Below are 144,179 nucleotides of genomic sequence, written 5' to 3'. Positions count from 1 at the left end.
GCAAAATTACCAAATCTATAGTACCATGAACAGTGACTGTGATTGCATATTTGAATAGGTTCTGGCCATAATTTGGGGTAGGTTTCTTCATGAAAGTTGTTTGCCTATGTCTTAACTTGTTGCTGTACAAATTTCAGGTCAATTGACCATATCTACAGTAAGTTATGGCCAAATGAACAGTTACTGTTCATTTGATCATTTCTGCAGGTGCTGTTACAGGGTATCCGGATTGGGACAAACTTTTGGTCCTCTTGCTTTGGTCTTTTGGGCATGGTTTCTTCAGCAAAAATGTGCCATTATAAACCTAGTTTCATTTTCAATTGGCCAAACACCAATTGGACCTACACAGCCAAAGTTATGGCTGTGTAAATGGGCTGGAATCTCACCACTCACATCCCCCTGTGCAGCCTACCATTCCACTTTGCCATGCCATTTTTCAGTCCAATTTATGGTCAACATACCTCAAATGGTCACTAATTGACCATTAGAATGTTCTTTAACCATTTCATAAGCCAAGTCAAATTTTCATTCCTAAACCCTAGCCAAATTTCAAAGTTTTCACAATTTGCCTAATTAACTCCTTCATTCTTCTTATATATATATGTATACACTTTAAACCTAAGCTCTATGTCACACCCTACCCCTCTGTAAGGCATAACATGATCCCGTAGTATACCTAATGAATTACCAACTCCGTCTACTGATAACCCATTAAATACACTACAAGGGATTTTCAAAACTTTTCTTACTTCTTTTACAGTGGTGAGCACTATTTACAGGTGTTAAAACCTTTTTGAACTGAAGTGATAGAATTGACACATTTGAATTATTTGGAATTTCTGTAAAAATTTTGGCAGAGTGCCCTCTGTATTTTGGATAAAACAGTTCTTCAGAAAACCTGTAAAAAGCACTTCAATATGTATTTGCAAATCTCAACTCCAACATTTTTCTCAACTCAAATCCGCAGTGATTTTTCAAAGACTGAGATACAAGAAATATAATACAAAACTATTCAAGTAAATAAAATCTCAAATTTACATTTACAATAATTTACATTTAATTACATACCAAAATATTTTACAAGAGTTTTCTATACAACTGCTCAAATAATTTACATACATATTATTACATGCATACATCAAAACCTATGTACATGGGTATACCTATGATATACCCGAGTCGATCTGAATATATCTTCAAGGAAATTTACTTATCGCTCTATGCTCTTCTTACTGCGATAAAGATACAAAGCTATCGCTGAGTGGTGAACTCAGTGGTGCACAACTATAATTTAAAACATAGTACAATATACATTGACAAAATTTACAGTAAATAAATTGGGAATCTGAATACTCATCAAATTTCAAATCTCAAAATATTCTTTGCCAATAATGTAAATCATTTGTATAAATGACTTTGATCACAAAATTCAATTTATCAAATCATGACTAACCATTTAAGTAATTCCAACAAAATCAATTATACATAAACCATAATTGAAATCACAATTTCTTACCATTCAAAAGCCATTCTGTATCTCAAAAATCAATCTTTATCTCACTAATATGCAAGACTAATCCGAAAGGGCCATATTCGATGTGATTCTAACTCCCTATGGTCGGGGAGGTCGAATCAGATTCTAACTCCCTATGGTCGGGGAGGTCGAATCATCGTGCACAGTACCATCACAATAATGAATCTTCCGCAAGGGCCATAACGATAAAATAAACTTAGATCTAACCTCAAATCAGAGGAAAATCTAAGCCTGTGCACGTACCATGGTAATCAAAACACAACTAACTCCATTGTCTTCTCAACAAATGAGAGAGACGGGTAATAACCTCGTCAAGCATCTATAGTGAGATATAAAACAATATTACAATCCATTTAGTGAGCATAAAATCACAATATAATTCGATTCAAAGTCAATTCTGATATCCAATAATTTTTATGCTCATCACAATTCAAATCATAAATTTGCATTTTTCCATGAAAATTACCTTCACAATTCAAAACATGTTCTATCACAATTTTCCAAAACATAATTTGTTCAATCCATAACAATGCTTAATACTTGTGGAAATACCATTTCACAAAGCTGAATTCATACATACTATAACAATTTCCAATAATCATTGAATTAAATCCAATGCTTGTTAAACATAATACATAAGAAAAATATGTCATTTAATCATATGAAATATTCAAAGTAAAATCAGTTAAAAACTAGTTGTGCACAAACCTCTGATAATTGTCTCCTGGTCTGGACTCAGTGTTTCCTTCCCTTTTTCTGAGTCTTTGGTAACTGAGAAACACAATTCGAAGTGTTTCAGTACTAAATTAAACTGTCTCTAACGATAATGTTTGATAAGTAATTCACTGAAAACTATTATTTGCTCAATTACCTAATATACCGACCCTCGATGCGTTTAAGGTAAATTAGGTTTCAGTGTCATTAATATGTCACATTCGATAGGGTTTTAGGGTTGGTACGTTTTACCAAAGTCATTTCCTTGTTCAGTGCATTTTAATGCAACTTGCTGGATTCCGGGATACTAGTTTGACCTAGCCGAACGATCTAGTTCCCTCAGTTTTCGGGTTTCGGTCAAAACTACAAACTTGTAGATCCATGTCTTATTGCACGCAGGGAAAAATTTCAGGTCAATCCGAGTTAAGTAGACCAAGTTATGGTCATTATACTATTGCTGGTCAAATGGCATCAAATTAGGTCAATTTTAGGTCAATTTGGTCAACTTTGGTTCGGCCAGTTTTTGGACCCGAATTTGTGCAAGCTTTTTGACTTGCTTCTGGTCATTTCTGGGTTTTGGTGTCTTCATAAGACTTGTAGGTATGGGTCTTAACTATTCATGGTTAAAATTTCAGGTCAATTGGACCTGTTTTGAGTGAGTTATGGCCTAAACACTCACTGCTGCCCAATTGGTCATTTTTCAGGTCCTAATTGCACCTAATCCGAATTGGTCATTTTCTTAGGTCACCTTGCAAGCAGAATTTTGGTATGTTTTCTCAATAAAAGTTGGCACATTTTGTGCCTAGTTCCACCTCCAATTGGTCTCATACCAATTGAGGTTACACATTTAAAGTTATAGGTCTATTTGCACACTGTCCTCTTTATGTCTTTCAAACCCCAATTCAAACACACATTTAACTTGCAATATGTTTACTTCCCTACCAATCTGTTTTGGTACATTACCAAAAGCATATTCTACTTTACTCTAACATTACTTTGGGCAGATTACAATTACCCTCAACACACCAAATATAATTCACATTTACAAGTTCTAAGTACCATTACATATACACCTAACCATTACAAATCTTACATACACTTTACAATATCAATCTCCATACATATCCATCAATCCTTCTAGGTCAATATTCTGCCTACACTTCCATGAATACATACATTTACTCAAGTGTTCCCAAGCTACCGAAAATTGTCCTTCAACATCAAAGTGCCCTACAATTTACCAATTCCCATCCAAGTGCATAAATCACCATATATATGTGAAATAATTCACTAGGATATTAAATCACCATGATCAACATTATTTCTCATCAATTATATGCATAATAAATCATTAAATGCGTGACCCCATGGCTGTCCAAAAATGGCTATCTCAATAACTATTTAAACTTTAAAATTTCCTTCACAAAACTAACACCCATAACATGAACATAAAGTTTAACAAAGGAATTCTCAAAAATGTAAACTTACCTTTAATTGTAACTTGCTAAACCTTCACCAAACTTCTCAAATTTGGTATCAATATCTTCCTTGTGATGTGTAGACAAACTTTAATGAAGGAACCTAAGTGATTAGAAGTGAAATGAGTGGTTAGATGAGCTTGCATGAAAAATGGCCATGGTGGTTTCCATTTTCTTCAATTCGGCAACTTTGAATCCAAATGAGGAAGATGAAGTTTCTGTTGGTTTAGTGGAAGTACAGCTGCCCCTCTTTGTTTTATTTTATTCCCTTAGTGACCCACTCACAATTTTAAATCATATAATATGTTAAATTCCCACTTATTCCACATTTAACCCATGATTTTTGCTATTTACTTTAGGTACCACTAAACTAATTTTTCATTTTATTTTCTAAGTGTAATACTATTTATTTTTAATGGACATTTAGGTCAAAAGACAATTCGGGATGTCAAATGACCATAATGCCCCTGTTCGGGTTGCATTCCCGATTTTTCGGTAATACCGGGTTTTGTCTATTTTTCGATTTCTCACTTTTCTTTGTACTAATTATTTAATTTTTCTTTGATCTTTCTAATGATATTTATTCTTCAATAAGGTTCTATTTAAGTCCTAAAAATGTTTTCCAGGGTTCCCACCAGTATTAGTCAACTGTTCACGCCGTGACTTCCTGTCAAGGCCACCCATCGCTAGGGTTTCCGGCTCGTTTAACTTGGTTACATTTCTTTGCTATGATTTTTCCTTTTTTTTCTTATGTTTTCTTTTCTTGTATTTCATTATTTTATGTCTCCTCACTCTTATTAAAGTGTGGTTCTAGGCATCCTAGTTGTCCGGACAGCACTGGTCACCGGAGCAGTAGAACGCACTACCGAACTTAGGGGTGTTACACTCTAGTTCACTCTAAGTCCATCAAACACTCCATTTCTATTCCTTCAATAGGGCTGCTGAAATGCATGGCATACATACACATAATGTTTTTTCATTTTAGTTACAATTCCTTACTTATTTTAAGTCCCTTAGCATAGAAATAAAGAGCTTTAGGTGTGTATATGCACTAACCTCTTGTAGGCAGATTTTTCCCAACTCAAAACTTCACTTTCTTTCCTCTTCTTGGCTGCCAAAAGCTTCCCCAAGAGATATGGTCAAGTTTTAATGAAAGGGGTTAGGGTTTAGTGGTGTAACAAAGGGAGAAATTAAGCTTTGATTGAAAAAATCAATGGAGGTTGTCTAGGGCATGTTTCGGCTGGCTTTTGGGGAGGGAGATGGCTGCTGTATTTTTGGTTATTTTGGTCCTCATTTAGTCTCTTTTATTAGTTAGTCAAATGGTTGCTTAATTGTGATTGGTGGACAATTTTAAATGACATCACAATGATGTCACAAATTGCATATATTGTATTTTTCTTTTCTTTCCTCCACTACTCATTTTCAATTTAATTTCTAGTAATGTTTATTCATATTTTATGTCATATTAATTATTTACTCAACTGGACAAGTCGGCCAAAAATCAGCTCTGAAGGCGAAATGACCAAAATGCCCTCCGTTTGACTTAACGGGTCAAAATTGTCTGTACCGATTGAAAAATTTTTCTAGGTATGTTCTTGGCATTCTAATGCCATGGGAACCTCAATAACCCTTCTCTGGAGTCCCAAAAATTATTTTATGAATTTTTCCCCGGGTCTAGGGCTCCTCGTTGCGAGAACCACAACTTCCCTCTGGTTACCCATTGCTTGGGCACCGGCTCGTTTAACTTGGTTGTATTTTATTTTTAAAATTTTTCCTAAATTTTTCTTATTAATATTTGAGTTAATTATGGTTCCTGACTTCAGTTTAAATATTTTTCCGGACGTTCTAGCTGTCCGGACCGACACCGGTCACCGGAACAGTAGAATGTACGGAGTTGCTACCGGGAGGGTGTTACAACTCTTCCCCTCTAATTTAAATTTTGTCCTCGAAATTTACCTGATGCAAACAGTTGAGGGAACTGTTGCCTCATTGTCTCTTCACCTTCCCAAGTTGCCTCCTCGGTGTTGTGGTTCCTCCAAAGTACTTTCACCAGTGGAATCTGCTTATTTCTCAACTCTTTCACTTCCCGAGCCAGAATCCGTATAAGTTCTTCTTCATATGTCAAATCCGGCTGTATTTCAATTTCTTCCCTGGAGATGACATGTGAAGGATCTGAGCGGTATCTTCTGAGCATGGATACGTGAAACACATTGTGGATCTTGTCCAGCTCTGGAGGTAAAGCTAGCCTATAGGCCACTGGACCCACACGTTCAATGACTTCATATGGGCCAATGAACCTAGGGCTTAACTTACCTTTCCTTCCAAACCTCAATACCTTCTTCCACGGTGACACCTTGAGGAACACTTTGTCGCCAACCGCATATTCTATTTCTTTTCTCTTCAGGTCGGCATAAGATTTCTATCTGTCTGAGGCAACCTTCAGATTGGCTTTGATTAGTTTTACTTTCTCCTCAGTCTGTTTCACCAGGTCTGGCCCTACCAATTTGTCTTCGCCCAATTCAGTCTAGCACACTGGAGTTCTACATTTTCTCCCATACAGTGCTTCATATGGGGCCATTTGGATGCTAGCTTGGTAGCTATTGTTGTATGCAAATTCTGCCAATGGGAGGTATCTATCCCAGCTTCCCTCAAACTCAATGACACAACTCCTAAGCATATCCTTAAGGACTTGACATATTTTTCATGTTATTGTTATCATTTCAGTTCAATATGTGTATTTATCTAATTGGTTTCAATTGTTTACCTGGATTACTCTTTCAGATTGCCCATCCGTCTGAGGATGGAAAGCTGTGCTGAAATGGAGTTGTGTACCCAAGGACTCATGCAACTTCTTCCAAAATCTCGATGTAAACCTTGGGTCCTGATCAGATATGATGGAAAGTGGAATTCCATGCAGTCTAACTATCTCACTGATATACAATTCTGCTAACTTCTCCAGTGAGTAGTCAGTCCTAACTGGCAGAAAGTGTGTTGACTTTGTCAATCTATCCACTATCACCCATGCTGCATCATGTTTCTTTCGGGTGAGAGGTAGACCACTTACAAAATCCATGGTGACCCGATCCCATTTCCATTCAGGTATGCTTATAGGCTGTAGCAAACCTGATGGAACTTGATGTTCTGCCTTGACTTGCTGACATGTCAAGCATTTAGTCACATAGTCAGCTATGTCCTTCTTCATACCAAGCCACCAATACTGAAGCTTCAGATCATGATACATCTTTGTACTTCCTGGGTGCATAGCATATACACTGGTGTGTGCCTCTTTTAGAATACTGGCCTTTAATTCCCCATTATCTGGTACACACAGCCTTCCTTTGTAATACAGACACTCATCTGCTTTCATCTCATAGTCAGTTGCTTTTCCCTCTGAGATTTTGCTCATAATAGCCATTAACTTCTCATCTACCTTCTGCCCATCTAAAATCTGCTGTAGCAGGTTTGGCCTCACTTGCAACTCAGCCAAAATAGCTCCATCTCGAATCAAAGTTAGACGGGCATTCAATGATCTCAAAGCTGTGATGGACTTTCTGCTCAAAGCATCAGCAACTACATTTGCCTTCCCAGGATGGTAGTCAATTACACAATCATAGTCCTTCAGGAACTCAATCCATCGCCTCTATCTAAGGTTGAGCTCCCTCTGAGTTGGCAAATATTTCAGGCTTTTGTGGTCTGTGTAAATGTAGCACTTTTCACCATACAAGTAATGCCTCCATATCTTCAGTGCGAAGATAATTGCTGCAAGCTCTAGATCATGGGTAGGGTAATTCTGTTCATGTGGCCTTAGCTGCCTGGAAGCATAAGCGACCATCTTTCCCTCTTGCATCAATACACACCCTAGCCCATTATGAGAGGCATCATCAGACCATGAAGTCCTTTCGACACCGGCCGTGTTAACACCGGTGCCTCTGTCAAGATAGCCTTCAACTTCTCAAACTGTGCGACACTTGTCATTCCAGTCAAATCTGACATTCTTGTGTAACAACATGGTCATTGGAGCAGCTATTAAGGAAAATCCCTTCACAAATCTTCTGTAATACCCAGCTAGCCCCAAGAAGCTTCTGACCTCAGTTGTATTTCTAGGAGGCTTCCATTCCATCACTGCTTCTATTTTCTTGGGATCCACCCTAATCCCATCGGCTGACACTATGTGTCTAAGGAATGCAATCTCATTTAACCAGAAGTCACACTTGGACAACTTAGCATACAGCTTCTTTTCTCTCAGGGTTTGCAGAACAATCCTCAAATGCTCATCATGTTCTTCCCTGGTCTTGGAATACACCAAAATATCATCAATAAAGACCACTACGAACCGATCTAGGTATGGATGGAAGATACAGTTCATAAGGTCCATGAATGCTGCTGGTACATTTGTTAGGCCAAAGGGCATCACCAGAAACTCATAATGCCCATACCGGGTCCTAAATGCAGTCTTGGGCACATCTACATCCTTCACCCTCAACTGATGATACCCTGATCTGAGATCAATCTTAGAAAATACTCCTGCTCCCTTCAACTGATCAAACATATCATCAATTCTAGGCAACGGATATTTGTTCTTCACAGTCACTTTATTCAACTGCCGGTAATCAATACAAAGCCTCAAAGTCCCATCCTTCTTTTTCACAAACAGCACTGGAGCTCCCCATTGTGACACACTGGGGCGTATGAACCCCTTATCAAGCAACTCTTGCAACTGAGTTTTCAACTCCCTCAATTCAGTGGGTGCCATCCTATAAGGAGCAATGGAAATGGGTGCTGTGCAGCGATATCTCAATAGCAAATTCAACTTCCTTTCGGTGGCAAACGGGCAATTCTTCAGGAAATACCTCTGGGAAGTCTCTTACTGTAGGTATATCACTCAGGTTTGGCTTAGCCTGCCTAGTATCCACCACATGTGCTAGGTAGGCTTCACAGCCTTTTCTCATCATTCTTCTTGCAACTGTGGCTGAGATAACATTGGACAGGAAATCTGTCCTTTCACCCACAATAGTGATCTCATTACCCTCAGAAGTTTTCAGAGAAATTCTCTTCAATTTGCAATCAACCATTGCCTGATGATGTGACAACCAGTCCATTCCAAAAATCACGTCAAACTCGTGGAAGGGCAACTCAATCAGGTCTGCCAAGAATTCATACCCCTGAATCCTTAACGGGCAACCCTTGTATACTTTGTTCACCACTACGCTGTGGCCCAATGGATTAGTGACCAGAATATCTTAGTCATTCTCCCCTACTAGTATCCCCTTTTCTACGGGTAGGTTGATGCAGATGTATGAATGAGTGGATCCTGGATCCACTAATGCATGCACAGGTGTATTGTAGAGGGAGAACGTACCCCTGATGACGTTCGGGGCATCTTGCTCCTCCTGAGCTCTCAGGGCATAAGCTCTGGCAGGTGGTCTGCTGTCAGGCCTCTCTGCTGGCTCAGATGCAGGCCTTTGTGATGGTCCCACAGCCTCGGATTTGCCAAATTTTCTACCCCTCTGTGGTGTAGGAGCAGGTCGGTCTGCTTGTGTTGTAGTAGTTCTGCGTGGATAATTCTTCAAGTGATGCTCTGTTGACCCACACCTTAAGCAGGCACCAGTCACTCTCCAACACTCCCCCTTGTGCCATTTCAAACAGTGTGGACATGCAGAAGATGTTAGGGCTGGTCCCCTGAACCCCATCCCTGGAGAGCTGCCCACTGATGGTGTGGACTGACCTCTCCTAGGGGTAAACTGTGGCCTGGGCCCCTGAGACTGACCCTGACCTTGTGGCTAACCCGAACTTTGTGCAGGTGGACCTCTGAACTTCTTCCCAGGTGCAGGAGATGAGCTAGACTGACCCGGTCCCCTCTTCTGCTGTCTCTCCCTTCTGGTCTGCTCACTTATTCTTACTTTTTCAACCCTTATTGCAGCTTCCACTAACTTGCTAAATTCTATGATTCCCAAGGCAATGAGCTGAATCTATATGTTGTCATTTAGTGCCTCTTCGAATCTCTTGCACCTTTCAGCTTCATTAGGGACTATCTCCCTTCCATAGCGGCTTAATCGGACAAATTCCTTTTCATACTCGGCCACTGACAGCTGTTTTTGCCTCAGGTTAATAAACTCTCTTATTCTCTCTTCTAGGTATACAGTACCCACATATTTCTTCTTGAATTCTGAGAGAAAGAAGTCCCAAGTTATAGCTTCTGGCTGCATTTCACTGGATACCGTGTCCCACCATTCATAGGCATCATCTTGTAACAAAGATATGGCAGCCTCTAAGTTTTGCTCCGGGGTGCAGTGGAGTTGTTTTAGAACTCTGCCCGTTCTGTTCAACCAATTCTACCGCAATGAGTCATCTTCTCTCTTACCGAAAAAATCCACTACTCCAAACTTTCTTAGCCTTTCCAGGTGTGATTTCTGCTGTGGAGCTGGTGGTGGAGGTGGTGCTGGCATTACTCCGGCCATTTGTCTAAAGAAATCGGCCATTTGCTGGAACATGGCCTGTGGAGGCTGAGCAGGCTCTGCTTGAGCTGGCGAAGCAGATTCTCCCATGCCCCCAGTCTCAGCTGCTGCAAGTGGAGCATGACTCTCCACTTCCTCCTCGACTGCTCTCTGTGATGAAGGGTCCATATCCTATTCAAAATAAAAAAAGACAAACAGATCTGCATTAGTGTCACCTCGACTCTTACAATTGCAATGCATGGTATGGACTCAATCTAGGCCCAGAAACGCCTAAACCGTGCTCTGATACCACTAAATGTGACACCCCTTACCCGGCTACAGTGTATCCGAGTAAGCTATGTCACACGGTGTACCGGCACACTCTATTTTACCTTAATTAATTTTTTTGTCAAAGTTTTGAATATAATTTGTGAAATATAGTTCATTTATTGAAATTATAATTTATTTGAGGTTCTGGATATTTTAAAGAAAATCCGGCAGAGTACCGGCTAAAAATGGAGAAAACAGTTCTTTGGAACCTGTTAAAAACACTTCCAAATAATTTCCAAACAATCCCAACTTCAATTCATCAACAAAATCTCAATATTAAGATATCCACAACATTTCTCAATTTCAGTTCTCAATAACCTTTTCATTTCTCAAACATCCATTTCTCATATACAAACAATAAATAAATGCTCAAATTTTGCATTCATAGCCATAACTTTCATTATTTACATGAACATCAGAATACATTACATAAGTTCAAATACATATGAGAAAGTAAAAATTAGCTACAAAATATCAAAATGACACCTAGTGTCCTACCAATGCAATCGCGAAGTTGAGGTGACACGGACATCGTGCGAAGCGCTGACAGACTCACCCATCTGCGGCTCATTGGGCTCACGATCTGTATCTCCAGTACCTACGCATGGAAAAAGCAACGCGCTAAGCAATAATGCTTAGTGGTGCAATAGTATAATAAAAGAAAATAGCAGAAAATAAGTATGTATAGAATGTGTATGATTTCTTTGTTTGGTATTGGTGTATCCATTATTTCATTATCTTTGTCCACTTTCATTCATTTGGTTGCCCAAGCAACCTACACTAGATGACTGGACTGGATAACGGGTAAACTGGCACTGGGTATCAAGTACCTCGGGCCGTCACACCATCGGTCACATATGCATCTCCCGATGTGCAACAGAACAGCTAACAAGCTGTGATAACATCAGGCACAAGGCCAAAGCTCAATACAAGGTCAGAATGGCTAAAAGCCATAAAATCACAGAATGGCAAATTGCCATGTGCAGTACTGCTAACTGAACCCTATTGGAATGCCAAACTATCCAAACCAATCTTGTTAGGTATACTAGGGCATTTGAAACTTTTAAATTCTTCAATTTGTGAATTTCAAGTTTTGGTGTTACTATTCACCTCATTGATCAAAAAAAATGTTGAATTTTGGATAAACAATATGTACATTGACTTTGGCACTCCCAATATACCACATTTTACATTTAAAACTTGTTAGAATTGGTCACCATTACCATTTCTAACTTAAAACCAAGAGGGCAGAAAATTTCAGTTTTTGAAGCATAAGTTTACTGTTCCATTAAGCACTGTTACAGTGGGAATTTGAAGAAATGACAAACATGAAAGTTGTTCCTTATTTTGTCTAGTTGAATTTCCTTTTTTGAATCACTCCATTTGGAGTTTTGTAGCTCCAGATATGGTCCAAAAACCACAGCTGGCCGGATTTCCAAAACTGCAGAATTACCAAATCTACAGTACCATGAACAGTGACTGTGATTGCATATTTGAATAGTTCTGGCCATAATTTGGGGTAGGTTTCTTCATGAAAGTTGTTTTTCTATGTCTTAACTTGTTTCTGTAAAAATTTCAGGTCAATTGACCATATCTACAGTAAGTTATGGCCAAATGAACAGTTACTGTTCATTTGGTCATTTCTGCAGGTGCTGTTGCAGGGTATCTGGATTGGGACCAAATTTTGGTCCTCTTGATTTGGTCTTTTGGGCATGGTTTCTTCAGCAAAAATGTGCCATTATAAACCTAGTTTCATGTCCAATTGGCCAAACACCAATTGGACCTACACAACCAAAGTTATGGCTGTGTAAATGGGCTGGAATCTCAGCCACTCTGCTGCTGTCCCTAGGCAGCCTACCATTCCACTTTGCCATGCCATTTTTCAGTCCAATTTATGGTCAACATACCTCAAATGGTCACTAATTGACCATTAGAATGTTCTTTAACCATTTCATAAGCCAAGTCAAATTTTCATTCCTAAACCCTAGCCAAATTTCAAAGTTTTCACAATTTCCCTAATTAACTCTTTCATTCTTCATATATATATATGTATACACTTTAAACCTAAGCTCTAGTTCACTCTAAGTCCATCAAACACTCCATTTCTATTCCTTCAATAGGGCTGCCGAAATGCATGGCATACATATGAAGGAACGGAAGCGTGAAAAACACAAGATTATACCATTGAATTCAAAAATTTTCACCTAGGGTCACAAGCACCATGCAAGATTTATTTTTATCTATTTGATTTCAATGATAAACAACAAATTAAAACTCTTTTAATATGTTTTTGGATCTGTATTTGCCATTTAAGATTTTAAAATTAATCAGATTAATTTTAGAACCCTAGATTAAATCAAGAACGATTACACTAACCTCTTGATGTCTTGCCGCAATGTCTGCGCCTTTGAGATTCGTCTTCAGGACACCAGATGTTGTCCCTCTAGCTTGTCCACACCAAGAACACCTATGGCAGCCCTTGAACAGCTTCTAAAGCCTTTTCTATTAATTAGAAATTCAAGTTCTGCCTTTCAAGAGATTAGAGATGTAAACAGGACACTAGAAACAATTTCTAGTGTTCTTAATTCAAGAGATTGATGGCTAATCTCTTTGAATTGATGAGAGATGAAGAGAAATAGCTGGAGAGGCTCAAAGTGGCGTGACATATGAGAGGAGAGGCTGCTGGTTATGTTTTCTTTTCATAACCACACTTAAATAGCTAGGTTAACACATTAAACCCTAGCCACATGTCACCTTTTGATTAGCTCTAGGTTTAAGTGACCCAATCACATTGTGCCAAGTATCAAACCTATATTTAATCTTGATTTTAATCATCTTACATGATTAAAAAAACATTTGGCAAGCTTATGTGTTATGCCATGTGTCACCATCTCATGGTGCCACATGTCACACTGCAAAATGACCAAAATGCCCCTGTGTCTTAATTTTGAGTTCTTAACCCAAAATAATTATTTTCTTCTTCTAATTAATTTATATCAAATATAAATTAATTAATTAATCTCTATTAATTAATTTCTCATCAATTAAATTCATATTTAAACACTTTAAATATAAATTTAATTTATACTACACATCCAATAATCTAGATTTGGTTTCAAGTCATGCTAGTGACTTTGCAATTTAATTGCAAACCAAATCTATTTAATTAATCAATTAAACTCTTTAATTAATTAATTAAATCATATTTAAATAGGTGATAACTTGTGTATATGTGTGACTTACTAGGCTCATCACTAATTGGCAATGAGACATGATATCAACTCTTAATATCATCAGAACTCTTTCTTACCATAAATGATTTCTCTAAATCATTTTATGAACCTCATAGACCATGGTTAACACCTAGCATAGCATGCCATGGCCACCCAATTAGTAATAAGATTTACCTTAAATGAACCTATAATCATATGTTACCATGCACTAGAATCTCTCTGTTACAAAATCCCAACTCAAGCCGAGTCATGGTTTATGTCAAACTCCATTTGCTATGAATATTATGTTCTCTTTTAATTCCAGTTCTTGATTAAAAGATTTTTCTCATCAGAAACTCTTTTCTGAATAAATCTATCTGTCCTTGCCAGGAACTTGAAACATCAAGAACAATTAAATGAACATAGGATTTTATCTCTATTTACTTAGAGGAACAGATTCCATCTTGATCAACACCTACCTCCATATATAACTAGCAGGAGCCAACACATGCCCATATACCCATACATAGTACAAGTATGAAAGCAGTATCAAACTCAAACTACCTATATACAAGATAACTGTGCTATCTCAGGTCTAAAGATTATATGCACTGATATGATTTATGACAAAACATTGACAAGAGTAAACTCCATGTGCTTGTCATAAGTGTCACTGGTTCGGCCTACTTATAATTTATAAGTGCCTATCATGTTTGTTATATGGCATGAGACTCACCATTCCATCTTATTTATATCTCATATAAATAACTTGGGAACAAACATGAATACAATCTTTCTGGATAAGTCATGTCCTTATTATGAAGTATCCTCGATTGTGAACCTATTTATGATACTTTGTGCTAGAAATATTGTCACTCATATTCTTAACAACTTAAGAATAATATTTCTAACAAAATATCAATGGACCTTTTCTATTACACATAAATATATTATGTAAACGGAAAAGTTGAAATGCCTTTTATTATTAAAAATATGTACAAGATACATACTAAATGATATGCTCTAGGGCATACTACTAACAACATACACATAATTTTTTTTCATTTTAGTTACAACTCCTTACTTATTTTAAGTCCCTTAGCATAGAAATAAAGAGCTTTAGGTGTGTATATGCACTAACCTCTTGTGGGTAGATTTTCCCCAACTCAAAACTTCACTTTCTTTCCTCTTCTTGGCTGCCAAAAGCTTCCCCAAGAGATATGGTCAAGTTTTAATGAAAGGGGTTAGGGTTTAGTGGTGTAACAAAGGGAGAAATTAAGCTTTGATTGAAAAAATCAATGGAGGTTGTCTAGGGCATGTTTCGGCTGGCTTTTGGGGAGGGAGATGGCTGCTGTATTTTTGGTTATTTTGGTCTTCATTTAGTCTCTTTTATTAGTTAGTCAAATGGTTGCTTAATTGTGATTGGTGGACAATTTTAAATGACATCACAATGATGTCACAAATTGCATATATTGTATTTTTCTTTTCTTTCCTCCACTACTCATTTTCAATTTAATTTCTAGTAATGTTTATTCATATTTTATGTCATATTAATTATTTACTCAACTGGACAAGTCGGCCAAAAATCAGCTCTGAAGGCGAAATGACCAAAATGCCCTCCGTTTGACTTAACGGGTCAAAATTGTCTGTACCGATTGAAAAATTTTTCTAGGTATTTTCTTGGCATTCTAATGCCATGGGAACCTCAATAACCCTTCTCTGGAGTCCCAAAAATTATTTTATGAATTTTTCCCTTGGTCTAGGGCTCCTCGTTGCGAGAACCGCAACTTCCCTCTGGTTACCCATCGCTTGGGCACCGGCTCGTTTAACTTGGTTGTATTTTATTTCTAAAATTTTTTCTAAATTTTTCTTATTAATATTTGAGTTAATTATGGTTCCTGACTTTAGTTTAAATATTTTTCCGAACATTCTAGCTGTCCAGACCGACATCGATCATCGGAACAGTAGAATGTACGGAGTTGCTACCGGGAGGGTGTTACAACTCTTCCCCTCTAATTTAAATTTCGTCCTCGAAATTTACCTGATGCAAACAGTTGAGGGAACTGTTGCCTCATCATCTCTTCACCTTCCCAAGTTACCTCCTTGGTGTTGTGGTGCCTCCAAAGTACTTTCACCAGTGGAATCTGCTTATTTCTCAACTCTTTCACTTCCCGAGCCAGAATCCGTATAAGTTCTTCTTCATATGTCAAATCCGGCTGTATTTCAATTTCTTCCCTGGAGATGACATGTGAAGGATCTGAGCGGTATCTTCTGAGCATGGATACGTGAAACACATTGTGGATCTTGTCCAGCTCTGGAGGTAAAGCTAGCCTATAGGCCACTGGACCCACACGTTCAATGACTTTATATGGGCCAATGAACCTAAGGCTTAACTTACCTTTCCTTCCAAACCTCAATACCTTCTTCCACGGTGACACCTTGAGGAACACTTTGTCGCCAACCGCATATTCTATTTCTTTTCTCTTCAAGTCGGCATAAGATTTCTGTCTGTCGAGGCAACCTTCAGATTGGCTTTGATTAGTTTTACTTTCTCCTCAGTATGTTTCACCAGGTCTGGACATCTGAAGAAAGAGATAAGATGCCCAAGATTTCATATGCTTCGGCTATTGGAAGTTTAATGTATGCAATGTTGTGTACTAGGCCGGATATCACATATGAAGTTCGTTTGACTAGCAGGTATCAATCCAATCCAGGTTTGGAACACTGGATAGCTATTAAGAATATCCTTAAGTACTTGAGAAGAACTAAGGATTTATTCTTGATCTATAGAGGTGGAGACTTGCAATTGGATGGTTATACTGATTCTAATTTCCAATCAGATATCAATGATAGAAGTCTACCTCTGGATGTGTGTTCATTTGTAATGGAGGTGCAGTCAGTTGGAAGAGTTCCAAATAGAGGACGACTGCAGATTCCACTATTGAGGCTGAGTATACTGCTGTATCAGATGCTGCAAAGGAAGCTGTTTGGATAAAGAAGTTCGTGACAGAACTTACAATAGTTCCTTCCATTGAGTCAGCAGTTCCACTACACTGTGATAATAATGGAGTAGTCATACAGGCTAAGGAACTAAGGTCTTACCAAAAATCCAAATACATAGAAAGGAGCTACCACATTATTAGAGAAATAGTTGAGTGAGGCGATGTAGCCATGCAGAAAATAGCATCAGCTGAAAATCTAGCTGATCCATTCACTAAGCCTATGTCACAGACTCAGCTAGACCGACATCTTGAGAAGATAGGTCTAAGATATTGTAATGAATGGCTCTAGTGCTAGTGGGAGATTGTTAGTAGTATGCCCTAGAGCATATCATTTAGTATGTATCTTGTACATATTTTTAATAATAAAATGCATTTCACTTTTCTGTTTACATAATATATTTATGTGTAATAGAAAAGGTCCATTGATATTTTGTTACAAATTTTATTCTTAAGTTGTTAAGAATATGAGTGACAATATTTCTAGTATAAAGTATCATAAATAGGTTCACAATCGAGGATACATCATAATAAGGACATGACTTATCCAGAAAGATTGTATTCATGTTTGTTCCCAAGTTATTTATATGAGATATAAATAAGATGGAATGGTGAGTCTCATGCCATATGACAAACATGATAGGCACTTATAAATGATAAGTAGGCCGAACCAGTGACACTTATGACAAGCACATGGAGTTTACTCTTGTCAATGTTTTATCAAAAATCATATCAGTGCATATAATCTTTAGACCTGAGATAGCACAGTTATCTTATATATAGGTAGTTTGAGTTTGATACTACTTTCATACTTGTACTGTGTATGAGTATATGGGCATGTGTTGGCTCCTACTAGTTATATATGGAGGTAGGTGTTGATCAAGATGGAATCTGTTCCTCTAAGTAAATAGAGTTAAAATCCTATGTTCATATAATTGCTCTTGATGTTTCAAGTTCCTGGTCAGGACAGATAGATTTAATCAGAAAAGATTTTCTGATGAGAAAATCTTTTTAATCAAGAACTAGAACTAAAAGAGAACATAATATTCATAGCAAATGGAGTTTGACATAAACCATGACTCCAGCTTGAGTTGGGATTTTGTAACAGAGAGATTCCAGTGCATGGTAACATATGATTATAGGTTCATTTAAGGTAAACCTTATTACTAATTGGGTGGCCATGGCATGCTATGCTAGGTGTTAACCATGGTCTATGAAGTGCATAAAATGATTTAGAGAAATCATTTATGGTAAGAAAGAGTTCTAATGATATTAAGAGTTGATATCATATCTCATTGCCAATTAGTGATGAGCCTAGTAAGTCACACACATACACAAGTTATTACCTAATTAAATATGATTTAATTAATTAATTAAAGAGTTTAATTGATTAATTAAATAGGTTTGGTTTGCAATTAGATTGCAAAGTCCCTAGCATGACTTGAAACCAAATCTAGATTATTAGATGTATAATATAAGTTAAATTTATATTTAAAGTGTTTAAATATGAATTTAATTAATGAGAAATTAATTAATAGAGATTAATTAATTAATTTATATTTGATATAAATTAATTAGAAGAAGAGAAATAATTATTTTGGGTTAAGAACTCAAAATTAAGGCACAGGGGCATTTTGGTCATTTCGCAGTGTGACATGTGGCACCATGAGATGGTGACACGTGGCATTACACATAAGCTTGCCTAATGTCTTTTAATCATGTAAGATGATTAAAATTAAGATTAAATATAGGTTTAACACTTGGCACAATGTGATTGGGTCACTTAAACCTAGAGCTAACAAAGGGTGACATGTGGCAAGGGTTTAATGTGTTAACCTAGCTATATAAGTATTTTTATGAGAAAAATAAAACTAACCAGCAGCCACACTCCTTTGTCATGCCATTTTGAAGCTCTTTCTCTCTTCCTCTTCAAATCTCATCAATTCAAAGAGATTAGCCATCAATCTCTTGAATTAAAAATACTAGAAATTGTTTCTAGTGTCCTGTTTACATCTCTAATCTCTTAAAAGGAAAAACTTGAATTTCTAATTAATAGAAAAAGCTTTAGGAGCTGTTCAATGGCTGCCATAGGTGTTCTTTGTGTGGACAAGCTAGAGGGACAACATTTGATGTCCTGAAAACGAATCTCAAAGGCGCAAATACGCTGCAGTGCATCAAGAGGTTAGTGTAATCGTTCTTAATTTAATCTAAGGTTCTAAAATTAATCTGATTAATTTTAAAATCTTAAATGGCAAATACAGATCAAAAAACATATTAAAAGAGTTTTAATATGTTATTTATCATTGAATCAAATAGTTAAAAATAAATATTGCTTGATACATGTGACCCTAGGCGAAAATTTTTGAATTCAATGGTATAAACTTGTGTTTTTCACGCTTCCGTTCCTTTAGATGATACCCTGATCTAAGATCAATCTTAGAAAACACACTGGCTCCCTTCAACTGATCAGACAGATCGTTAATTCTAGGCAATGGATATTTGTTCTTCACTGTTACTCTATTTAACTACTGGTAGTCAACACATAACCTCAGTGTCCCATCATTCTTCTTTACAAATAGTACTAGAGCTCTCCATGGTGACACACTGGGGCATATGAACCCCTTGTCTAGTAATTCTTGTAGCTGGATTTTTAACTCTTTTAATTCAACAGGTGCTATCCTATATGGAGCAATTGAAATCGGAGCTGTACCCGGCATAATCTCAATAGCAAATTCAATTTTCCTTTCTGGTGGCAAACTAGGCAATTCCTCAGGAAATACCTCAAAGAAATCCCTTACTATGGGTATGTCAGACAAGTTAAATTTACCCTGCCTAGTGTCAACCACATATGCCAGATAGGCTTCACACCCTTTTCTCAACCATCTCCTTGCAATTATAGCTGAGATGACATTGGACAAGAAATCTGTCCTTTTACCCACAAGTGTTATTTCTTCCTTCTCAGCAGTTTTCATACAAATATATGAATGAGCAGATCTAGGATCCACTAATGCATGCACAAAAGTATTATAGAGGAGGAACGTACCCTTGATAACATCTGGAGCATCCTGTTCCTCCTGTGCCCTTATAGCATAGGCTCTGGCTGGTTTTCTACCCTCTTCTCTCTCCATAGACTCTGATACAAGCTTCTGTGAAGTACCGGCTGCCTCAGCCTTACTTGGCTTTCTACCCCTTAGAGCTGGAGGGGCAGGCCTATCTGTTGATATCAGAGTAGATGTAGCAGTTTTGCATGGATAATCTCGGATTAGGTTGTTTGTAGACCCACACCATAAACAAGCACCTATCATCCTCCAACATTCACCCTTATGCCATTTTTGGCAATGTGGGCAAGCAACAGATACGGTTGGGGCTGGTCCCTTGAACCCTATCTCTGGAGAGCTAGCCACTGAAGGTGTGGACAGGCCTCTCCTCGGTGCAAACTAAGATTTGGGCCTATGTGACTAACCCTGACTTGGTGCTCTACTGAAACCCTGAGTAGGCGAAACCTCTAAATTTCTTACTAAGAGTAGAAGATGTACTGGTTTGACCCTGACCTCTTTTCTGTTGTCTATCCCTTCTGTTCTGCTCATTCATTCTAACTTTTTCAAACTTCAGTGCAGCTTCCACTAACTTGGCAAACTCTGTAATCTCTAAGGCTGTAATCATTACTTTAATGTTATCATTGAGTCCTTTCTCAAATCTCTTGCATCTCTCTACCTCATTAGGGATTATTTCTCGCCCATAGCGGCTCAGTCTGATAAATTCTCTTTCATATTTAGCCACTGTCAGCTGTCTCTGGCGTAGGGTAATAGACTCCTTTCTCTTCTCTTCCAAGTATACACTTCCCACATACTTCTTTCTGAACTCAGTGAGAAAGAAGTCCCAAGTTATTTGTTCTGGTAGAACCTCACTAGTCACTGTATCCCACTATTGGTATGCATCATCTTGTAGTAGTGATACAGTAGCTTCCAAATTCTGCTCTGGAGTACAATGAAGTTGTTTCAAGACTCTTCCAGTTCTGTCCAACTAGTTTTTAGCTGTGACAGAATCATCTTCCCTTTTGCCCAGAAAATCCACTGCTCCAAACTTCCTAAGTCTCTCCATATGAGATTTTTGATGTGAAAGTGGTGGTGGTGGCATAACTCCTGCCATCTGTCTAAAGAACTCAGCCATTTGCTAAAATGTGGCTGGTGCATCTGGTACTGGTGGAGCAGGTTCCCTCCTGTCTCTTAGGTCAGTCATAGATGGAGCATGACTCTCCACCTCCTCATCGACCGCTCTCTACGATGTGGAGTCCATATTCTGATCAAAATAACAAATCAAAAGATCTGCATTAGAGTCATCTTAACACTTACAATGCAATGCATGATATGCAATCTATCTAGGTCCAGAAATGCCTAAACCGTGCTCTGATACCACTAAATGTAACACCCATCGCCCGTCTACAGTATAGCCGAGCAAGGCATGCTACACAGCGTGCTGGAGCACCTAGTCTATAATCTTCTCATTTCCTAAACTCAATTTGATTTTAAGAAGTCTTTTATGTAATATTCATATCATGCTGATACTATTTTCCTACTTTAATAAAATCAGTGTTTCAAACTGTCCTTCTAAACCTGTTAAAAACAGTTCAATATGATAATATCAAAATCTCAGTTATTTCACAGTCTCAATTTCTCAGTAAAGTCAATAGACTTTCACAGTCATTAAACAATTCCATAATACAGTCCATAATAATTTAAATATATATCCAGAAATTCTCTATGTTATTTAATATGTACAATGTATTATAAACTTTAGAGCTTTCACAATATTACAAAATACAGGGCCGAATTTCAAAAATATAACAGAAGTACAAAATACAAGATATCCTAAGTCCTACCATGTATGCAATGCAGTGCAGAAGAATTTGGACTCCTGTGCAGATCTGATGTCTCACCCGGTCATAGGTCTGCTGAACTACCCACGGTGACACACTGGGGCATATGAACCCTTTGTCTAGTAATTCTTACAACTAGATTTTAACTCTTTCAATTCAGCAGGTGCCATCCTATATGGAGCAATTGAAATCGGAGCTGTACCTGGCATAATCTCAATAGTAAATTTAACCTCCCTTTCTGGTGGCAAACTAGGCAATTCCTCAGGAAATACCTCAGAGAAATCCCTTACTGTGGGTATGTCAGACAAGTCAACTTTACCCTACCTAGTGTCAACCACGTATGCCAGATAGGCTTCACACCCTTTTCTCATCCATCTCCTTGCAACTGTAGCTGAGATGACATTGGACAAGAAATTTGTCCTTTCACCCACAACTGTTATTTCTTCGTTCTCAGCAGTTTTCAGAGAGATTCTCTTCAATTTACAATCTACCATTGCATGATGATGGGATAACCAGTCCTTTTCCAAAATCACGTCAAACTCATGGAAAGGCAGTTCTGTTAAGTCTGCCGAGAACTCTTTCCCTTGAATCTTCAATGGACAGCCCTCATATACTTTGTTTACTATCACAGTTTGGCCTAGCGGATTTGTGACTAGGATGTCTTGGTCACCTTCCTCTACTGGTATTCCCTTTTCTACGTGCAGCTTGATATAAATATATGAATGAGTAGATATAGGATCCACTAATGCATGCACAGAAGGAGGAGTAGGCCTAATAGTTGATACCGGAGTAGATGTAGCAGTTCTGCAAGGACAATCTCAGATTAGGTGGTCTGTAGACTCACACCGTAAACAAGCACCTATCATCCTCCAACATTCACCCTTACGCCATTTTTAACAATATGGGCAAGCAATTAATACTGTTGGGGCTGGTCCCCTGAACCCTGTCCGTGGAGAGCTAGCCACTGAAGGGGTGGACTAGCCTCTCCTCGGTGCAAACTGAGATTTGGGCCTCTGTGACTGACCCTTACTTGGTGCTCTACTGAAACTCTAAGTAGGCAAACCTCTGAATTTCTTACTAGGGCGTAAGATGTCTTTGGTCCGACTCGACCTCTTTCTCTCGCTGTCCCCTTCTGCTCGCTCATTTATTCTAACTTTTTCAACCTTCAGTGCGGCTTCCCCTAACTTAGCGAACTCTGTAATCCCCAAGGCTGTAATCATTACTTTAATGTTATCATTGAGTCCTTCATCATATCTCTTGCATCTCTTGGCCTCATCAAGGACTACTTCCTGCCCATAACAGCTCAGTCTGACAAATTCTCTTTCATATTCAGTCACTGTCAGCTGTCTCTGACATAGGGTAATAAATTCCCTTCTTTTCTCTTCTAGGTATATACTGCCCACATACTTCTTTCTGAACTCAGTGAGAAAGAAATCCCAAGTTATTTGTTCTGGTGGCACCTCACTAGTTACTGTATCCCACCATTGGTATGCATCATCTTGCAGTAGTGATATAGTAGCTTCCAAATTCTGCTCTAGAGTATAATGAAGTTGTTTCAAGACTCTTCCAGTTCTGTCCAACCAGTTTTCAGCTGTGACAGAATCATCTTCCCTTTTGCCCAGAAAATCCACTGCTCCGAACTTCCTAAGTTTCTCCATATGAGATTTTTGATGTGGAGGTGGTGGTGGTGGTATAATTCCTGCCATCTGTCTAAAAAACTCAGCCATTTGTTGAAATGTGGCTGTTGCATCTGGTACTGGTGGAGCAGGTTCCCTTTTATCTCTTGGTTCAGTTATAGATGGAGCATGACTCTCCACCTGCTCATCGACCGCTCTCTGCGATGTGGAGTCCATATTCTAATCAAAATAATAAATCAAAAGATCTGCATTAGAGTCATCATAACACTTACAATGAAATGCATGATATGTAATCTATCTAGGTCCAGAAACGCCTAAATCGTGCTTTGATACCACTAAATATAACACCCTTCACCCGTCTATAGTGTAGCCGAGCAAGGCATGCTACACGGAGTGTCAGAGTACTTAGTCTGTGAAGTCTTTAAGTGATATTCATAACATACTAGTTCTATTTTAATAAAATTAGTGTTTCAAAAATGGTAATAAAAATCTGGCAAGGTACCGTTTGTATTTCAGACAAACTATCCTTCTAAACCTGTTAAAAATAGTTCAATATGATAATCTCAACCTTCCAAATAATTTTTTCAGTCTCAAAATTTCATAGTTTCAAAATACAATCCATCATAATTTACATTCATCCAAACACTCTCCATAGGAGTTTAATATGTACAATTTATTACAAACCTTAAAGTTTTAGAATATACAAAATTACATAACAAAATGTCAAAATACAACTGATAGTCATTCCACAAGATCCTAAGTCGTACCATGTATGCACTGTAGTACAGATGACTTTGGACTCTTGTGCAGATCTGATGTCTCACCTAGTCGTAGGTCTGCTGGGCTCCCCAGCTATGTCTCCAATACCTACGCGTAGCAGAAGCAACGTGCTAAGCAATTCTGCTTAGTGGTGCCAAATATAGAGTAATATATACTAAAATAAAAAAAATGAATTATTTATGAATTTATGACATCGATATTCTTTACAGTTGCTGATTCTACTTTTATTCGCTAACCTTTAATTTTTGCTAATTTTGGTGGTGCTATATGTCAATAAACTGAATTTAGCCATTTGAATTTAATAATGGTTAATTTAACTGCCCGTGTAGCCTATACACTAACCAAACTGGATAAATGGATATATTGGCACTGGGTACCTAGTACCTTGGGTCGTTACACCATCGGTCACAAAGTGTCTCCCAGTGTGCAAATAGTATGGCTAAAAAGCCATATAGTCAATTCGGCGATAAGCCAAGTATAATAACACAATCTGTATAGCCGCAGGCTATTAAAGTCACAGTGCAGCATAATAAGCCATAAAAACACAGTATGGCGTAAAGTCATTTACAGAATAGCTGTCAGAATCCTATTGGCATGCCAACCTATCCAAACTAGTCAACTAGGCAAACTAGGGCACATTACAAATTAATTGTTTAATTCTTTATTTATTTTTTTTTTAGTTTACTAGTTATCATGTAATTCACAAGTCAATGCAAATATTGACCTTTTTAGATAATGTGGATAAGTTGATTCTAGTATCAACATGTCACAATTTGTAATTTAATATGCTGCAATATAGTGCAATTTACCCTTTTCACAAGTTAGCATTTATTACCAAATTAATTGTATGTAAATGTCAAATTTTCAGTTTTAGTGTGCTAGAATAGTCTAGCTTAAAGTCCTACTTCTCTTAGTTTTTAGCTCTGGTCAAAGAAGCAAAATTGTAGTTCTATGTCTTATTGAACTTTTGGAACAAATTCCAGATCATTATGAGTTGTATAGACCAAGATATGGTCAATTTACTAAAGCTAGACAGATTGCATCTTTAGTGCAAGATTTGGTCAATTTTAGGTCAAATTCAGTTCTGGCAGTTTTGGTACCCGAACTTGGGCAAGCAATTTGACTTGGTTCTGGACATTTTTGGGCTTTGGTGTCTTCATAAGAATTGTAGCTCTATGGCTAAGCTTTCCATGGTAAAAATTTCAGGTCATTTTGACCTGTTTTGAGTGAGTTATGGTCATCTTAGTGACTACTATTCATATGGTAAAAAATCTGGGTCTGCACTTACCAATTCCGGATTAGGTCATTTTTAAGGTCAGTTTCTAGGCAGAATTTTAGCAACATTTCTACATGAAAGTTAGCCTATTTTGTGTCTTGTTCACATCCCATTGGCCTTATACCAATTGGGGTCACCAATTGTCACTTAGGGTTCAATTTACCTACTGCCTTCACAACACAAAATCTACACACAAAGAACACTTTCAAATGACATTTCTCCTCGTCCAAAAACTACAAATATACATTCATAACACTTCTATACCATTCATCATATCTCAATCATGTCCATTAGGATAGAATATACAAGTGCTCCATGTACATTATACAACCCTAATTTGCAAAGTTAAATTCAACATAATATATACATGAAAACACTTGATTATAACATATATCTCCCAACCATTACTTCACATATACTACCCTCAATTCATCTTCACCATAATTCATCAAGAAAATTCATGAAACCAAATACTAATTCATGAATTTAAAGGCTACCAAAAGTGGCAGTTTACTAAGATATACAAATTGCTTTTCAAACCTTCAAATTCAAGTACTCAATATACATATACATGGAAACTAAATTGCTACAACTTTAAAATGACTAAATCAAAACTATTTTCCATCCATTAGAGGTAAAAAAAACTCAAGCAACTTAGGTTCTCATGGCTGCCAAAATTGAACAATACCATAACTCAATAAATTCTTCCATTCTCTTCACCATTCAACTCACCTCAACCTAAACATGAAGTTTACTAAAGCAAGGGAGGGGATTTGGACACTTACTTCTTTTGGAGCTTATTAAAAACTCACTAAATCCCTTTCTTCTTGCTGCCAATGGCTTCCTCAAGTTGAATGCATAAGCTTTAATGAAGACATTAGTGAGAAAGGATGGCTAAAACATGATTGCATGGTGGTCCTTCCATGGTTGGCTATGGAGTTCTTCCATGGTGAGCTTCGGCTGGTTATTTGGGAGGATGAAGATGGATTGAAATTCTGTCTACTTTGCTTTATTTAGGTCCCATAATTCATGGTTAGTGGAGCACTAAGGTTTCTTTTATTGTTTAATTATTCAAAGTTTCATTATTTGGATTTTAAGCCCCATTTCTTTCAACATTCATATAATGTACCTCATTTTAATTTTTCATGATATTTGCAAAGTATCATATCATTTATTTTTAATGGACATTAAGGTCAAAAGGCAACTCTAGGTGTCAAATGACCAAAATGCCCTTCTTCGGGTTGTATTCTCGATTTTTCGATAACACCGATTTTTGTTTGTTTCTAGATTTTTCATTTTTCTTTGTACTAATTTATTAATTTTTCTTTGATATTTCTATGTCAATTACATTTCAATAAACCTTTAATTATGTCCCAAAATATAATTTCGAGGGTTCCCTGCGGTCCTGGAGTTGGCAATTCCCTTCGCAGTAACTTCCTGATGGGGTCACCCATCGCTATGGTGCCGACTCGTTTAAATTAGTTTCATTTTCTCTCTTTTATTTTTCTTAATTTTCTTGTATTTTTTTTATTTATTTCATCATTATATGTCTGTTTACTATCACCGAAGTATAGTTCCAAACATCCTGACTTGCCCGAACTGACACGAGGTCACTAGAGCAATAGAACATACATAATACATACAGGGAGGATGTTACAACCGGTGTCAGTCCAGACAATTAAGAGGACTATAACTATGTTTAAGACATATAGAAAAGCCCTGATCGAAAATAAATAGTGATTACCATATGGAAAAGGAAAAATAAGAAAAATAAAGCATAAAAAGTTAAATGAGCTGAGGGTCACAGCAATGGGTGACCTTACCGGGAAGTGATTGCGAAGTTAGTCCTAACCCGAATTTTGAACGGGCAAATATGACGCCGCAGTCCTTAGAACTATTGCGAACACAGTGGAAAAGAGAAAATCATAGAAAAGAATTTTTAAGCAGGTCAAATAATTAGGTCAGAGATCCGGAAGAAATATCGAATAACTTACAAACTGGATCAGACCGGCGAGGGGCAATTGGGTCAATTCACCCCTAGAGGTGATTCCTGACATAACTATCTAATAAAATCGGAGAAATAAAAATTTTGGGATTAAGAATTAAATTAAAGAACTAATGAAAAAAAAAAGAAAGGAAAAGAAAAGAAAAGAAAATGAATTAAGAATTATGATATCATCCTAGTGAGGTAAGTATAACCTCATAATTAATTTTCTTTTTATTTACTAATTTGACCAAGTCAAAATTTGAGATAAATATGCACAAATAATAATTAAGAAAAAAAAAAGCCATTTGGTCTTCTTCTTCCTCTTGATGCCGCCATCTTCTCTCTCTACACTCTTTTATTTTTTTTTTTCTTTATCTTCCTCCATTAAAGCTCATTTTGAGCTTTAAAAACCTTAAATTCCTCCATAACTAACCTAGCTCCTTTGGTTAAACCTTATAATTGAGACTTGAAAAGAAGATTCGGAGAAGAGAAAGTGGCAAAAAAATTGAAGAAATTGAAGATTGAAGAAGCTTCCTTTAAGGTTAGCAAATAAACACTTAAATTCTCTTCAAGATTATGGTTATATGCATGATTTAGTTTAGAAATTGTGAGAAAATTTAACAAAATCAAACATGGTAGGATGATTAGGGATTTTCAGCCAGCCATAAGTAGGGTTGGAATTGAATGAAATTGATGCATTTGAGTGGTTTTTTAGGTTGAATTATGCATGGGGGAAATAATCACTAGAGGCATTTTTTGGTGGAATGGCCTGGAGAGTTAGAAGAACTCCAGTGTCACAGCCTACCCCTCTGTAAGGTATGACATGAGCCCGTAGTATACCTAATGACTTACCAACTTCATCTACTGATAACCCTTTAAATACACTACAAGGGATTTTAAAACTTTTCTTACTTCTTTTTACAGTGGTGAGCACTATTTACAGGTGTTAAAAAAAAAAATTTTATCCGAAGTGAAACAGCTAACACATTTGAAGAAATAATAATTTTTGTAAAAATTTTGACTGAGTGCCATTTGTATTTTGAATAAAGCAATTCTTCAAAAACCTGTAAAAAACACTTCAAATATATTTCTCAATCTCAAACTCCAACATTTAATCAACACAATATGTTTCTCAACTCAAAACCACAATAATCTTTCAATGTTTCCAAAGGCTGAGATAAAAGAAATATAGTACAAATTTTACAATCCCAAAATAATTTACAATTTATTTTACAACTTCAATGTACAATTTTAATTTACAATTGCTCAAAATCAAGAACACTATATACATACAGTGATCATACATTATAATACAAAATGCAAAATATGGCATACTCAATATACCCTATGATCTCTCACTCAAGCACTAGCAGCCTAGTCTGCTACCCTATCAGTCTGTCGACCTGCGACAGCAATGAAAAGCTATCGCTGAGTAAAATTTACTTAGTGGTGCATAATAACAATTTGAAATGCGATATATAAATCTTTTATTGACAATTCACAAATCAAATAATTCACAATTCTATTTTACAATTTACAAAGTTCATTTAACACAAATTTGATCAAATAACTGAATAATACAGTTTTGCCAATCAATAATACAATTTTATCAAATAACTGAATAATACAGTTTTGCCAATCAATAACACCATTTTATCAAATAAATGAATAATATAGTTTTGCCAATCAATAACACAATTTAGGCCATGACACAATTTTTTCGCACATGTCGTGTTGTACACCACGACAAGACACACTCACCCCAATAATCAAAATCAATGAGGGAGGAATATAGTCATACTCACCCCATAAATGGAGGAGGAATATAGTGTACTTATCAGAGCACTTGCAGGCATTACGTATCGCCATCCCTGTAAGCTCCTGGGTTCACTCGTCAGAGTTCCCAAGAATCGTAGGTGTTACGTATCGCCGTCCCTACTTTGCTCGGATAACACTAAACACATTTTATCTCAAAATTTCAACTTATAAAGTAGGCAACACAATAACATTCAAATAGAATTCCCAAAGCCAAAACAATCAAATATTATTCATAACTCATTTCTCCAAATAAATTTTCTAGTAAAAGCAGTTAATATAAAAAGTATTGTGCACAGACACAATTTAGAACTATAATGTTCAAATAAATTTTTAAGTAGAAAATAAGAAATCAAAATTATTGTGCACAAACACAATTTAAAATAATAACATACAAATAATCATAATTTATCTCAATTGAAAAATTCAAAAGAGATAACTATTGTGCACAAACACAATTTAAAACAATAACATACAAATAATCATAATTTATTTCAATTGAAAAATTTAAAAGAAATAACTATTGTGCACAAACCTCTGATAACTCTCTTAGCTCTGACTCAGTGTTTCCTTCCCTTTCCCTAAGTCTTTGCTAACTGAAACATGCAATTTGAAGTGTTTCAGTACTCATTTAAACTGTCTCTAAGAATAAGGTTCAATAATTAATTTATCGAATTCCATTATTTCCTTAGTCAACCTAAGATGTCGACCCTCGATGCAGTCTAGGTGAATTAGGTTTCAATGTTACCAATATGTCACATTTTATAGCCTTTTAGTGTTGGTACATGTTAGCCAATTCATTTCCATGTATAGTGCACTTTAGTGCAATTTGTCAGATTCCAGTATACTAATTTGACCTAACCGGATGACCTAGTTCCCTCGATTTTCGGGTTTCGCTCAAAACTACAAACTTGTAGATCTATGTCTTGTTGCACGCAGGGAAAAGTTTTAGGTCTTTCTGAGTTTACTAGACCAAGTTATGGTCATTTTACCATTTTTGGTCAAAGTGCATCAAAATTGGTCACTTTAGGTCATTTTAGGTTCGGCCAGTTTTTGGACCCGAACTTGTGCAAGCTATTTGACTTACTTATGGTCATTTCTGGGTTTGGTGTCTTCATAAGACTTGTAGATATATGTCTCAGCTATTCATGGTAAAAATGTCAGGTCAATTGGACTGGTTTTGAGTGAGTTATGGCCAAAACACTAACTACTGCCCAAATGGTTAATTTTCAGGCCTTAAATGCACTAATCCGGATTTAGTCATTTTTCAAGTTACCTTCCAAGCAAAATTTTGGTAAGATTCCTTCATGAAAGTTGGCACTTTTTGTGCCTAGTTTCACCTCCAATTGGTTTCGTACCAATTGGAGCCACACACTTAAGGTTCTAGGCTAAAACACACACTGCCCTATTGCACATTGTCCATCACTCATCAAAGGATGCATTTAACACTTACCAATTTACACATTCATGCCATTTCTGTTTTGTACCATAACCTAAACACATTTCGCAACACATTTTTGGTTATTTAGGCAGCTTATAACCACACTCAATATGCACCTTATAGTACAGAATTTACCAAGTTTAAATTACAAACAATTCAATCATATAACCTAGCTCATTTACATGTCCAAACTCAAACTCTTACACACATGTACAAGCTGCCATAACAAGCACCGTAATTCAATCATATAATTCCATAAACCAAGCATGAAATACATATTTTGGGTTCACACTTCAAGTTGCCGAATTGTAGTCTTCATCAATTTGCTTTCCAAGCTTCCAAAGTTAAGTGTACATTCACATATACATCTAATATACATCACCCAATTTATTCTTACACACAAAAACACTTAATCAACCCTTTAGTCTACCATTTACAAGCAAGGATAAACTGTTCTTATGGAGTTTCCATGGCTGCCAAATAAAGTTTCATTTTCCTTCATTTAACTCTCAATTTTTGCTATTTACATTAGGTACCACCAATTTAATTTTTTATGACATTTTCCAAGTGTAATATCATGTATTTTTAATGGACATTTAGGTCAAAAGACAACTCGGGGTGTCAAATGACCACAATGCCCCTGTTCAGGTTGCATTTTCGATTTTTCGATAACACCGAGTTTTATCGTTTTCTCGATTTTTCACTTTTCTTTGTACTAATTAATTTATTTTTCTTTGATATTTCTAATGGTATTTATACTTCAATAGACATTTATTTAAGTCCTAAAAATATTTTTTAGGGTTCCCCGCGGTCTAGGGTTAGTCAACGGTCCACGCCGTGACTTCCCGGTGCGGTCATCCATCGCTAGGGTTCTCAGCTCGTTTAACTTGGTTACATTTCATTGCTATTATTTTTCCTTTATTTTTCTTGTATTTTATTTTCTTGTATTTCATTATTTTATGTCTTCTCACTCATATCTAAGTATAGTTCTAGGCATCCTAGCTATCCGTGAAGGAATGGAAGCATGAAAAAACACAAGTTTATACCATTGAGTTCAAAAATTTTCACCTAGGGTCACATGCATCATGCAAGATTTATTTTTATCTATTTGATATCAATGATAAACAACATATTAAAACTCTTTTAATATCTTTTTGGATCTATATTTGCTATTTAAGATTTTAAAATTAATCAGATTAATTTTAGAACCCTAAATTAAATCAAGAACGATTACACTAACCTCTTGATGCACTGCAGCGTGTTTGGGCCTTTGAGATTTGTCTTCAGGACACAAAATGTTGTCCCTCTAGCTTGTCCACACCAAGAACACCTATGGCAGCCCTTGAGCAGCTTCTAAAGCTTTTTCTATTAATTAGAAATTCAAGTTCTGCCTTTTAAGAGATTAAAGATGTAAATAGGACACTAGAAACAATTTCTAATGTTCTTAATTCAAGAGATTGATGGCTAATCTCTTTGAATTGATGAGAGATGAAGAAGAATAGATGGAGAACCTCAGAATGGCGTGACAAAGGAGAGGAGTGGCTGCTGGTTGTTTTTCTTTTTTATAACAACACTTATATAGCTAGGTTAACACATTAAACCCTTATCACATGTCACCCTTTGATTAGCTCTAGGTTTAAGTGACCCAATCACATTGTGCCAAGTGTCAAACTTATATTTAATCTTGATTTTAATCATCTTATGTGATTAAAAACATTTGGCAAGCTTATTTGTAATCCCATGTGTCACCATCTCATGGTGCCACGTGTCACACTGTGAAATGACCAAAATGCCCCTGTGTCTTAATTTTGAGTTCTTAACCCAAAATAATTATTTTTATTCTTCTAATTTATATCAAATATAATTTAATTAATTAATCTCTATTAATTAATTTCTCATTAATTAAATTCATATTTAAACACTTTAAATATAAATTTAACTTATACTATACATCCAATAATCTAGATTTCGTTTCAAGTCATGCTAGGGACTTTGCAATTTAATTGCAAACCAAACCTATTTAATTAATCAATTAAACTCTTTAATTATTTAATTAATCAATTAAACTCTTTAATTAATTAATTAAATCATATTTAATTAGGTGATAACTTGTGTATGTATGTGACTTACTAGGCTCATCACTAATTGGCAATGAGACATGATATCAACTCTTAATATCATCAGAACTCTTTCTTACCATAAATGATTTCTCTAAATCATTTTATGAACCTCATAGACCATGGTTAAAACCTAGCATAGCATGCCATGGCCACCCAATTAATAATAAGGTTTACCTTAAATGAACCTATAATCATATGTTACCATGCACTAGAATCTCTCTGTTACAAAATCCCAACTCAAGCTGGAGTCATGGTTTATATCAAACTCCATTTGCTATGAATATTATGTTCTCTTTTAATTCCAATTCTTGATTAAAAAAATTTTCTCATCAGAAACACTTTTCTGAATAAATCTATCTGTCCTGGTTAGGAACTTGAAACATCAAGAACAATTATATGAACATAGGATTTTATCTCTATTTACTTAGAGGAATAGATTCAATCTTGATCAACACCTACCTTCATATATAACTAGTAGGAGCCAACAAATGCCCATATACCCATACATAGTACAAGTATGAAAGCAGTATTAAACTCAAACTACCTATATACAAGATAACTGTGCTATCTCAGGTCTAAAGATTATATGCACTGATATGATTTATGATAAAACATTTACAAGAGTAAACTCCATATGCTTGTCATAAGTGTCACTGGTTCGGCCTACTTATCATTTATAAATGCCTATCATGTTTGTCATATGGCATGAGACTCACCATTCCATCTTATTTATATCTCATATAAATAACTTGGGAACAAACATGAATACAATCTTTCTGGATAAGTCATGTCCTTATTATGAAGTATCCTCGATTGTGAACCTATTTATGATACTTTGTGCTAGAAATAATGTCACTCAAATTCTTAACAACTTAAGAATAATATTTCTAACAAAATATCAATGGACCTTTTCTATTACACATAAATATATTATGTAAACAAAAAAGTGGAAATGCCTTTTATTAATAAAAATATGTACAAGATACATACTAAATGATATGCTCTAGGGCATACTACTAAAAATCTCCCACTAGCACTAGAGCCATTCATTACAATATCTTAGACCTATCTTCTCAAGATGTCGGTCTAGCTGAGCTTGTGACAAAGGCTTAGTGAATGAATCAGCTGGATTTTCAGCTGATGCTATTTTCTGCATGGCTATATCGCCTTGCCCAACTATATCTCTAATAATGTGGTAGTGTCTTTCTATGTGTTTGGATTTTGGGTGAGACCTTAGTTCCTTAGCCTGTATGACAGCTCCATTATTGTCACAGTGTAGTGGAACTGCTGACTCAATGGAAGGAACTACTGTAAGTTCTATCTTGAACTTCTTTATCCAAACAGCTTCTTTTGCAGCATCTGATGCTGCAATATACTCAGCCTCTGTAGTGGAATCTGCAGTCGTGCTCTGTTTGGAACTCTTCCAACTGACTGCACCTCCATTACAAATGAACACATCCAGAGGTAGACTTTCTAACATCGATATCTGATTGGAAATCAGAATCAGTATAACCATCCAATTGCAAGTCTCCACCTCCATAAATCAAGAATAAATCCTTAGTTCTCCTCAAGTACTTAAGGATATTCTTGACAGCTATCCAGTGTTCCAAACCTGGATTGGATTGATACCTGCTAGTCAAACTAATAGCATATGCGATATCTGGCCTAGTGCACAACAATGCATACATTAAACTTCCAATAGCCGAAGCATATGGAATCCTGGCCATCTTATCTCTTTCTTCAGGTGTCTTTGGAGTCATCTCTTTAGAAAGATGGATACCATGTCTCACTGGTAACAATCCTCTCTTAGAATCAAGCATGTTAAACCTCTTTAACACCTTTTCCAAGTATAGACTTTGGGATAAACCAATTATTCTTTTCGCTCTGTCTCTATAGATGCGAATCTCAAGAATATAGGTTGCCTCCCCTAAGTCTTTCATGGAGAATGTATTTGACAACCATACCTTTATAGTTGTCAATATACCTGTGTCATTACCCATCAACAGTATGTCATCCACATATAAGACAAGGAAAGTAATAGCACTGTTATTAACCTTCTTATATACACATGGCTCATCCTCATTTTTGATAAAACCAAAGGATTTAATGGCTTCATCAAAACAGATGTTCCAACTCCTCGAAGCTTGTTTCAACCCATAAATGGATCGCTTTAGCTTGCATACCTTGGAACCATCTTGGGATTCAAAACCCCTAGGTTGTTCCATGAAAATGTTTTCTTCAATGTATCCATTGAGAAAAGCTGTTTTGACATCCATCTACCAAATCTCATAATCATAGTATGTAGCTATTGCTAATAAAATCCTAATTGATTTAAGCATGGCAACAGGCAAGAAAGTCTCCTCATAGTCGACTCTTGCCCTTAGCAAAACCCTTTCACTACTAGCCTTGCCTTATAGGTCTCTACCTTTCCATCAGAACCAATTTTCTTCTTGAAAACCCATTTGTTCCCTATAGGTACAATACCTTCAGGTGGGTCAACAAGATCCCAAACTTGATTCTTATACATGGAATCAATCTCAGATTTCATAGAATCAATCCATTTTGAAGAGTCTATATATGATATAGCTTCTTCATAGGTAAGTGGATCATCTCCATGATCTACTTCTTCATGAGTAGACAAATCTTGTTCTTCTTCATAAAGAAAACCATATCTCACTGGTGGGTGAGATACCCTGGTTGTTCTACGTGGAACAGTAGCAGATGTTTCATCAATGGGTATAGGTTGACTAGATGGATCTATATCCATCGATGCATTGGTTGAATGAATTCTCCAATTCTAACTCTATTTGCCTTCCTTTGCCTCCTTCTTGAACAAACTGTTGTTCAAGAAATGTGGCATCTCTACTTATCACAACCTTTTGTGAAGTAGGCAAATAAAAATAATATCCAAAACTATCTTTTAGATATCCAACAAATCGACCTTTTTCTGATCTGGTCTCCAATTTATCAGTGTTCAGCTTTTTGATATAAGCTGGACAACCCCAAATCTTAACATGCTTAAGACTTGGTTTTCTTCCATGCCATATCTCATAAGGTGTGGAAGAAACTGATTTTGATGGAATCCTATTCAGAATATACAAAGCTGATTCTAATGCAAATCCCCAAAAGAAGATTGGCATATAAGTATAGCTCATCATACTACGTACCATATCCAATAGGGTACGATTTCTCCTTTCAGATACACCATTCAGCTGTGGCGTTCCTAGAGGAGTCAGCTGAGAAACAATGCCATGCTCTCTCAAGTATTCATCAAATTCAGTACTCAAATATTCACCTCTACGATCTGATCGAAGAGCTTTAATACTCTTTCCTGTTTGATTTTCTACTTCAGATTTAAATTCTTTGAACTTTTCAAAGGATTCATGTCTATATTTCATCAAATACAAATACCCAAACCTTGATTTATCATCAGTAAAGGTAATAAAATAATGAAAACCGCCTCTAGCCATTTCCTTAAATGGTCCACATACATCACTATGTATTAACTCCAAAATATTTTCAGCCCTTAGCCCTTGTCCAACAAAGGGTGATCTAGTCATTTTACCCTGAAGGCAAGATTCACAAGTTGGAGTAGGCTCAGAGTCTAATGAGGATAGAATCCCCATTTTCTCCAATTTTGTAATCCTATCCTCTGCAACATGACATAACCTTAAGTGCCAAATATATTTTGAACTTGAGTTGGTTTTCACCATGGCATTGCATTCATTTAGATTGCTATATTCTAGCCAGTGGAAGCACTTTCTTACTGGCAATGGAAACACTTTCCTGTTGGCAATGGAAACACTTTCCTTTGCCTTTGTCAGCTTTGGTCTTCCCTTTCTGTTTAGCTATTTTCTTGGAAGGGCCAGGAATCTAAAGTTTCTTTTTCTTATTGCCCTTCTTCTTGTTGGACTTTCCAGCAAAAGAAGATGCAATTAAAGCTACCTCTTTTCCTTTATTGCCCGGCATATTCTTTTGAGCAATAACCAGCATGTTTGTCACAAAATTCCCCAAAAACTCAAGAAGGGACTGAAGGATCAAATTCGTCTGTAGTTGGAAATCTATGTTGAAGTCAAGATGTTCCAACTGCTCAATCAGCCGAATCATCTTGTGGACATGATCCCCAACATTCTGTCCCTCAGACATCCTCATGCGGAACAGCTGCCTAGATATCTCATAACTAGCATTCTTACTGTGCTCACCATACAACTCTTGTAGGTGAAGGAGGATCTCACTTGCACTCTGCATGTTTTCATGCTGCTCCTGTAACTTATTACTCATTAAAGCAAGCATGTAACACTTAGCTCTCATATCATGCTCCTTCCACTTGTCCAAAGTTTCATGTTCCTCTTGAGTGGCCTCTGGAGGTAAGGGACCAGGAACATTTGAATCTAGAACATATCCTATATGTTCAAGGTTGAGGACAAGTTTCAAATTTCTTAGCCAATCAAAGAGATTAGGTCCTGTCAACCTATTGCGATCAAGTATGCTTGCAAGGATATTGGATGGTGGTGGTTATTCTGTGCTCATTTTTACCAGAAAATTAACTGCAGAAAATAACCAGATTAATTAGTAAATGTATCATGTAATTAACCAAAATGATTATGGTCTTTTAATCAAATTGGTCCTCCCACTAACTTAGCGAATCCTACACTTCCAAAGTAGAAAACGAAAATCTAGTTGGATGGATTTCTAGTGGGTGATTGAATTCTTATAATTCTATTGATCATCCTTAGGTACATCCGTTATTGGAATTACAATAAACTATAAGTGAGCAACTCCTTGCCCATCACATCTCATGTGAGGTTCAATCCTTTACCTAGCCCTTAATGCTCAAAATCTCAGGTACATCTATTATTGACTTATCTTGTATTAGCTAAGTTGATCCCATTGAGCCAGTAATTATGCAAATAATTTTAATGTCCTCAGGTACATCCAATATTGGCCACCAAACCATTTACATATTTACAACATCTCATGCTTAATAATTATTCTCAAGAAAATCTCTTAAATTAATTGCATCTTATGCAACTATTTAAAATTTCTTAAAATAATTGCCCCAATGGAGGGCCTATGTTATAATTACTTTAATTATAGCATTTCCAACTTAATCATTTGTTTGGAAGATTTTATAGTCATCCTAATTACTATTAAGGTCTCACTTTGCACATTATCCATTTAGCATGCATATATCATATAATTGCATACATTCCCATACATCTCATGCATTCATGGATAAGCAGTAAATATGGTATGATCATGGACTTTCTAAGGGATTCAATTCTGAGCCACCAAGAATTGAATCAGGGCATTCCTAGGTGCATTTCATTCATTCATTTTACAAGAGTTGCTGATGGAGTACATAATCAACACTTGATCTTGAATTCCTCCCACTGGTCCCACCAATGCTCTTGACCTCCTTGAACTTCTTGCAATCCAATATTACATAGTAATCCATGGCATACCAAGGAGAATTTACAAGAATTTAAATAAATGAAATTACAACCCAAAAATTATTACAAACTTAATAATACATGCCCAAAATAAATTAAAATAAATTAATTAATATACAATCCCAAAGAAACATAAAAGAAATAAATCAAATCACATTGGTCTTTTATAGTCCATGATCATTCATCATGCATATCACTATTTAACAATTAAATAAAACATATATACTTAAATTAAATTGAATACCTCATATTCAATTTAAAAATCCAGATTTGAATATGATTCAAATAAATTTAAAAATTCAGATTTGAATCTTATTCAAACAAATTTAAAAATTCAGATTTGAATCACATTCAAATAACTTAAAAAATTCAGATTTGAATCACATTCAAGCATTTTTTAAAAAATCAGATTTGAATCAAATTCAAACATTTTTTAAAAAATCAGATCTGAATTTTATTCAATCAATTTAAAAAATCAGATTTAAATATGATTCAAACAACTTTAAAAATTCAGATTTGAATCACATTCAAATAACTTTTGAAATTCAGATTTGAATCACATTCAAACAATTTTTTAAAATTATGATTTGAATCATAATTTAATTGTGTGATAAAAATTCTAATTAAACAATTTAATTAGACATAAAATGGATCTTAGATCATACAACAATTGCACATTCACCATCTATTTACCTTTGCACACCATTGTGGTGCATCAACTATGCGCACCATGGTGTTCCTCATTTGTGCCGCCACCTTGGCTTTGCAACCAGCAATGAACTTTTGATCTCGTGATCAAACACACAATTAAATCACATAAACATCAATCTAAATGGAAAATATAGTGGCTCTGATACCAATTTAAGGAACGGAAGCATGAAAAAACACAAGTTTATACCATTGAATTCAAAAATTTTTACCTAGGGACACATGCATCATGCAAGATTTATTTTTATCTATTTGATTTCAATGATAAAAAACATATTAAAACTCTTTTAATATGTTTTTGGATATGTATTTGCCATTTAAGATTTTAAAATTAATCAGATTAATTTTAGAACCCTAGATTAAATCAAGAACGATTACATTAACCTCTTGATGCACTGCAGCGTGTTTGGGCCTTTGAGATTTGTCTTCAGGACACCAAATGTTATCCCTCTAGCTTGTCCACACCAAGAACACCTATGGCAGCCCTTGAGCAGCTTCTAAAGCTTTTTCTATTAATTAGAAATTCAAGTTCTTCCTTTTAAGAGATTAAAGATGTAAACAGGACACTAGAAACAATTTCTAATGTTCTTAATTCAAGAGATTGATGGCTAATCTCTTTGAATTGATGAGAGATGAAGAAGAATAGATGGAGAACCTCAGAATGGCATGACAAAGGAGAGGAGTGGCTGCTGGTTGTTTTTCTTTTTCATAACAACACTTATATGGCTAGGTTAACACATTAAACCCTTGCCACTTGTCACCCTTTGATTAGCTCTAGGTTTAAGTGACCCAATCACATTGTGCCAAGTGTCAAACCTATATTTAATCTTGATTTTAATCATCTTACCTGATTAAAAACATTTGGCAAGCTTATGTGTAATTTCTTAACCCAAAATAATTATTTTTATTCTTCTAATTTATATCAAATATAAATTAATTAATTAATCTCTATTAATTAATTTATCATTAATTAAATTCATATTTAAACACTTTAAATATAAATTTAACTTATACTATACATCCAATAATCTAGATTTGGTTTCAAGTCATGCTAGGGACTTTGCAATTTAATTGTAAACCAAACCTATTTAATTAATCAATTAAACTCTTTAATTAATTAATTAATTAAATCATATTTAATTAGGTGATAACTTGTGTATGTGTGTGACTTACTAAGCTCATCACTAATTGGCAATGAGACATGATATCAACTCTTAATATCATCAGAACTCTTTCTTACTATAAATGATTTCTCTAAATCATTTTATGAACCTCATAGACCATGGTTAACACCTAGCATAGCATGCCATGGCCACCCAATTAGTAATAAGGTTTACCTTAAATGAACCTATAATCATATGTTACCATGCACTAGAATCTCTCTGTTACAAAACCCCAACTCAAGCTGGAGTCATGGTTTATGTCAAACTCCTTTTGCTATGAATATTATGTTCTCTTTTAATTCTAGTTCTTGATTAAAAAGATTTTCTCATCAGAAACTCTTTTCTGAATAAATCTATCTGTCCTGGTCAGGAACTTGAAACATCAAGAACAATTAAATGAACATAGGATTTTATCTCTATTTACTTAGAGGAACAGATTCCATCTTGATCAACACCTACCTCCATATATAACTAGTAGGAGCCAACACATGCCCATATACCCATACATAGTACAAGTATGAAAGTAGTATCAAACTCAAACTACCTATATACAAGATAACTGTGGTATTTCAGGTCTAAAGATTATATGCACTGATATGATTTATGACAAAACATTGACAAGAGTAAACTCCATGTGCTTGTCATAAGTGTCACTGGTTCGGCCTACTTATCATTTATAAGTGCCTATCATGTTTGTCATATGGCATGAGACTCACTATTCCATCTTATTTATATCTCATATAAATAACTTGGTAACAAACATGAATACAATCTTTCTGGATAAGTCATGTCCTTATTATGAAGTATCCTCGATTGTGAACCTATTTATGATACTTTGTACTAGAAATACTGTCACTCATATTCTTAACAACTTAAGAATAATATTTCTAACAAAATATCAATGGACCTTTTCTATTACACATAAATATATTATGTAAACAGAAAAGTGAAAATGCCTTTTATTAATAAAAATATGTATAAGATATATACTAAATGATATGCTCTACGGCATACTACTAACAGTCCGGACAACACTGGTCACTGGAACAGTAGAACGCACTACCGAACATAGGGGTGTTACAATTCTCCCCCCTTAAAATAAATTTCGTCCGCGAAATTTTACCCAATAGCCATCTTACAATAGTCATACGTTTATTTTCTCCTTTCTATATGATCGTATAATCTTCTTTCCCTCGAATTTGTATAAGACTTTTAACAATCTAATACAACATTTAATTTGTTTGTATAACACCAATCTTCTCTTATTATTGTGTTGTCTAATATTTTGATTTATATTCCTTCTTGAATGACTCTTGAGGTCATGTTAGAATGATTTATCTAGTCATTGGTCCGCTGACCATTCTAGTCAATAGTCTTCCTCACATTTGTAACATTTCTTCGTTATATCTGAATCAACTCTTCAAATTTATACTTCCACAACTCTTTTTATCTTTTAATATTCTATAACTTACTTCCTCCTGTACTAAACTATAACCTTTCGATTTTCTAACTTTTGAGTTTTAAATCCCTAAGTAGGATTTTCAAACTTATTTCTAACAATTAAATTCTGTCTTGGCATAATTATACCAAAACAGATGCCGTTGGCAACTATTCTCATCTTGGTGTACTATTGAGTAGTATGTAGCTTTATACAATAATCTCAAGTCAGTACTGTAATCTGTAGCTTACAGTACAAACATCAAGAACATTTCATAGTAACTATGATACATCCCAATAGATCAAATTTTTTGATATTTTATCCTTTTTGAATTTACTGATATTCGAATCTTATTCTGATTACAATATCCATTACTAATTACTAACAGTAACATCCTTGCCCTCATCTAGAGCAATTCTATTACTGTAACTTACTTTTACGTCCTCATGCCTTACATTAAGTAGGCTTGCCGTTTAGCTTTATAATTTATGGTGTGTTAGAAAATACTTGTCACTGATAAACTCTTTCAAAACTAATTTCACTTATTATCACAATCCTTATCTTAAAGGACTAATCACTAATGCATCAAAATTTATTCCCCTGTAAAGGAATAACAACAGAACATATAATTCTAACACTAACATAAAAGTATGCAGATTTTAGGTCAAACAATACATAAATGAAGAGTGCCATCCTTTTTCTTAACAAACAATACTGGCGCTCCCCATGGTGACACACTAGGGCGGATGAAGCCCTTTTCAAGTAGTTTTTGCAACTGTATCTTCAACTCCTTTAACTCTGCTAGTGCCATTCTATATGGTGTTATGGAGATTGGATCCACACCAGGCATAACATTAATTTCAAACTGCACCTCTCTTTCCGGAGGTAATCCTGGCAATTCATCAGGAAACACATCTGGAAAGTCATATACTATAGGGATGTCCCTTAATGCTGGACTCCCCACTTGGGTGTCTACCACATGTGCCAAGTATGCTTCACACCCCTTTTTAATCATTTTTTTTAGCCAGTGCAGCCGAAATGACGTTTGATGACAATAGCTGCCTCTCCCCATGTATTACCACATCACTATACTGAGGGAGACCAAAAGTGACTGTCTTCAGTCTACAGTCAATCATGGCATGATGCCTGGCTAACCAATCCATGCCCAAGATGATATCATAATCTCTGAAGGGCATTTCAATGAGATCAGACAGAAAAGTGTGTCCTTGGATCACCAAAGGACAATCCCTATACATTATATTAACCTGACCTCTTGTCGTAACGGACTGGTTATTAGCACCTTAAAGTTCATTTTTTTGTATATGGAACAACAATGCAATCAATGATGCTAGCACTCACATAAGAATGGATAGATCCCGGATCAAATAACACAAACACATCCTGATTAAAAGTTGAGAAGGTACCAGCCACAATATCAGATGTCTCGACTTCTTCTTTCTGTCTCATTACGTAGACTCTGACTGGAGCACTGTCTTGCTCTTATTGTTTAACTGTGCCTTGGCTGCCTACTGGGTTACCTCTACCCCTGCCTCTACCTCTACTGGGTGGTTGTGAACCACTGGTGACAGGGCTCTAAACTAACCCTTCAGCGGTAGTAGGAGGTGGTCCAACTCTGCGGGTACTAGTGCAGTCCTTGGCAAAGTGTCCTATGCCTCCACAGTTATAACAGGCTCCTATGGCCTTGTAGCATACCCCACCATGATTTTTACCACATGTTTCACATTGGCAGGGAGGGTAGGAACTTCTAGTTGTTCGACGACTGGACCTTGGTGGTCTCTGCCTTGATGATCCACCTATGTTATATCCCTAAGCTCGGGGCTCCTCAAATTCTTTTCTCTTCCTCAAATTACTGCTTGAGCTCTGACCCATAGGTTTCTCCCTCTCTCTATTTCACACTGCCCTTGTGGGTGTTGGGTTTGTACTTGGGCTTGGGCTGACAGATTATCAGCCATTTATTGAAAGAAAGTGGCCATTTGCTAGGCCATTTGTGCAGTAATTTGTACCGATAAAATTAGTACAGTTGGGCCTTCGACATTTTGTGAAACTGGGGCCTTAACTTGTACCTCAGCCTCTATCGATTGATCGACTGAACGATCACCCTCTTCCATAGTCAATTCGAGGATCTTAGACCTCCTGAATAATTAACACAACGAGATTTCCTCCCGTTAGTGCATATTTATAATGTAATGTACTGTATGTATCAAACAATGACATTGAGCAGTTGTACTATGAAGAAAGAATATTCAAATTATAGGTGAAAACGAAATTTAAAAACTTTGCTCTGATACCACTTAAACATGTCACACCCTACCCCTCTGTAAGGCATGACATGATCCCGTAGTATACCTAATGAATTACCAACTTCGTCTGCTGATAACCCATTAAGTATACTACAAGGGATTTTAAAACTTTTCTTACTTCTTTTTAAAGTGGTGAACACTATTTACAGGTGTTAAAAATAAAATTTTTTATCTGAAGTGAAACAGCTAACACATTTGAAGAAATAATAATTTCTGTAAAAATTTTGGCAGAGTGCCATTTGTATTTTGAATAAAGCAGTTCTTCAAAACCTGTAAAAGGCACTTCAAATATATTTTGCGATCTCAAACTCTAACATTTAATCAACATAATATATTTCTCAACTCAAAACTACAATAATCTTTCAATATTTCCAAAGGCTGGACAAAAGAAATATAGTACAAATTTTACAAGCCCAAAATAATTTACAATTTATTTTACAACTTCAATGTACAATTTTAATTTACAACTGCTCAAAACTAAGAACACTATTACATACAGTGATCATACATTATAATATAAAATGCAAAATATGATATACTCAATATACCCGATGATCTCTCACTGAAGCACTAGCAGCCTAGTCTGCTGCCCTATCAGTCTGTCTACCTGCGATAGCAATGAAAAGCTATCGCTGAGTAAAATTTACTCAGTGGTGCACAATAACAATTTGAAATGTGATATATAAATCTTTTATTGACAATTCACAAATCAAATAATTCACAATTCCATTTCACAATTTACAAAGTTCATATAACACAAATTTGATCAAATAACTGAATAATACAGTTTTGCCAATCAATAACACAATTTGATCAAAGAACTGAATAATACAGTTTTGCCAATCAATAACACCATTTGATCAAATAAATGAATAATACAGTTTTGCCAATCAATAACACAATTTAGGCCATGACACAATTTTTTCACACATGCCGTGTTGTACACCATGACAAGACACACTCACCCCAATAATCGAAATCAATGAGGGAGGAATATAGTCATACTCACCCCATAAATGGAGGAGGAATATAGTGTACTTATTAGAGCACTTACAGGCATTACGTATCGCCATCCCTGCAAGCTCCTGGGTTCACTCGTCAGAGTTCCCAAGAATCGTAGGCGTTACGTATCACCGTCCCTACTTTGCTCGGATAACACTAAACATATTTTATCTCAAAATTTCAACTTACAAAGTAGGCAACACAATAATATTCAAATAGAATTCCCAAAGCCAAAACAATCAAATATTATTCATAACTCATTTCTCCAAATAAATTTTCTAGTAAAAGTAGTTAATATAAAAAGTATTGTGCACAGACACAATTTAGAACTATAATGTTCAAATAAATTTTTAAGTAGAAAATAAGAAATCAAAATTATTGTGCACAAACACAATTTAAAATAATAACATACAAATAATCATAATTTATTTCAATTGAAAAATTCAAAAGAGATAACTATTGTGCACAAACATAATTTAAAACAATAACATATAAATAATCATAATTTATTTCAATTGAAAATTTTAAAAGAAATAACTATTGTGCACAAACCTCTGATAACTCTCTTGGCTCTAACTCAGTATTTTCTTCCCTTTCCCTGAGTCTTTGCTAACTGAAACATGCAATTTGAAGTGTTTCAGTACTCATTTAAACTGTCTCTAAGAATAAGGTTCAATAATTAATTTATCGAATTCTATTATTTCCTTAGTCAACCTAAGATGTCGACCCTCGATGCAGTCTAGGCGAATTAGGTTTCAATGTTACCAATATGTTACATTTTATAGCCTTTTAGTGTTGGTACATGTTACCCAATTCATTTCCATGTATAGTGCACTTTAGTGCAATTTGTCAGATTCTAGTATACTAATTCGACCTAACCGGATGACCTAGTTCCCTTGGTTTTCGGGTTTTGGTCAAAACTACAAACTTTTAGATCTATGTCTTATTGCACGTGGGGCAAAATTTTAGGTCATTCTGAGTTTACTAGACCAAGTTATGGTCATTTTACTATTACTGGTCAAAGTGCATCAAAATTTGTCACTTTAGGTCATTTTAGGTCATTTTAGGTTCAGCCTGTTTTTGGACCCAAAATTGTGCAAGCTGTTTGACTTGCTTATGGTCATTTCTGGGCTTTGGTGTCTTCATAAGACTTGTAGATATATGTCTCAACTATTCATGGTAAAAAGTTCAGGTCAATTGGACCTATTTTTAGTGAGTTATGGCCAAAACACTAACTACTGCCCAAATGGTCAATTTTCAGGCCTTAAATGCACTAATTCGGATTTGGTCATTTTTCAAGTTACCTTCCAAGTAGAATTTTAGTAAGCTTCCTTCATGAAAGTTGGCACTTTTTGTGCCTAGTTTCACCTACAATTGGTTTCATACCAATTGGAGCCACACACTTAAGGTTCTAGGCCAAAACACACATTGCCCTATTACACATTGTCCATCACTCATCAAAGGATGCATTTAACACTTACCAATTTGCACATTCATGCCATTTCTGCTTTGTACCATAACCTAAAAACATTTCACAACACATTTTTGGTTATTTAGGCAACTTATAACCACACTTAATATGCACCTTATAGTTTAGAATTTACCAAGTTTAAATTACAAACAATTCAATCACATAACCTAGCTCATTTACATGTCCAAACTCAAACTCTTGCACACATGTACAAGCTGCCATAACAAGCACCATAATTCAATCATATAATTCCATAAACCAAGCCATGAAATACATATTTTGGGTTCACACTTCAAGTTGCCGAATTGTCGTCTTCATCAATTTGCTTTCCAAGCCTCCAAAGTTAAGTGTACATTCACATATACATCTAATATACATCACCCAATTTATTCCTACACACATAAACACTTAATCTACCATTTACAAGCAAAGATAAACTATTCTTATGGAGTTTCCTTGGCTACCAGAAATAAACATCTCCCTTAGAACATCAAACCGCAAAAATCTCTCCACAATTCAAGTACCCATAACATCCTCACAAACTTTAATGAAGCAATAATAAAAAACACAGACTTACTACTTTGGAAACTCTTTAAAACTTCACCAAAACTTGTTCTTCTTGCTACCTATCTACTGCCCAAGGTGTATGGACAACTTTTAATGAAGGAAAGTGCAAGGAAGGAGGGTTGGATTAAGCTTGCATGGAGCTCCAAAACCATGCGGCCATGGAGTTCTTCATTCCTCCATTTTCGGCTGAATTTGAGAGATTGAAGAAGAAGATGAATCTTCTGTCCTAAATTAAGAGTAAGTGGTCCACTTATGTGAGTTAGTGGAGCACTATATAAGATTTAATATTAATTTAATCTAAAGTTTTATTTTCCTTCATTTAACTCTCAATTTTTGCTATTTACATTAGGTACCACCAATTTAATTTTTCATGACATTTTCCAAGTGCAATATCATGTATTTTTAATGGACATTTAGGTCAAAAGACAACTCGGGGTGTCAAATGATCACAATGCCCCTGTTCGGGTTGCATTCCCGATTTTTCTATAACACCGAGTTTATCGTTCTCTCGATTTCTCACTTTTCTTTGTACTAATTAATTTATTTTTCTTTGATATTTCTAATGGTATTTATACTTCAATAGATATTTATTTAAGTCTTAAAAATATTTTCAGGGTTCCTCGCGGTCCAGAGCTAGTCAATGGTCCATGCCGTGACTTCCCGGTGCAGTCACCCATCGCTAGGGTTCTCAGCTCGTTTAACTTGGTTACATTTCATTGCTATTATTTTTTTTTTTATTTTTCTTGTATTTTCTTTTCTTGTATTTCATTATTTTATGTCTCCTCACTCATATCTAAGTGTAGTTCTAGGCATCCTAGCTGTCCGGACAACACTGGTCACAGGAACAGTAGAACGCACTACTGAACATAGGGGTGTTACATCCAGGGTTAAGTGTGCTCGCTTGAGAGAAATCCTAGGATGGGTTACCTCCTGGGAAGTTCTCCATTCCACCTATGGGACAAAATCGTGAGGCTTACGGTGAAAGCGGAAAATTCCACTAGTGGTTAGAGCCAGACCGTTACAATTGGTATTAGAGCCACTCGCGTGTCCTCTTGGGCAATGGTGAGACTTATGGCCAAAGCATACAATCCCTCTAGTGGTTAGAGACTGATCATTACAATTGGTATCAGAGCCGCTCAGGTGTCTTGTTGGGCGAAGGTGGGGCAAACCTCGGCAAGGACGCTGAGTCCCAAAAGGGGGGGATAAAGGTCCTTTAGCCAAATCCCACATCGGCAAAGCACGGAGATGGTTTTTGTCACACCTTACCCCTTTGTAAGGCATAACATGATCCCGTAGTATACCTAATGAATTATCAAACTTTGTCTACTGATAACCCATTAAGTACACTATAAGGGATTTTAAATCTTTTCTTATTTCTTTTTACAATGGTGAGCACTTTTGACAGGTGTTAAAATTTTTTTGAACTGAAATGAAACCAAATAACAAGTCTGTAATATCACTATATTCTATAAAAATTTTGGCAAAGGGACGTCTATATTTTGAATAAAATAATTTTTCAAGAACCTATAAAAAGCACTTTCAATATATTTATTCAATCCCAAACTTCAATATGGCTCAACACAAATCAATTTTCTCAATATTTGTCAAACTCAATTCAACATAAATTTCCAGTAGTTCCAAAAGCTGAGATAAGAGAAATATATTAAAATATTTTTACAGGCCAAAATAATTTATAACTTTAGTTTACAACTGCTCAAGATTAAGTACAATATATACATACATTACAACAAAAATTACAAAAAGTTGGTATATTCAATATACCCGACAGAATTCCAAAATGTAGCACAAGTAGCCTACTCTGCTGTTCTATCTGTCTGTCTACCTGCGACAACAATGAAAAAGCTATCACTTAGCCAATGTTTCAGTGGTGTACAACATTAAGAAAATACAATTTAAAAACCACAAACCATAAATCATATAAACTGTGGATACTTAAAATCATAGTTAAATTCAAAAGACAGATATTGTCATAAAGAATTTAAACTCCATTTCACAATGTCTCAATGAAAATCAATAAATCACACACACAGGTCTGTAGTACAATATGCAAATATCTATCATGCTACTTTGCATTCCTCAAATATATCAAAATATCATCAATAAACACCACCAGAAACTGGTCGAGGTATGGTCTGAAGATAGTGTTCGTCAGATCCATAAAAGCAGCTGGAGCATTAGTTAACTTGAATGGCATTACCAGAAACTCATAGTGGCCATATCAAGTTCTGAAAGTAGTTTTTGGAATACTCTACTCTTGCACTTTCGACTGATAATAACTAGATCACAAATCAATTTTGGAGAACACAGCTACACCTTTCAACTGATCAAACAGATCATCAATGTAAGGCAATGGATATTTGTTCTTTATTATCACCTTATTCAACTGCCGATAGTCAATACATAAGTGGAGAGTGTCGTCTTTCTTCTTAAAAAACAATACTGGCGTTCCCCAAGGTGACACACTAGGGCAAATGAAGCCCTTTTAAAGTAGTTCTTGTAACTGTACCTTCAACTCCTTCAATTCTGCTACTGCCATTCTTTATGGTGTTATGGAGATTGGATCCAGACCTGGCATAACATCAATCTCAAACTGCACTTCTCTTTCTGGAGGTAATCCTGGCAATTTATCAGGAAACACATATGGAAAGTCATATACTGTAGGAATGTCCCTTAATGCTGGACTCCCCACTTTGGTGTCTACCACATGTGCCAAGTATGCTTCACACCCTTTTCTGATCATTTTTCTGGCTAATGCAGCCGAAATGATGTTTGATGGCAATAGCTGCCTCTCCCCATGTATTACCACATCACTGTATTGAGGGAGACCAAAAGTGACTGTCTTCAGTCTACAGTCAATCATGGTGTGATGCTTGGCTAACTAATCCATGCCCAAGATGATATCATAATCTCTGAAGGGCATTCTAATGAGATCAGACAGAAAAGTATGTCTTTAGATCATCAAAGGACAATCTCTATACATTCTATTAACCATGACCTCTTGTACTAATGGACTTTTACTAGCACCTCAAAGTCCATTTTCACACACGGAACAGCAATGCAATCAATGATGCTAGCACTCACATAGGAATGGGTAGAACCCAGATCAAATAACACAAACACATCTTGATTAAAAGTCGAGAAGGTACCAGCCACAATATCAGATGTCTCAGCCTCTTCTCTCTGTCTCATTGCGTAAACTCTAACTGAAGCACTGCCTTGCTCTGACTGAATCATTGTGCCTTAACTGCCTGCTGGACTACCTCCACCCCTGTCTTATTGAACTTATTTAAGTATAATTCCAGGCATTCTAGCTATCCGGACAAACACAGGTCACTAGAATAGTAGAATGCACTACCGAATATAGGGGTGTTACAATTCTCCCCCCCTTAACATAAATTTCATCTCGAAATTTTACCTGACATCAGTCTCTGAACAGCTGTGGGTGCTGTCTCCTCATGTCCTCTTCACGTTCCTAAGTAGCTTCTTGGCCTAAATGATGGTTCCATAGCACTTTAACTAGGGTTATCTATTTGTTCCCCAGTTGCTTCACCTCATGTGCTAGAATCTCTATAGGTTCTTCTTTATATGAAAGGTCTGGATTTACCTCAATCTCTTTGTCACACTCTACCCCTCTGTAAGGCATAACATGATCCCGTAGTATACCTAATGAATTACCAACTCCGTCTACTGATAACCCATTAAATACACTACAAGGGATTTTAAAACTTTTCTTACCCTTTTTTTTTTTACAGTGGTGAGCACTTTTTACAAGTGTTAAAAACTTTTTTAAACTGAAGTGAAAGAACTAACACATTTGACTTATTTGAAATTTCTGTAAAAATTTTGGTAGAGTGCCATCTGTATTTTGGATAAAACAGTTCTTCAGAAAACCTGTAAAAAGCACTTCAATATTTTTTCCAAATCTCAGCTCCAATAAAATTCAACACAATATTTTTCTCAACTCAATCCACAATAATTTTTCAGTATTTTCAAAGGATGAGATAAAAGAAATATAATACAAATTTTATAAGTCAAAATAACTCATAATTCACTTTAAAACTTCAATGTACAATTTTAATTTACAACTGCTCAAATAATTTACATACATATTATTACATGCTTACATCAGACCTATGTACATGGGTATACCTATAATATACTGAGTGATCTGAAAGTGTCTTCAAAGAAACTTACTCACTGCTCTATGCTCTTCTTACCTGCGACAGCATACAAAGCTATCGCTGAGTGGTGAACTTAGTGGTGCACAACTATAATTTAAAACATAGTACAATATACATTGACAAAATTTACAGTAAATAATTTGGAAATCTGAATACTCATCAAATTCCAAAACTCAAAATATTCATTTCCAATAATGTAAATCATTTGTATAAAATGACTTTGATCACGACATTCAATTTATCAAATCATGACTAACCATTTAAGGTAGTTCCAACAAAATCAATTATACATAACCCATAATTGAAATCACAATTCTTTACCATTCAAAAGCCATTCTGTATCTCAAAAATCATTATGTATCTCAAAAATCAATCTTTATCTCAAAAACCATGCTGTAGCTCAAAAACCACGCTGTAGCTCAAAAACCATGCTGTATCTTAAAAATCATTCTTTATCTCACTAACTATGCAAGACTAATCTGATAGGGCCATCTTCGATGTGATTCTAACTCCCTATGGTCGGGGAGGTCGAATCAGATTCTAACTCCCTATGGTCGGGGAGGTCGAATCATCGTGCACAGTACCATCACAATAATGAATCTTCCGCAAGGGCCATAACGATAAAATAACTTAGATCTAACCTCAAATCAGAGGAAAATCTAAGCCTGTGCACGTACCATGGTAATCAAAACACAACTAACTCCATTGTCTTCTCAACAAATGAGAGAGACGGGTAATAACCTAGTCAAGCATCTATAGTGAGATATAAAACAATATCACAATCCTTTTAGTGAGCATAAATCACAATATAATTCAATTCAAAGTCAATTCCAATATCTAATAATTTTTATGCTCATCACAATTCAAATCATAAATTTGCATTTTTCCATGAAAATTACCATCACAATTCAAAACATGTTCTATCACAATTTTCCAAAACATAATTTATTCAATCCATAACAATGCTTAATACTTGTGGAAATACCATTTCACAAAGCTAAATTCATACATACTATAACAATTTCAATAATCATTGAATTAAATCCAATGCTTGTTAAACATAATACATAAGAAAAATATGTCATTTAATCATATGAAATATTCAAAACAAAATCAGTTAAAAACTAGTTGTGCACAAACCTCTAATAACTGTCTCCTGGTATGAACTCAGTATTTCCTTCCCTTTTTCTGAGTCTTTGCTAACTGAGAAACACAATTTGAAGTGTTTCAGTACTAAATTAAACTGTCTCTATCGATAATATTTGACAAATAATTCACTGAAAGCTATTATTTGCTTAATCACCTAATATACCGACCCTCGATGCGTTCTAGGTAAATTAGGTTTTAGTGTCATTAATATGTCACAATCGATAGGGTTTTAGGATTGGTACGTTTTACCAAACTCCTTTCCTTGTTTAGTGCATTTTCTTGCAATTTGCTGGATTCCGGGACACTAGTTTGACCTAGCCGGACGACCTGGTTCCCTCAGTTTTCGGGTTTCAATAAAAACTACAAACTTGTATATCTATGTCTTATTGCACGCGGGGCAAAATTTCAGGTCAATCTGAGTTATGTAGACCAAGTTATGGTCATTTTACTATTTATGGTCAAATGGCATCAAATTAGGTCAAATTTGGTCAACTTTGGTTCGGCCAGTTTTTGGACCCGAACTTGTGCAAGCTGTTTGACTTGCTTATGGTCATTTCTGGGCTTTGGTGTCTTCATAAGACTTGTAGGTATGGGTCTTAACTATTCATGATTAAAATTTCAGGTCAATTGGACCTGTTTTGAGTGAGTTATGGCCTAAACACTAACTGCTGCCCAATTGGTCAGTTTTCAGGTTTCAATTGCACCTAATCCGAATTGGTCATTTTTTTATGTCACCTTGCAAGCAGAATTTTGGTATGCTTTCTCAATGAAAGTTGGCACATTTTGTGCCTAGTTTCACCTCCAATTGGTCTCATACCAATTGAGGTTACACATTTAAAGTTATAGGCTAAAATGCATACTGCCCTTAATTACCTTACATATACATATATCCATTACACATTTAATTGCTATATGTCCACTTCCCTTACCAATTCTGTTTTGGTACATTACCAATTCTGTTTTGGTACATTACCAAAACCACATACCTCTTCACTTTAAAGTCACTTTGGGCAGATTACAATTATCCTCAATACACTAATTAAAACTCAAATTTACAAAGTCTAAGTACAATCACATATACACCTAAACATTACTCATTCTTACATACACTTTACACAACCAATCTATATACACACTCATCAATCCTTAATGTCACAATTCTGCCCATATCTTCATGAACACATACATTTATCAAAGAAACCTCAAGGCTGCCGAAAAGCTTCACCATGCCAAAGTGTCCATAATTCATCAATTTCCATTCCAAGTGCATAATCACCATTTACATGTGGAATTAACTACTAGGACATCAATTCACCCTATTCAACATGAATTCCCATCAAACATATGTAAAATAAATCATCAAATATACAACTCCATGGCTGCCCAAAATTGATATATTAAGAACTCCTCAAACTTGAAAAGTTTCTTCACAATTCAAACACCCATAACAAGTATACAAAGTTTAACAAAGCAAAGTTCAAAAACTCAAACTTACCACTTTGGAAATTCTTCAAAACCTCACCAAAACTCTTCTTTCTTGCTTGCTATATGCTGCCCAATGTGTGTAGACAAGAATTATTGAAGGAACTTATGTGGAATCAAGGCTTGATCATGTGGAGAAAGAGCTTGAAAAGTGGTCGGCCATGGAGGTTTCTTTAGAAATGAATTCGGCAATGAGGAAGAATGAGGAAGATGAAGTTGAATCTGTCCATATTGGGTTTATATATGTCCACCTATGTCCACTTAGTGCTCCACTAATGTTGATTAAAAATTAAATTAATCCAAGGTTCCTTTAATTACAATTATGCCCTCATTCTTTCACTTTTTATATAATATACCACAATTTAATTTTTCATGACATTTTTCAAGTGTAATATTATTTATTTTTAATGGAAATTTAGGTCAAAAGACAATTTGGGATGTCAAATGACCATAATGCCCCTGTTCGGGTTGCATTCCCAATTTTTCGGTAACACCGGGTTTTGTCTGTTTTTCGATTTCTCACTTTTCCTTGTACTAATAATTTAATTTTTCTTTGATATTTCTAATGATATTCCTACTTCAATTGATGTCTCTTTAAGTCCTAAAAATATTTTCCGTGGTTCCATGATCGCAAAGCTAGTCAACGGTCCACGCCATGACTTCCCGGTGCGGTCACCCATCGCTAGGGTTCTCGGCTCGCTTAACTTGGTTACATTTCTTTGCTATTATTTTTCCTTTGTTTTTCTTATATTTTCTTTTCTTGTATTTCATTATTTTATGTCTCGTTACTCATAACGAAATATAGTTCTAGGCATCCTAGCTGTCCGGACAGCACTGGTCACTGGAACAGCAGAACGCACTACCGAACATAGGGGTGTTACACTCTTCAACTGATAGAACATGAGATGGGTCAAATATGTGCCTCCTTAACATGGACACATGGAAGACACTGTGTATCTTTTCTAGCTTTGGAAGTAATGCCAACTGATATGCCAAAGGACCTACTCTTTCCAGAACCTCATATGGTCTAATGAAACGAGGACTCAGTTTCCCCTTTCTGCCAAATGTCATAATCCTCTTCCAAGGAGAAACTTTGAGGAATACCTTATCACCCACTGCATATTCAATATCTCTTCTTTTCAAATCAATATAGGACTTATGACGGTCTGATGCAGCCTTGAGTCGATCTCTAATCAATTTGATCTTTTTCTCTATCTGCTAAACAATTTCTAGGCCAATCATCTTTCTTTCACCTACTTCATCCAAACATAGGGGAGTTGTGCACTTCCTGCCTTACAAAGCTTCATATTGAGGCATCCCAATGCTTGATTGGTAGCTGTTGTTATAAGCATACTCAATCAAAGGCAAGTGTGTATCCAACTACCTTCAAACTCAATCACACAAGCTCGTAGCATATCCTCCAAGATCTGAATTACCCTCTCAGACTGGCCATCTATCTGTGGGTGGAATGCCGTGCTGAAGTTCAATCTAGTTCCTAGGGCTCTCTAAAGACTACCCCAAAATCTAGAAGTGAACCTAGGATCTCTGTCTGATACAATCGATACTGGCACTCCATGCAGTCTTACAATCTGGCCAATCTCTCTAGGCTATAGTCCATCTGGACTAGCAGAAAGTGAGCAGACTTGGTCAGTCTATCAACTATAACCCATATTGCATCATGGCCCCTCTATGTCCTTGGAAGTCCCATCACAAAATCCATAGTTATCCATTCCCATTTCCACTCTGGTACTGACAATGGATGTAACAAACCAGCTGGTACTTGATGTTCTGCCTTCACTTGTTGACAATTTAGGCATTTGGAGACAAAATTAGCAACATCTCTTTTCATACCCATCCACCAGTAATGCTCTTTTAGCCCTCTGTATATTTTAGTTCCACCGGGGTGCATAGCAAAAGGAGACTCATGTGCTTCCTTCATAATGATCTGTCTCAATTCCACATCATTAGGAACGCACATTCTACCTTAATGTAGTAGTAAACCATCATCTCTCACAGAAAATTCAGGTTTCTTGCCCTGCTGGACTTCTTTTAGTAGCTTCTGATATTTTTATTCATTCTGAGTAGCCATTCTGATCTGATCAATGAACACTGGCTGTACATGCCATGCAACTACTATTTGTCCCTCACCATCAATCTCCAAACTGGCATGTTGTGCTTTCAACTCATGTACCATAGACAAAGGAGAAACTCTAAGACTTGCCATAGTCTTGCGACTTAAGGCGTCAGCCACCACATTTGCTTTTGCTGGCTGATAGTCTATTAAGCAATCATAGTCTTTAATAAGTTCTAACCATCTCCTCTGTCTCAAATTCAATTCCTTCTGGGTGCCCAAGTACTTCAAGCTCTTGTGATCTATGTAGATGTAACTCTTTTCCCCATATAAGTAATGTCTCCGGATCTTCAAAGCAAATACAATAGCTGCTAGCTCCAAGTTATGTGTCGGATAGTTCCTCTCATGCAGTTTCAGCTGGCGTGATGCATAAGCAATGACATTCTGATCTTGCATTAGTACATAGCCTAACCCATTGTGAGAAGCATCACTATAAACTGTGTATTTTTTACCTGGTGTAGGTAAAGTAAGGACTGGAGCTTCAGTCAAACACCTCTTCAACTCATCAAAACTCTGCTGGCATTTATCCATCCATTGAAATTTTACATCTTTTCGAAACAGCTTGGTCAGTGGAGAAGCTAACATAGAAAGCCCTTTCACAAATCAGCAGTAGTATCCAACTAAACCTAGAAAACTGTGAATTTCTGTGATATTCCTGCATAGCTTCCAATTAAGGATAGCTTCTACCTTACTAGAATCTACCTTGATCCCTTCAACTGACACAATATGTCCCAAGAAAGAGATTTCTTTTAGCCAAAATTCACATTTTGACAATTTGGCGTATAGCTATTTCTCCCTTAAGGTCTATAGTACAATCCACAAATGTCTATCATGCTCCTTTGCATTCCTCGAATATATCAAAATATCATCAATAAACACCACCACAAACTGGTCGAGATATGGTCTGAAGATAGTGTTCATCAAATCCATAAAAGCAGCTGGAGCATTAGTTAACTTGAATGGCATTACCAGAAACTCATAGTGGCCATATCGAGTTCTGAAAGCAGTTTTTGGAATACTTTGCTCTTGCACTTTCAACTGATAATAACTAGATCACAAATCAATTTTGGAGAACACAGCTACACCTTTCAACTGATCAAACAGATCATCAATGTGAGGCAATGGATATCTGTTCTTTATTGTCACCTTATTCAACTGCCGGTAGTCAATACATAAGCAGAGAGTGTCGTCTCTCTTCTTAACAAACAATACTGGTGCTCCCTAAGGTGACACACTAAGGCAGATGAAGCCCTTTTCAAGTAGTTCTTGCAACTGTACCTTCAACTCCTTCAATTTTGCTAGTGCCATTCTATATGGTGTTATGGAGATTGGATCCACACCTGGCATAACATAAATCTCAAACTGCACTTCTCTTTCCGGAGGTAATCCTGGCAATTTATCAGGAAACACATCTGGAAAGTCATATACTATAGGAATGTCCCTCAATGCTAGACTCCCCACTTGGGTGTCTACTACATGTGCCAAGTATGCTTCACACCCCTTTCTGATCATTTTTCTGGCTAGTGCAGCCGAAATGATGTTTGATGGCAATAGCTGCCTCTCCCCATGTATTACCATATCATTGTATTAAGGGAGACCAAAAGTGACTGTCTTCAGTCTACAATCAATCATGGCGTGATGCCTGGCTAGCTAATCCATACCCAAAATGATATCATAATCTCTAAAGAGCATTTTAATGAGATCGGACAGAGAAATATGTCCTTAGATCACCAAAGGACAATCTCTATACATTCTATTGACCCTGACCTCTTATCCTAATGGACTTGTTACTAGCACCTCAAAGTCCATTTTCACACACAAAACAGCAATGCAATCAATGATGCTAGCACTCACATAGGAATGGGTAGAACCCAGATCAAATAACACAAACATATCTTGATTAAAAGTTGAAAAGGTACCAGCCACAATATCAGATGTCTCAGCCTCTTCTCTCTGTCTCATTGCGTAGACTCTGACTAAAGCACTGCCTTGCTCTGACTGATTCACTGTGCCTTGGCTGCCTGCCGGACTACCTCTACCACTGATTCATTGTACCTTGAACACCTTATCCATTCTCTCCAATCGTTGTTCTGCCTCTAGTGGATCTATTGTCCCCTTGAACTCCATAGCCCCATATTTAATCAGCTTGTCATACTGCCTAGCTGAAGGCTGTGGTTGTACCACTGGTGTTTGCAGTCGGGCTTGAGTAGGCATGTTACCAGCCATCTGTTGGAATATTGCAGCCATCTGCTGAGCAAACTGAGTAGGGAACTGCGGTAATGAGGGGGCTGGTGCGGCTAATCCACTCATATTATGAAGGGCTGGGGCTTCCCCTTATACCTCAGCCTCTATTGATTGATCGACTAAACGATCCCCTTCTTCCATAGTCAATTAGAGGATATTATAACTTCTGAACAAATAACACAAGGAAATTTCCTCCCGTTAGTGCATATTTATAATGTAATGTACTGTATGTATCAAACCATGACATTGAGCAGTTGTACTATGAAGAAAGAATATTCAAATTATAGGTCAAAACAAAATTTAAAAACTAGCTCTGATACCACTAAAACATGTCACACCTTACCCATCCGTAAGGCATAACATGATCCCGTAGTATACCTAATGAATTACCAAACTTCGTCTATTGATAACCCATTAAGTACACTACAAGGGATTTTAAACCTTTTCTTATTTCTTTTTACAGTGGTGAGCACTTTTGACAGGTGTTAAAATTTTTTTGAACTGAAGTGAAACCAAATAACAAGTCTGTAATATCACTAGATTCTATAAAAATTTTGACAAAGTGCCGTCTATATTTTGAATAAAACAGTTCTTCAAGAACCTGTAAAAAGCACTTCCAATATATTTATTCAATCCCAAACTCCAATATGGCTCAACACAAATCAATTTTTCTCAACATTTGTCAAACTCAATTCGACATAAATTTCCAATAGTTCCAAAAGCTGAGATAAGAGAAATATATTACAACATTTTTACAGGCCAAAATAATTTATAACTTTAGTTTATAACTGCTCAAGACCAAGTACAATATATATACATACAGTTCACATATATTACAATAAAAATTACAAAAAGGTGGTATACTCAATATACCCAGCAGAATCCCAAAATGTAGCACAAGCAGCCTACTCTGCTGCTCTATATGTCTGTCTACCTGTGACAGCAATGAAAAAACTATCGCTGAGCCAATATCTCAGTGGTGCACAACATTAAGAAAATACGATTTAAAAACCATAAACCATAAATCATATAAACTATGGATACTTAAAATCATAGTTAAATTCAAAAGACAGAGAATGTCATAAAGAATTTAAACTCCATTTCACAATGTCTCAATGAATATCAATAAATCACGCACGCAGCTTAATCATGATTCCAAAGTCCAATTCTTCCCAAAAGCCAATGGCTAATGAGGAATAACATAGCTAGCTAGCAATTATATGAGTACTCATCCTATTCTTCCTCAACACTTCAGCCAGAGAGGGAATGCAAAGCCAATTCATCCCACTAGACAAGCTAGCGAGGAATTCAATCAAATATACATGATAGCTGTGGTTTCAAACCATTTGAAATATTTTTCAAGCAATAAGTATCCATCAAATTTCATTCAAACAAATTTTTCATAATTTAAGCAATAACATACAAATTGTTATAATTTATTTCAATTGAAAATTCAAAAGAAATAGCTGTTGTGCACAAACCTCTGAAGAATAGCCTCTTGGCCTTGAATCAGTGTTTCTTTCCCCTTTCCTGAGTCTTTGCTAACTAAAACACACAATTCAAAGTGTTTTAGTACTCATTTAAATTGTTTCTAACAATAAGGTTCAATAATTAAATTTATTTATTACTATTGCTTTCATTAGTCAACCTATAATGTTAACCTTTGATGCAATCTAGGGGCATAAATTTTAATGTTACTAATGAGCACTCCTAGGATGCTAAGAAACACAACATCTAAATATTGGCACCAAGATCTTTAATCATCGAAACAAGGCAGAATTTCAGATTGAAAACCCAAGTGTCAATATACAAATAGTAACAAGCTAAAGCATATTGATCATCAAAATAAGACTAGCAAGGGGTTCATGCTGCTAGAATCCAAGTTCTTTCAAGAAACATGGAAGAAACATAGAAGAAACTCAAGCTCCAGCAATGGAGTTCTCTCCCTAATGCTCACACTTAAACTAGAAAAAATGAAGGCTGCCAATACAATTTGAATATCTTGGGTTATATATAGCATCTCTAAAACCCTAAAAGTGTGCCAAAACCCTAAAAGTGTGCCAACATGGCTAAAAAGACAAAAATGCAAGGCTCATCAATCAGATGGGGCCTCTCCATAGGGAGGGGGGACCATTTGGGACCACTTGCTTTATGGCAGCCCTTTATGTAGTGGGGACCATAAGGTGGCAGCAACACTTTAGGTGGTAGCAGCCTTTTTTTTAATATAGTGGGGACCAATAAAAGGTGTCAGCACATGGCAAATCCAAATAAGCATAAGAAGCTCCTCCAATCCACTTGGCCGAATGGTTTTGTGCCAAGTCATGCTGATGTGGCGAAGTCACGCTGATGTGGCTCCACTTGTCAAGTCTCCCATGCCAACTTGTGTGAGAATGATCCACCTAGATTCCAACAATATGCAAGAAAGTCCAACATGGCAATTTTGATCCCCCTTGTGCTCACAATGCTCCAACACCAATGCTTGTAGCTCTCTAGCTCTGGCTCTGGTGATGGGTCCTCTAAATAATGGCATAGGCACTGGTGCTTCTTCATCATCCCCTCCACCTTTAAAAGAATTCGTCCTCGAATTTGGTCCTGCATCAATGCAAGGGGAAAGATCAGTAATGTTAAAAGAATTGCTAACACCATACTCACCAGGTAAATCAATTTTGTATGTATTGTTGTTGATCCTTTCTAGCACTTTGAATGGACCATCACACCTTGGCTGTAATTTTGACTTTCTTAGGTTTGGAAATCGCTCTTTCCTTAAATGCACCCAAACAAAGTCACCTGGTTCAAACACAAGAGGCTTTCGGCCTTTATTAGCATGAGTAGCATATTGTGCATTTTTCTTTTCAATTTGTAACCTAGTTTGCTCATGCAATTTCCTAACCAAATCTGCTTTCTTTTTACCATCAAGACTATTAATATGATCAATAGGTAAAGGCAATAAGTCTAATTGTGTCAATGGATTAAATCCATACACAATATGAAATGGTGAAAATCTGGTAGAAGAATGCACTACTCTGTTATAAGCAAACTCAACAACAGGAATGCAATCTTCCCAAGATTTCAAGTTTTGTTTAACCACCACACGTAATAAAGTAGTTAAGTTTATATTCACTACTTTTATTTGTCCATCAGTCTGGGGATGACAAGTAGTTGAGAACAACAGTTTAGTACCTAACTTACCCCACAACACCCTCCAAAAGTGACTTAGGAACTTAACATCTCTATCACTCACTATAGTCCTAGGTATACCATGTAACCTGACTATCTCCTTAAAGAACAAATTAGCTATGTATGTGGCATCATCTGTTTTGTGACACGGTATGAAGTGTGCCATCTTAGAAAATCTATCAACAACCACAAATATAGAATCATGACCTCTCCTAGACCTAGGCAAACCCAAAATAAAATCCATAGAAATATCAGTCCAAGGTTCCTTAGGAACAGGCAAGGGTGTGTAAAGACCATTTGGCATTACTCTAGACTTTGCTTTCTTACATTCAACACACCTAGAACACATTCGATCAACATCTTTCCTCATATGTGGCCAAAAGTAGTGTTCTTGCAATATGTTTAAAGTCTTAGCAACACCAAAATGTCCATCAAACCACCACTATGTGACTCCAAAACAAGCAAGTCTCGCATAGAGCATTTAGGCACACACAATTTATTCTCCTTAAACAAGTATCCATCATGCCTATAAAATTTCTGAAATGCACTTTTCTCACAAGCAGCATATACATTACAAAAATCAGCATCATCAACATACAATTCTTTCATGAACTCAAAACCAAGCAATTTAGCATCAAGTGTAGACAAAAGTGCATGTCTCCTAGAAAGTGCATCAGCTACAACATTCTCTTTTCCTTGCTTGTATTTAATCACATATGGAAATGACTCCAAAAATTCAATCCATTTAGCATGCCTTCTACTCAACTTATTTTGACTCTTAATATGCTTCAATGATTCATGATCCGAATGTATGACAAACTCTTTAGGCCACAAATAATGTCGCCAAGTTTCCAAGGCCCTAACTAATGCATACATCTCCTTATCATAAGTAGAGTAATTCAAGGCAGCTCCATGCAATTTCTCACTAAAATATGCTATTGGTCGTTTCTCTTGCATGAGAATCACGCCAATTCCTACACCACTTGCGTCACATTCAATTTCAAAAGTCTTATCAAAATTTGGCAAACTCAACAAGGGTGCAGAACACAATCTATCTTTAAGTTCAAAAAATGCATCTTCATGTCTCTTTTTCCACTCAAATGCAACATTCTTTTTCACCAATTCATTCAAAGGAGCAGCAATTGTACTAAAATTAGGCACAAATCGCCTATAGAAACTAGCCAATCCATGGAAACTCCTAACCTCAGACACATTCTTAGGAATTGGCCAATCTCTAATGGCTTTGATTTTCTCTTCATCAACCTGTACACCTTTACTACTTACAACAAAACCAAGAAAAACAACCTTATCCAAGCAAAATGAACACTTTTTCACATTCGCATACAATTTCTCATTTCTCAACACATCAAAAACAAGTCTCAAGTGATGCAAATGCTCGTCTATGTTATTGCTGTAAATCAAAATGTCATCAAAATACACAACAACAAATTTTCTAATGAAATTCCTCAACACATGATTCATCAAATGCACAAAAGTGCTAGGAGCATTTGTGAGCCCAAATGGCATCACCATCCATTCATACAACCCATATTTAGTTTTGAAAGCAGTTTTCCACTCATCACCAATTTTCATTCTTATTTGGTGGTAACCACTTTTCAAATCTATCTTAGAAAACACACTTGCACCATGCAACTCATCAAGCATATCATCAAGGTGAAGGATTGGGTGTCTATACTTTACAGTGATTTTATTGATGGCTCTGCAATCCACACACATGCCATAACTCCCATCCTTCTTAGGCACTAGCAACACAGGTACAGCACATGGGCTCATGCTCTCCCTAACATAGCCCTTCTCCATAAGCTCCTCCACTTGCCTTTGTAACTCCTTTGTTTCTTTAGGATTTGTTATGTATGCTGGTCTATTCGGTTTTTGTGCTCTAGGTACCAAGTCGATCTGGTGCTCAATCCCTCTGATAGGTGGCAATCTTGGTGGCAACTCATTAGGGAAGACATCTTCATATTCCTGTATAAGAGACAAAACATCACTAGGCAAATGTGAATCACGGTCAGTAACACATAAATTAACCTCCTTGTACATAAGTACGCAAAGAGGTCTTCCTGAATGTAAAGCCTCTCTAGCTTCTCTTTCCTTCACATACAAACTCATTCTTTTCTCTCCACTCTTCTTTTGCCCCGAGCTTTCCTTTTTCTCATTTGCTCTCATTTTCTTTTCTTTTGTTTCTCTTTTTCTCTCTTTTTCTTCTCTCTTCTCTTTCTTTTCACTCTCATCCAGCTCGACCTCTCTAAGTTTTTCTCTCCAAGTTTCTTTCTTTTCTTCAATGGATCTAAGAATCCTTATTTGATCTTCATGCACTTGAGTTGGTGTCATAGGAAGTAATGAGTATGTTCGACCTTCCTTAGTGACCGTGTACCTGTTCTTCCTACCATCACGCACAACACTTCTATCATACTGCCATGGACAGCCCAACAAAAGATGCGTAGCAACCATAGGCACAACATCACAAAGTACCTCATCATTATACTTGCCAATGGTGAATGGCACCACCACCTGTTTTGTAACCCTCAACTTCCCACAATCATTCAACCATTGCAAGCCATATGGTTTTGGATGTGTAGTAGTAGGCAAACCCAACTTGTCCACCAAGAGTGAACTATACACATTACAACAGCTCCCACCATCTACAATCACACTACATAACTTGTCATTCACCAAGCACCTAGTATGGAAGATGTTCTCCCTTTGCATTTCATCACCACACTCCATACTCACTTGTGCACTAAGTGTGCGCATGGTGACAAAGATATTGTCATCCATAGGTGGCTGATCTCCCTCATCGTAGCAATCATCCTCATGCTCACCAACATTATCAGATTCTTCCTTCCTTTCCTCTTCACTTTCTAACTCTCCATTTTCCCTAACAACCATCACTGTTTTATTTGGACATTGTGAGGCATAATGTCCATTTCCCAAACACTTAAAACACTTCAATTCTCTAGTCCTAGTAGGAACTCCCTTGTTCTTCTCCTCTACTTTCTCCTTTCCTTTCCATTCTTCTTTCTTGAATTTGGGAACTTCTTTCTCCACCCTTGAAGGAGCAGACCAATTTGAGTTCCAATTACTCCTAGGAGCTGAATGGTTGGCTAGTGCATATCTAGCCACATTTTTCCTTTTTAGTTGCTTCTCCACTTTAAGTGCCATTTGTAGCATATCCTCCACCTCCACACAAGGTTGCAGCTCCACAATATTAGCAATTTTAGGATTTAACCCATTTAAAAGCGAACCATTGTAGCTTCCCGATCCTCCTCAACATCAGCTCTAATCAACGCTATCTCCATGGCCTTGTAGTATTCTTCGACACTTTTAGTACCTTGAGTGAGTTTTTGTAACCTTTGAAGCAGCTCTCTGGGGTAGTAAGGTGGCACAAACCTGTTTCTCAAGATTCCCTTCATTTCGTCCCATGTCTCCACGGTTCGTTGCCCATTTCTCCTCCTCCTACTCAACAACTGATCCCACCATACAATTGCATACTCTTTGAATTCTATAGCTGCTAACTTCACTTTCTTCTCTTCAGAATAATGGTGGCACTCAAAAATCAACTCCACCTGTCTCTCCCACTCCAAATAAACATCTGGATTATCCTTCCCATGAAAAGGTGGAATTTGCATTTTTATACTAGCTAAATTCCCATCAACTCTTTCCTCATTCCCATCTCTATCCCAATGATCACCGAACCTAAAATTTCTGCCACCCCTTCTTCCCCTAGGTGGTCTATACCCTCTTCCACCATAATGGTAGTTGCCATAGTCATAAGCTTCATCATACTCATCATCATTCCATTCAGCTTCTTCATACCCTTCATTCCTATGTTCTGCCCGAAATCTACCTTCATTTCTATTCTGATTTCCCACATTTGCTCCCCCATCATTCCTCCTATTTCTATCTTCTCTGTCCCTTCTCATCTCTTCCATAAACCTGGTCATCTCATTTCTCATTCCCCTCAATACATCCAATTCATCTGTAAAGTCATTCATTTGCAAATTCATCCTTTCAAAGCTTTGTGCTACGGATTCTTTAAAAATAAGATCATTAGGAAACTCCCTTTTTTCTTCATTACCTCCACTACTACCACTTGTCTCTTGGAATTGATACATGATTTGGCTGTAAGAAAATGAAGTTAGTAGAAATGGCTCACCCTCTCAAGTGTTTAGCTCAAGTGTTTTCGCACAAATTCCAGGCTCTTACCCTCTTTTGGCACTCACACACTCTTGCCTTTTACCACTCAACAGTTTGCTTCCCTTGTTCCTTTGGGAACTAAAATTCACAAACAAGCACAAATACTTGCTAATTTTATAAAAAATAATCAACAAACGAAACTGGAAGAAACGAAATAGCAATAACTAGAGAGTGTGATACTAGAGCCAAAGAAATGGAAGACACCAAAAGTAGAAGCAAATGTGAACTAAATGGTATGATTTTTGAAAACTGCATGAGAGACAACCCAATAGAATGATATCAAGCTCAAACTTCCAATTTCATAGCCAACTTTGCACAAATACCAGCAGTTCACACAATTAACAAAAAATATGCAACAATTTTGGTTCACCACACAAACGAACATATTTTGATCTGAAATTTGGTAGACATAGGCATCCCAATACTGACTAACTACTGGCAAAATTTCAGGAGTTTCTGAATGGGTTTACCAGGTGAACGAAATTTGACTAGGTCTGTCGCAAAATTTTGGTTCGGTAGGCAAACAATGTCACAAAACCCTGAAAATTGACACAAAAGCTACTGAAATGGAGTGTAATCAGCCTGCAAAATTTCGGAGTTTTCTGGGTTGGTTTGGTGTGTTAACTAAATGTGATCAAGTTTGCCGCAAAATTTGGTTCGATATCCAAACAGTGGAATTTTCACATCAAATATGGCATGTGAGGTGTCTAGTAATACCCAAAGATGTTGGTAGATTATCAGGCTCAAATTCAATGTTTAACTTCACAATTCACAATTTCATCACTTATGTCAGCTTGTCAATTTTTTTTCAGCACAACACAACTCAGCTTACAATTCAATCTCCTTTTTTTTTTTCTTTTTTTTTTCTTTTATACTGATGCAAAGGATAAAAATTGCAGAATCAACTACTGATACCACTCAACTACTTTGGGAATCCAAATCAAGCTCTACCCACTAGCACAAAGGCACATCCCAAGCATTAATTAGCCAATTTAACATACTCAGACTTGATATCATATAACTCAAGAGGCAAATAGCTAGTGTCAAAGATAGGTTTCAGCTTGATTAACTCTAATCCTACAGACAAACTCAAGGAAAACAAGATGAACAAGAGATTTAATCTAAGATTAAGCAAAATCCTACACTAAAATTAAGACTGCCAAGTTTCAGCCAGCAAGAGTTCAAACAAAAAAAAGAAGAAAAAATCAGTACCCTAAAATGCAGATTTGATTTGGCTATAAAGAACAAGGTACCAGATGAAGAAACTAATAGATATCTAAAGGTCCTACAATGGCTGACTATTATAGTTAACCAAATAGAAAAGAAAAAGTAGTTTTAATGGATAAATACATTGTTAGATGCCAAGGCTCTGATACCAAAATGATGAGCACTCCTAGGATGCCAAGAAACACAACATCTAAATATTGGAACCAAGATCTTTAATCATCCAAACAAGGCAAAATTTCATATTGAAAACCCAAGTGTCAATACACAAATAGTAACAAGCTAAAGCATATTAATCATCAAAATAAGACTAGCAAGGGGTTCATGCTGCTAGAATCCAAGTTCTTTCAAGAAACATAGAAGAAACTCAAGCTCCAGCATTGGAGTTCTCTCCCTAATGCTCACACTTAAACTAGAAAAAATGAAGGCTGCCAATACAATCTGAATATCTTGGGTTATATATAGAATCTCTAAAACCCTAAAAGTGTGCCAAAACCCTAAAAGTGTGCCAACATGGCTAAAAAGACAAAAATGCAAGGCTCATCAATCAGATGGGGCGTCTCCATAGGGGGGGGGGGGGACTGTGACACCCCTTACCCGTGTACAGTATACCCGAGTAAGTAATGCCACACGGTGTACTGGCACACTCTAATATTCCTCAATTCATTTATATCATGCTTTTGAAGTTAATTTATGAAATATGATTTATTTTAACCATTTATCAAAAGCATTATTCATTTGAGGTTTCGAAGATTTTAAAGAAAATCCGGCGGAGTACCGGCTAAAAATAGAGAAAACAGTTCTTCAGAACCTGTTAAAAACAAATCCAATATTTGTATTTCATAATCTCAAACTCCAATATCCAAAATCTCAACAATATTTCTCAATTTCAATTCTCAATAATCTTTTCATTTCTCAAACATCCATTTCTCATATACAAGCGATAAATACATGCTCAAAATTTTGCATTCATAGTCATAACTTTCATTATTTACATGAACATCAAAATATATTACATGAGTTCAAATACATATGAGAAAGTAAAAACCTGCTACAAAATATCAAAATGACAAAATGACACCTAGTGCCCTACCAATACACTGCAGGTAGTGAGGTGACACGGACATCGCATGCATCTACAGGATGAACTCACCTACCATGGTCTACTGGGCTCACGATCGGGATCTCGGTACTCACGCGTGGCAAAAGCAACGCGCTAAGCAATAATGCTTAGTGGTGCAATAATATAATAGAAGAAAATAGTAAGAAAATGAATGTGTATAGAATGTGTATGCTTTCTTTGTTTGGTATTGGTATATCCATTATTTCGTTAACGTTGTTAACTTTTATTCATTTGGTTGCCCCAAGTAACCTACACTAGACGATCGGATCGATAACGGGTAAATCGCACCTGGTACCTAGTACCTCGCCGCCACACCATCGGTCACATATGCATCTCCCGTGTGCAGGCGGCTAACAATGTAAATAATATCGTGCACAAGGCCAAGTCTCAATATAAAGTCGAATGGCTAAAAGCCATGAAATCACGGAATGGCATATTGCCATGTGCGATCGCTAATCAACCCTATTGGCATGCCAAACTATCCAAACCAATCTTGTTAGGTATACTAGGGCATTTGAAACTTTTAAATTCTTCAATTTGTGAATTTCAAATTTTTGGTGTCACTATTCATCATTGGTCAACAAAAATGTTGACTTTTAGAATAAAAATGTGTACATTGACTTTTGCACCCCCAACATACCACATTTGGTGTTTAAAACTTGTTGGCATTAAGTGTTAATACCATTTCAAAGTGTAACTCAACACAAGCAGAATTTTCAGTTTTGGTGAGTCAACTTCACTGTTCCATTGGACACTGTTACTGTGGGAATTTGAAGAAATGTAAAACATAAAAGTTGTTCCTTATTTTTTCTAGTTGAATTTCTTTTTTTGAATCACTCCATTTGGAGTTTTGTAGCTCCAGATATGACCCAAAAACCCAGGCTGGCCGGATTTGCATTCTGCAGAAAATACCATATCTACAGTAGCATGAACAGTGAATGCCATAGCCATTTGGGTTAGGTTCTGGCCATAATTTGGGGTAGGTTCCTTCATGAAAGTTGTTTCTCTATATCTTAACTTGTTTCTGTAAACATTTCAGGTCAATTGACCAAATCTACAGTGAGTTATGGCCAAATGAACAGTTACTGTTCATTTGGTCAATTCTGCAGAACCAGCTGCAGGGTATCCGGATTGGGGCCAAGTTTTGGTCCTCTTGCTTTGGTCTTTTGGGCATGGTTTCTTCAGCAAAAATGTGCCATTATAAGCCTAGTTTCATGTCCAATTGGCCAAACTTCAATTGGACTAACACAGCCCAAGTTATGACAGTGCAAAGGGACTGAATTTTCAGTCCCTATGTCTTGCCCTAGGCGCTTTATACCTTGACTTTGCCATACCATTTTTCAGTCCAAATTGTGTTCAACATACCTCAAATGGTCACTTATTGACCATTAGATTGTTCTTTAACAGTTTAATAAACCAAGTCACATTTTCACCTTTCCAAACCCTAATATCCAAATCAATTTACTCATAACCTTAATTAGCATACTTAGTTTAATGTCCATGTATATTAATACCTTAACGATTATTTCTAGCCACTCTAAATTTATTAAAACAATCAACCTCATACTTTCATAGGGCTGCTGAAAATTGAAGGTACCATGACACATATAATTTACTTCAATTTCTTAAAATTTCTTAGCTCAAAATGATGTTCTAACTAAGATTTAAAAGAAGGAGAATGAAAGTGTAGCACTAACCTTGAATGGGTAGAATTTCCAAAGCCCCAACTTCACTTTCTTTCTTTTCCTTGGCTGCCAAAAGCTTTGTCTAGGTGTGGGATTAATTTTTGATGAAGGGACTTATGGGTTTTAGAGTGAAATAAAGGAGGGAATTGAGCTTTGATTAGGTTGTCAATGGTGGTTTGGGTACACTAGGGTTTCAGCTGGTAAGAGAATGAGGAGGGGCTACTGAAATTTTTAGTTATTTAGTCTTCATTTAGTCTTTTTATTTGTTGGTCAAAGGATGGCTTAATTGTGATTGGTCCAAATTTCCTTAATGACATCACCATGATGCCATAATTAAGCTTTTTTCCTCATTTTCTTTCCTTTCCTCCACTACTCCTTTTCAATTTGATTTCTAGTAATGTTTATTCATATTTTATGTCATATTAATTATTTACTCAACTGGACAAGTCGGCCAAAAATCACCTCTGAAGGCGAAATGACCAAAATGCCCTCCGTTTGGCTTAACGGGTCAAAATTGTCTGCACTGATTGAAAAATTTTCTAGGTATTTTCTTGGCATTCTAATGCCATGGGAACCTCAATAACCCTTCTTCGAGTCCCAAAAATTATTTTATAATTTTTCTCTCAGTCTAGGGCTCCTCGTTATAGAACCGCAACTTCCTCCTCTGTTACCCATCGCTTGGGCACCTACTGCTTAACTCGGTTGTATTTTATTCCTAAAATTTTTACTAAATTTTTCTTATTAATATTTGAGTTAATTATGGTTCCTGACTTTAGTTTAAATATTTTTCCGGACATTCTAGCTGTCCGGGCCGACACCGGTCACCGGAACAGTAGGATGTACGGAGTGGTTATCGGGAGGGTGTTACAACTCTTCCCCTCTAATTTAAATTTCGTCCTCGAAATTTACCTGATGCAAACAGTTGAGGGAACTGTTGCCTCATCATCTCTTCACTTTCCCAAGTTGCCTCCTCGGTGTTGTGGTGCCTCCATAGCACTTTCACCAATGGAATTTGCTTGTTTCTGAACTCTTTCACTTCCCGAGCCAAGATCCGTAGAGGTTCTTCTTCGTATGTCAAATCCGGCTGTATTTCAATTTCTTCTCTGGAGATGACATGTGAAGGATCTGAGCGGTATCTTCTGAGCATGGATACATGGAACACATTGTGGATCTTGTCCAGCTCTGGTGGTAAAGCTAGCCTATAGGCCACTGGACCCACACGTTCAATGACTTCATATGGGCCAATGAACCTAGGGCTTAACTTACCTTTCCTTCCAAACCTCAATACTTTCCTCCATGGTGACACCTTGAGGAACACTTTGTCGCCAACCCCATATTCTATTTCTTTTCTCTTCAGGTCGGCATAAGATTTCTCATCTGCGAGGCAACTTTGAGATTGGCTTTGATTGATTTTACCTTCTCCTCAGCCTGTATCACCAGGTCTGGCCCTACCAGTTTGTATTCTCACAATTCAGTCCAGAACACTGTAGTTTTACATTTTATCCCATACAGTGCTTCATACGGGGCCATTTGGATACTAGCTTGGTAGCTATTGTTGTATGCAAATTCTGCCAGTGGGAGGTATCTATCCCAACTTCCCTCAAACTCAATGACACAACTCCTCAGCATATCCTCAAGGACCTGACATATATTTCACGTTATTGTTATCATTTCAATTCAATATTTGTATCAATTTCATTGGTTTCAATTGTTTACCTGGATTACTCTTTCGGATTGCCCATCCATCTGAGGATGGAAAGCTGTGCTGAAATGGAGTTGTGTACCCAAGGATTCATGCAACTTCTTCCAAAATCTCGATGTAAATCTTGGGTCTCGATCAGATATGATGGAAAGTGGAATTCCATGCAGTCTAACTATCTCACCTAACCTCTCTAGTGAGTAGTCAGTCCTAACTGGCAGAAAGTGTGCTGACTTTGTCAATCTATCAACTATCACCCATGCTGCATCATGCTTCTTCCGGGTGAGAGGTAGGCCACTTACAAAATCCATGGTGACCCGATCCCATTTCCATTCAGGTATGCGTATAGGCTGTAGCAAACCTGATGGAACTTGATGTTCTGCCTTGACTTGCTGACATGTCAAGCATTTAGTCACATAATCAGCTATGTCCTTCTTCATACCAGGCCACCAATACTGAAGCTTCAGATCATGATACATCTTTGTACTTCCTGGGTGCATAGCATACACACTGGTGTGTGCCTCTTTTAGAATACTGGTCTTCAATTCCCCATCATCCGTACACACGTCTTCCTTTGTAGCATGACACCCATCTGCTTTCACCTCATAGTCAGTTGCTTTTCCCTCTGAGATCTTGCACATAATAGCCATTAACTTCTCATCTGCCTTTTGCCCATCCAGTATCTGCTGTAGCAGGTTTGGCCTCACTTGCAACTCAGCCAAAATAGCTCCATCTCGAACCAAAGATAGACGGGCATTCAATGATCTCAAAGCTGTCATGGATTTTCTGCTCAAAGCATCAGCAACTACATTTGCCTTCCCAGGATGGTAGTCAATTACACAGTCATAATCCTTTAGGAACTCAATCCATCGCCTCTGTCTAAGGTTGAGCTCCTTCTGGGTTGGCAAATATTTCAGGCTCTTGTGGTCTGTGTAAATGTAGCACTTTTCACCATACAAGTAATGCCTCCATATCTTCAGTGCGAAGATAATTGCTGCAAGCTCTAGATCATGGGTAGGGTAGTTCTGTTCATGTGGCCTTAGCTGTCTGGAAGCATAGGCGATCACTTTCATCTTGCATCAATACACACCCTAACCCATTATGTGAGGCATCACTATAGACCACAAAGTCCTTTCCGACACCGGCCGTGTTAACACCGTGCCTCTGTCAACATAGCCTTCAATTTCTCAAACTGTCCGACACTTGTCATTCCAATCAAATCGACATTCTTGTGTAACAACTTGGTCATTGGAGCAGCTATTAGGAAAATCCTTCATAAATCTTCAGAATACCCACTAGCCCCAAGAAGCTTCGACCTCGCTTGTATTCCCGGGAGGCTTCCATTCCATCATCGCTTCTATTTTCTTGGGATCCACCTAATCCCATCACCGACACTATGTGTCCAAGGAATGCAATCTCATTCACCATAAGTCACACTTGGACAACTTAGCATACGACTTCTTTTCCCGCAGGTTTGCGAACAATCCTCAAATGTTCATCATGTTCTTCCTCGGTCTTGGAGTACACCGAATATCATCAATAAAAACCACTATGAACCGATCCGGTATGGATGGAAGATACGGTTCATAAGGTCCATGAATGCTGGTGCATTTGTTAGGCCAAAGGGCATCACCAGAACTCATAATGCCCATACCGGGTCCTGAATGCGCCTTGGGCACATCTACATCCTTCACCCTCAATCGATGATACCTCGATCCGAGATCAATCTTAGAAAATACTCTGCTTCCCTTCAACCGATCAAACAGATCATCAATTCTAGGCAACGGATATTTATTCTTCACACCACTTTATTCAACCGCCAGAATCAATACATAGCCTCAAAGTCCCATCCTTCTTTTTCACAAACAAAGACCTTGAGCTCCCCATGGTGACACATCGCGTATGAACCCCTTATCTAACAATTCTTGCAACTGAGTTTTCAACTCTCTCAATTCAATTGGTGCCATCCTATAAGGAGCAATGGAAATGGGTGCTGTACCCGGCAGTGTCTCAATAGCAAATTCGACTTCCCTTTCTGGTGGCAAACCAGGCAACTCTTCAGGAATTACCTCTGGAAAGTTTCTTACTGTGGGTATGTCACTCAAGTTTGGCTTAGCCTGCCTAGTATCCACCACATGTGCTAGGTAGGCTTCACAGCCTTTTCTCATCATTCTTCTTGCAACTGTGGCTGAGATGACATTAGACAGAAAATCTGTCCTTTCACCCACAACTGTAATTTCATTACCCTCAGGGGTTTTCAAAGAAATTCTCTTCAATTTTTAATCAACTATTGCCTGATGACGTGACAACCAGTCCATTCCCAAAATCACGTCAAACTCATGGAAAGGCAACTCAATCAAGTCTGCCAAGAATTCATACCCCTGAATCCTTAAAGGGCAACCCTTGTATACCTTGTTCACTACCACACTGTGACCCAATGGATTAGTGACCAGAATGTCTTGGTCACTCTCCCTACCAAGATCCCCTTTCTACGGGTAGATTGATGCAGATGTGTGAATGAGTGGATCCTGGATCCACCAATGCATGCACAGGTGTAGTGTAGAGGGAGAACGTACCCCTGATGACGTCCGGGGCATCTTGCTCCTCCTGAGCTCTCAAGGCATAATTTCTGGCAGGTGGTGCATTATCCGGCCTTCTTCGCCGCTCGATGCAGTGCCTCGAGATGGTCCCACGCTGATTTACTGCACCTTCTACCCCTTGGTGGTGCAGGAGCAGGTATGTCTGCTTGTGTTGGAGCAGCTGTAGTAGTTCTGCGTGGACAGTTTCTCAACTGATGCTCTGCTGACCCACACCTCAAGTAAGCACCAGTCACTCTCCAACACTCCCCCTTATGCCATTTCTGATAGTGTGGACATGCAGAAGATGCTGGGGCTGGTCCCCTGAACCCCATCCCTGGAGAGCTGCCCACTAATGGTGTGGACTGACCTCTCCTAGGGGTGAATCGTGGCCCGGCCCCGAGACCGACCACGACTCGTGGCGACCAACTCGTGCGGGAGGACCCTTAAACTTCTTCCCAAATCCAGGAGCGGAACTAGACCGACTGGTCCCCTCTTCTCGCCTATCCCTTCGGTCCTGCTCACTAATTCTTACTTTTTCCACCTTTATTGCAGCTTCCACTAACTTGGTAAATTCTGTGATTCCCAAGGCGTGAGCTGGATCTTGATGTTGTCATTTAGTCCCTCTTCAAATCTCTTGCATCTTTCACTTCATTTGGGACTATCTCCTTCCATAGCGGCTTAATCGGACGAATTCTTTCTCATACTCACCACCGACAATTGTCTCTCGCCTCAGTTAATAAATTCTCTTCTTCTCTCTTCCGTATACAAGATCCACATATTTCTTCTTGAACTCAGAGAGAAAGAAGTCCCAAGTTACAGCTTCTGGCTGCACTTCACTGGACACGGTGTCCCACCACTCATATGCATCATCTTGCAATAAAGAGATGGCAGCTTCCAGGTTTTGCTCTGGAGTGCAGTGGAGTTGTTTTAGTACTCTGCCTGTTCTGTTCAACCAATTCTACGCAACAGAGTCATCTTCTCTCTTGCCATAGAAGTCCACAGCTCCAAACTTCCTTAGCCTTTCCAAGTGTGATTTTTGCTGTGGAGCTGGTGGTGGTGGTGGTGCTGGCATTACCTCGGCCATTTGTCTGAAGAAGTCACCATTTGTTGGAACATGGCCTGTGGAGGCCGAGCAGCTCGCTTGAGCTGGCGAGTAGATTCTCTCATGCCCCGCCTCACCGCCGCAGTGGAGCATGACTATCAACTTCCTCCTCAACGGCTCTCTGAGATGAAGGATCCATATCCTATTCAAAATAAGAAAGATAAACAGATCTGCGTTAGTGTCACCTCGACTCTTACAAATGCAATGCATGGTATGGACTCAATCTAGGCCCAGAAACGCCTAAACCGTGCTCTGATACCACTAAATGTGACACCCCTTACCCGTGTACAGTATACCCGAGTAAGTAATGCCACACTGTTGAGTGGCACACTCTAATATTCCTCAATTCATTTATATCATGCTTTTGAAGTTAATTTATGAAATATGATTTATTTTAACCATTTATCAAAAGCATTATTCATTTGAGGTTCCGAAGAGTTTAAAGAAAATCCGGCGGAGTACCGGCTAAAAATGGAGAAAGCAGTTCTTCGGAACCTGTTAAAAATACTTCCAATATTTGTATTTCATCATCTCAAACTCCAATATCCAAAATCTCAACAATATTTCTCAATTTCAATTCTCAATAATCTTTTCATTTCTCAAACATCCATTTCTCATATACAAGCGATAAATACATGCTCAAATTTTTGCATTCATAGTCATAACTTTCATTATTTACATGAACATCAAAATATATTACATGAGTTCAAATACATATGAGAAAGTAAAAATCTGCTATAAAATATCAAAATGACAAAATGACACCTAGTGCCCTACCAATACACTGCAGGTAGTGAGGTGACACGGACACTGTGCAGATCTACAGGATGAACTCACCTAGTCTGCGGTCTACTGGGATCACGATCGGGATCTCCAGTACCTACATGTGGCAAAAGCAACGCGCTAAGCAATAATGCTTAGTGGTGCAATAATATAATAGAAGAAAATAGCAAGAAAATGAATGTGTATAGAATGTGTACGCTTTCTTTATTTGGTATTAGTATATCCATTATTTCGTTAACGTTGTTCACTTTTATTCATTTGGTTGCCCCAAGTAACCTACACTAGACCACTGGACTGGATAACGGGTAAACTGGCACTGGGTACCTAGTACCTCGGGCCGTCACACCATCGGTCACATATGCATCTCCTGCAGGTAACAAAGACTAACAAGTCAGAATAATATCAGGCACAAGGCCAAGTCTCAATATAAAGTCACAATGGCTAAAAGCCATGAAATCACGGAATGGCATATTGCCATGTGCAGTACTGCTAACTGAACCCTATTGGCATGCCAAACTATCCAAACCAATCTTGTTAGGTATACTAGGGCATTTGAAACTTTTAAATTCTTCAATTTGTGAATTTCAAATTTTTGGTGTCACTATTCATCATTTGTCAACAAAAATGTTGACTTTTAGAATAAAAATGTGTACATTGACTTTTGCACTCCCAACATACCACATTTGGTGTTTAAAACTTGTTGGCATTAAGTGTTAATACCATTTCAAAGTGTAACTCAACACAAGCAGAATTTTCAGTTTTGGTGAGTCAACTTCACTGTTCCATTGGATACTGTTACTGTGGGAATTTGAAGAAATGTAAAAAATAAAAGTTGTTCCTTATTTTGTCTAGTTGAATTTCCTTTTTTGAATCACTCCATTTGGAGTTTTGTAGCTCCAGATATGACCCAAAAACCCAGGCTGGCCAGATTTGCATTCTGCAGAAAATACCATATCTACAGTAGCATGAATAGTGACTGCCATAGCCATTTGGGTTAGGTTCTGGCCATAATTTGGGGTAGGTTCCTTCATGAAAGTTGTTTCTCTATATCTTAACTTGTTGCTGTAAACATTTCAGGTCAATTGACCAAATCTACAGTGAGTTATGGCTAAAACTGTTCATTTGGTCAATTCTGCAGAACCAGCTGCAGGGTATCCGGATTGGGGCCAAGTTTTGGTCCTCTTGCTTTGGTCTTTTGCGCATGGTTTCTTCAGCAAAAATGTGCCATTATAAGCCTAGTTTCATGTCCAATTGGCCAAACTTCAATTGGACTAACACAGCCCAAGTTATGACAGTGCAAAGGGACTGAATTTTCAGTCCCTATGCTGCTGTCTTAGGGCAGTTTATACCTTGACTTTTCCATACCATTTTTCAGTCCAAATTGTGTTCAACATACCTCAAATGGTCACTTATTAACCATTAGATTGTTCTTTAACAGTTTAATAAACCAAGTCACATTTTCACCTTTCCAAACCCTAATATCCAAATCAATTTACTCATAACCTTAATTAGCATACTTAGTTTAATGTCCATGTATATTAATACCTTAACGATTATTTCTAGCCACTCTAAATTTATTAAAACAATCAACCTCATACTTTCATAGGGCTGCTGAAAATTGAAGGTACCATGACACATATAATTTACTTCAATTTCTTAAAATTTCTTAGCTCAAAATGATGTTCTAACTAAGATTTAAAAGAAGGAGAATGAAAGTGTAGCACTAACCTTGAATGGGTAGAATTTCCAAAGCCCCAACTTCACTTTCTTTCTTTTCCTTGGCTGCCAAAAGCTTTGTCTAGGTGTGGGATTAATTTTTGATGAAGGGACTTATGGGTTTTAGAGTGAAATAAAGGAGGGAATTGAGCTTTGATTAGGTTGTCAATGGTGGTTTGGGTACACTAGGGTTTCGGCTGGTAAGAGAATGAGGAGGGGCTGCTGAAATTTTTAGTTATTTAGTCTTCATTTAGTCTTTTTATTTGTTGGTCAAAGGATGGCTTAATTGTGATTGGTCCAAATTTCCTTAATGACATCACCATGATGCCATAATTAAGCTTTTTTCCTCATTTTCTTTCCTTTCCTCCACTACTCCTTTTCAATTTGATTTCTAGTAATGTTTATTCATATTTTATGTCATATTAATTATTTACTCAACTGGACAAGTCGGCCAAAAATCACATCTGAAGGCGAAATGACCAAAATGCCCTCCGTTTGGCTTAACGGGTCAAAATTGTCTGTACCGATTGAAAAAATTTTCTAGGTATTTTCTTGGCATTCTAATGCCATGGGAACCTCAATAACCCTTCTCTGGAGTCCCAAAAATTTATAATTTTTCTCCCGGGTCTAGGGCTCCTCGTTGCGAGAACCGCAACTTCCCTCTGGTTACCCATCGCTGGGCACCTACTGCTTAACTCGGTTGTATTTTATTCCTAAAATTTTTACTAAATTTTTCTTATTAATATTTGAGTTAATTATGGTTCCTGACTTTAGTTTAAATATTTTTCCGGACATTCTAGCTGTCCGGGCCGACACCGGTCACCGGAACAGTAGGATGTACGGAGTGGTTATCGGGAGGGTGTTACAGGGACCATTTGGGAGCACTTGCTTTATGGCAGCCCTTTATGTAGTGGGGACCATAAGGTGGCAGCAACACTTTAGGTGGTAGCAGCCTTTTTTTTAATGTAGTGGGGACCAATAAAAGGTGTCAGCACATGGAAAATCCAAATAAACATAAGAAGCTCCTCTAATCCACTTGGCCGAATGGTCTTGTGCCAAGTCATGCTGATGTGGCGAAGTAACGCTGATGTGGCGCCACTTGTCAAGTCTCCCATGCCAACTTGTGTGAGAATGATCCACCTAGATTCCAACAATATGCAAGAAAGTCCAACATGGCAATTTTGATCCCCCTTGTGCTCACAATGCTCGAACACCAATGCTTGCAGCTCTCTAGCTCTGGCTCTGGTGATGGGTCCTCTAAATAATGGCATAGGCACTGGTTCTTGGTGCTTCTTCATCAGTTACCAATATGTCACATTTTATAGTCCTTTAGTGTTGGTATATGTTACCAATTTCATTTTCAAGTGTATTGCATTTTATTGTAATTTATCGGATTTTGGTATGCTATTTTGACCAAGCCGAATGACCTAGTTCCCTCAGTTTTCGAGTTCTGGTTTGAATTACAGACTTATAGGTCTATGTCTTATTGAACTTTTGCCATAAATTTTAGGTCATTTGGAGTTTATTAGACCAAGTTGTGGTCATTTTACCAATGTTGGACAGGTTGCACTAAAATCACCAAGTTGTGGTCATTTTACTAATGCTGGACAGGTTGCACTAAAATGGCAAACTTAGGTCATTTTTAGGTCATTTCCGATTCTGGCAGTTTTTATACCCGAACTTGTACAAGCATTTTGACTTGCTTATGGTCTTTTCTGGGTTTTGTGATCTCTACAAGAGATGTAGCCCTGTGTCTAAGCTTTTCAGCCATATAAATATCTGGTCATTTGGACCTGTTTTGAGTGAGTTATTGCCAATGTAATGGCCCGGCCCACTAGTGATATTGTCCGCTCTGGGCTGAAGCCCTCACGGTTTTAAAACACGTCACTAGGGGTTACGAACCACCAACTTATAAACCCAACATCTCTCCCGTGTTTTGCCAATGTGGGATTTGCCTAGGGTGTTACAATCCACCCCCCTTATGGGACTCAGCGTCCTTGCTGAGGTTTGCCCCACCATCGCTCAAGGTTGCACGCAGAGCGGCTCTGATACCACAAATGTAACGGCCCGGCCCACTAGTGATATTGTCCACTCTGGACTGAAGCCCTCACGTTTTTAAAATGCGTTACTAGGGTTTATGAAACACTAACTTATGCATCTGAAACACCCCTAAGTTCGGTAGTGCGTTCTACTGTTCCAGTGACCAGTGTTGTCCGGACAGCTAGGATGCCTAGAACTACACTTCGATATGAGTGAGGAGACATAAAATAATGAAATACAAGAAAAACAAAGGAAAAATCATAGCAAAGAAACGCAACCAAGTTAAGCGAGCCGAGAACCATAGCGATGGGTGACCGCACCAGGAAGTCGCGGCGTGGACCGTTGACTAGCCCTGGACCACGGGGAACCCTGGAAAAATATTTTAGACTTAGATAAATGTCTATTAAAGTATAAATGCCATTAGAAATATCAAAGAAAAATTAATTAATTAGTACAAAGAAAAGTGAGAAATCGAAAAACGGACAAAATCCGGTGTTACCGAAAAATCGAGAATGCAACCCGAACAGGGGCATTGTGGTCATTTGACACCCCGAGTTGCCTTTTGACCTCAATGTCCATTAAAAATAAATGATATTAAACTTTAAAAATGTCATAAAAATTAAATTAGTGGTACCTAATGTAAATAGCAAAAATGGGAAGCTTAATGTGGGAAAATGAAATCTTATATTAAACTAATATTTAATTTAAGCTTAGTGCTCCACTCACCCATCAAAGTGGACCACTAACTCATCATCTTGGACAGAATACACATCTTCATCTTTAACCTTAGAACCAACAAAAAATTGCTCCCAAAAAACTCCATTGACGCATGGTTTGAAGCTCCATGCATGTGAGATTCAAGCTCCTTTCTTGGCACTTTCCTTCATTAAAGATTGTCCATACACCTTGGGCAGTAGATAGGCAACAAGAAGACCAAGTTTTGGAGAGATTTTGAAGAGTTTCCAAAGTGGTAACTTTGTGTTTTTGGGTTATGGCTTCATTAAAGTTAGTAAGAATGTTATGGGTACTTGAATTATGGAGAGATTTTTGAGGTTTGATGTTTAAAGGGAGAGGTGTATTTTTGGCAGCCATGGAAACTCCTTGAGGGCAGTTTATTCTTGCTTGTAAGTGGTAGGTTAAAGGGTTGATTAAGTGTTTATGTGTGTAGGAATTAATTTGGGTGATGTATACTTAGTATATGTGAATGTGTACTTGAATTTGGAAGCTTGGAAATTAATGGATTGTAATGTATGAATCGGCAGCCTTGTTTGGTGAACCATAAAGATGTTATTTCATATTTGGTTTATGGAATATTAATGTTGAATTGTGATAGTTGTTATGTCAGCTTGGGTATATGTATGATGGTGTGAGGTTGGACATGTAAATGAGCTAGGTTAGGTGATTGAATTGTTGTAATTGAGCTTGAAAAATTCTGCACTATATGGTGCATGTTGAGTGTGATTATAAGCTGACAAAATGACCAACAATATGTTGTGAAATGTATTTAGGTTAGGGTACAAACCAGAATTGGCATGAATGTGTAGTTTGGTAAGTGTTGAAAGTATCCTTTGATGAGTAATGAACAAATGCAATTGGGCAGTTTATGTTTTGGGCCTAGAACCTTAAGTGTGCGGCTCCAATTGGTATGAAACAAATTGGAGGTGAAACCAGGCACAAAATGTGCCAACTTTCATGAAGGAAGCTTACCAAAATTCTGCTCGTAAGGTAACTTGAAAAGTGACCAAATCCGGATTAGTGCATTTAAGGCCTGAAAATTGACCATTTGGGCAGCAGTTAGTATTTTGGCCATAACTCACTCAAAACAGGTCCAGTAGACCTGAAAATTTGACCATGAATTAAGATATATATCTACAAGTCTTATGATGACACCAAAGCCCAGAAATGACCATAAGCAAGTCAAACAGCTTGCACAAGTTCGGGTCCAAAAACTGGCCGAACCTAAAATGACCTAAAATGACCTAAAGTGACCAATTTTGGTTCATTCTGACCAGCAATAGTAAAATGACCATAACTTGGTCTAGTAAACTCAAAATGACCTGAAATTTTGCCCCGCGTGCAATAAGACATAGATCTACAAGTTTGTAGTTTTGACCAAAACCTGAAAGCCGAGGGAACTAGGTCATCCGGCTAGGTCAAATTAGTATACCGGGATCCGACAAATTGCAATAAAACGCAATATACATGGAAATGAATTTGGTAACATGTACCAATACTAAAAGGCAACAAATGTGACATATTAGTAACATTAAAACCTAATTCACCTAGACTGCATCGAGGGTTGACATCTTAGGTTGACTAAGGAAATAATAGAATTCGATAAATTAATTATTGAACCTTATTCTTAGAGACAGTTTAAATGAGTACTGAAACACTTCAAAATTGTGTTTCTCAGTTAGCAAAGACTTAGGGAAGGGGAAAGAAACACTGAGTCAGAGCTAAGAGACAGTTATCAGAGGTTTGTGCACAACTAGTTTTTAACTGATTTTGTTTTGAATATTTCATATGATTAAATGACATATTTTTCTTATGTATTATGTTTAACAAGCATTGGATTTAATTCAATGATTATTGAAATTGTTATAGTATTTATGTCACACCCTACCCCTCTGTAAAGCATAACATGATCCCGTAGTATACCTAATGAATTACCAACTTCGTCTACTGATAACCCATTAAATACACTACAAGGGATTTTAAAAACTTTTCTTACTTCTTTTACAGTGGTGAGTACTATTTACAGGTGTTAAAAACCTTTGTGAACTGAAGTGAAACAGCTAACTCATTTGGACTATTAGTAATTTCTGTAAAAATTTTGGCAGAGTGCCATTTGTATTTTGGATAAAATAGTTCTTCAAAAAACCTGTAAAAAGCACTTCAATATATTTTCAAATCTCAACTCCAACATATTTCTCAACATAACATATTTCTCAACTCAAATCCATAGTAATTTTTCAAAGACTGAGATACAAGAAATATAATACAATTTTTACAAGTCAAAATAACTCATAATTTACTTTACAACTTCAATGTTTAATTTTAATTTACAACTGCTCAAAACCAAAAACAATATATACATACAGTGTACATACATTACAGTACAAAATGCAAAATGTGGTATACTCAATATACCCGATAATCTCTCGCTGGATGTACTAGTAGCCTAGTCTGCTGCCCTGTCCGTCTGTCTACCTACGACAGCAATAAAAAGCTATCGCTGAGACAATTTCTCAGTGGTGTACAACATTAACCAAATACAACTTTAAATCACAATTCATAAATCATTTAAATGATGGATACGTAAAATCATAATTAAATTCAAGACAATGAATGTCAGAAGGAATTTAACACAATATCACAATAAATCTCAGAGATCAAAACATAGTTAACTTGAAAAGACAGTGAATGTCAATAAGGATTTAACTCCATTTCACAATCTCATAATACAAATCAATAAATCACACACAGCTTAATCATGTTCCAAAGTTCAATTCGTCCCAAAAGCCAATGGCTAATGAGGTATTCAATTCGTCCCAAAAGTCGATGACTAATGAGGAATAACATAGCTAGCTAGCAAAAATATGAGTACTCATTCGATTCGTCCTCAACAGGCACACACCTCAACACTTCAGCCAGAGAGGGAATTCAATTCGTCCCACTAGACAAGCTAGCGAGGAATACAATCAATATACATGATAGCTGTGGTTTCAAATCATTTCCAATGCTTTTCAATCAATAAGTATCCATCAATATCATTCAAACAATTTTTCACAGTTTCAAACCATTTACAATGCTTTTCAAGCAATAAATATTCATTCAAACACATTTCCACAATTTAAAACAATAATGTACAAATAGTCATAATTCATTTCAACTGAAAAATTCAAAAGAATTAGCTGTTGTGCACAAACCTCTTATAACTGTATCCTGGTCTGGACTCAGTGTTTCCTTCCCTTTTCCTGAGTCTTTGCTAACTAAGAAACACAATTTAAAGTGTTTCAGTACTAAATTAAACTGTCTCTAACGATAATGCTTGATAAGTAATTCACTGAATGCTATTATTTGCTTAATCAACCTAATATATCGACCCTCGATGCATTCTAGGTAAATTAGGTTTTAATGTTACTAACATGTCACATTCGATAGTCTTTTAGGGTTGGTACATGTTGCCAAGTTCATTTCCGTGTATACTGTATTTTCTTGCAATTTGCTGGATTCCGGGATACTAGTTTGACCTAGCTGGACAACCTAGTTCCCTTGGTTTTCGGGTTTTGGTCAAAACTACAAACTTGTAGATCTATGTCTTATGGAATGCGGGGCAAAATTTCAGGTCATTCTGAGTTATGTAGACCAAGTTATGGTCATTTTATTATTGCTGGTCAAATTGCATCAAAATTGGTCACTTTAGGTTATTTTAGGTCAATTTTGGTTCGGCCAGTTTTTGGACCCGAACTTGTGCAAGCTGTTTCACTTGCTTATGGTCATTTCTGGGATTTTATGTCTTCATAAGACTTGTAGATATGGGTCTTAACTATTCATGGTTAAAATTTCAGGTCAATTGAACCTGTTTTGAGTGAGTTATGGCCTAAACACTAACTACTGCCCAAATGGTCAATTTTCAGGCCTTATTTGCACTTAATCCGGATTTGGTCATTTTTCAAGCTACCTTGCAAGCAGAATTTTGGCAAGCTTTCTTCATGAAAGTTGGCACATTTTGTGCCTAGTTTCACCTCCAATTGGTCTCATACCAATTGGAGCCACACACTTAAAGTTATAGGCCTAAAACACAAACTGCCTTATTGCATTTCTTTCATACACATCAAGGATTACTCCTAACACTTACCAAACTCAATATTCAAGTCAATTCTGGTTGTATCATGACCTAAACATAATTCACAACACATTATAGGTCATTTTAGCAGCTTACAATCACATTCAACATACACCATAAGGTGCAGAATTTTTCAACTCAATTTACAACAATTCAATCACCTAACCATAACACTTTTTTCATGTCCAACTTCACACCATCATATATACACTCAAACTGCCCTAACATCCAACACAATTCAACATTAGTAGACCATAAACCAAGCATGAATTCCAGCATTCTTCAAGAGTTAACAACCTGCTGCAGTTGTACCTTTACATTCTATTAATTTCCAAACTTCAAATTTCAATTCACATTTACATATACTAAGTATACATCACCCAAACAATTTCCTACATAATATACATTTAATCAATTATTTAATTCACCATTTATAAGCAAAAATAAACTGCCTTTAAAGTGTTTCCATGGCTGCCAAAAGTACACATCCCCATTCAACATCAAACCTCAAAAATTTCTCCATAAATCAAACACCCATAACATCCTTACAAACTTTAACAAAGCAACAATCAAAAACACAAACTTACCTATTGTTGGGACTTGCTAAATCTTCACTAAAATTATTAAAATTGCTATCAAACTCTTCCTTGTGACGTGGGGATAAACTTTAATGAAGATAAGTAAAGAAAACATAGCTTGAAAATGGGTGCAAAGAGCCATGCATTTGGGCAGCCATGGGAGGACTTTGGGAGCTCTTCATTTCGGCCATGGTGTTTGAATGAATGAGGAAGATGAAGTTTTAGTGGTGTAATCTAACCACTTAGTGTTTATTAAATTCCCATAGGGCTCCACTCACTTAAGAAAATAATTTAATATGTTTAAGTGCTAATTACTCAAATCACACTCCACTTTTGCTATTTATATTAGGTACCCCTAATTTAATTTTTCATGACATTTTCCAAGTGTAATATTATTTATTTTTAATGGAAATTTAGGTCAATAGACAACTCGGGATGTCAAATGACCACAATGCCCCTGTTCGAGTTACATTCTCGATTTTTCGGTAACACCTGGTTTTGTCCGTTTTTCGATTTCTCACTTTTTTTTGTACTAATTATTTAATTTTCATTTAATATTTCTAATGGTATTTGTATTTCAATAGGTGTCTATTTAAGTCCTAAAAATATTTTCCAGGGTTCCCCGCGGTCCGGGGCTAGCAAACGGTCCACACCGTGACTTCCCGGTGCAGTCACCCATCGCTAGGGTTCTCGACTCGCTTAACTTGATTACATTTCTTTGCTATTATATTTCCTTTGTTTTTCTTGTATTTTCTTTTCTTGTATTTCATTATTTTATGTCTCCTCACTCATATTGAAGTGTAGTTCTAGGCATTCTAGCTGTCCGGACAACACTGGTCACTGGAACAGTAGAACGCACTACCGAACATAGGGGTGTTACAATGTATGAATTTAGCTTTGTGAAATGGTATTTCCACAAGTATTAAGCATTGTTATGGATTGAATAAATTACGTTTTGGAAAATTATGATAGAACATGTTTTGAATTTTGATGGTAATTTTCATGGAAAAATACAAATTTATTATTTGAATTGTAATAAGCATAAAATTTATTGGATATTGGAATTGAATTTGAATCGAATTATATTGTGATTTATGCTCACTAAAAGGATTGTGATATTGTTTTATAACTCACTATAGATGCTTGACCAGGTTATTACCCGTCTCTCTCATTTGTTGAGAAGACAATGGAGTTAGTTGTGTTTTGATTACCATGGTACGTGCACAAGCTTAGATTTTCCTCTGATTTGAGGTTAGATCTAAGTTTTTTATCATTATGGCCCTTGCGAAAGATTCATTATTGTGATGTGTACTGTGCATGATGATTCGACCTCCCCGACCATAGGGAGTTAGAATCTGATTCGACCTCCGTGACCATAGGGAGTTAGAATCACTTCGAATATGGCCCTTTCGGATTGGTCTTGCATAGTTAGTGAGATAAAGAATGATTTTTGAGATAAAGAATGATTTTTGAGATAAAGAATGATTTTTGAGATACAGCATGATTTTTGAGATACAGCATGATTTTTTAGATACAACATGGTTTTTGAGATAGAACATGGTTTTTGAGATACAGAATGTTTTTTAATAGTAAAGAATTGTGATTTCAGTTATGATTTATGTATAATTGATTTTGTTGGAACTACCTTCAATGGTTAGTCATGATTTGATAAATTGAATTTCGTGATCAAAGTCATTTCATACAAATGATTTACATTATTGGCAATGAATATTTTAAGTTTTGAAATTTGATGAGTATTTAGATTTCCAAATTATTTACTGTAAATTTTGTCAATGCATATTGTACTATGCTTTAAATTATAGTTGTGCACCACTGAGTTCACCACTCAGTGATAGCTTTGTATGCTGTCGCAGGTAAAAAGAGCATAGAGCAATGAGTAAGTTTCTTTGAAGACACATTCAGATCAGCTCCAGGTATATCATAGGTATACCCATGTACATAGGTTTTGATGTATGCATGTAATAATATGTATGTAAATTATTTGAGCAGTTGTATAAAAACTCTTGTAAAATATTTTGGTATGTAATGAAATGTTTCTTTTATGAGGAGATTGATTTGATTATTGAGATTTGAATTATGGGTTCAAATGAAGTTATTGAAGTTGTATTTGAGAAAACATATTAGGAGTGTGTTCTTTGCAGGTTTTGAAGAACTGTTTTCTCAAAATACAACCGGCACTTTGCCGAAATTTTGAAAAAAATTTTATAACACCAGATTTTAATCGATTATTTAAATTTCATGAAAATTGTTTTAAAATCCCTTGTAGTATATTTAATAGATTACCGGTAGGCGAAGTATAATAATTCATTAGGCGTACTACGGGATCATGTTACATCTTACAGGGGAGTAGGGTGTGACAGCATCTCTCCCATGTTTTGTCGATGTGGGATTTGCCTAGGGTGTTACAATTATAACAATCGGGCTCCAACCACTAGAGGAATTGTCCACTTTGGCCATAAGCCTTACGGTTTTGTCCCATAGGTGGAATGGAGAACTTCCCAGGATGTCACCCATCCTAAGATTTCTCTCAAGTGAGCATGCTTAACCCTGGAGTTCTTCCAACTCTCCAGGCCATTCCACCAAAATGCGCCTCTAGTGATTAGTTCCCCTATTTTATATATCATTATTTTTTGAACCCAAGACCATCTCCGTGCTTTGTCCGCTTTGACCATAAGCCTCACGGTTTTTTCCCATAGGTAGAATGGAGAACTTCCCAGGAGGTCACCCATCCTAGGATTTCTCTCAAGCGAGCACACTTAACCCTGGAGTTCTTCCAACTTTCTAGGCCATTCCACCAAAAGGCGCCTCTAGTGATTAGTTCCCCTATTTTATATATCATTACTTTTTGAACCAAAGACCATCTCCGTGCTTTGCTGATGTGGGATCTGCCTAAGGGACCTTTCTCCCCCCCTTTAAGGACTCAGCGTCCTCGCTGAGGTTTACCCCACCATCGCTCAAGAGGACACGCGAGCTACTCTGATACCAATTGTAATGATCGGGCTCCAACCACTAGAGGTATTGTCCGCTTTGGCCATAAGCCTCACGGTTTTGTCCCATAGGTGGAATGGAGAACTTCCCAAGAGGTCACCCATCCTAGGATTTCTCTCAAGTGAGCACGCTTAACCCTGGAGTTCTTCCAACTCTCCAGGCCATTCCACCAAAAGGTGCCTCTAGTGATTAGTTCCCCTATTTTATATATTATTACTTTTTGAACCCAAGACTATCTCCGTGCTTTGCCGATGTGGGCTTTGCCTAAGGGACCTTTAAAATCCTTGGTAGCATAACTAATGGGTTATCGGTAGGTGGAGTTCGGTGATTCATTAGGTATGCTACGGGAACATGTCATGCCTTACAAGGGATAAGGTGTGACAGCCAAAATACTAACTGCTGTTCAAATGGTCAACTTTAAGGTTTGCAAAGTCACTCATTCGGATTTGGTCAATTTTCATGTCACTTTCTGGATAGAATTTAGGTAGGCTTCCAATATGAAAGTTGGCACATTTAGTGCCTAGTTTCACATCCAATTAGCCTCATTCCAATTGGAGTCACACAATTAGGGTTATAGGCTCATTTACATACTGCCCTTTACACATTTTTAAAGCACTAAACCAATCACACATTCAACTAGCTATAACTTCATGCCCAAACCAAATTCTGCATTTGTATCATACCATAACCATTCATTAGTTTACATTATATTAACTTTGGGCAGAATATGACCAATTGGCAATGAACCATTTACACTTCCATTTCACAATATCCGATTCTAAACAATATATCTACATGATACTCCTAACCAATACATATAATTTCCATCATCAAATTACATATATATTCACTATTATATCATACACATATGCTGCCACTTTTAGTACCATAATTCAACAAACTTTTCATGAATTTAAACACTTCCAATCTTCATCATGAGGCTACCCAAGTAACACATATACATCAAGCTTCCATTATAACTTTTCCAATTTATAATTCAAACTATATACATGGTAAATCAAGCTCTTACACATTTAATCACTCTAATTAACCTCATTACCCATCAAATACAAGTGAAAATACATCAAGTTTTGTCGACACCATATTTTGGCCGATCCCTAGAATCAATAAAAATTCTTCTTTGAACAGCTAATCTCATTTCCGATCCCTCTTTAGGCGGTCACATTTCCGATCTCTCCTCACAAAAATTGAATTAATACTGAGTCCTCATATTCATTAAGCCTCGCCGATCTCTCAAATCATTTACCGACCTCTCAAACCCGTTGTCGAATTTCTGACACACAAGTATATTCTGATCTCTGTAGATAAATAAAAAGAACTGTAACTAGATCTTTTCCTACAGCTTTATTGCGACCTCCTTTTCTAAGATTAAGAGCTAAAGTTTGGGTTCGGTTTAACGAGGGTTCCGATCTTAAGTGTTCAAGTTAAAATTTTCAATTTTAACCAAGTCCCGTTCAGCATTTCTCCCCCACCGATCTCATGCTTATTGTGCTTTCTGATCTTTTATACTTAGATTAATAATGGCATTTAGTTCATGTTTCGCTATGCTCATACAATCAAATACTTAGGCAATTCAAAGATTTTCCAATCACATCCATTCATTGAACAAAAGAGATATTCCATTTCATTTCATAATTTGTACAAGTTATTCGGCTGGGGGTGATCCCCGACTGATTGTCTGCTCACTCTCTCTCTCTTCCTCGCCTCCTCCTCACTATCTTCACCATCGCCCCGGAGCCGTGTCGTCCATCCAAGAGAAGTCCTCTTCAGATAGCGCTTTTGGAGTTCGGCCAAGAGATCTTTATGAGCATTCACATAGGCTCGGCTATTCCGACACCATCTCTTCATCCTTTTCCTTAAGCTCTTTGTCTTTCTCCGAAAGCTCCTTATCCTTCGCGTTAAGCTCCTCTACAAGTTGAGCGACTGGCGGCCGTTGGCTGAAGTGCCCGGACTTCTCTGAGAGCCGCTCACTTTCACCAAGTCACGAGACCTTTCGACCACCGGTCTTCATGGTACTTTGCCCGTCCCTCAACTTGAGATATATAATCTTGAGCGGATGAGAGTTGAGATCGGAGGAAGCCACTTCCGATTTTTCTTCCCGACCTCCTTACCCGGTATTGAATCTTTTCCCGAATCATGGTCCGGTTCACGGACACTCCACGCTTAGGCTCATGGTTCGAGTCAAGATATCATCGAGACCACTCGGGATAGCCTGTCCGATCCTCTGAAAGAAGATGGTAGATCCGTGACTTTGGCAAAATCGGGTTCTCCCTAACATCAGGTTATTCTTCAAGCGATCGATCGGCATTTGAGCGCCACGAGAAGAGGTCCTCCCGAAGCTTGAGGAGGCCCCTTCCGTGCTTGGGACAATCGAGAGAGGCGGGGCTGCTCTTCCGATCTAGGAGGAGATCGGCGGCCAATGGTCGGCGGACCGAAGGTTGAGGTGGGTCTCTTTGTATCTCCCGTGTTCGTGGCCAGGGTGTTTGAAGTCGTTCAACGCTTCATCTCCTTTACTTTCCTAAGATCTCTTTGTCCTTCTTCCGCTTCCTAGAACCCTCACCACCCGCCATACCGCACAAAGAAAATGTTAGTGAGATCGCTAAGGTCCCGAGAATCGAGATATAGAAAATACCAATGCCGAGGTCGAGAGCGGAAGTTCGCGATCTCGGCGGTGATCGATTGCATGGTCCAATGGTGCGATTCGCGATCACCGCATTTGGACAGAATATTTTAGAGTGGTGGCGACTTTTCACTCCATCACTATCAAGCTTTCCTCTTGACTCGTGGTAAAGTGCTTCGAGCGAGGGCCCCTGGTACCACCGATTCTGAGGAAAGTCCTCAGCGGCTCGGATCTTTACTCCTCGTAATGAAGAACCGGTTCTTCCAATTCTTAAGGGATGAGGCGGATCGTAAAAGAGTCTACAACGAGGCTTCACTGAAAGAACCAAAGGTTCGCCATCCTTTCGCGAGTTAGTGCATGCGGCTCGCGAACACCTTAGCCGTAGGTCGATTCCCTTAGCTCGGCATAGACCTCGGAAAGCTACCAAGATCCGCCACGAGTTGGGGTGGATTTGAACAATGGATGCTCGGTGAAGTTTTAGGACCTCCTTATAGAAATCGGCTAGAGGAACCTCGGACCGGCCTTTAATCGTTCCTCGTACACCATGACCATGTCATTCTCTTCAAAAGAGTGATCGACACGAAGATCGCCATGGCACTTGATCACCATATGAATCGTGACAAATATTGTATTCTTGAACAAACGATTGCAGATCGGATTCTCAAGAACCGACGAAGCTCGTCTATAGGAAGGGTCTCTCTCCTTGAAGGTGGTGCAAGCCTTGATGGTATGACCCGACCCGACTGAGCAGACCCTAGGGGTTTAGGTTGCACGGGCCCGATCGCTTCTTCTTCATCGACGATGACCATGAGAACTGAATGGAAGGAGGGCTCGCTCTCCGACCTTCTGCACCGCTCATTTTTAAAAGAAACAAAGAACTTAAACAAGAAAGAAGATCAAAGTCCTTACCGAGTCCGATCGGCGCTGAGAGACTGGAGAAAATGAGAGAACTTCAAGTCGTGAGCAGGGATTGAAAATGGAATGAGAGAACAACCGCTAACCCTCCCACCCCTATTTATACTAGTCCGAGCATTTAATGCTCATGAGGTTCTAGGCAACAGATCGATTGGTGGGATTCGACAATGTTTCGACACTTCTCTCAAATATCCGAATGTTCGAGATCGGTTAATTGGAGATCGCATAATAAGTTAAATATTTTGAATAAAAGATCGCTTAAGTGTCATTCGTAAAGAACCAGATCGGATAACCACATTAGAGATCGGAAAATAATCAATGCAAAAATAATAAGATGATAACCGACAAAATAAAGTCTTTATTTTCAAAAGATCGATTACATCATTTGGGCGATCTCTAGGATCGGATTACACTAACATTGGATCACATCATTTCGTGATCTCTAGGATCGGATTGCATTGAAAATAAAATACATCATTTGGGCGATCTCTAGGATCGGACTACAATAAAGGTCTAACTACATCATTTGGGCAATCTCTAGAGATCTGATTACATTTCAGTGATTACATCATTTGGGCGATCTCTAGAGACCAGGTGGAACATCCTATCTAAAAGGCCTATGTCAAAGCCTAGTCTTGTGGTCAATCAAAAGATGTGTTCGATCAGAGACCTGGCTATTGACATCTGACAGATGTACATTTCGGATGGGGTGATTATGACTCCCATGAAGATGAGAGACATCGCCACCGATGTTACCACTCAAACCGACTCGCTTTAACACCCAATGTGGAGGAAAGACGCCGCTTAACACCCAATGCGGTTAGAAGTCGAATGAACTCGCTTGAGCGACTCGAGATCGGTACAACCGAGGTCCGCAATACAGATCGGTCAAATCCAGCTTCTCTCACCATCGTAAGTTAAGGTCATGCGATCACCGGATCATAAATTTTCACGGTAAGTAAAGAAGTTCATCGGAAAGATCAAAGCCACGCTTATAGCCGTAACTTCCACCGAGCAATGAACAGGAAAGTAAGAAAAGAAGAGAGGAAAGTCGATGAAGAAAATGTCTCCGCTGATAGGGTATATATAGGGGAAATGGGCATTTAATGTCGAAGGAAAACGGCGACGCTCGAGAATCGAGATGTAATTAATGCTTGGACCGAATCCGATCGATCAAGGGATAAAAGAGATCGGAGATAGGAGATCGCATGAGAGATCGTAATAGGAGCTAGGGAGGGATCAAGACAAAAAGAATAAGACAAATTCCAATAACCGCCGCCGTAATCGTGAGCCGAGGTAGTTAAAGCGTGGCGCATTTAGATCTCCACCGCACGCCTAAGAATCGCCCGCACGCCGACAGTGCCGTGGTATGTCATGATAGTCCCAGACATCCCAATCTCCACCGTTGATCTCACTTGTAAGGATGAATCCGAACCCTTGGATCAAAAGAGAAGACGACAATACCAGCGTTTTCACTCTTAGCCCTCGATCGTTCCGACAAGAGGATTCAAGACCGCGATTAAAAGAGGAAAAGGACAAATATTCCGAGAAGCGATCTCACCATTCGCTTTGATTCTCTTTAATTCCCGAACATCCGATCATGTACTTCAAAATCTTGACCCTCCATCTCCTCAAAATAAATCCCGACCCTTCATGGGGAGCACCCGATTCCTATAAATACCGCATGAAAACTGCTCAAGGACTGACAAAAAAATATAGACAAGAGGTCGCTATTATCGTGGAGGAACTCAAACTTCATTCACTTTGTTACTCATTGCTTTGTAGTGATCAAAAAGACTTTTGAAACTAGTTTTCGTGGAGTGTTTTCTTGGAAAAGATTTTGAATACTGAACTCTACATTTCCAGCTTGTTCATTATCCGGTCATATTCTTGTCATCTCTCGCTTTTCCTCCTGCTCAAGCTCAACTTCCTTCCACTGGTTCTTACCCTGCTACCTTTTAGCTAAAGCATCTCTCGGTTTCACGATGCACATCAACTCTCAGCTGGTTAATCCGCCATCTTCATCACTATTTACCACCTCACAGTTATTTCAATACATTTGGCTCCTCACAGACATCAACTCTTAGGTCGATCAATCCGCCATCTTCATCACTATTTACCACCTCACGCTTATTTCAATATATTTGGCTCCTCACTGTAAGAGTTCATATTACTGCTTTATTAAGTATTTGCGCTTACTTTTCGTGACTTTCTTTGTTCTCTTTACGCACGCGGTTTTCTTTAAGTTCATTATAAGCAAAAATCTCAAAGAACGTTACTCGAATTATCTCTTTAGTGATCGGTCCATCGCTTCACAATTTTCGCTATTTCAATACGAGCTTTTAGCTCCTAGTAGCGTGTAAGTGGTCGTGCAAAATATAGATATCTGCAACTTAAGGGCCTCTTTTAAAAGAGAAAGTTGAATAACACGTCAGAAAATAGCCAAACTATTAGGCCGACGTGAACGGAATTCGCAAGATACCATGAAGAGGAATAAAACCAAAATAAACTAGATGTAATGATCGGACATTAATAGGTATGCGTGAAATGACTACATGGAAGGTCGGTAAATCAAGTTTAGTATTACCCATTTAGTCATAGGGTATCAAGAAACCTTATCTCCAGATTTTTGAATGCCGTAAACCTTAGTTTTAGATTCTTGTGACATGTAGCTGAAATTGAAATTCGAGATCTGCAAAGCCCCTTCCAGTGCTCGCTAATCCGAAAGAGATCGGAGGAGAGTTCTTATCCTGGTCTCAGCTTAAAATTTTAATAAATACTTAAAAGAGGTAGGAGGAGAGTTCTTATCCGACCTCAATTCAAAATTTTAATAAATACTTAAAAGAGGTCGGAGGAGAGTTCTTATCCGACCTCAATTCAAAATTTTTAATAAATATTTAAAAGAGATCTGAGGAGAGTTCTTATACGGAATCAGATTAAAATTTTAATAAATGCTTAATAGAGATTGGAGGAGAGTTCTTAATAGGTCTCAGATTAAAATTTTAATAAATACTTAAAAGAGGTCTGAGTAGAGTTCTTATCAGATCCCTAATTAAAATATCTAATAAATATTTAATAGGATCTAAGATAGTCCTTATCCTCTCCCCACCCAAAATTGTAATGAATATCTAAAAGATGATCGGATGAGATTTCTTATCCGATCTTCTAAATTAAATTTTAAATAAAACATTCCTTTTCAATTAAAATTAACATGCAAAAGTAATTCACTAAGGTTGTCTCATTTACTTATGTATCCGGTGATCCTAATCGTGAAAAATCAAACATTCCTTTTACCAAAAGGACTAACATTCCCATCCGAGCCCTTCTAACTAATTTATAAAGGACGAATAATTAAATCTACCTACCATTATTAAGGGACGAGGTGGGGTGCCTAACACCTTCCACACCCGTTTACGGAACCCGAACATAGAATCTCTGTCTTGAAGTGGTTTCATTCTTTATTTATCTTCTCAAATGGTTTTCTTTAGTTCCTCAAAACTAAGGTGGCGACTCTCACTTTTTCCCACTTCGTGAGCGATCGTCCAAGCGACCGCAAAATCCCATTGCGATACCATGACTACTGGGAGCTATTGACCCAACCCCGCCTAGAGGTCCAAAAGTAGGCTTAATTTTTGTCCGATCAAATTATATTTAGGGGAGGCTCACTCACGATGTCTTGTATGCTAATTATTATTGCTACTAACTATTTTGTTTTGCCTGCTCTATCTCCTACAAAGGCTCTTCATTTCAAAGAAAAAGAAAAAAGAAAAAATGGAAAATAAAATCCCCCGAATTGGGAAGAGGTAAAAGTGTCCCTTCACACACTAAACACTTACACAATGTCCTCACACACTATGGTCCTAACCCGCTTTCTCACCCTTTTAGGAAAGTAGGAGGGGTCATGTAGCTGCACTGTGGGTTTTACCCTGTTAGTATCCGTGAAGGCTTCGCCAAATTGAAACTTGTTCTATTTACCGTGATACCCGTGGAATTTTCCGACAATATCATGGGGGTAGAATGGGGCTCTACTGTTTACAGTAGGGGCAATTTGGGAACCTGTGGCTATTAGAAAATTAGATCCTGAGCTAAACCATCACGATAGCTGAAAGCCGTAGTAAACTGCCTCATAAGATAGAACTATCCAGATAGGTAGCGCTACCCTGTTAGGAGTCTCCTACTATAGGACAAAAGGGGCATACTTACTCTTACCCTATTCTGCTTTAATTTCCTTTTGTTCATTTCTTTTCAGGGTAATCTTGAATCCTACTAAAACACCTACACATTTTCCTACTTTGATAAATGTGTACGTGTCACCCTGTCAACTGTTTGATTAAAAATTACACTAATTTGTCTTACTAACAAATTTTCTGCAGCGTTACCAAACCAAGAGTCTGTATAAGGATAGGCATCATTTTTATCATGGCATCCTCGAGTCAGTCGGTAGGAGAGGCTCAGAATGCTAAACTTTGGTCCAAATCAGCTCATTGGTCGGTACCCTCGCAAAATGATGTTTCCAAGGCACACATTAGCTCAATACCTTCACCGATCCGACAAAATAGAGGTCAAAATGAACAACCTCGAGGGTCCGTCTAATAGATGGAGGTTGCTTCCACTGTGTCAAGGTACGCTTTGAAGAGAAGTACTAAGGATTGCAACCTTAATGCAAGTCAAGGTCCAAATCCTCGCATTAAAAGCCATGTTGACGGTTTGGAATCCTGGCACGGAGTGTTCTCTTTCAATGACATTGATACGCCCCCACTATGGAGGAATATCGTGCATTGTCGGGATCCCATACTCATTGCGTAACCTGATCTACTTACACCTCGAGCATAGGCGCACTGAAACGATTGGCACATATGTTGGGTTCTCCCCGTAAGAAGTAAAGTCCAGAGAAACAACAAAGGGAACACGCATGGATGGCATTGGACGACCTTGAGAAGCGGTTAGATCATCACCTCCAAGAGAAACAGTGGGATCAAGCTCCGTAGCACTCGCCTTGGGAATCTATGGTCCGATCCTGCCTCTGGCCATTGGGGATCATCACTAGCAAGGCAAAGGAGGTATTTTGGACAAGAGAAAGGCAGGATCATTCGATACCGGCAATTCTTGCCGAAACCTTGTTAACCCTAACTTACCGCATAACAGGAAAGGGTCCATTAAGTGTTGCTCGCTATTATACCTTTGACTATCACCACATGTGTCCTGTGGAGACAAAAGGATTGACTTGGTACCTTGACCAGCCTCTCATTGAGAAGATGATCCGTTAGTGATCACCAAGAATGAAAAAGCATGGAACGGATTTTGAGTTTCAATAGCCATGATTATCGTTGGAGGAAGTCGTGGACGCCAAGCCAACCCGCCTTGATTGGTACAGAGGTATTCACGGTGTCCCCGATTGGAATAACCGCATACAAGTTACACTCCAAAGACCGTAATGAGGCAGTTTGGCTCAACACAGTCCATGATCAACATTAAAGAATACCACCAAGGTCACTTCTACCATGAGCTCAAGGAAGAAGAAGGGTTGAAAATGGCTCGCAAGTCCTGGGAAAACATCACTCTAATGGAGAGATCACCCAAAGGCCCAAGTGCCTCGAGCGATTACCTTAAATGGAGAGCTGATAGGGACCAAGAACGCTCTACCGTAGAATTCAAGGACGACAACCCTCGCCAAGAAGCACTATTAGAGGAAGCTGATGATCGCCTGGTTGACTCGCTACAAAAGGCATATACCGAGATCTCACAAATGCAAGAACGAATGAAACAATTGGAGGACCAACAGTAAACTTAAGAGAAGGGTAAGAAAACTCAAGGAAGAGGCAAGGGCCGAAAGGATAGGGTTCGAAGAACAAGAGGTGCAGTGGGAAAAGGAAAGAGACTCTCTCCAAACTGAGGTAAAAGAAGCGAAAGTACAGAATAGCAAGTTTCAGGAAAAAATGAAATACCAAGAGGTACTCATGAAGAATATAAGCAAGAAAGTAAGAAGAAGAAGCTTGAATTAAAAGAACAAGCACTACTCATCAACGATATCTTGAAAGAGTGTGCTAAAGAAAGGAAAGAGAAAGAGAAACAAGCTGCCCTATATCAAGGACTGAAAGAAAATGTGGACCAATTGGAGAAAATGATAGCACAGGGGAAAAAGGACCTATTACTGAACTGAGTATGCTCAAAGTGTTCGACTCGCCAAACAAGAGGAAAGGTTATATGAGTATCTCGTAAAATGTCATCTCATTATAAAGAACCTCCTAACCTAGGCCGATGTAAAGAATATGTCACAAATTATTCAGCTTAATGAAATGATTTTTGGACCATTGTCTAAGCAGATTTGTGAATGAATAATATGACTCGTAGGAACTCCTCGCTAGGGTTATGTGAAAATTGAAATGCGCTATATGGACAGTATCATAAATGCGCATTCAATCCCGCCATTCACTGGCCGACTATCGAACGATGCCATGATAAAGCCGAGGCGATTATCCTTTGCGCATTCCAACTCGCTCTCAAATGCCATCAGATCCTTCGTCCGCATCAGACTTTTAGTTTCTTTGCAAAACTCAAATTCATTTAAATTTTTTTATCCTCACAGGAAATCAATATTGATTCAAACAAAGCAATTCTGACCAAGCACACGATCCAACCCAAGCGAGTGTACTTAACAAGATCTCGAATGAGGAAGATAATGGAAAATCAGGAGCAAGTACGTAACCTACAGGACAGTCTCCGAGTTGAAGGATCACTTTTCCAAATTATGAGACTAATGAAAGAAATGTCTCAGAGCAAACCCGCCTGTAACCTAGCCCACCATTACCTCCTCCGCCTCCTACAATAAATGATCCTCGAAGCTTCAACCTCTTTTACCTTTCAGTCCCCATTCCGACCCGACAATCACTTGCCAATCCGGTGACCATAAGTAATGACCCACCTTTTTCCTATTACCCTACTGCCTCAAATGCCGAGCCTCACCATTCAATCCCGATCCTCCAGCCTTACTCCACCCCTCAGCTCCCGGTTGGAGGAGTGTATCATGCGGTGGAAGGAGAACATAGGGCGAGAGAAAACGAGAAACTATCTGCCCTAGAAGAAAGATTGAGAGCAATAGAAGGGTTGAACATGTATGGCTCAGTCGATGTGTCGTCACTGAGATTGGTGCCAGATGTGGTGGTACCACCCAAATTCAAGGTTCCTGATTTCGACAAATACAGTGGAAACTCGCACTTCAGATCCACCTGGCAACCTACATTGCCAAAATGTCTGCCTTAACAGAAGACGATAGACTCCTCATTCACTTCTTTCACGAGAGCCTCTCCGGAGCAGCTCTGAGATGGTGTATACAATTGGACAGGAGCAAGCTGCACTCCTGGAAAGATTTAGCCGATACCTTTCTTAAGCAGTACAAATTCAATTGTGATGCAGCACCCACAAGGAGGGACCTCCAGAACCTGGTACAGAAAGACCGGGAAGGTTTTAAGCAGTACGCCCAACGATGGAGGGAGAAGGCTGCGTATATATCCTCCAAAGGACCGATAATGAACTCTGCTCCCTATTCATTGAAACATTGAAGGCTCCCTACTTCAACCTGATGATTGGAAATACCTCCAACAGCTTCTCAGATATCATCCAAGCCGGTGAGAGAATTGAAGCTAATCTGAGAATAGGAAGGCTACAGGAGTTGACTGAGAACCCTGTGAAAAAGACTGCCAATTTTGGCAAGAAGAAGGAGAGTGATGTGCATTCCATCACTCGACAGAATAATTTTCCCCAATTCCCCCAAAATAGCTACCGGCCATATCCTCCCTCTCATGGCCCAACTATCGCAAACATCCCACCCCCTTTCCCTAATTATTCACAACCACGCCCTCAATACGCCCCACCTACAAATTTCCAACCAAGACCACCTCCTCCTCCAGCTCAACCACGACCACCACAAAATAACCCAAGACCTCCAAGGAATCCTGATCCACCCCTTCCCCTCCCTCTCAGTGAAATATACCGATACCTTGCCGTGATAAACCAAATCGCATCACCCCTTTAGACCCAATCCACCCGCCATATCCTGTGGTATGATGCCACCGCCTGCTGTGAGTATCATGGAGGAGCACAAGGGCATTCAATCGACAATCGCGGGCACTCAGAGGGAGAGTGCACGCTTTAATCCAAACGGTGGTCAAGATCGAGGGAAATGGTTCCCTCCCCAATGTTACCTCAAACCCACTGCCTAACCACAATGCGGGCAGTGGTGTAAATATGATAGAGTCTAAAGGAGAGGGATCAACACCAGAAGTGGATGAGCTAGTTCCATACTTTAAGGAGATTTTTACTATAGCAACGAGGGAAGGCTACCTTTGCTCTCAGGTAGCGGGATTCAAAGAAAGTGCGAGGTGTCCTTACCATGGAGGGGCAGCTGACCATGAGTCATGAGATTGTGAGGGGTCAGCAAGAAGTCCAGAACTTATTGTCTCTCGTGGTTCCGAGATGCCGCATAAGGCCGAAAACGGAAAAGGAGTGAACACCACCTGATACACCTAACAAACCTAATCACCTTCTCACCCCTGTAGCCTCCGCCGCAGAATAGCTTATCCAAACTCCACCTCAGCTCCCCATCACCAATACTCACGCTGTCCCTTGGAATTATAACTTCCAAGTTTTCACTCAGGGAGCGTCAAGCAGTACATCCGCTCCTAGTCTTGCCTCACCTCCGGCACCACCAAAACCATGTTTCGCTCCTCACGAGCACTTCAGAATGACTTATGCTGGACTCGCTAGCAACACTACTCCCAAGTCGCTTCTAGACCCGTTATTGCAACAAAATCCTCTCCACTGAGCAAGAAGTCGAGTTTATAACTCAAGTGGGAGGTGTTACTGAACGAAGAAAGAGAGAAGAGAAAAGGGAAAGTAAAATGGGAGAGTCATCCGTAAACACTAAGAGGAGGTTGAGAAAGCAGGGAAGCAGAGCCTATTGAGCACAAGGAAGATGAAGAACTGCTCCAAATAATGAAACAGAGCGAGTATGACGTGGTGGAGCAATTGAGAAAACCCCGCCCGAATTTCATCAAGTATCACCGATCTTGAGCTCTAAGTCCACCGACAAGCCCTACAAAGAATCTCGGATCGGGCCTTTGTGAACCCCGACATTACTCCGGGCGCTTGAGAAAATAGTAGGACAAATCCTGCATCCACTCAGAGCCTTTTCTCAAGAGGAGGTAGACCGCAGCTTAGGGCACAATAAAGCTCTACATGTAATCGTGAAGTGTAAGGGTTGTATAGTGGCCAAGGTCCTCATCGATAACGGATCGACCCTCAATGTATCGCCTAGCGCTACCTTAGCCAGCACGGCCGACCAATCATATATACGCCGAGTGCTATGGTGGTAAGAGCCTTCGACGGCATCAGGAGAGAGGTGTGGGAGACATTGACTTGCCGATCCAAGTCGGTGCATGTACTTTCAATGTCACGCTTCAAGTGATGAACATTGAGCCGCTTACACTATGTATTGGGAAGGCCATGGATCCATTCCGCACGTCGCTCCTTCGACTTTGCACCGTAAGATCAAATACATTAAGGACGGCAAAATCATCACCGTAAGGGGCGAAGAAGCCATATCGTCACCAAGCCGCAATCACTTCCTTATGTGGAAGCGCCGAGGAATCATTGAGAGTTCTTTCCGTGCCCTTGAATTGCAAGATACCGAAAGGAAGGGGCTATGGCTATGGTGGCCAAAGTAATGTCAAGGAACGGTATCAAAAGGGGAAAGGCTTAGGCACCGCCTTGCAAGGAATCGCCGAGCCTATACCGCTATTCGTAAGATAGGCCGCTGTGGTTTGGGGTATGAGGAGGATGCCTCGTGGATGGGCGATTCGATGAGGAAAATACTTCGGATCGAGGTTCGACCAGAGACGGAAAATGAAAATAGTCCCAGAATTACGGAGATCTTCACCAAACCGGCCATCCAACATCCGCAAGTACGTATGATCGCCGATGATCCATCCATAGATGTCATCCAACCGATTCCTTGTATGAGGCCCTAGTTTCACCCATGGTGGTCAAGAGCAGAGCTTGACAACCGGACAACGGAGGATATCCCTGCACTCAATTTCGAGTAAAGTACCTCCGTTATCTACACTTGATCATTTTGTCCATGGTGACAAGTGTAATCAGAAATGGACCTTTTCTTATGGCATTAATATTAATGAATTGATAGCGCATTTTAAATCCAATACTCTCTTTCCTTTTAATTCCATCCTCATAACATGTTCTATTCTTTATTCATTCAGACCATTCATCAATTAACACCTAATAATCCAATAGACTCGTAAATTCCTCTGGTTAATTTTGAAATCCCCATAACCGCCATTGCTTCAAGTAATTCGAGGAAGACCTTACGTAAGAAAGCAATGAAAAGATGAACCCTCCTCGTGCCTTGTGAAGATGAAACGCGCACAATAAACTTAGGTTCTAAGAAGTAAAAAGGGAACTTAAGATAGTAGAGAGTGAGGAATTGGGAGATATGATCGGTCCGCTAAGGAATTTCTCGACGATTTTCATGGAGCTATGATGATATGGTTGGTTTGGACCCCGATAGTGACGCACAAGATTCCCTTAATTCCGTGAACGATCCCTGAAGCGTAAATCGAGGAGAATGAATCCCACACACCGCTCAAGGTTTGGGATGAAGTCAAGAAACAAGATGACGCCGATTCTTGGAAGTAGTCAAATATCCCCAATGGGTGGCTAATGTCGTCCCAAAGAATGAAGAAAGACGGAGAGTCAGGTGTGTGTTGACTACAGGACCTTAATAAAGCAAGTTTGAAAGATGATTTCCTCTCCTCACATTGATGTGTTAGTTGACAATGCATGGGATTGGGTAGGTGTTCGTGTATTGATGGGGCATCGTGGTACAATCGATTCCGATGGACAAGGAAGACAAGGATAAAATCGCTTTCATCACCCAATGGGGGTATTTTGCTATCGGGTCATGCCCTTCGGGTTGAAGAATGCCGGGCTACTTACAAGAATGGTCACATTATTCCACGATATGATGCATAAAGAAGTGGAGGTATATGTGGATGATATGATCATTAAGTCCAGGAGAAGAGAGCCACGCTCAGTGATGAGGAGGGTGCTCAAAGGCTCAGAAATACAAGTTGAAGTCAACCCCGCTAAATGCATCTTCCGAGCTAGATCGGGAAAACTGTTGGGATTCATAGTAAGCGAGAAAGGGATAGAAGTGGATCCGCATAAAGTTCGAGCTATTCAAGAAATGCCGCCCCAAAATAGAAAAGGGAGGTGCGCAGCTTTCTAGGAAAGTTGAACTACATCTCAAGATTTATTCCTAATCTCACCGCCAAAGCCGAGCCTATTTTCAGACTACTCCTAAGAACAATCCTACCCAATGGGATTCGGATTGTCAAAAGGCTTTCGAGACAATCAAACAAGATTTGTCAAACCCACCAAGATTGGTCCCTTTGCCAGGCAGTGTGCCTCGATCCTGTACATGGCAGTCCAACAGAGCTCTATGGGATGTGTTTTAGGACAAGATGATGATACCGGCCAAAAGAGAGGGCCATTTACTACCCGAGCAAGAAGTTCAATGATTGTGAGTCAAGGTACTCTTTCTTAGAAAAGACTTGTCAGCGTTAGCCTCGACAAAGAAATCGCCTCAAGCACTACATGTTGAATCACAAGACATGGCTTATCTCCTGATGGATCCTATCGATACATATTCGAAAGCCCATTCGTGTCGGAAGGATAGCCAAGTGGCAGTTATACTCTCCCAATATGATATAGTCTACATGACCCGAAAGCGGTGAAAGGTAGCGTAATTGTCGACCTCCTAGCGGAAAACCCTATCCCGGATTATGAAGCTCGATTTTGAGTTCTCGACGAACATATTAATGAAGTAGACTGCAAGAAGAGGGGTCACCGATGTGTGGGAAATGTATTTTGACGAGCAACAATTTATCCGAATGGAATTGAGCCGCACTAGTATCCCTGCATGAAAGCACTTCCCAATAGCCGCTAAGTTGGGATTTGACTGTACCAACAATGTCGCAGAATATGAAGCTTGTGTAATGGGTCTACATGCCGCTATAGAGATGAAAATCGAAAGTTGGAGGTGTATGGAGACTCGGCTCGATAATTTATCGTGTCAAGGGAGAATGGCAAACCAAGGATCCCAAGCTAATCCCCTACCGTAAATACTTCATCGAGATGATCGGGAATTCAAGAAATCTCTTTCACTCATCCGAGTAGAGACAAGAATCAATTTGTCGACGCCTTAGCTACTCTAGCCGTTATGGCTCAAATCAAGAAGGGCGACGCTTCAGACGCTGAAGATTAAAGTAAGGGATGAGCCACCTATTGCTTCATGATTGAAGAAGAGCTCGATGGAAAGCCTTGGTATCACGACATCCTCGGCTCATCAGAGAACCGAGAATTCCTTCAGGCAAGCAAAAATGAAAAGAAGATGATTCGAGGTTAGCATTGGGGTACTTTCCTGGGGAAACCCTATACAAAAGAAGCTCCAACGGTGAATTATTGAGATGTGTGGATGCAAAGGAGGCAAAGAGAATCCTTTTTGAAACTCATGAGGGAAATTGTGCAACTCACGCCAATGGACACATGATGGCCAAGCAAATCATGCGACGTGGGTATTTTTGGACCACAATGGAAAAGGATTGCATCGAGTATTTCCGAAGTGCCACAAGTGTCAGATTTACGCAGATCCGATAAATGTGCCACCTCACAAGCTGTTCAATCTCGTCTCACCGTGGCCTTTTGCAATGTGGGGCATAGATGTGATTGGTCCCATCAATCCCAAGGCATCCAATGGGCACAGATTCATCCTTGTAGCCATCGACTATTTCTCCAAGTGGGTCGAGGCGACATCATATGCTCACATCACGCAGAACACGCTTTCAAATTCTTCGTAAACAATATCATATGCCGCATGGTCTCCCGAATGAAATTGTCACCGATAACGCCAAGAACCCGAACGGTCCAAGATTCGTAAGCCGTGTGATCAATACGTAATCCGACATCTCAATTCCTCCCCATACCGCCCTCGGATGAATGGAGCGTGGAAGCCGCGAACAAAAATCTAAAGAGGATAATCCGAAAATGACGGTCACATATAGGGATTGGCATGACATGCTCCTCACGCTCTTCATGCATACCGACTTCCATAAGAACCTCAATTGGGGCAACTCCATACTCACCGGTCTACGGATGGAAGCAGATACCGTTGAGGTTGAAATTCCTTCCCTAAGGATTCTCAAGGAATCGTGATTGGTGAGTCGAATGGATCCACCAAGGTTGGATCGCTTAAACTTGCCGGATGAGAAAAGGTTAACAGCAGCATGTCACGCAATTATATCGAGGAGAATGGCCGAGCATTTGATAAAACGCACGCCACGGAATTCCTACCCGGGACTTAGTTCTAAAGAAAGTACTACCAAACCAAAACGATCCTCGGCAAATGGTCACCAACCTACGAGGACCCTATGTGGTTAAAAAGGCGCATCGGAGGAGCCTTGATCTTGACCCACATGGACGGTGAAGAATTCCCGAGACTCGTGGAATGCCGACATCACAAGAGATACTATGCATAAAAAGGAGAAGGGATGAAACCCGAAAGGGCGCCCTATATAAAAAAAAAAAAAAAAAAAAAAAAAAAACCTTCTTTGGGTTAAAACCAAAAAGGGCAACCCAAGAACCAAACTTGAGGAATAAGGAAGTGGGCATGAAAACGCGGGTAGAGAAGCACCCGTCACGGCAAGGGACTTCAGAGAACTTGGAATATGGCGCTTAAAAGACTTAAAAACCAACTAAAAGGAATATATGAGATCTATCATTGTACCTTTACTTTTCATTTGAAATTCTATTTTTCATAAAGAAATGATAAAGTAATAATCAATTCTTTCTGATTTTGTTTTCCTGCTTGCTCACTTTTTAATTCTATCCTTTCTCTTTGACTAATGCGCTATTGATTAGTTAAATTTCGCCATAAGATTTGAATTTAAAAATTGATAACCTCGCAGACTTTACTATGAGATTTGCAGGAATAAAAAAAAAAAAAAAAAAAACTAGAGGTGAAAACCCGAAGGGCGCTCGTCGAATGGACGAAAAGAAAGTGAAAACCCACAAGGGCGCTTTCCAAGAATAAGGAGAAAATCGGAATGTAAAAGGGACATCCGAAAGAACGAGGTCATAGGTCGTGCCTTACAACTCCTCCTCCATTAATCGTCCGCCTTCATTATCTTGTTAAGTACACTTTGTCAAGGAATAACTTCATGTGCCAAAGTCGACTTGTTTTGTAAGTTGATTTTAATTTCATGCAATTTACATTTCGTTATCAACCTCTCGTTCCTTGATCTAAGTTGATTTTAATTTTCGCAATTTACATTTCGCTATCAACCTCTCGGTTCCTTGATCTAAGTTGATTTTAATTTTTCGCAATTTACATTTCCGCTATCAACCTCTCGTTCCTTGATCTAAGTTGATTTTAATTTTCTCGCAATTTACATTTCCTGCTATCAACCTCTCGGTTCCTTGATCTAAGTTGATTTTAATTTCATGCAATTTACATTTCATGTTATCAACCTCTGGTTCCTTGATCTAAGTTGATTTTAATTTCCGCAATTCCACCATCAACCTCCGTTCCTTGATCTAAGTTGATTTTAATTTCCGCAATTCCACCATCAACCTCTCGGTTCCTTGATCTAAGTTGATTTTAATTTCCGCAATTCCACCATCAACCTCTGGTTCCTTGATCTAAGTTGATTTTAATTTCATGCAATTTTAATTCTCGTTATCAACCTCTGGTTCCTTGATCTAAGTTGATTTTAATTTCATGCAATTTTAATTCTCGTTATCAACCTCTGGTTTCTAGATCCAAGTTGATTTTAATGTTCGAGGTCATTAACTTAGGTGTGCTTTAGTTCCCTAATTTCAACACCTAATCGCCCAAATTATGAGTTCAATCTTTACATAATTCCTATACGGAAATTTTTCCTTTAATAGAAATTATGTAAAGAGGGGCAATTGTCGACACCATATTTTGGCCGATCCCTAGAATCAATAAAAATTCTTCTTTGAACAGCCTAATCTCGCTTTCCGATCCTCTTAGGCGGTCACATTTCCGATCTCTCCTCACAAAAATTGAATTAATACCGAGTCCTCATATTCATTAAGCCTCGCCGATCTCTCAAATCATTTACCGACCTCTCAAACCCGTTGTCGAATTTCCTGACTGTCAAGTATATTCCTCGATCTCTCGTTGATAAATAAAATGAACTGCACTAGATCTTTTCCTACCGCTTTATTGCCGACCTCCTTTCTAAGATTAAGAGCTAAAGTTTGGGTTCGGTTTAACGAGGGTTCCGATCTTAAGTGTTCAAGTTAAAATTTTCAATTTTAACCAAGTCCCGTTCAACATTTCTCCCCCACCGATCTCATGCTTATTGTGCTTTCCGATCTTTTATACTTAGATTAATAATGGCATTTAGTTCATGTTTCGCTATGCTCATACAATCAAATACTTAGGCAATTCAAAGATTTTCCAATCACATCCATTCATTGAACAAAAGAGATATTCCATTTCATTTCATAATTTGTACAAGTTATTCGGGGATCACCTCACTGATTTACATTCTCGCTCACTCTCTCTCTCTTCCTCGCCTCCTCCTCACTATCTTCACCATCGCCCGGAGCCGTGTCGCCCATCCAAGAGAAGTCCTCTTCAGATAGCGCTTTTGGAGTTCGGCCAAGAGATCTTTATGAGCATTCACATAGGCTCCGCTATTCCCGACACCATCTCTTCATCCTTTCCTTAAGCTCTTGTCTTTCTCCAAAGCTCCTTATCCTTCGCTAAGATCCTCTACAAGTTGAGCGACTGAGCGCTTCGTTGGCTCAAGTGCCCGGACTTCTCTCGAGAGCCCGCTCACTTTCACCAAGTCACGAGACCTTTCGCCACCGGTCTTCATGGTACTTTGCCCGTCCCTCAACTTGAGATATATAATCTTGAGCGGATGAGAGTTGAGATCGGAGGGAAGCCACTTCCTGATTTTTCTTCCCGACCTCCTTACCAGTGCGCCGAATCTTTCCTCAATCATGGTCCGTTCACTGCACACTCCACGCTTAGGCTCATGGTTCGAGTCAAGATATCATCGAGACCACTCGGGATAGCCCGTCCCGATCCTCCCGAAAGAAGATGGTAGATCCTGTGACTTTGGCAAAATCGGGTTCTCCCTAACACCCGGTTATTCTTCAAGCAATGATCAAGATTTGAGCGCCACGAGAAGAGGTCCTCCCGTAAGCTTGAGGAGGCCCCCTTCCGTGCTTGGGACAATCGAGAGAGGCGGGGCTGCTCTTCCGATCTAGGAGGAGATCTCGACTTCAATGGTCGGCGGACCAAGGTTGAGGTGGGTCTCTTGTATCTCCCTGTGTTCGTGATCGGTGTTTGAAGTCGTTCAACGCTTCATCTCCTTTACTTTCCTAAGATCTCTTTGTCCTTCTTCCGCTTCCTAGAACCCTCACCACCCGCCATACCGCACAAAGAAAAGGTTAGTGAGATCGCTAAGGTCCCGAACGAGATATAGAAAATACCAATGCCGAGGTCGAGAGCGAAAGTTCGCGATCTCACGGTGATCGCTGCATGGTCCAATGGTGCGCTTCAGCCACCGTGATTTGGACAGAATATTTTAGAGTGGTGGCCTGACTTTTCAGCTCCATCACTATCAAGCTTTCCTCTTGACTCGTGGTAAAGTGCTTCTGCAGGGGCCCCGTACCACCACTACGAGGAAAGTCCTCAAAGCAGCTGATCTTTACTCCTCGTAATGAAGAACCTGCTTCTTCCAATTCTAAGGGATGAGGGCAGATCGAAAAGAGTCCGCAACGAGGCTTCACCGAAAGAACCAAAGTGTTCGCCATCCTTTCGCGAGTTAGTCTGCAAATTTCTGGCGAACACCTTAGCCGTAGGTCCGATTCCCTTAGCTCGGCATAGACCTCTGAAAGCTACCAAGATCCGCCACGAGTTGGGGTGGATTTGAACAATGGATGCTCGGTGAAGTTTTAGGACCTCCTTATAGAAATCGGCTAGAGGGAACCTCGGCACCGCCTTTAATCGCTCCTCGTACACCATGACCATGTCATTCTCTTCAAAAGAGTGATCGACACAAAGATCGCCATGGCACTTGATCACTCATATGAATCAGACAAATATTGTATTCTTGAACAAACGATTGCAGATCGGATTCTCAAGAACCGACGGAAGCTCGCCTATAGGAAGGGTCTCTCCTTGAAGGTGGTGCAAGCCTTGATGGTATGACCCACTCGACTGGAGCAGACCCTAGGGGTTTAGGTTGCACGCTGGGCCCGACTGCTTCTTCTTCATCAGACGATGACCATGAGAACTGAATGGAAGGAGGGCTCGCCGCTCTCTGACCTTCGGCACCACTCATTTTTAAAAGAAACAAAGAACTTAAACAAGAAAGAAGATCAAAGTCCTTACCGAGTCCGACGGCGCCGAGAGACCGGAGAAAATGAGAGAACTTCAAGTCGTGAGCAGGGATTGAAAATGGAATGAGAGAATAATCGCTAACCCTCCCACCCCTATTTATACTAGTCCGAGCATTTAATGCTCGCGAGGTTCTAGGCAACATCGATTGGTGGGATTCGATACCGTTTGCTCGACACTTCTCTCAAATATCCGAATGTTCAGAGATCGGTTAATTGGAGATCGGCATAATAAGTTAAATATTTTGAATAAAAGATCAGTTAAGTGTCATTCAGGTAAAGAACCAGATCGGATAACCACATTAGAGATCGGAAAAATAATCAATGCAAAAATAATAAGATGATAACCGACAAAATAAAGTCTTTATTTTCAAAAGATCGGATTACATCATTTGGGCGATCTCTAGGATCGGATTACACTAACATTGATCACATCATTTCTATGATCTCTAGGATCGGATTGCATTGAAAATAAAATACATCATTTGGGCGATCTCTAGGATCTGACTACAATAAAGGTCTAACTACATCATTTGGGCAATCTCTAGAGATCTGATTACATTTCGTGATTACATCATTTGGGCGATTCTAGAGACCGTGGAACATCCTATCTAAAAGGCCTATGTCAAAGCCTAGTCTTGTGGTCAATCAAAAGATGTGTTCGATCAGAGACCGGCTATTGACATCGGACAGATGTACACTCGGATGGGGTGATTATGACTCCCATGAAGATGAGAGACATCGCCACCGATGTTACCACTCAAACCGACTACCGCCTAACACCCAATGTGGAGGAAAGACGCTTAACACCCAATGAGGTGAGAAGTCGAATGAACTCGCTTGAGCGACTCGAGATCGGTACAACCGAGGTCCGCAATACAGATCGGTCAAATCCAGCTTCTCTCACCATCGTAAGTTAAGGTCATGCGATCACCGGATCATAAATTTTCACTGGTAAGTAAAGAAGTTCATCGAAAAGATCAAAGCCACGCTTATAGCCGTAACTTCCACCGAGCAACAGAACAGGAAAGTAAGAAAAGAAGAGAGGAAAGTCGATGAAGAAAATGTCTCCGCTGATGGGTATATATAGGGGAAATGGGCATTTAATGTCGAAGGAAACGGTTGACGCTCGAGAATCGAGATGTAATTAATGCTTGACCGAATCCGCATCGATCAAGGGATAAAAGAGATCGGAGATAGGAGATCAGCATGAGAGATCGGAATAGGAGCTAGGGAGGGATCGGAAGACAAAAAGAATAAGACAAATTCCAATAACCGCCGCCGTAATCGAGCCGAGGTAGTTAAAGCGCAAGGCACGAGATCTCCACCGCACGCCTAAGAATCGCCCGCACGTCGACAGTGCCGTGGTATGTCATGACAATCCTGTACATCCCAATCTCCACCGTTGATCTCACTTGTAAGGATGAATCCGAACCCTTGGATCAAAAGAGAAGACGACAATACCAGCGTTTTCACTCTTAGCCCTCGATCGTTCCGACAAGAGGATTCAAGACCGCCGATTAAAAGAGGAAAAGGACAAATATTCCGAGAAGCGATCTCACCATTCGCTTTGATTCTCTTTAATTCCCGAACATCCGATCATGTACTTCAAAATCTTGACCCTCCATCTCCTCAAAATAAATCCCGACCCTTCATGGGGAGCACCCGATTCCTATAAATACCGCATGAAAACTGCTCAAGGACTGACAAAAAAATATAGACAAGAGGTCGCTATTATCGTGGAGGAACTCAAACTTCATTCATTTGTTACTCATTGCTTTGTAGTGATCAAAAAGACTTTTGAAACTAGTTTTCGTGGAGTGTTTTCTTGGAAAAGATTTTGAATATCGAACTCTACATTTCCAGCTTGTTCATTATCCGGTCATATTCTTGTCATCTCTCGCTTTTCCTCTGCTCAAGCTCAACTTCCTTCCACCGGTTCTTACCCTGCTACCTTTTAGCTAAAGCATCTCTCGTTTCACGATGCATATCAACTCTCAGCCGTTAATCCGCCATCTTCATCACTATTTACCACCTCACGTTATTTCAATACATTTGGCTCCTCACAGACATCAACTCTTAGGCCGATCAATCCGCCATCTTCATCACTATTTACCACCTCACGCTTATTTCAATATATTTGGCTCCTCACTGTAAGAGTTCATATTATCGCTTTATTAAGTATTTGCGCTTACTTTTCGCACTTTCTTTGTTCTCTTTACGCACGCGTTTTCTTTAAGTTCATTCTAAGCAAAAATCTCAAAGAACGTTACTCTCGAATTATCTCTTTAGTGATCGGTCCATCGTTTCACAATTTTCGCTATTTCAATACGAGCTTTTAGCTCCTAGTAGCGTGTAAGTGGTCAGGCAAAATATAGATATCTGCAACTTAAGGGCCTCTTTTAAAAGAGAAAGCTTGAATAACACGTCAGGAAAATAGCCAAACTATTAGGTTGACGTGAACGGGAATTCGGCAAGATACCATGAAGAGGAATAAAACCAAAATAAACTAGACAGAATAGATCGGACATTAATAGGCATGCGTGAAATGACTACATGGAAGGTCGGTAAATCAAGTTTAGTATTACCCATTTAGTCATAGGGTATCAAGAAACCTTATCTCCAGCATTTTTGAATGCCAGAAACCTTAGTTTTAGATTCTTGTGACATGTAGCTGAAATTGAAATTCGGGAGATCGGCAAAGCCCCTTCCAGGCTCCTGCTAATCTGAAAGAGATCGGAGGAGAGTTCTTATCCGGTCTCAGCTTAAAATTTTAATAAATACTTAAAAGAGGTCGGAGGAGAGTTCTTATCCGACCTCAATTCAAAATTTTAATAAATACTTAAAAGAGGTCGGAGGAGAGTTCTTATCCGACCTCAATTCAAAATTTTTAATAAATATTTAAAAGAGATCGGAGGAGAGTTCTTATCCGGTCTCAGCTTAAAATTTTAATAAATGCTTAATAGAGATTGGAGGAGAGTTCTTATTCGGTCTCAGCTTAAAATTTTAATAAATACTTAAAAGAGGTCGGAGGAGAGTTCTTATCCGATCCCTAATTAAAATCTCTAATAAATATTTAATAGGGATCGGAAGAGAGTCCTTATCCGATCCCCAACCAAAATTTTAATGAATATCTAAAAGAGGATCGGAGGAGAGTTCTTATCCGATCTTCTAAATTAAATTTTAAATAAAACATTCCTTTTCAAGTAAAATTAACATGCAAAAGTAATTCACTAAGGTTGTCTCATTTACTTATGTATCTGGGTGATCCTAATCAGTGAAAAATCAAACATTCCTTTTACCAAAAGGACTAACATTCCCATCCGAGCCCTTCTAACTAATTTATAAAGGACGCAAAATTAAATCTACCTACCCTTATTAAGGGACGAGGTGGGGTGCCTAACACCTTCCCCACCCGTTTACGGACCCCGAACCTAGAATCTCTGTCTTGAAGTGGTTTCATTCTTTATTTATCTTCTCAAATGGTTTTCTTTAGTTCCCCTCAAAACTAAGGTGGCGACTCCTCACTTTTTCCCACTTCGGTGAGTGATCGTCCGGGCGACCGCAAAATCCCATTGCGACAAGTTTATTCAACAATCATGGCTGCCAAAAATAATACCTTGCCCATACTCATCAAATTCCTTAACTTGTTCCATAATCTAACTCACCATAACCTCAATTACAACTTTAATGAAACAAGTAATCAGAATAAGCACTTACCTATTTTTAAAGCTCATTAAATCTTCTTCAAATCCTTCCCGTTTTGCTCCCAATATGCTACCCAAGGTATGAGGATAAAGTTTAGTGAAGGAAAGTATAAGAATTGGAGCTTGGATCATGGAGATTTAGGCTTAACAAGTGGGGCGGCCATGGATGGACTTTGGGAAGAAGTTTCATTCGGCTAGTTCTTATTTTTGAGGTTGAAGATGATAGTTTCTGTCCACTAAAGCTTTATATAGGTCCCTTAGGATGTCACTAGTGGAGCACTAACTTGAATTGAATAATTCATTAATCTTAATTTCCTTAATTTGCACATTTGCCGCTAATCTTTCACTATTTACATTATGTATCATATTTTTATTTTTCATGACATTTTCAAAGTTTAATATTATTTATTTTTAAAGGAAATTTAGGTTAAAAGGCAACTCGGAGTGTTAATTGACCAAAATGCCCCTATTCGTGTTGTATTCCCAATTTTTCGGTAACACCAATTTTTGTCAGTTTCTCGATTTCTCATTTTTCATTGCTCTTATTTTTCCTTTATTTTTCTTGTATTTTTCTCTATTGTATTTCATTATTTTATATCTCCTCACTAATATTTAAGTATAATTCCAGGCATTCTAGCTGTCCAGATAGACACTGGTCACCGGAATAGTAGAACGCACTACCGAATATAGGGGTGTTACAGTTTTGAGTTCAAAAAGTAATGATATATAAAATGGGAGAAATAATCACTAGAGGCACCTTTTGGTGCAATAGCCTGGAGAGTTGGAAGAACTCCAGGGTTAAGTGTGCTTACTTGAGAGAAATCCTAGGATGGGTGACCTCCTAGGAAGTTCTCCATTCCACCAATGAGACAAAACCATGAGGCTTACGGCCAAAGCGGACAATTCCTCTAGTGGTTAGAGCCCGACCATTACATTATTACTACCAGTGGCTACTGAACCGGACTGACCAAATCCAGAACCCCTCATACGTTGCTTGTCCCTTCTAGACTGCTCCTCATTTCTGACTCTTTCCATATCCAGAGCTGATGCTACTAACAGGGAAAAGCCTGTGAAGTGGTGAGATGTGACTATCAATCTGATATTGTTATTCAGTCCATCCTCAAACCTTCTGCAGTTATCAAGCTTTATAGGCATTATCTCCAATGCATATCCACTAAGCCTCATGAATTCCCATTCATATTCGGAGACTGTAAGCTGCCTCTGTCTCAATGCCAGGAATTCTCTTCTTTTGGCCTCCAAGTACACATGGCTGATGTATTTCTTTTTGAATTCAGTAAAAAAGAACTGCTAGGTGATATGTGCAGGCTGTACCACTCTCGATATGGTTACCCACCATCTATATGCATCCTTCTGTAGTAGGGATAGAGCACATTCCAACTGCTGCTCTAGAGTGCAGTACAGCTACTGCAAAACCCTCTCTACCCTTTCCAGCCAATACTCTGCTATGGTTGGATCATCCTCCTTCTTGCCCTTAAAGTCAACTACCCCATACTTCTGCAGTATCTCAAATGGGGATCTGTGTACAGGTTGTGGCTGTGGGGGTGGTGGTGACTATACAGGTGGTGGTGGTAGTGGCTGTGGTTGTGGCTGTGGAGGCGGTGGTGGCTGTGGCTGTGGCAGTGGAGGCGGTGGTGGCTGTGGCTGTGGCAGTGGAGGCGGTGGTATGGCTCCAGTGACCTGACAAAGTAGCTGAGTCATCTGTTCCAGGAAGGCCTGTTGTGCTCTCCCTACAGTACCATGTGATGACTCTGCTCTGCTGCTTCACTCCGTACTAGGAGCAGGAATGGGTACATGTCACACCCTACCTCTCCGTAAGGCATAACATGATCCCATAGTATACCTAATGAATTACCAACTTCGTTTATTGATAACCCATTAAATACACTATAAGGGATTTTAAACCTTTTCTTACTTCCTCTTACAGTGGTGAGCACTATTTATAGGTGTTAAAATTTTTTTAACTGAAGTAAAACTAGATAACACATTTGAAGTATTAATAATTTTTGTAAAAATTTTGGTAGAGTGCCATCTGTATTTTGAATAAAACAGTTCTTCAAAAACCTGTAAAAAGCACTTCTAATATTTTGTTCAATCCCCAAATTCCAAAATCCAATCAACACAATAAGTTTCTCAACATTTGCCAATTCAAATCCATAATAAATTTCCAGTGTTTTCAAAAGCTGATATAAAAGAAATATATCACAATATTTATAAGCCAAAATAATTTACAAATTTAGTTTACAACTTTAATGTACAATTTTAATATACAACTTTAATTTACAACTGCTCAAAACCAAGAACAATATATACATACATTGAACATACATTACAATACAAAATGCAAAATATGGTATACTCAATATACCCAATGGACTCTCAATGTAGCACTAGCAGCCTATTCTGCTGCTCTGTCAGTTTGTCTACCTGCGACAGCAATGAAAAGCTATTACTGAGCCAATGTCTCAGTGATGCACAACATTAAGAAAATACAATTTAAAAACCATAAACCATAAATCATATAAAAAGTGGATACTTAAAATCATAGTTAAATTCAAAAGACAGTGAATGTCAATAAGAATTTAAACTCCATTTCATAATATCACAATAAATATAAAAAAATCACACACACAGCTTAATCATGTTCCAAAGTCCAATTCATCCCAAAAGCCAATGGCTAATGAGGAATAACATAGCTAGCTAGTAATAATATGAGTACTCATTCTATTCATCCTCAACAGGCACAAACCTCAACACTTTAGCTAGAGAGGGAATTCAAAGTCAATTCGTCCCACTAGACTTGCTAGTGTGGAATTCAATCAATATACATGAAAGCTGTGGTTTCAAACCATTTACAATGCTTTTCAATCAATAAGTATCCATCAAATATCATTCAAACAATTTTTCACAATTTAAAACAATAACATACAAATAGTCATAATTTATTTCAATTGAAAAATTCAAAAGAAATAACTGTTGTGCACAAACCTCTAATAAAAGTCTTTTGGCCCTGACTCAGTGTTTCCTTCCCCTTCCTTGAGTCTTTGCTAACTGAAACACACAATTTGAAGTGTTTCAGTACTCATTTAAACTGTCTCTAACAATAAGGTTTAATAACTAATTTATTGAATTCTATTATTTTTCTTAGTCAACCTAAAATGTTGACCCTCGATGCACTCTAGGCGAATTAGGTTTGATGTTACCAATATGTCACATTTTATAGCCTTTTAGTATTGGTACATGTTATCAAATTCACTTTCAAGTATATTGCATTTTATTGCAATTTGCTGGATTTCGGTATACTAATTTGACCTAGCCGAACGACCTAGTTCCCTCGGATTTTGGGTTTCGGTCCAAACTACAAACTTGTAGGCCTATGTATTATTGCACGCGGGGTAAAATTTCAGGTTATTCTGAGTTGTGTAGGCCAAGTTATGGTCAATTTACCAATGCTGGACATAATGCATCAAAATGGTAAGTTTAGGTCACTTTTGGTTCGGTCAGTTTTGGTACCTGAATTTGTGCAAGCTATTTGGCTTGGTTTTGGTCATTTCTGGACTTTGGTGTCTTCATAAGAATTGTAGATATATGTCTAAGCTATTCATGGTAAAAATTTTAGGTCAATTGAACCTGTTTTGAGTAAGTTATGGTTAAAACACTAACTACTGCATAATTTTGGTCATTTTTCAGGCTTTCAAGTCCCTAATCGGGATTTGGTCATTTTTCAAGTCACCTTCTAGGCATAATTTTGGTAAGCTTCCTTCATGAAAGTTGGCACATTTTGTGCCTAATTTCACCTCCAATTGGTCTCATACCAATTGGAGTCACATACTTAAGGTTCTAAGCCAAAACACACACTGCCCTACTACACACTTCTCATCACTTACCAATTACATATTCAACACTTACCAAACTACTTCGTTCATGCCAATTGTGGTTTGTACCTTACCATTAACACATTTAACAACACACTTTGGTCACTTTGGACAGCTTGTAACCATTCTCAATATGTACACTATAACACAGAATTTTCCAAAGTCCATTTATACCATTTAACTACATGAACATACCCTATTTACATACCCAATTCCAAACCATTATACACATATCCATGCTGCCATCAATAACCACATCTTAAACAACCATAAACAAGTAAAAACAAGCTACATATACTGAATTTCCATGGCTGCCAAAATGTACATCTCCATTAAAACATCAAACTTCAAAAATTCTTCCATAAATCAACTACCCACAACCTTGGTTACACTTTTAATGAAACAAGAATTAAAAACACTCACTTACCACTTTTAAAGTTCTTCAAAACCTCACCAAAACTTATCCTTCTTGCTCCTAGTATGCTGCCCAAAGTATGGTGATCAAGCTTACTGAAGAAAGCTAATGGAAAAAGTGGCTAAAACATGCTTGCATGGAGCTCTCACCATGGATGGCTATGGAGGTTTTCTCCAAAGGTTTGGTTCGGCTGGTTCTCTTCCTGAGGTTGAAGATGAATGCTACACCTCCCAAGTGTCCCTTTAGGTGTCTAAATACTGAAGTTAGTGGAGCACTATCTAACATTTTAATGGTTATTTATTGAGTTTCCAATTTTTACAATTTGGCCACCATAGTTTCACTATTTACATAATGTATCTTATTTTAATTTTTCATGACTTTTTAAAGTTTAATATCATTTATTTTTAATGGACATTTAGGTTAAAAGGCAACTCAGGATATCAATTGACTACAATGCCTCTATTCGGGTTGCATTCCCGATTTTTCGGTAACACCGAGTTTTATCGTTTTCACGATTTCTCGTTTTTCTTTGTATTAATTAATTAATTTTTCTTTGATATTTCTAATGACATTTATACATCAATAAATATTTATTTAAGTCTTAAAAATATTTTCCAGGGTTCCCCGCAGTCCAGGGCTAGTCAACGGTCCATGCCGCAACTTCCTGATGCGGTTACCCATCGCTATGGTTTTCGGCTCGTTTAACTTGGTTACATTTCATTACTATTATTTTTCCTTTGTTTTTCTTGTATTTTCTTTTCTTATATTTCATTATTTTATGTCTCCTCACCCATATCTAAGTGTAGTTCTAGGTATCCTAGCTGTCCGGATAACACTGGTCACCGGAACAATAGAACACACTACTGAACATAGGGGTGTTACAATTCTCCCCCCCTTAAAATAAATTTCATCTCGAAATTTTACTGCATCGCCTCTGAATTTGTGGTGCCGTCTCCTCATATCCTCTTCACGTTCCCAAGTAGCTTTCTGGCCTGAATGATGGTTCCATAGCACTTTAACCAGGTGTATCTGTTTATTCCTCAGCTGCTTCACCTCATATGCCAGAATTTCTATGGGTTCTTCATCATATGAGCTGTTTGGATTTACCTCAATCTCTTCAACTGATAGTACATGAGATGGGTTAGATCTGTACCTCCTTAATGTGGACACATGGAAGACACTGTGTATCCTTTCTAGCTCTGGAGGTAATGCTAATCGATATGCCAAAGGACCCACTCTCTCCAGAATCTCATATGGTCCGATGAAACAAGGACTCAGTTTCCCCTTTCTACCAAATCTCATAATTCTCTTCCAAGGAGAAACTTTGAGGAATACCTTATCACCCACTGCATATTCAATATCTCTTCTCTTTATATCAACATAGGACTTCTGACGGTCTAATGCAGCCTTGAGTCGATCTCTGATCAATCTGATCTTTTCCTCTATCTGCTGAACAATTTCTGGCCCAATCATCCTTCTTTCACCTACTGCCTCCCAACATAGGGGAGTTCTGCACTTCATGCCATACAAAGCTTCATATGGAGGCATCTCAATGCTTGATTGGTAGCTGTTGTTGCAAGCAAACTCAATCAAAGGCAAGTGTGTATCCCAACTTGTAATGGCCCGGCCCACTAGTGATATTGTCCGCTGTGGGCTGAAGCCCTCACGGTTTTAAAACGCGTCAATAGGGGTTAGGAACCTCCATCTTATAAAACCAGCATCTCTCCCGTATTTTGTCGATGTGGGATTTGCCTAGGGTGTTACAATCCACCCCCCTTATGGGACTCAGCGTCCTCGCTGAGGTTTGCCCCACCATCGTTCAAGGTTGCACACGGAGCGGCTCTGATACCACAAATGTAATGGCCCGGCCCACTAGTGATATTGTCCGCTCTGGGCTAAAGCCCTCACGGTTTTAAAACGCGTCAATAGGGATTAGGAACCTCCATCTTATAAAACCAGCATCTCTCCCGTGTTTTGTCGATGTGGGATTTGCCTAGGGTGTTACACAACTACCTTCAAACTCAATCACACAAGCCCGTAGCATATCTTCCAATATCTGAATTACCCTTTCAGACTAGCCATCTGTCTGTGGGTAGAATGCTATGCTGAAGTTCAATCTAGTTCCTAGGGCTCTCTGAAGACTACCCCAAAATCTAGAAGTGAACCTAGGATCTCTGTCAGATACAATCGATACTGGCACTCCATGCAGCCTTACAATCTCATTTATGTACAATCTGGCTAATCTCTCCAGGCTATAGTCCATCCGGACTGGCAAAAAGTGAGCAGACTTGGTTAGTCTATCAACTATAACCCATACAACATGATGACTATTCTGTGCTCTCGGAAGTCCCATCACAAAATCCATAGTTATCCGTTCCCACTTCCACTTTAGTACTAGCAATGGATGTAACAAACCAGCTGGAACTTGATGTTCTGCCTTTACTTATTGACAAGTTAGGCATTTGGAAACAAATTCAGCTATATCCCTCTTCATACCCATCCACCAGTAATGCTACTTCAACTCTCTATACATTTTAGTTCCACCAGGGTGCATAGCAAAAGGAGACTCATGTGCTTCTTCGTAATGATCTGTCTCAATTCCACATCACTAGGAACGCACATTCTGCCCTGATGTAGCAATAAACCATCATCTCTCATAGAAAATTCAGGTTTCTTATCCTGCTGGACTTCTTTCAGTAGCTTCTGATATTTATCATCATTCTGAGTAGCCATTTTAATCTGATCAATCAACACTGGCTGTACATGCCATGCAACTACTGTCTGTCCCTCATCATCAATCTCTAAACTGGCATGCTGTGTTTTCAACTCATGTACCATGGACAAAGGAGAAACTCTAAGATTTGCCATAGTCTTGCGACTTAAGGCATCAGCCACCACATTTGCTTTCCCTGGCTGATAGTCTATTAAGCAGTCATAGTCTTTAATCAGTTCTAACCATCTCCTCTGCCTCAATTCAATTCCTTCTAAGTGCCTAAGTACTTCAAGCTCTTGTGATCTGTGTAAATGTAGCATTTCTCCCCACACAAATAGTGTCTCCAGACTTTCAGAGCAAAAACAATAGCTGCAAGCTCCAAATCATGTGTTGGGTAGTTCCTCTCATGCGGTTTTAGCTGGCGTGATGCATAAGTAATGACATTCTGATCTTGCATCAGTACACAACCTAACCCATTGTGAGAAGCATTACTATAAACTGTATGCTCTTTATCCAGTGTAGGTAAAGTAAGGACTGGAACTTCAGTCAAACACCTCTTCAACTCATCAAAACTCTACTGATATTTATCTGTCCACTAAAATTTTACTTTCCAAAGCAGTTTGGTTAGTGGAGACGCTAACATAGAAAATCCTTTCATAAATCGATGGTAATATGCAGCTAAACCCAGAAAACTGCGAATTTCTGTGATATTTCTGGGTGGCTTCCAATTAAGGATAGCTTCTACCTTGTTGGAATCTAACTTGATCCCTTCAGCTGACACAACATGTCCCAAGAAGGAGATTTCTTTCAGCCAAAATTCACATTTCGACAATTTGGCATATAGTTGTTTCTCCTTTAAAGTCTATAGTACAATCTGCAGAAGTCTGTCATGCTCCTCTGCATTCCTCGAATATATCAAAATATCATTAATAAACACCACCATAAACTGGTCGAGATATGGTCTGAAGATAGTGTTCATCAGATCCATAAAAGCAGCTAGAGCATTTGTTAACCCGAATGGCATTACCAGAAACTCATAGTGGCCATATCAATTTCTGAAAGCAGCTTTTGGAATACTCTGCTCTTGCACTTTCAACTGATAATAACCAGATCGCAAATCAATTTTGGAGAATACAGCTGCACCCTTCAACTGATCAAACAGATCATCAATGTGAGGCAATGGATATATGTTCTTTATTGTCACCTTATTCAACTGTCGGTAGTCAATACATAAGCGGAAAGTGCCATCTTTTTTCTTAACAAACAAAACTGGTGCTCCCCAAGGTGACACACTAGGGCAGATGAAGCCTTTTTCAAGTAGTTCTTGCAACTGTACCTTCAACTCCTTCAACTCTGCTGGCGCCATTCTGTATGGTGTTATGGAGATTGGATCCACACCAGGCATAACATTAATTTCAAACTGCACCTCTCTTTCCAGAGGTAATCCTGGCAATTCATCAGCAAACACATCTGGAAAGTCATATACTGTAAGGATGTCCCTCAATGCTGGACTCCCCACTTGGGTGTCTACCACATGTGCCAAGTATGCTTCACACCCCTTTCTGATCATTTTACTAGCTAGTGCAGCCGAAATGATGTTTGATGGCAATAACTACCTCTCCCCATGTATTACCACATCACTGTACTAAGGGAGACCGAAAGTGACTGTCTTCAGTCTACAGTCAATCATAGCATGATGCCTGGCTAACCAATCCATGCCCAAGATGATATCATAATCTCTGAAGAGCATTTCAATGAGATCAGACAGAAAAGTATGTCCTTGGATCACCAAAGGACAATCCCTATACATCTTATTAACCCTGACCTCCTGACCTCCTGTCCTAGCGGACTTGTTATTAGCACCTCAAAGTCCATTTTCACACAAGGAACAGCAATGCAATCAATGATGCCAGTACTCACATAGGAATGGGTAGAACCCGAATCAAATAACAAAAACACATCTTGATTAAAAGTTGAGAAGGTACCTGTCACACCCTACCCCTCTGTAAGGCATAACATGATCCCGTAGTATACCTAATGAATTACCAACTTCGTCTACTGGTAACCCATTAAATACACTACAAGGGATTTTAAAACTTTTCTTACTTCTTTTTATAGTGGTGAGCACTATTTACAAGTGTTAAAAACTTTTTGAATCAAGTGAAATAAACAATGATTTGAATTATTAGTAATTTCTGTAAAAATTTTGGCGGAGTGCCATCAGTATTTTGAATAAAACAGTTCTTCAAAAACCTGTAAAAAGCACTTCAAATATATTTCTCAATCTCAACTCCAATATTTGATCAACTCAATATGTTTCTCAACTCAAATCCACAGTAATTTTTCAGTATTTGCAAATGCTGAGATAAAAGAAATATAGTATAAATTTTACAAGTCAAAATAATTCACAATTTATTTTACAACTTCAATGTACAACTTTAATTTACAACTGCTCAAAACCAAGAACACTATATATATACAGCGAACATACATTACAATATAAAATGCAAAATATGGTATACTCAATATACCCGATGATCTCTCAAAGGTAGTACTAATGACCTAGTCTCATCGCCTCACACCATTTCTACTCGACAAAGAATGAAAAGTTATCGCTGAGTAAAATTTACTCAGTGGTGCACAATAATAATTTGAAATGCGATACATAAATCTTTTATTGACAATTCAAAAATCAAATAGTTCACAATTCCATTTAACAATTTACAAAGTTCATATAACACAAATTTGATCAAATAACTGAGTAACACAGTTTTGCCAATCAATAACACAATTTGATCAAATAACTGAACAATAATATTTTGCCAATCGATAACACAATTTGATCAAATAACTGAATAACACAGTTTTGCCAATGAATAACATAATTTGATCAAATAATTGAATAACACAGTTTTACCCATTAATAACACAATTTGATCAAATAACTGAAGAATACAGTGTTGCCAATCGATAACACAATTTAGGCCATGACACAATTTTTCCACACATGCCGTGTTGTACACCACGACAAGACACACTCACCCCAATAATCGAAATCAATGAGGGAGGAAGCTAGCTGAATAATGAGTACTCATTCACACTCACCTCAGGCTGGCAAGTCAAAGAGGGAGGAACATAATCACACTCACCCCAGACTGATAAGTCAAAGAGGGAGGAATATGATCACACTCACCCCATAAATGGAGGAGGAAAATAGTAACAGTGTCATGCCAAGTGTGAATCAAAATAATTCCAAATCACAATATTTAATACAATTCCCAAATCACATTTTATTTCAAAATTTCCATTTGCAAAGTAGGCAACACAATAATTTCCAAATAAGATTCTTAAAGCCAAAACAACAAAAAATTATTCATAACTCATTTCTCCAAATAAATTTTTTGGTAAAAGCAGTGAATATAAAAAGTATTGTGCACAAACACAATTTAAAACTATAATGTTCAAATAAATTTTCAAGTAGAAAATAAGAAATAAAAAATATTGTACACAAACACAATTTAAAACAACAACATAGAAAAAATCATAATTTATTTCAATTGAAAAATTGAAAAGAAATAACTATTGTGCACAAACACAATTTAAAACATTTATTTCAAATGAAAAATTCAAAAGAAATAACTATTGTGCACAAACACAATTTAAAACAATAACATACAAATAATCATAATTTATTTCTATTGAAAAATTCAAAAGAAATAATTATTGTGCACAAACACAATTTAAAACAATAACATACAAATAATCATAATTTATTTCAGTTGAAAAATTCAAAAGAAATAACTATTGTGCACAAACCTCTGATATTTGCCTCTTGTCTCTGACTCAGTGGTTTCTTCTGTTAGTAGTATGCCCTAGAGCATATTATTTAGTATGTATCTTGTACATATTTTTATTAAGAAAAGGCATTTCCACTTTTCCGTTTACATAATATATTTATGTGCAATAGAAAAGGCCCATTGATATTTTGTTAGAAACATTATTCTTAAGTTGTTAAGAATATGAGGGACAATATTTCTAGCACAAAGTATCATAAATAGGTTCACAATCGAGGATACTTCATAATAAGGACATGACTTATCCAGAAAGATTGTATTCATATTTGTTCCCAAGTTATTTATATGAGATATAAATAAGATGGAATGGTGAGTCTCATGCCATATAACAAACATGATAGGCACTTATAAATGATAAGTAGGCCGAACCAGTGACACTTATGACAAACACATGGAGTTTACTCTTGTCAATGTTTTGTCATAAATCATATCAGTGCATATAATCTTTAGACTTGAGATAGCACAGTTATCTTGTATATAGGTAGTTTGAGTTTGATACTGCTTTCATACTTGTACTATGTATGGGTATATGGGCATCTATTGGCTCCTACTAGTTATATATGGAGGTAGGTGTTGATCAAGATGGAATCTGTTCCTCTAAGTAAATAGAGATAAAATCCTATGTTCATTTAATTGTTCTTGATGTTTCAAGTTGCTGGCCAGAACAGATAGATTTATTCAGAAAAGAGTTTCTGATGAGAAAATTTTTTAATCAAGAACTGGAATTAAAAGAGAACATAATATTCATAGCAAATGGAGTTTGACATAAACCATGACTCCAGCTTGGGTTGGGATTTTATAATAGAGAGATTCTAGTGCATGGTAACATATGATTATAAGTTCATTTAAGGTAAATCTTATTACTAATTGGGTGGCCATGGCATGCTATGCTAGGTGTTAACCATGGTCTATGAGTTCATAAAATGATTTAGAGAAATCATTTATGGTAAGAAAGAGTTCTGATGATATTAAGAGTTGATATCATGTCTCATTACCAATTAGTGATGAGCCTAGTAGGTCACACATATACACAAGTTATCACCTATTTAAATATGATTTAATTAATTAATTAAAGAATTTAATTAATTAATTAATTAATTAGGTTTGGTTTGCAATTAAATTGCAAAGTCTTTATCATGACTTGAAACCAAATCTAGATTATTGGATGTACAGTATAAGTTAAATTTATATTTAAAGTGTTTAAATATGAATTTAATTAATGAGAAATTTATTAATAGAGATTAATTAATTAATTTATATTTGATATAAATTAGAAGAAGAAAAATAATTATTTTGGGTTAAGAACTCAAAATTAAGACACAGGGACATTTTGGCCATTTCACAGTGTGACACGTGGCACCATTAGATGGTGACACATGGGATTACACATAAGCTTGCCAAATGTTTTTTAATCATGTAAGATGATTAAAATCAAGATTAAATATAGGTTTGACACTTGGCACAATGTGATTGGGTCACTTAAACCTAGAGCTAATCAAAGGGTGACATGTGGCAAGGGTTTATTGTGTTAACCTAGCTATATAAGTGTTATTATGAAAAAGAAAAACAACCAGCAGCCACTCCTCTCCTTTTTCACGCCATTTTGAGGCTCTCCACCTATTCTTCTTCATCTCTCATCAATTCAAAGAGATTAGCCATCAATCTCTTGAATTAAGAACACTAGAAATTGTTTCTAGTGCCTTGTTTACATCTTTAATCTCTTAAAAGGCAGAACTTGAATTTCTAATTAATAGAAAAAGCTTTAGAAGCTGTTCAAGGGCTGTCATAGGTGTTCTTGGTGTGGACAAGCTAGAGGGACAACATTTGGTGTCCTGAAGATGAATCTCAAAGGCGCAGACACGCTGCAGTGCATCAAGAGGTTAGTGTAATCGTTCTTGATTTAATCTAGGATTCTAAAATTAATCTGATTAATTTTAAAATCCTAAATGGCAAATACAGATCCAAAAGCATATTAAAAGAGTTTTAACGTATTGTTTATCATTGAAATCAAATAGTTAAAAATAAATCTTGCATGATGCATGTGACCCTAGGTGAAAATTTTTGAATTCAATGGTATAAACTTGTGTTTTTCACACTTCCGTTCCTTCAATTGGTATCAGAGCCACTATATTTGCCATTTAGATTGATGTTTATATGATTTAATTGTGTGTTTGATCATGAGATCAAAAGTTCATCACTGCTTGCAAAGCCAAGGTGGCGGCACAAATGATGAACACCATGGTGCGCATGGTTGATGCACCAAAATGGTGTGCAAAGGTAAATGGATGGCGAATATGCAATTTTTGTATGATCTAAGATCCATTTTGTGTCTAATTAAATTGTTTAATTAGAATTTTTATCACACAATTAAATTATGATTCAAATCAGAATTTTAAAAATTGTTTGAATATGATTCAAATCTGAATTTTAAAAGTTGTTTGAATGTGATTCAAATATGAATTTTTAAAGTTATTTGAATCATATTTAAATCTGATTTTTTAAAATTGATTGAATAAAATTCAAATCTGATTTTTTAAAAAATGTTTGAATGTGATTCAAATCTGATTTTTAAAAAAATGTTTGAATGTGATTCAAATCTGAATTTTTAAAGTTGTTTGAATGTGATTCAAATCTGAATTTTTAAATTTTTTTGAATGAGATTCAAATCTGAATTCTTAAATTTATTTGAATCATATTCAAATCTGGATATTTAAGTTGAATATGAGATATTCAATTTAATTTAAGTATGTATGTTTTATTTAATTGTTAAATAGTGATATGCATGATAGATGATCATGGACTATAAAAGACCAATGTGATTGGATTTATTTCTTTTATGTTTCTTTGGGACTGTAAATTAATTAATTTATTTTAATTTATTTTGGGCATGTATTATTAAGTTTGTAATAATTTTTGGGTTGTAATTTCATTTATTTAAGTTCTTGTAAATTCGCCTTGGTATGCCAAGGATTACTATGTAATATTGGATTGCAAGAAGTTCAAGGAGGTCAAGAGCATTGGTGGGACCAGTGGGAGGAATTCAAGATCAAGTGTTGATTATGTACTCCTTCAGCAACTCTTGTAAAATGAATGAATGAAATGCACCTAGGAATGCCCTGATTCAATTCTTGGTGGCTCAAAATTGAATCCCTTAGAAAGTCCATGATCATACCATATTTATTGCTTATCCATGAATGCATGAGATGTATGGGAATGTATGCTATTATATGATATAGGCATGCTAATTGGATAATGTGCAAAGTGAGACCTTAATAGTAATTAAAATGACCATAAAATTTTCCAAACAAATGATTAAGTTGGAAATGCTATAATTAAAGTAATTATAACATAGGCCCTCCATTGTCAATTATTTTAAGAAATTTTAAATAGTTACATAAGATGCAATTAATTTAAGAGATTTTCTAAAGAATAATTGTTAAGCATGAGATATTGTAAATATGTAAATGGTCTGGTGTCCAATATTGGATGTACCTAAGGACATTAAAATTATTTGCATAATTACTGGCTCAATGGGATCAACTTAACTAATGCAAGATAAGTCAACAATGGATGTACCTGAGATTTTGAGCATTAGGGGCTAGGTAAAGGATTGAACCTCACATGAGATGTGATGGGCAAGGAGTTGTTCACTTATAGTTTATTGTAATTCCAATAATGGATGTACCTGAGGATGATCAATAGAATTATAAGAATTCAATCACCCACTAGAAATCCATCCAACTAGGATTTCCGTTTTCTACTTTGGAAGTGTAGGATTCACTAAGTTAGTGGGAGGACCAATTTGATTAAAAGACCATAATCATTTTGGTTAATTACTTGATACATTTACTAATTAATCTAGTTATTTTCTGCAATTAATTTTCTGATAATAATGAGCACATAACAACCACCACCATCTAATATATACTTGCAAGCATACTTGATCGCAATAGGTTGACAGGACCTAATCTCTCTGATTGGCTAAGAAATTTGAAACTTGTCCTGAACCTTGAACATATAGGATATGTTCTAGATTCAAATGTTCCTGGTCCCTTACCTCCAAAGGCCATTCAAGAGGAACATGAAACTTTGGACAAGTGGAAGGAGCATGATATGAGAGCTAAGTGTTACATGCTTGCTTCCATGAGTAACGAGTTACAGAAGCAGCATGAGAACATGCAGAGTGCGAGTGAGATCCTCCTTCACCTACAAGAGTTGTATGGTGAGCACAGTAGGAATGCTAGGTATGAGATATCTAGGCAGCTGTTCTGCATCAGGATGTCTGAGGGACAAAATGTTGGGGATCATGTCCACAAGATGATTCGGCTGATTGAGCAGTTGGAACATCTTGACTTCAACATGGATTTCCAACTACAGACGGATTTGATCCTTCAGTCCCTTCCTGATTCTTTTGGGAATTTTGTGACAAATTTCCATATGACTAAACAGGAATGCACCTTAGCTGGTTGACTCAACATGCTGGTTATTGCCCAAAAGAATATGTCGGGCAATAAAAGAAAAGAGGTAGCTTTGATTTCATCTTCTTCTACTAGAAAGTCCAACAAGAAGAAGAGCAATAAGAAAAAGAAACGTCGGATTCCTGGTCCTTCCAAGAAGATAGCCAAATAGAGAAACAAAGATCAAAGTTGACAAAGGTAAAGGAAAGTGTTTCCACCATCAGCAGGAATGTGTTTCCACTACTAGCAGGAAAGTGTTTCCACTGTCCAGAGTATAGCAATATAAAAGAATGCAATGCCATGATGAAAATCAACTCAAAATTCAAAATATATTTGGCACTTAAGATTAGGTCTTGTTGCAGAAGATAGGATTGCAAAATTGGAGAAAATGAGGATTTTATCCTCATTGGGCTCTGAGCCTACTCCTACTTGTGAATCTTGCCTTCAAGGCAAAATGACTAGATCACCCTTTGTTGGACAAGGGCTAAGAGTTGAAAATATTTTGGAGCTAATACATAGTGATGTATGTGGTCCATTTAAGGAAATGGCTAGAGGTGGTTTTCATTATTTTATTACCTTTACTGATGATAAATCAAGGTTTGGGTATTTGTATTTGATGAAATACAGACATGAATCCTTTAAAAAGTTCAAAGAATTTAAATTTGAAGTAGAAAATCAAACAGGAAAGAGTATTAAAGCTCTTCGATCAGATCGTGGAGGTGAATATTTGAGTACTGAATTTGATGAATACTTGAGAGAGCACGGCATTGTTTCCCAGCTGACTCCTCCAAGAACGCCATAGCTGAATGGTGCATCTGAAAGGAGAAATCGTACCCTATTGGATATGGTACGTAGTATGATGAGCTATACTGATATGCCAATCTCCTTTTGGGGATTTGCATTAGAATCAGCTTTGTATATTCTGAATAGGATTCCATCAAAATCAGTTTCTTCCACACCTTATGAGATATGGCATGGAAGAAAACCAAGTCTTAAGCATGTTAAGATTTGGGGTTGTCCAACTTATATCAAAAAGCTGAACACTGATCAATTGGAGACCAGATCAGAAAAAGGTCGATTTGTTGGATATCCAAAAGATAATTTTGGATATTATTTTTATTTGCCTACTTCACAAAAGGTTGTGATAAGTAGAGATGCCACATTTCTTGAACAACAGTTTGTTCAAGAAGGAGGCAAAGGAAGGCAAATGAGTTAGAATTGGAGAATTCTGACCAACCAACAGATCAGATGGATATAGATTCATCTAGTCAACCTATACCCATTGATGAAACATCTACAGCTGTTCCTTGTAGAACAACCAGGGTATCTCACCTACCAGTGAGATATAGTTTTCTTCATGAAGAAGAACAAGAGTTGTCTACTCATGAAGAAGTAGATCATGGAGATGATCCACTTACCTATGAAGAAGCTATATCAGATATAGACTCTTCAAAATGGATTGATTCTATGAAATCTGGGATTGATTCCATATATAAGAATCAAGTTTGGGATCTTGTTGACCCACCTGAAGGTATTGTACCTATAGGGAACAAATGGGTTTTCAAGAAGAAAATTGATTCTGATGGAAAGGTAGAGACCTATAAGGCAAGGCTAGTAGCGAAAGGGTTTCGCCAAAGGCAAGGAATCGACTATGAGGAGACTTTCTCGCCTGTTGCCATGCTTAAATCAATTAGGATTTTATTAGCAATAGCTGCATACTATGATTATAAGATTTGGCAGATGGATGTCAAAACAGCTTTTCTCAATGGATACATTGAAGAAAACATTTTCATGGAACAACCTAGGGGTTTTGAATCCGAAGATGGTTCCAAGGTATGCAAGCTAAAGTGATCCATTTATGGGTTGAAGCAAGCTTCGAGAAGTTGGAAAATCCGTTTTGATGAAGCCATTAAATCCTTTGGTTTTATCAAAAATGAGGATGAGCCATGTGTATATAAGAAGGTTAGTGACAGTGCTATCACTTTCCTTGTCTTATAAGCGGATGACATACTATTGATGGGTAATGACACAGGTATGTTGACAACTATAAAGGTATGGTTGTCAAAAACATTCTCCATGAAAGACTTAGGGGAGGCAACCTATATTCTTGGGATTCGCATCTATAGAGATAGAGCGAAAAGAATAATTGATTTATCCCAAAGTATATACTTGGAAAAGGTGTTAAAGAGGTTTAACATGCTTGATTCCAAGAGAGGATTGTTACCAGTGAGACATGGTATCCACCTTTCTAAAGAGATGTCTCCAAAGACACCTGAAGAAAGAGATAAGATGGCCAGGATTCCATATGCTTCGGCTATTGGAAGTTTAATGTATGCAATGTTGTGTACTAGGCTGGATATCGCATATACTGTTAGTTTGACTAGTAGTTATCAATCGGATCCAGGTTTGGAACACTGGATAGCTGTTAAGAATATCCTTAAGTACTTGAGAAGAACTACGGATTTATTCTTGATTTATGGAGGTGGAGACTTGCAATTGGATGGTTATACTGATTCTAATTTCCAATCAGATATCGATGATAGAAAGTCTACCTCTGGATATGTATTCATTTGTAATGGAGGTGCAGTCAGTTGGAAGAGTTCCAAAAAGAGCACGACTGCAGATTCCACTACGAGGTCGAGTATATTGTCGCATCGATGCCGCAGCGAAGTTGTTTGGATAAAGAAGTTCGTGACAGAACTTACAGTAGTTCCTTCCATTGAGTCAGCAGTTCCACTACACTGTGGCAACAATGGAGCAGTCATATAGGCTAAGGAAGCAAGGTCTCACTAGAAATCCAAACACATAGAAAGGCACTACCACATTATCAGAGAAATAGTTCGGCAGGGTGATATAGCCATGCAGAAAATAGCATTAGCTGAAAATCACTAAGCCTATGTCACAGACACAGTTAGACCAACATCTTGAGAAGATAGGTCTAAGATATTGTAATGAATGGCTCTAGTGCTAGTGGGAAATTGTTAGTAGTATGCCCTAGAGCATATCATTTAGTATGTATCTTGTACATATTTTTATTAATAAAAGGCATTTCCACTTTTCCGTTTACATAATATATTTATGTGTAATAGAAAAGGTCCATTGATATTTTGTTAGAAATATTATTCTTAAGTTGTTAAGAATATGAGTGACAATATTTCTAGCACAAAGTATCATAAATAGGTTCACAATCGAGGATACTTTATAATAAGGACATGACTTATCCAGAAAGATTGTATTCATATTTGTTCCCAAGTTATTTATATGAGATATAAATAAGATGGAATGGTGAGTCTCATGCCATATCACAAACATGATAGGCACTTATAAATGATAAGTAGGCCGAACCAGTGACACTTATGACAAGCACATGGAGTTTACTCTTGTCAATGTTTTGTCATAAATCATATCAGTGCATATAATCTTTAGACCTGAGATAGCACAGTTATCTTGTATATAGGTAGTTTGAGTTTGATACTACTTTCATACTTGTACTATGTATGGGTATATGGTCATCTGTTGGCTCCTACTAGTTATATATGGAGGTAGGTGTTGATCAAGATGGAATCTGTTCCTCTAAGTAAATAGAGATAAAATCCTATGTTCATTTAATTGTTCTTGATGTTTCAAGTTCCTGGCCAGGATAGATAGATTTATTAAGAAAAGAGTTTCTGATGAGAAAATCTTTTAAATCAAGAACTGGAATTACAAGAGAACATAATATTCATAGCAAATGGAGTTTGACATAAACCATGACTCCAGCTTGAGTTGGGATTTTGTAACAGAGAGATTCTAGTGCATGGTAACATATGATTATAGGTCCATTTAAGGTAAACCTTATTACTAATTGGGTGGCCATGGCATGCTATGCTAGGTGTTAACCATGGTCTATGAGGTTCATAAAATGATTTAGAGAAATCATTTATGGTAAGAAAGAGTTCTGATGATATTAAGAGTTGATATCATGTCTCATTGCCAATTAGTGATGAGCCTAGTAAGTCACACACATACGCAAGTTATCACCTATTTAAATATGATTTAATTAATTAATTAAAGAGTCTAATTGATTAATTAAATAGGTTTGGTTTGCAATTAAATTGCAAAGTCTCTAGCATGACTTGAAACCAAATCTAGATTATTGGATGTATAGTATAAGTTAAATTTATGTTTAAAGTATTTAAATATGAATTTAATTAATGAGAAATTAATTAATAGAGATTAATTAATTAATTTATATTTGATATAAATTAGAAGAAGAAATATAATTATTTTGGGTTAAGAACTCAAAATTAAGACACAGGGGCATTTTGGCCATTTCACAGTGTGACACGTGGCACCATAAGATGGTGACACATGGGATTACACATAAGCTTGCCAAATGTTTTTTAATCATGTAAGATGATTAAAATCAAGATTAAATATAGGTTTGACACTTAGCACAATGTGATTGGGTCACTTAAACCTAGAGCTAATCAAAGGGTGACATGTGGCAAGGGTTTAATGTGTTAACCTAGCTATATAAGTGTTGTTATGAAAAAGTAAAACAACCAGCAGCCACTCCTCTCCTTTGTTACGCCATTTTGAGGCTCTCCACCTATTCTTCTTCATCTCTCATCAATTCAAAGAGATTAGCCATCAATCTCTTGAATTAAGAACACTAGAAATTGTTTCTAGTGCCTTGTTTACATCTTTAATCTCTTAAAAGGTAGAACTTGAATTTCTAATTAATTGAAAAAGCTTTAGAAGCTGTTCAAGGGCTGCCATAGGTGTTCTTGGTGTGAACAAGTTAGAGGGACATCATTTGGTGTCCTGAAGACGAATCTCAAAGGCGCAGACACGCTGTAGTGCATCAAGAGGTTAGTGTAATCGTTCTTGATTTAATCTAGGGTTCTAAAATTAATCTGATTAATTTTAAAATCTTAAATGGCAAATACAGATCCAAAAACATATTAAAAGGGTTTTAATGTGTTGTTTGTTATTGAAATCAAATAGTTAAAAATAAATCTTGCATGATGCATGTGACCGTAGGCGAAAATTTTTGAATTCAATGGTATAAACTAATGTTTTTCACGCTTCCGTTCCTTCACCTTCCCCTTCCCTGAGTCTTTGCTAACTGATGAAGGAACGGAAGCGTGAAAAACACAAGATTATACCATTGAATTCAAAAATTTTCACCTAGGGTCACATGCACCATGCAAGATTTATTTTTATCTATTTGATTTCAATGATAAACAACATATTAAAACTCTTTTAATATGTTTTTGGATCTGTATTTGCCATTTAAGATTTTAAAATTAATCAGATTAATTTTAGAACCTAGATTAAATCAAGAATGATTACACTAACCTCTTGATGTGCCGCAGTGTCTGCGCTTTGAGATTCTTCAGACACCAGATGTTGTCCCTCTAGCTTGTCCACACCAAGAACACCTATGGCAGCCCTTGAATAGCTTCTAAAGCTTTTTCTATTAATTAGAAAATCAAGTTCTGCCTTTTAAGAGATTAAAGATGTAAACAGGACACTAGAAACAATTTCTAGTGTTCTTAATTCAAGAGATTGATGGCTAATCTCTTTGAATTGATGAGAGATGAAGAGAAATAGCTGGAGAGGCTCAAAGTGGCGTGACATATGAGAGGAGAGGCTGCTGGTTGTGTTTTCTTTCATAACCCCACTTAAATAGCTAGGTTAACACATTAAACCTAGCCACATGTCACCTTTGATTAGCTCTAGGTTTAAGTGACAATCACATTGTGCCAAGTGTCAAACCAATATTTAATCTTGATTTTAATCATCTTACATGATTAAAAACATTTGGCAAGCTTATGTGTTATGCCATGTGTCACCATCTCATGGTGCCACGTGTCACACCGCAAAATGACCAAAATGCCCTCGTGTCTTAATTTTGAGTTCTCAACCCAAAATAATTATTTTCTTCTTCTAATTAATTTATATCAAATATAAATTAATTAATTAATCTCTATTAATTAATTTCTCATCAATTAAATTCATATTTAAACACTTTAAATATAAATTTAATTTATACTACACATCCAATAATCTAGATTTGGTTTCAAGTCATGCTAGGGACTTTGCAATCTAATTGCAAACCAAACCTATTTAATTAATCAATTAAACTCTTTAATTAATTAATTAAATCATATTTAAATAGGTGATAACTTGTGTATGTGTGTGACTTACTAGGCTCATCACTAATTGGCAATGAGACATGATATCAACTCTTAATATCATCAGAACTCTTTCTTACCATAAATGATTTCTCTAAATCATTTTATGAACCTCATAGACCATGGTTAACACCTAGCATAGCATGCCATGGCCACCCAATTAGTAATAAGAATTACCTTAAATGAACCTATAATCATATGTTACCATGCACTAGAATCTCTCTGTTACAAAATCCCAACTCAAGCTGGAGTCATGGTTTATGTCAAACTCCATTTGCTATGAATATTATGTTCTCTTTTAATTCGATTCTTGATTAAAAGATTTTTCTCATCGAAACTCTTTATGAATAAATCTATGCGTCTGCCAGTAACTTGAAACATCAAGAACAATTAAATGAACATAGGATTTTATCTCTATTTACTTAGAGGAACAGATTCCTTCTTGATCAACACCTACCTCCATATATAACTAGCAAGAGCCAACACATGCCCATATACCCATACATAGTACAAGTATGAAAGCGAGATCAAACTCAAACTACCTATATACAAGATAATCGTGCTATCTCAGTCTAAAGATTATATGCACTGATATGATTTATGACAAAACATTGACAAGAGTAAACTCCATGTGCTTGTCATAAGTGTCACCGGTTCGCCTACTTATCATTTATAAGTGCCTATCATGTTTGTTATATGGCATGAGACTCACCATTCCATCTTATTTATATCTCATATAAATAACTTGGGAACAAACATGAATACAATCTTTCTGGATAAGTCATGTCCTTATTATGAAGTATCCTCGATTGTGAACCTATTTATGATACTTTGTGCTAGAAATATTGTCACTCATATTCTTAACAACTTAAGAATAATATTTCTAACAAAATATCAATGGACCTTTTCTATTACACATAAATATATTATGTAAACGGAAAAGTGGAAATGCCTTTTATTATTAAAAATATGTACAAGATACATACTAAATGATATGCTCTAGGGCATACTACTAACAATCTCCCACTAGCACTAGAGCCATTCATTATAATATCTTAGACCCATCTTCTCAAGATGTCGATCTAATCGAGCTTATGACACAGGCTTAGTGAATGGATCAGCTGAATTTTTCAGCTGATGTTATTTTTCTGCATGACTATATCGCCTTGCCCAACTATATCTCTGATAATGTGATAATGCCTTTCTATGTGTTTGGATTTTGGTGAGACCTTAGTTCCTTAGTCTGTATGACTGCTCCATTATTGTCACAGTGTAGTGGAACTGCTGACTTAATGGAAGGAACTACTGTAAGTTCTATCACGAACTTCTTTATCCAAACAGCTTCCTTTGCGAGATCCGATGCGAGAATATACTCACCTCGATAGTAGAATCTGCAATGTGCTCGCTTGGAACTCTTCCAACCGATCGCACCTCCATTACAAATGAACACATATCTAGAGGTAGACTTTCTATCATCGATATCATCGAAATCGTAATCGATATAACCATCCAATTGCAAGTCTCCACCTCCATAAATCAAGAATAAATCCTTAGTTCTTCTCAAGTACTTAAGGATATTCTTGACAGCTACCCAGTGTTCCAAACCTGGATTGGATTGATACCTGCTAGTCAAACTAACAGCATATGCGATATCCGGCCTAGTACACAACATTGCATACATTAAACTTCCAATAGCCGAAGCATATGGAATCCTGGCCATCTTATCTCTTTCTTTAGGTGTCTTTGGAGACATCTCTTTAGAAAGATGGATACCATGTCTCACTGGTAACAATCCTCTCTTGGAATCAAGCATGTTGTCGACACCATATTTTGGCCGATCCCTAGAATCAATAAAAAAATCTTTTTTGAACAGCTAATCACGTTTCCAGTCCCTCTTTGATAGGCGGTCACATTTCCGATCTCTCCTCACAGAGAATTGAATCAATGCTAAGTCCTCACATTCATTAAAGCCTCGCCGATCTCTCTAAATCATTTTACCGACCTCTCAAACCCGATGTCGGATTTCCGGACCTGTCAAGAATATTCCTGATCTCTGTTGATGAATAAAATGAACGGGCACTAGATCTTTTCCTACCAGTTTTATTGCCGACCTCCTTTCCGAAAGTTTAAGAGCTAAAGTTTTGGTTCGATTCCGATCTTAAGTGTTCGAGTTAAATTTTCGGTCAAGTTCTGTTCAGCATTTCTTCCCTACCGATCTCATGTTCAAAGTGCTTTCCGATCTCTCATACTTAGATTAATAATCACATTTAGTTTTTGTTTTGCTGTGCTCATACAATCAAATACTCAGACAAATAATGGTTTAAAATTTTCCGATCACAATCATTCATTCAACAAAAGGCATTTCATTTCATGTCATAATTTGTACAAGTTATTCGGCTGGGGGATCACCCCCAGCCTGATCTACATTTGGATCACTCCCTCTCTCCCTCTCACCCTCGGCTTCATCCTCACTGTCTTCATCATTGTCCTCAGGAGCCACGTCTGCCATCCAAGAAAAGTCTTCTTAGGTAACGCTCTGGAGTGCGGCCAAGAGATCCTTGTGAGCCTTCACATAGGCCTCGGCTATTCCGTCACCATCTCCTCATCCCTCTCCTTAAGCTCCTTGTCTTTCTCCTTAAGCTCCTTATCCTTCGCCTCAAGTTCCTCTATAAGTTGAGCGACACAGTAACCGTTGGCGTGAAGCACTGGACTTCCTTAAGAGCACGGTCCCTCTCATCCAAAACACGATTACATTCGGCCAACCGGTCTTCATGGAGCTTTGCCGTCCCTCGACTTGAGATATATAATCCCGGCGGATGAGAGTTGGGATCGGAGGAATCCACCTCCGATTCTTCTTCCCGATCTCCTTACCCGGTAGCTGAATCCTTTCCGGATCATGGTGCGGTTCACGGACACTCCACGTTTAAACTCATGGTCCGAGTCAATATGTCGTCGAGACCATTACGAGATAACTGTCCGATCCTCTGAAAGAAGATGGTAGACCCGGGACTTTGGCGAAATCAGAGTTCTCCTTGACGGTCCGGTTATTCCTCAAGCAGTCGATCAGTACTTGAGCGCCCCGAGAAGAGGTCCTCCCAGAAGCTTGAGAAGGCCCCCCTTCCCTGCTTGGAACAACTGCAAGAGTCGGAGGCTGCTCCTCCGATCTAGGAGGAGATCGGGTAGCTTCAGTGGTCGGCGGACCAGAAGGTTGGGGAGGATCACTTTGTATCTCCCGTGTTCGTGACCGGGCGTTTGGAGTCGTTCCGAACGCTTTATCTCCTTTATCTTCCGGGAGATCTCTCTCTCCTTCTTCCGTTTCCTTGAACCCTCACCACCCGCCATACCTGCACAAAGAAAAGGTTAGTGAGATCACTAAGGTCGTGAGAATTGAGATATAGAAAATACCGATGCCGAGGTTAGAGAGCGGAAGTTCGCGGTCTTGGCCAGTGAGCAGCTGAACAGTCCAATGGTGCAGCTCGGCAGTCACCGAATCCAAACAAGAATACTTTTAGTGGCAGCCTCACTCTTCAGATCCATCACTATCAAACTTTCCTCTTCGCTCGAGGTAATATGGTTGGAAGCAAGGGTCCACTGGTACCACCAGTGCGGGGAAGTCCTCAAAGCGGCTCGGATCTTTGCTCCTCACAATGAAGAAACGATTCTTCCAGTTCTTAAGAGACGAGGGCAGATCGGAAAAGAGCCCGCAATTAGGCTTCGCCTGAAAGAACCAGTGGTCATCGTCCTTTCGGTGAGTTAGCCGGTGCAGCTTGGCGAACACTTTAGCTGTAGGTCTGATTCCCTTAGCTCGGCATAGACCTCGGAAAGCAACCAAGATCCGCCACGAGTTGGGGTGGATTTGAACAATGGATATTCGGTGAAATTTTAGGACCTCCTTATAGAAATCGGCTAGAGGGAACCTCAGACCGGCCTTTAACTGCTCTTCGTACACCATGACCATGTCATCCTCTTCAAAAGAATGATCGACACGAAGATCGCCATGGCACTTGATCAGCTCATATGAATCAGGACAAATGTTGTATTCTTGAACAAACGATTGCAGATCGGATTCCCGAAGAACCGATGGAAGCTCGTCTATAGGAAGGGTCTCTCTCCTTAAAGAAGGGCGCGTACGCCTTAATGGTACGACCCGACCCCGACCTGGAGCAGGGACCCTAAGGGGTCCAGGTTGCGCGCTTGGCCCGACTGCCTCTTCTTCATCAGACGATGACCAAGAGAACTCAATGGAAGGAGGGCTCGCCGCTCTCTGACCTTCGGCACCGCTCATTTTCAAAAGAAACAAAGAACTTAAACAAAAAGAAGATCAAAGTCCTTACCATAGTATAATCGTCGTCGGAGAAACTGGAGAAAATGAGAGAACTTCGAAGCTATGAGCAGGAGACTGAAAATGAAATGAGAGAACAACTGGCTAACCCTCCCCTATTTATACTAGTCCGAGCATTTAATGCTCGCGAGGTTCTAGGCGGCGCATCGATTGGTGAGACTCGGCGGTACATTACGACCCTTCTCTCAAATATCCGAATGTTCAGAGATCGATTAATTGGAGATCGGCATAATAAGTTAAATATTTTGAATAAAGGATTAGTCAAGTGTCATTCAAGTAAAGAACCAGATCGGATAACCACCTTAGAGATCGGAAAATAATCAATGCAAAAATAATAAGATGATAACTGCTAAATAAAGTCTTTATTTGCAAAAAGATCGGATTACATCATTTGGGCGATCTCTAGGGATCGGATTACAATAAAGGACAGACTACATCATTTGGGTGATCTCTAGAGATCTGATTACATTGACAGACTACATCATTTGGGCGATCTCTAGAGATCGGATTACACTAACATTGGATCACATCATTTCTGTGATCTCTAGAGACCGGTGAAAAATCCTATCTGAAGAGGCTGATCTAAGGATCAGTTTATAAGCGATCCCAAGGATACTCCCGGAAGATCTAAGGATCGGTTATAATCGATCCCAAGGATACTCGGAAGATCCATGGATCGATTTATAACTAATGCCAAGGATACTCCCGGGTGATCTAAGGATCGGTTTATAATCGATCCCAAGGATATTACCGACCGGATGCTTCATCATTGTCGGAACACCCAATGTGGATCAGAATCGCTGTCGGAACACTCAATGTGATGAGAAGCCGAATGAACTCAGTTGAGCAACTCGAGATCGGTACAACCAAAGCCCGCAATACGGATCGGTCAAATCCAGTTCTCTCACCATCGTCAATTAGGACCATCCAATCACCGGGATCGTAAATTTTCAGTCGAGGAATAGGGAATTCCATCGGAAGAGGATCAAAACCACAGTTGTAGCCGGAACTTTCCCGAGCAGCTAGAACCAAGAAACAAGGAGAAAGAGAAAAATCGAATGAAGGAAATGCCACTATCAACGAGGGGTATATAGGGAAAATGGGCATTTAATCTTTGGCGGAAAGCAAGCGGGCGTTTGAAAATCGAGATGTAATTAATGCTTGGACCGAATCGGTGATCAAGGGATAAGAGAGATCGGAGATAGGAGATCGGCATGAGAGATCGGAATAGGAGCTAGGGAGGATCGGAAGACAAAAAGAATAAGACAAATTCCAATAACCGTCGTCGAATCGGAGCGAGGTAGTTAAAGCGTGTGACGAGATCTCCACATACGCCTAAGAATCGCCCGCAATCTTGACAGTGCGTGGTATGTCATGGATCCTGTACATCCCAATCTCCACCGTTGATCTCACTTGTAAGGATGAATCCGGAACCCTTGGATCAAAAGAAGATGACAATACCGGCGTTTTTCACTCTCGGCCCTCGGATCGTTCGGACAAGAGGATTCAAGACCGTCCGGATTAAAAGAGGAAAAGGACAAATACTTTGAGAAGCGATCTCAGCCATAAGTTTTGATTCTCTTTAATTACTGAACATCCGATCATTTAATTCAAAATCGACCCTCCATCTCCTCAAAATGAATCGACCCTTCATAGGAGCACCCGATTCCTATAAATACTGCATGAAAAAAGCTGTTCAGGGACGAAAAAAGCGGACAAAAAAATATAGACAAGAGGTTGCTATTATCGTGGAGGAACTCAAACTTCATTCGATTTGTTACTCTGTGTTTTGTAGTGATTAAAAGACTTTTGAAACTAGTTTTCAGGAGTGTTTTCTTGGAAAAGGTTTTGAATACTGGAACTCCATATTTCCAGTTTGTTCATTACCTGACATCAACTCTCAGGCTGATCAATCCGCCATCTTCATCACTATTTACCATCTCATAGTTATTTCAATATATTTGGCTCCTCACAGGTAAGAGCTCATACTGTTGTTTACGTTTATTTTCCACACTTCCTTTGTTCTTTATACATCTGCAACTTCCTTCAAAGATTATTTTGCACTAGAGAATCTCAAAAGGTGTTATTGTAGGAGTTCATGCTACTGTTTTATTAAGCGTCCACGTTTATTTTCCGCATTTTCCTTGTTTTCTTACATCTGCGATTTTCTTCAAGTTTACTTTTTGCACGAACGATCCCCAAAGAATGACACTCCTAAATCATTTCTTTAGTGATCAGTTTATTTTTATTAATCTTCATCATTTCTGAAAGCAAGTTTTCTAACTCCCAGTAGTATGTAAATGTTTGGGTAAACGTAGGCAACTGCGACTTAGAGGTCTCTTTTGAGGGAAGACATGAATAACACGTCAGGAAAATAGCCAAACTATTAGGCTGACATAAATGGCAGATCAGCAAAGAGGCCATAAAGTGAGACAAAACCAAAGTAAACGAAATAGAATAGATCGGTCATTAACAGATATTGGTAAAAATGAATATCTGGAAGGTCGGTAAATTAAGTCTAGTTTTCCCCGTCTAGCCAAAAGGTATCGAGAAGCCTTATCCCTGACATCTTTGAACGCCAGGATCTTTAACTTTAGGTTCTTAGGACATCAAAATTCGGAGATCGTAAAAGTCTTTTTCGTGCTCTGTTAACTTAAAAGAGATCGGAGGAGAGTTCTTATCCGGTCTTAACTCAAAATTTTGCTAACTATTAAATAGGGATCGGAGGAGAGTTCTTATCCGGTCCCAACTCGAGACCTAAATAACTTAAAAGAGATCGGAGGAGAGTTCTTATCCGGTCTCAACTTAAAATTCTAATAACTATAAAAAGGAGATCGGAGGAGGGTTCTTATCCGGTCTCCTCTCAAAATTTTAATAAATAACTTAAAAGAGATCGGAGGAGGATTCTTATCCGGTCTCCCTTCAAAATTTTAATAAACATTAAATAAGGATCGGAGGAGAGTTCTTATCCGGTCTCCACCTCAAATTTTAATAAACATCTGAAAGAGATCGGAGGAGAATTCTTATCCGGTCTCATCCTCAAAACTTTAAATAAATAACCTAAAAGAGACCGGAGGAGAATTCTTATCCGGTCTCCCCTCAAAACTTTAATAACTTAAAAGAGGTCGGAGGAGAGTTCTTATCCGATTCTCACACTCGTTCACTAAGGTTGTCTCATTTACTTATGTATCTGGGTGATCCAAATTTAGTGAAAAATCAAACATTCCTTCTATCTAAAGGATTAACATTGCCGCCTAAGCCCTTCTAACTAATTTGTAAAGGACGCAGAATTAAATCTACTTACCCTTATTAAGGGACGAGGTGGGGTGCCTAACACCTTCCCCACCCGTTTACGGACCCCGAACTTAGAATCTCTGTTTTAAAGTGGTTTCATTTTTAATTTAACTTCTCAAATGGTTTTCTTTAGTTTCCCTCAAAACTAAGGTGGCGACTCCTCACTCTTTCCCACTTCGGTGAGTGATCGTCCGGGCGACCGCAAAATCCCATTGCGACAGCTTGGCGACTCCACTGGGGAAATCTAGGGACTCAACCCCAGTCTAGAGGCCCAAAAGTAGGCTTAATTTTTGTCCGATCAAATTATATTTAGAGGGGCTCACTCGGCGATGTCTCATATGCTAATTATTATTGCTACTAACTATTTTGTTTTGCCTGTTCTATCTCTTACAGTGCTCTTCATTTCGAAAAAGAAAAAAGGAAAAAATGGAAAAATAAAATCCCCCTGAATTGGGAAGAGGTAAAGGTGTCCCTTCACACACTGAACACTCACACAATGTCCTCACACACTATGGTCCTAACCCGGGCTTTCTTACCCTTTTAGGAAAGTAGGAGGGAGTCATGTAGCGGTACCCGTGGGTTTTACCCCGTTAGTATCCGTGAAGGCTTCTGCTCAAATTGAAACTCGTTCTATTTACCGTGATACCCGTGGAATTTTCCCGACAATATCATGGGGGTAGAATGGGGCTCTACTGTTTACAGTAGGGGCAATTTGGGAACCTGTGGCTATTAGAAAAATTAGATCCTGAGCTAAACCGTCACGATAGTTGAAAGCCGTAGTAAACTACCTTATAAGATAGAACTAATCCAAATAGGTAGCGCTTACCCGGTATCAGGAGTCTCCCTATTATAGGACAAAAAGGGACATGTTTACTCTTACTTTGCTCTCTTTTGATTTCCTTTCGTTCATTTTGTGAGGGTAATCTTGAATTCTACTGAAACACCTACACATTTTCCTACTTTGATAAATGTGTACGTGTCACCCTGTCAACAGTATGATTCAAAATTACCCTAATTTGTCTTACTAACGAATCTTCTCACAGGCATTACCAAACCAAGAGTTTGTAGAAGGATAGGCATCATTTTTATCATGGCATCCTCGAGTCAGTCGGCAGAAAAGGTTCAGAATGCTAAACTTTGGTGCAGATCGGCTCATAGTCGTACCCTCCCAAAATGATGCTTTAGGCACGCTAGCTCGCTACCTTCACCGGATTTGGATAAAATAGAGGTCAAAATGAACAACCTCGAAGTCCATCTAGTAGATGGAGGTCGCTTCGATCGAGTCAAAGGTGCAGTTTGAAGAAAAATGCGGAAGGATTGCAACCTTAATGCAAGTCAAGGTCCAAATCCGGCATTAAAAGCCATGTTGTCGGTTTGGAATCCTAAGTGCAGTATTCTCTTTCAATGATATTGACACGGTCCCCACTATGGAAGAATATCAAGCATTCTTTGGGAATCCCATACTCCTTGCGAGCAGGATCTACTTACACCTCGAGCATAGACGGACACGAAGCGGTTGGCACACATGTTGGGTTTTCCCGGAAGAAGTGAAGTCGAGAGAAAGCAGTCAAAGGAACACGCATGGATGGTATTGGGCGTACCTTGAGAAGCGGTTAGATCATTACCTCCAAGAGAAAGCGGTGGGATCAAGCTTCCATGGCACTCGCCTTGGGAATCTATGGTCACATTCCGGGGCCATTGAGGATCATCACTTGCGGTCTGCGGTGGAGGTATTTTGGGCGGATAGAAAGACGAGGATCAATACGATACCAGCAATTCTTGCGAAACCTTGTTAACCCTAACTACTGCGGACAACGGGAAAGGGTCCATTAAGTGTTGCTCTCAGTTGTTATACCTCTGGACTATCAGTCACATGTGTCCTGTGGAGACAAAAGGATTGACTTGGTACCTTGACCAGCCTCCCATTGAGAAGATGACCCGGTTAGTGATCAGCCCGAAGAATGAAAAACAGTGGCGGGAACGGATTTTGAGTTTCAATAGCCATGGTTACTGTTGGAGGAAGCTGTGGACGTCAAGTCAACCCTTCTTGATCGGTACAGGAGGTATTCAGTCGGTGTCCCTGATTGGGATAACCGGGTACACAAGTTACACTCCGGCATTGGTAATGAGGCAGTTCGGCTCAACACAATCTGTGATCAACATTGAAGAATACCACCAAGGTCACTTCTACCATGAGCTCAAGGAAGAAGAAGGGTTGAAAATGGCTCGCAAGTCCTGGGAAAGCATCACTCTGATAGAGAAATCACCCAAAGGCCCAAGTGCCTCGGGCGATTATCTTAAATGGAGAAGCGCGGGGCCGAGAACACTCTCTTGTAGAATTCAGGACGACAACCCTCGCCAAGACGCCTTATTAGAGGAAGCTGATAATCGCCTGGTTGACTCGCTACAAAAGGCAAATACCGAGAACTCACAATTGCAGGAACAAATAAAACAGCTGAAGGACCAACAGCAGAAAATTAAGAGGAGGATAAGAAAGCTCAGGGAAGAG

The sequence above is a fragment of the Hevea brasiliensis genome, chromosome 1 (genome assembly GCF_030052815.1).
Source record: "Hevea brasiliensis isolate MT/VB/25A 57/8 chromosome 1, ASM3005281v1, whole genome shotgun sequence".
NCBI classification, from domain to species: Eukaryota; Viridiplantae; Streptophyta; class Magnoliopsida; order Malpighiales; family Euphorbiaceae; genus Hevea; species Hevea brasiliensis.
This window is presented reverse-complemented; position numbering follows the sequence as displayed.